General features: G+C 39.4%; 1 long non-coding RNA gene across 1 annotated transcript; it reads left to right on the plus strand.

Moving 5' to 3' along the window:
- The first annotated feature begins 55,082 nt into the window (after positions 1 to 55,082).
- Positions 55,083 to 55,835, plus strand: LOC118480547. Its single transcript, XR_004863219.1, has 2 exons — positions 55,083 to 55,121; positions 55,583 to 55,835. It is a non-coding gene; the product is annotated as an uncharacterized LOC118480547 (long non-coding RNA).
- The last annotated feature ends 88,344 nt before the right edge of the window (positions 55,836 to 144,179 follow it).

A 144,179-nucleotide genomic window follows, 5' to 3' on the forward strand; every position in this document is an offset into this window, starting at 1 on the left:
GTAGAACATACAAAACGTGGCGGAAACGTCGGGGAGTGTTGTAACAGAATCAATTGTTTCAAATCCATGGCAATTGAAGTTTCGTTTTATTAATCAAACATGAAAGTTTACATTGTTTTATAAAGGAACCAAAGAGTACATAACATAATTTAACTAGTTCTTGTCTCGTTTTAAGTCACTAAGGCACAGGTCCGCCTAAATATGTCTTGATAAGTCCTATGCATCATCTCCTGAAAACACATGTGAAAATAGGTACGTCAGCATAAAAATGCCTGTGAGATACATTGGTTTTGTGAAAACGGAATTCATGACTTATGTTTGAGAAAATGTTTAGTCATGAACCTTGTAATTTGCTTTGTCTTGTAAATCATTTGAAAAACGATAAGATCAGATGATATGTATAAATAAGAGAACACTGTATGAGAACACTGTATGGTTAAACGGACAACCATGTAAAATGAGTTTGTATAAGATAAGTCATTTGTAAAACAATGTCTCGTGAAAAGTGTGTTATTTGTATAAAATGTCATATGTCTCAAATTGAAATGATTCAAATAACGCTACGATATGTAATACCATACAAACACTTATTTATAGGAAGTACCAGCGGCGTATCCACCATGCTTGTATCATATTACACACGCCTCGTTACTTAATCACTTACTCAAACCAAACCATCAAGATGTAATGTTTAACAATTGTAGAAATGTTTATGTATAGTCAAATGTCTATCATGTCAACGGATACAACTGGTTCACACGGTTCAATGGTTACGAACGGTTCATATAATCGAAGGGTTAAGACGGTTCACATAGTCAAATGGTTACAACGGTTCAAAATGTAGTATAATGTGTTCATATGCTGGATGAGCATATGCAACAGAAATGCAATGTAAAACCATGTACTAAGTACACACACAATGGGCATACGTAGCATGTAATGTAAAGCAATGTACTAAGTACGCACACAATGGGCATACATAGCATGTAATGTAAGGCAATGTACTAAGTACGCACACAATGGGCATACATAGCATGAAATGTATTGTAAAGTGATGTACTAAGTATGCACACAACGACATACGTAGCATGAGATGTATTGTAAAGAGATGTACTAAGTATGCACACAATGGACATACATAGAATAGACACAATGAAATCATGTACTATATATGTACTATCGAACATAGCAAGTATATGATGTGAAAACCGGAAAGCATGAAAGTAACAAGTAGGCACATGTGTTTCACCCCAAAACAGTTTGGAAAACAGTAAAAGATGGGGTTCAATGTACTCACCTGAGATTGCTTTGATGTTCTTGTATAATAACCAAAATAATGCTAGAGATCACGGAATATCAAACGGCACCTAATAGGTAGCTATATTAATATACCGGACCAAAATCGGAAGGATCGGATAGTATGCGGGTTCGTAAACCAAACGAGTATGGAGACTCATGTAATATGGTTTAACAAGGCCTACATACTAAAATGAAACCTAACCTAAGTGCTTGCGACCCATTACGACCCGTTTAGATAGCTTATGCTACCTTAACGCGTCGTTTGCGTAGAACGCGTTTGGAACGCCTAACATCGTGACCACAAGGTATAACCTCGGAAGGTTACAGCTATGGTCACCTAAGGTGTTTGGTCGGATCCTAATGATCGACCAAATAGGTCGGGTTCGAAAGTATAAGCGATGGTTTAGATCGCTTACCTTACGACCCTATATAAGCACTATACTAAAAGTGACGAGCTAAGCATGTTAAAACATGCTTAACTAAGTTTAGAAAACAGGTTTGGCATCAAAACAAACGGCTTTGATGCTCACGAGTAGTTTGGTTACAAAATACGCAAGAATGCGTATTTTGGCCGAAACTACGACTCGTCACTGAGCCTAGATAACGTGGTAATCAGTAGGTATAGTCGCCATGGACTATAACCATCGTGATCACGCTCACGTTATGAAGTTCCAATGAACTTCGTGTTGACCATTGGCTGGTCAATGCAGAAAGTCAACAAAACATTGACTTTCTGACTCGAAAAGCGAATAAAAGAACGAAAGAATACTTACGAAGGGTCCCCGAAAGCTAAACTTGATCAAGGAGCTCAGGTATGAAGCAATAGCAACAACTTAGAGCTCTTGATCAGTTTTTGTGAGATTTTACCCAAAAGGGGGGGGGGGTATTTATAGGAAAAGTAAAGCCGTTAGGATCGTTTCTTGAATATCGTGCTACGATCCAAGCCGTACACTTGTCACAAAGTTGTGGTGCCTTATCTTGACCCTTAGCTCCTGAGATTGTGAAAGGGCATTGCCCTTTGGTGTGTTTGAAAGGCCAAGTTTGAAAGAAAGACAAACTTTCTGTTACTGAAGGGGCCATGCGGCCCACATCAGGATATGCACAAACTCAGGCGGGCCGCCTGGGCATGCCTGATCTGCACATACTTTCAGAAATGGCAGTTTTGGTCCCTGTTGCATGTTTAAGCCATTTCCGACACTTCTAAGGCCCATAAAGCCAACTTTAAGGCCTTAAAATGATGCCTAAACATTGTGGACATGAAACATGCTCAGAAATATGTCGGATGTTGGTTCGTTTGGCCGTACGAATGCGATGTTCGGTTAATTACGACAGAATGCGCATAAGCGCGAAAAACGATCCAAAATGCGCGACGAATGGATTTTTCTCATGAAAAACACTAAGGCATAATATAAGGATGCTTACATAAATTTTTGGATGTCCGGATGTATTCAGAACGTAAGTTATGCGCGAAAGTGCAAACTTATGCACTTTTTGACACTTTTAGCCCCTGAATGATCCAAAAGTTTGTTTTAGCATACCAAACCCCTCAAAGCCTATTTCTAAGCTATGTAAAGGATATTTATGGTATGTTTAACTTATGGACATGTTCCTAAATGTTCGTTACAGTTCAAATTGGCATACTTTCGCAGTTTGTCAAGTTTAGTCCCTGTAAGTGAATTAACTTGTTTTTGCCATACCAAAGCCTTCAAAACTTATTTCTAACTTATGTAAAGGTTATTTAAGGTATGTTGAGTATATGTTGATGTTCCGGAGTATTTGTCACATTAAACTGAGTACGTTTACGCACCAGTTTGCGTATAATTCTCTAGAAAGCGTTGTAGAGTTTGAATTTGAACAAGAATTGATATGTGCAAAAGATACACATATTTATACAAGCTCCCAAGTATGAAATACAATATTTCATTGGCTTGGTATTTGTTTGATGGTCGCGGTGACACAGGTGTCACAAGTGTTCCTTATTACATTCCAAGTGTGGCATTATTTAAGTTACTAGAAGTTCTGGACCTTGACCAATGTTGTTTTATCTCTCCAAATCCAATTTCGAGCACACACAAGTTTCCTATAATAGTCTTCATAGGAAACATTCTTCCATTCGTTATTCGAAACTCCAACTCTTTTTCAAGTTCACACCTTCTTCGAATCCTTCGAAAACAAGGACATCACTCTAACATTTACATATAGCTCTTGAGGTTCGGTACAATCATACACCAATCTATTGGAATGAAGTTTAAATCTTCTGATCTGAACTCTTTCCTATAGACAATAGACGAGTACGATTAACAAAATTTGCTAGAAATCCAAACGTGGCCCAGGGTATTTACTTAGGGAATGGAGGATTTTATGAAAGCAAAACATTCACATTTGTTTCACAAGTTTCCTCTAAATTAAATTTCGGGACGAAATTTGCTAAAGTAGGGGAGACTGTGACATTTGGGCCCTTACGACCATCATACAATTACGAATCTAATGAAATCTTATGTTTCATTCCTGGCATTTTTATAATTACATATGACAATTACACATTTCAATCCTTGTACGATTTCGAACTCTCAAAAGCTTTTCCGGAAGTTCTACGTAAACTGTTACGCAAACGTAATCGGTTTAAGCAACGTACACTCCGGAATAGTAACATAAGATAAACATAACTTAGAAATAAGTTTTGAAGGGTTCGATATGGCAAAAACAAGTTTATTCGATCACAGGGACTATTTACGACAAACTACGAAAGTCTGGCGATTCTCGTAGCAACGTACACTCTGGAACAAGGTCATAAGCTAAACATACCCTAAATACCGTTAACATAGCTTAGAACTAAGTTTTGGAGGGTTCGGTATGTGAAAATATGCTTATTTGATCATAGGGACTAAAAGCATCGAAACTACGAAAGTATGCAGATTCGCGCATATTCTGCATTCAGACCATATACGCACATCCAAATTTTTTTTAATCATTAAAATATTGTATTTTGGTGATGAGAATGCAAAAAATGTCCTTCGTTGTGTAATTTGGATCGTTTTTCGCGTCCGTTCGAACTTCCGTCGTAATTAAGCGCAAAACACGACCGTACGACTCAGCGAACTGACATCCACAATATTTCTAAGCATATTTCAAGTGCCCTATTGTAACATCTCGTAAAATCGTGTCCAATTCTGTGGAGACATGTGTCCTAAACCCTAAACGTGTAAGAGACTGAATTATATGGACTAAAGTTGACAAACAATGAAAATACGTATGCGAAGGGACTAGAAGTGTCAACATGCTAAACTTATGCCTCTGGTTGACCTCACACGATGTACGTATTCTTAAACAAGTAAATTATCGGAAGTAAGAAGCCGTTTGTGAAAGAAATCGAAAGTTTACAAGACAAAGGGGTTAAACGTGTCAACATGTTAATTCTTACCTCTGAGTGACCTCTTAACGAACCCGGGGCTTCATAATGTTCGATTATACTCTTGAGAATACGTGATAGTGAATTCACAAGTTTCGGTATCGTTATTTGATAATTATGCAAAATTTCAAGAAGAAGGGTTAAAAGCGTCAACGAGAGAAACTAGTGTATTCGGGTGATCTTTAACGAAACCCGGAGGCTAACGGTGTTTGGTTATACTTCCAAGATCACTTACAATCTAACTAGGAGGGTCAAATGTGCCAAATACAAAAGATATATTGAATTACAAGGTTCTGGGACTAAAAGTGTCAAGTTTAAAACTTGATTTGCTGAAACATCAGGGGCTCGCGCTGCGCGACACTCCCTCTCCTCTACTGTCGCGCAACGCAACGGGTACGTCTGGGCAGAATGTTCATGACAGCTGCAAGTTTGTTCCTTGTTGCCCACACATACCACCCTATACACTCTATGATCGAAACATGGAGCTCTTTGATGGTTTTAACAATCAGCTAGGACACTTGTGAAGATCTTAACATCTCCCATACACCTGGCTTCATCCTAGAATCACATGAATTAGTATAAATAGGGGCCTGGAGTGCCTTGAATACTTGCTCATTTCAAAATTCACTCTCTTCTCACTTGCTTGAGTATTCTTGAGCAATTCTTGAGGTTCCTGATAAAAAAGGAAGCTCCCCTGAGTTCAAAGTTCGAGCTAGGACCCTTTGTAAGTGTCCTTAGCCACCATAGTTCGATTTTTATGCGTTTAAAGACCGAAAGTCAAAGTTGCCGCAAAACGGCTTCGACTTTCTGTTTAGACCTAAACGGTCCAGCCATTGTCCGAGGAGAATTAGCTTATTTTCTCTATGTCTTAAGGTTCCTTTGTGACCATATTATGTAATAACAAAACCCTCCGAGGTTATCTTACATGGTTACGTAGTAACCTGAATTATATGCAATTTTCCGATATCATGCTTATTATTGACTAGTATGCTGTTTGGTTTAAAAATGAGGTTTTTAAGATAAATGAACATGCAAATGAATTAGGTACTGATTAGTAAGCATATTTAGAATGTTTTGACATTTACATTCTCGTCATAAACTGATGTTATGCAAATAATCGAAATTTATGCTTTTATAAGGACCAAAGTATCCTTAAGCATAACAAGTTTAAACATAAATTTTGGCACAAAACTCTTTACCTACTATTGTGATATCATTTTTAAGAATTTTTGGAATGTTAGGTCAGATTATATACTGACCTAACATTAAGTTCTTGTACAAAGCCTATAATTGACGATAATACCCTTTTTTTGCAAATAAAATAAGTTTTACATATAACTAACATGCAAAACCTTTTGCTACTGATGAGATATGGAAAAGTAAAATATTTTGACCATTAAAAGCTGGTCAAAACCTCAGAATCACTTAAACCTTGAAATTATCGTCAAATATCGACTTTTACGCTAATTAGGTGCATAGTATGGTTCAAAAACCATATTTAGCACCCAAGACTTATTACCTACTGATTTTATAAATGACTTTTAATATTTTTACAGTAGGTATAAGTCATGAACTCAGAATTCCAATTATGTCCCTAAAAGCATATGTGAAATGACCAAAATGCCCTTTCAAGGCATAGTTTGGCCATAAATGGTAAACCACACATATGTATGATATCCTACTATTATAAGATCATAAAATATATTTTTACAGAATGTTTTTGACCAAAACTTTAGTTTACCTATAAACCTCTTTTGTAAATCCTAAAATGACCAAAAATTCGGTTTTAAAATCTATTTGGGCATATATCTTACTGATTTCGTAACATATTTTAAGCATAATAATATATGGAACTTGTATATGACTCATTCGGTTACCCGTTTATGCTTATACACGTTCGGTTCGGTTTATGTAACTAGTTTGCATAAATTAACCGAAACGGGTCTAACCTTATCATCTAAGCTTCAAAATCTAGAATGTATTTAGTTTACCCATATTATACAAATATTCATACTTGTTGGGTCTAAATTACATTCTATTCTGGTCCTCGCTTAATCTAGCGTTTCGTACCGTAAAGCATCCTTAAAACTAACCAGTCTAAGTCCTTGACTTAAATAAGACCCGTTAGTATCCTAATAGGTTAATAAAACCTTCCTTTCAGATTAAGTAGCCTCAGTAGAAGATACTTGCATAAAGTCTTAGAAACATACGACTGAGTAGCATTTCTTGCATTATTAACTCAGGTAAATACTTTTAACTTATTTTCCCTTAGAAAGGGCTTGGGATACGGTAAATTATTACCGCTTGGTCGGGTATGAGATCATTTAATCGGATTGTGATTTAATAAATCTGCATAACCCGTTTTAATCTGTTTTGTTTGATAACATAAACTTTAGGGGTTAACGACCGTGTCTTGGATATCCACGGCTCATTTAAATTATTAATGGCCACGACCTATGCATGGGGTGTAGGCATACACCCGACAGATGCAAATAGTAATTAAACTTCAAAGCCTTCCGCCTATCTGTGTATATTTGTCTATGATGATATTAACTACGTCACGATACTCCCCACCGGGCCCACCGGAATATGTGGAAATATCGGGGCGTGACACCTATGCTATAACATCCTTGTTTGTATTTATTTGGTTTGTATCAAAACAACGAGTCTATTAACGAAATAAAACAAAACTTCAAATACCATGGTTGGGGTGAAACAATGATTCTATGACATGACTCCCTGACGTTTCCGCCGCGATTTGTTGTATTACGTGGTCGGGTGTTACACAACTTCACCATTAGTTATCTCTTATTTAAGTGTTAAAGTCCCTCAGTCTGGTCCAAGACAAACTTCATCAGGGGATACTGTCTTTAGTAAAGACAAACCCTGCAAGCTATGAAAAGATGGGAAGACACAGCTTCATCTTCAAAACAACCACAGATTGTAAAGAGAAAAACTCCTGAAGGTGGAATAGTCTTAGTTCAAGAAATTGACAGAGATGCTATGATATTCCCTGAATACAACCAGAAGGAATACCACTGGACAGAGAAAGATGAGTTGAAAAGACCAAAAAGTCCATACAACAGGGGCATAAGGGAGGAAAGACTTGAAAGAGGTGCAAGAAGCATCCACTACACTAATCCCAATCCAATAAAAAGTGTTCTGAAAGTAGATAAGAAAAAGATGGGTACAGATGGCATGGGAGGACACTATGTACAAAACAGTACACTCTTCTCAGACAAGATGGAACAGAACAGAAGATAACAGATGGAGACTTGGCTGATCAACTACATCCTCTGGATATTCTGTTTATGAAGAATCATTATGAAAAAGAAAGAGGCAACAATCAGTTTGTCAGAAGAGCACTAAAAGTGTAACATCCGCAAAAAAAATGGACTTTCAAGATCCGACCTATTTTGAAATTCGGATCCTAACCTTCGAAACCTCGGAATCCCTTTCGCGAAATAAATAACCGTTGAAGGATTTATCCTAATTTTGATTAAGTTATTTAATTATTTTGTTTGTTAATATTAATATTTCAACCATTAACTCCATAACTTAAATAAGTTAGTGTTGTTGAGGATTAAACAAGTTAGTAGCCAGTTGAAAGTTGAAGAAGGGACTAATTATGACTTTCTTTGAATATGGATTTTTTTTAATTAAAAAAAAATAATGAATGTGAATAAAAACTTGTAGGCCATACACGACTAGGATTTGGTGCAAGAATTTTATCCACATATATTATTATACACAATTTTTGATTAAACTCTTTTTTTAAATTCATAAACTTGCCGCCAAACTCGTCTGCAACAATGGAAACCATAAACAACACCTCGTAATCATCGAAACATTTTCAAACATTCTTTTTTTTTTCCTTCGCTGATTGCGGGAATTAAATTCCGTTCCGCGTTTCCTTTTTGGCGATAATCTTGAACCTAGTCTCATTCTATACAGTCAATCATCGACCCTTTCCTTAATGTACGAGACTTGTAACCTACTATAAAAACCGAAACCGTCATCGCCATTTCGACACCATCCTTTGATCACAATCTCTTTCTGAACCTCCAAGCATTCACCGGAGAAGACGAAGTTCGCTGGAGATCGGAGTCACATCGACAGTCGTGTCGCCTTTGTTTCGTAGGTGGATCGATGTGTGATAAGTGTGTGTTCGTTTGGTTTGGCTATTTTTTTAATAAAGAAGACGACAAAGTAATCGGAGTTTAAATAAAACTCAAGGTCTCGACATTTCACACGCAACTTCATCATCTTTCTCATCCTCTCTCGTTCTACAACCCGTTGCACATCACCGGAGTTACTGGGACAACGTACGAAGATCACGTCGTCGGAACTCGGCTCATCCAGTTTCGGTATAATTCTTATCCTTGATAGTCCCCCTTGTGGATTGTATTTAAATTTCATCATAACCTCCTTTTAAGCACAAAAGAAGTTACTTCAAAGTTTGGAAAAGAAAATTATGTATATATGCATGTTAACAGTCTGCGTTTTTTTTTTTATACATATTGAAGAAGAAGGTGATTCTGTTAAGTAGTGTTCAAAGGAATTAACTCTAACCAAAAGCTTTATTTTTTTTCTTGTTTTGTCCTTTATTTTCTTTCTTTAATATTTTCTTTTAATGTATTTTCTTTAATTACTCTCTTAATAGAATCCATAATTGATAAAAGTTTATAAATTGTTAACTACATAAATAAAATTATGGGTCTTTTAACAATAAATTTTATTGGACGAGATCTTTTATAACACCAAAAACATTTAGTTAAATTCTAACTAAATAGAAATGTAATTTTAGGGGTTATATTTAACCTACAAATTATAACTAGATCGTTATGTGGTATTTCAATATCTAGGATAATCGCTTTGCTCGTTCTCTTGGATTTTTCTCAATCTTTACTCGTACATTCTTACAAGAAATCGCAACGCAACCAATGTGAGTATACTTGACCCCATTTTTATTTTCTCACTTTTGGGTGCAACATGTATTCTATACAAAAACACGCAATGCTTGAAACTTGTTATATGTACACTCTATCCATTTTTAAACATGAAACAATTTGATGCTTGTTAATCTTGTATGCTATGCAAACATTTCGTGTCTATATGCTCATTAACCTTGTTAAACTTATTAAACTTGTTAGACTTGTTAAACTTGTTAAACTTGTTAAACTTGTGAGACTTGTTAGACTTCTTATACTTATTTACGCACCACCCTTGAGTGAGTCTTGGGGTGTTTGCGTTGGAAACTTGTTAGACTTCTTATACTTATTTACGCACCGCCCTTGAGTGAGTCTTGGGGTGTTTGTGTTGGAAACTTGTGAGACTTGTTAGACTTCTTATACTTATTTACGCACCGCCCTTGAGTGAGTCTTGGGGTGTTTGCGTTGGAAACTTGGGTTTGACATATAGTGACACTGTTTCATCATATTAGTAACTTGTGTTATGTTGTTCATGTTGGATATGAGTATTTAAACTTTTTACTCTACTTTATGCTATGTATCAAACCTGTATACTCGCCAACTTTTGTTGATGTTATTTTAATACATGTTGCAGGTTGTTTAGTACAAGACTCAAGAAACAAGCTAGGATGGCTTTAGATACCCATTTTAGCAATTAAACAATGTTTGAATCTATGTTTACTATTTGAAACAATGTATTATGCTTTAGTTTTAATAAAATGATTTAATTCATATTGTCACATTTAGTGTTATGTTGTTTTGAGCAATTTGTTCGTCTCATCCCGATGTTTCCGCCATCGGTTGGGGTGTGACAGATTGGTATCAGAGCCATAACTATAGGGAATTAGGTAGGATTGCCATACTTTTCCGTAGTCTATAGTAGGAGTACTCTGATACCAGATTGGTATCAGAGCCATAACTATAGGGAATTAGGAATGCCTTGCCTAGTCTATAGTTGAAGAGCTTATTCATTATGTGTAGCTTAAAACAACTTCCTTTCTATCTTCTTTGCTTCCCTCTACTTTCTTGGACTCTTAATATACATGCCTTTCCTAAGGCTAACACAATACACACTTGAAGGCTTTGAAGACACTCATGTAACACAATCGAAACGAATCATCAAAATAGGGGTGATTCCCACATTTGGTGATAACTTTCACTCAGCTATACTTTGAATTTTGCACGAAATCTACCCTCAAGTTAGGAGTGATATCCAAATCTTGAAGGGAATTTCCATTTCATACTCTAGTGGACCCTTATCTTTTGATAAGTACCAACCACGTTAGGGTACGATGTTATCAAGTTAGAGGTGAAACTCGCATCTTGTTTAACTAGTCCCACTCCTCGATTTTCAATCTCGCCAAAGTTTCGATTTTCCCAATCGATTAAGGACGTGTAGTAACTGGAAGGACAAATACCGTTAATCGCTTCTCGATGAGAGTATTTGTCTATTAGGCCAAAGCACGTTTCCTTAATTCAAAAAGGACTTCGATTTACTTTGGAATAGTCTTATGTTACGTTCCGTGACAATCCATGTTTTTACGTTAAATCTCTTTTTATGTTATCTCAATTTTCATGTGTTTTACATTTGTACGATATATCATTTCAATTTAATACATGCATACTAATATGTTATACTGGATTCGTGATTACTGGGTTATTCTTATGTGATGGACTTGTCTTTTAACCCACACCTTAACATGTATAGCACTATGCGTAGTGCTATAGGAGTAGCGCCCGCCCGTATTCTAGTGGTCATGTTAAATTAACAACATTACACCCTCTTCATTGCGACGATGTTGGGTAGTCAACTTTGCGGTACACGATGGGTTGACCTGTTTATTCACATGCCAGTGATACGTTAATCTTGTTAACTAAGTATGTGATGTGGATTGTTCTAAATTTTATTCTAATACTCATTTTCCCAAAAATGGAAGTTTATCATCAAGATAGGAGTGATTTCCTTACCTTGACGATTAGCTTCGCTCAATTTTCAACTTCACCAATGAGCTAGGGGTGATTTCCTTACCTCAGAGGTAGATGCCAACTCTTTTTCGTTATCAATGAAACTTTATATTTGAACATTACTTTCATTTCAAGTTTGGAGACACGTTACACTCTATCTTCGCAATCTAAAACAAATAATAATCTCTCATGAACGAACTAAATTTACGATGCTTTCATTATTTATGTTACACTACGTGAAACTCATGATTATGCTATATGAAACTAATTAAACATTTTATATGCAATGTGAAACTAATTGAACATCTTATATGCTATGTGACACATTCGTGAAAACAACTTCCTTAAACAAAACATTATGATCAAAATCTCATCTATTCTTTCTTTTGAACCTTCAAAAGTAATCCTCTTAGATTTCGAGGACGAAATCTCCTAAAGTAGGGGAGACTGTAACATCCGCAAAAAAAATGGACTTTCAAGATCCGACCCGTTTTGAAATTCGGATCCTAACCTTCGAAACCTCGGAATCCCTTTCGCGAAATAAATAACCGTTGAAGGATTTATCCTAATTTTGATTAAGTTATTTAATTATTTTGTTTGTTAATATTAATATTTCAACCATTAACTCCATAACTTAAATAAGTCAGTGTTGTTGAGGATTAAACAAGTTAGTAGCCAGTTGAAAGTTGAAGAAGGGACTAATTATGACTTTCTTTGAATATGGATTTTTTTTAATTAAAAAAAATAATGAATGTGAATAAAAACTTGTAGGCCATACACGACTAGGATTTGGTGCAAGAATTTTATCCACATATATTTTTAAATTCATAAACTTGCCGCCAAACTCGTCTGCAACAATGGAAACCATAAACAACACCTCGTAATCATCGAAACATTTTCAAACATTCTTTTTTTTTTCCTTCGCTGATTGCGGGAATTAAATTCCGTTCCGCGTTTCCTTTTTGGCGATAATCTTGAACCTAGTCTCATTCTATACAGTCAATCATCGACCCTTTCCTTAATGTACGAGACTTGTAACCTACTATAAAAACCGAAACCGTCATCGCCATTTCGACACCATCCTTCGATCACAATCTCTTTCTGAACCTCCAAGCATTCACCGGAGAAGACGAAGTTCGCTGGAGATCGGAGTCACGTCGACAGTCGTGTCGCCTTTGTTTCGTAGGTGGATCGATGTGTGATAAGTGTGTGTTCGTTTGGTTTGGCTATTTTTTTAATAAAGAAGACGACAAAGTAATCGGAGTTTAAATAAAACTTAAGGTCTCGACATTTCACACGCAACTTCATCATCTTTCTCATCCTCTCTCGTTCTACAACCCGTTGCACATCGCCGGAGTTACTTGGACAACGTACGAAGATCACGTCGTCGGAACTCGGCTCATCCAGTTTCGGTATAATTCTTATCCTTGATAGTCCCCCTTGTGGATTGTATTTAAATTTCATCATAACCTCCTTTTAAGCACAAAAGAAGTTACTTCAAAGTTTTGAAAAGAAAATTATGTATATATGCATGTTAACAGTCTGCGTTTTTTTTTATACATATTGAAGAAGAAGGTGATTCTGTTAAGTAGTGTTCAAAGGAATTAACTCTAACCAAAAGCTTTATTTTTTTTCTTGTTTTGTCCTTTATTTTCTTTCTTTAATATTTTCTTTTAATGTATTTTCTTTAATTACTCTCTTAATAGAATCCATAATTGATAAAAGTTTATAAATTGTTAACTACATAAATAAAATTATGGGTCTTTTAACAATATATTTTATTGGACGAGATCTTTTATAACACCAAAAACATTTAGTTAAATTCTAACTAAATCGAAATGTAATTTTAGGGGTTATATTTAACCTACAAATTATAACTAGATCGTTATGTGGTATTTCAATATCTAGGATAATCGCTTTGCTCGTTCTCTTGGATTTTTCTCAATCTTTACTCGTACATTCTTACAAGAAATCGCAACGCAACCAATGTGAGTATACTTGACCCCATTTTTATTTTCTCACTTTTGGGTGCAACATGTATTCTATACAAAAACACGCAACGCTTGAAACTTGTTATATGCACACTCTATCCATTTTTAAACATGAAACAATTTGATGCTTGTTAATCTTGTATGCTATGCAAACATTTCGTGTCTATATGCTCATTAACCTTGTTAAACTTATTAAACTTGTTAGACTTGTTAAACTTGTTAAACTTGTGAGACTTGTTAGACTTCTTATACTTATTTACGCACCACCCTTGAGTGAGTCTTGGGGTGTTTGCGTTGGAAACTTGTTAGACTTCTTATACTTATTTACGCACCGCCCTTGAGTGAGTCTTGGGGTGTTTGTGTTGGAAACTTGTGAGACTTGTTAGACTTCTTATACTTATTTACGCACCGCCCTTGAGTGAGTCTTGGGGTGTTTGCGTTGGAAACTTGGGTTTGACATATAGTGACACTGTTTCATCATATTAGTAACTTGTGTTATGTTGTTCATGTTGGATATGAGTATTTAAACTTTTTACTCTACTTTATGCTATGTATCAAACTTGTATACTCGCCAACTTTTGTTGATGTTATTTTAATACATGTTGCAGGTTGTTTAGTACAAGACTCAAGAAACAAGCTAGGATGGCTTTAGATACCCATTTTAGCAATTAAACAATGTTTGAATCTATGTTTACTATTTGAAACAATGTATTATGCTTTAGTTTTAATAAAATGATTTAATTCATATTGTCACATTTAGTGTTATGTTGTTTTGAGCAATTTGTTCGTCTCATCCCGATGTTTCCGCCATCGGTTGGGGTGTGACAAAAAGCATATCAAAAGAAGGAATAAAGGTATTTGAAAGAATAACTTTTGCTGATTTTGATTTATGTATCAACTATGACTATGTACATCAGAAGAAGGTCCACCTCCCACCACCTGATACTTCAATTCCCTTAGAGCTGAAAGATCATGCAAGAACTGGAGATATCTTTGAATTGCCCAAGATTAAAGAAAGACACAATATCTGTGTTGTGTTCAGAGATATTGAAGATAATAAGGCTCTTTTTCGAAGTGTTGACATCTGCAAGTACTCCAATCAAACACTGAAATACATCAAGGAGTGCATGAACAAAAAGCATGAGCAACTTCAAAAGACATGGAAGAACAAAGAAAAAGAGAGACTGGAGATTGAGCAGATGATTGATGAATGGGTGCAACCAAGAATATGGTACAAGGGTATGTATGACATTTTCAAGACATACATCCATTACAAGAAATAGCTGAAGAAAGGAGATGTACACAAACGTGCAATATTAGTTTAAAGCCATGTTAAATTTTCATGATTGTTCAGTTCTGTAAACTGTCTTTATAGTACTTTGTAGTTTGCAAATTCCGTTTCCACTATTTGGGATATTTTTCTTAAGTATATTCATCTGTCATAAGTTATTTTATTTTTCTTACAATACTTAGGGGGAAATTGTTAGGAAACTTTAAATGTAAGTATTGAAGAAAAAGATGATCAACCTGATCATAAGCTGAAGATACAGTCAAGAAGTATCACTAAAAAGATGTCTACATGATAAGGAGATAAGAGAAATGAAAGATACATTTTCAACCAAGCATCAGGAAAAGATCAAGACAAAGAAGACAATCCGACAAGACCATTCTGATGAAGTCTGATGATAAATCTGGTATTTATCATCAGAATCTAGTAAGTCTGCTCATCTAAATTTCAGATGATTTAGTTCATTAGAATTCTGGTAAGCTGGTCACCAGAAATTCTGGTGGACCAACTTGTCTTAGAGATAAGCCCTGACACAAACCCAGAAAGTAACAAGTTGGCAATACCCAATTCAATGAATGTGCCAAAAAGTCACTTTGTGTAGAGCAAGTGATGAATAAACAAATGTTTATTCAGATCTAGACTCTCTATAATAGAGATGTCAACACAAGAGGTTAAATGAGTTGAGCTTAGCATTCAATACACACACCACAAACTCCATTACTCTTCGCAGATAATTCTTTAAGTATTCATTTTGTAATATCCAATAACTTTGTTTTACAAAGTCATTAATACACTTGAAAATTCTGTAAGTTGTTTCTTGAAATTTGATTTCTAGTTCCGCATAATATTTTCCCAATTATTGAATCACTTGCCATATTAAGTATTTGGGTATCTCTATCTGGGATCAACAGGATTTTGATGTTTGCTTCTGGTAAAACCTGATCACTAATCATGTTGATTGTGATAAATTTTAGTAACTTTAATATTGTTCAACATGATTAGTGGCTTGATCCTTGTAAGTCACACGCCTCACGGTAAAACTCCGCATGTGGATTTTGAGGGTGTGACAAAGTGTTTACGTGAAAATCTTGTGTGGTGAAACAAAGTACAAATCACAAGTTAGATCCTTATTGGATATTCAAAGTACTATTCTTAATCCTTGATTGGATTTCTAAAACTACTTTCACAAGTTCTTAGTTAGTTTCTATGCTACGTGTTTATGTGCAAATCTTGTGTTGTGAAACAAAGTACAAATCACTAGTTAGATCCTTATTAGATATTCAAAGTAATATTCTAAATCCTTGATTGGATTTGTAAAAGTACTTTCACAAGTTGTTGGTTGGTTTCTATGCTAAGTGTTTATGTGTAATCTTGTGTGGTGAACAAAGTACTATTCACAAGTTAGATCTTTGTGGGATACTCAATTTACTATTTTTAATCCTTGATTGGATTTCTAAAAGTACTTTCACAAGTTCTTTGTTAATTCCTTTGCTAAATGTTTATGAGCAAAGTGGTGTGGTGTTATAACATAGAATCTAAAGGGATTTAGGATAACGAGACAAGTGTAATGTAACATTTGTGCTTGAAATCATTGTGAACAGTTCAGTTATCAATAAAACAATGTTATTTGATCCCAATGTGTGTTTGTTTATGTTTTACATTTTCCATGTTTTGACTTTTGTTCGATTTTAAACTCTACATCGCTTTCTGGAGAATTATACGCAAACTGGTGCGTAAACGTACTCAGTTTAATGCGACAAATACTCTGGAACATCAACATATACTCAACATACCTTAAATAACCTTTACATAACTTAGAAATAAGTTTTGAAGGCTTTGGTATGGCAAAAACAAGGTAATTCGCTTACAGGGACTAAATTTGACAAACTGCGAAAGTATGCCAATTTGAACTGTAACAGACATTCCGGAACATGAACATAAGTTAAACACACCATAAATATCCTTTACATAGCTTAGAAATAGGCTTTGAGGTGTTCGGTGTGCTAAAATAAACTTTTGGATCATTCAGGGACTAAAAGTGTCAAAAAGTGCATAAGTTTGCACTTTCGCGCATAACTTACGTTCTGAATACATCCGGACATCCAAAAATTTATGTAAGCATTATAATATTAAGCCTTAGTGTTTGGCTTGTCAAAATTCCATTCGTCGCGCAATTTGGATCATTCTTCGCGCTTATGCGCATTCCGTCGTAATTAACCGAACATCGCGATCGTACGACCAAACGAACCAACATCCGGCATATTTTTGAGCATTTTTCATGTCCTCAATGTTTAAGCATCATTTTAGGGCCTTAAAGATGGCTTAACAGGCCTTAAACATGTCGGAAATGGCCCCAAACCACAACAGGGACCTAAACTGTCATTTCTGAAACTTGTTTTCTGATCTGGACATCCAGGCGGCCCGCGTAAGCCCAGTATGATCTTTTGCGCAGCCCGCGTCAGCCTCCCAGACCAGATTCAATGTTTTTAATCAACTTGCAACACCCTTTCGATCACCCAAAGGGCAACGCCACTTGTCAAATCCCTATGGTGGGGGTAAAATAAGCCACCACAACATTGCGACAAGTGTACGGGTGAGATCGAGGCACGATATTCAAGAAACGATCCTAACGGTCTTGCATATCCTATAAATACCCCCCCCCCATTTTGGTGTAAAACCCACAAATCTGATCTAAAAGCTCTAAGTTGAGGCCTTTGCTTCATACCTGAGCTCCTGGATCAATATTAGCTTTTGTGGACCCTTCGTAAGTGTTCTTTCGTTCTTTTATCGCTTTTCGAGTCCGAAAGTCAAGCTTTGTTTGACTTTCTGCATTGACCAGTTTATGGTCAACACGAAGTTCGTTCGAACTTCATAACGTGAGCGTGATCACGATGGTTATAGTCCATAGTGACTACACCTACTGAGTACCACGTTATCTAGGCTCAGTGACGAGTCGTAGTTTCGGCCAAAATGCGCATTCTTGCGTATTTTGTAACCAAACTACTCATAGGTATCAAAACCGTTTGTTTTGATACCAAACCTATTTTCTAAACTTAGTTAAGCATGTTCTAACATGCTTAGCTCGTCACTTTTAGTATAGTGCTTATATAGGGTCGTAAGGTAAGCGATCTAAACAATCGCTTATACTTTCGAACCCGACCCACTTGGTCGATCATTAGGATCCGACCAAACGCATTGGGTGACCATAGTTGTATAGGGAATAACCTTCCGAGGTTATACCTTATGGTCACGACGTTAGGCGTTCCAAACGCGTTTTACGCAAACGACGCGATAAGGTAGCATAAGCTACCTAAACGGGTCGTAATGGGTCGTAAGCACTTAGGTTAGGTTTCATTTTAATATGTGGGCTTTGTTAAACCATAATACACGAGTCTCCATACTCGTTTGGTTTACGAACCCTCATCCTATCCAATCCTCCGATTTAGGTCCGGTATATTAACATAGTTACCTATATTAGGTGCCGTTTGATATCCGTGATCTCTAGCATTGTTTGGGTGTTATACAAGGACTTCAAAGCAATCTCAAGTGAGTACATAGAACCCCATCTTTTACATGTTTTCAAGGTGGTTATGTGAGTACATAGAACCCCATCTTTTACATGTTTTCAAGGTGGTTATGTGAGTACATATACCCCTCTTTTACTATTTTCTAAACTGTTTTGGGGTGAAACACATGTGCCTACTTGTTACTTTCATGCTTTTCATGCTTTCATATCATATGCTTGTTATGTTCATTAGTACATTATAGTACATGATTTCATTACACTCTATGCTATTATGTCCATTATGTGCATACTTAGTACATTGTTTTACTTTACATTTCTACTAAGTATGTTGACTGATAGCATGCTAGCACATTGATTTACACGACTTTACTGCTTTGTATGTTAACTTAGCATACTTAGTACATTGTTTTCATATAACATGTTTTACATTTTCTATGACATTTGGTTTGCACAAACGGGACTTATATACGCTCATTAACATTAGCTACGCCGCTCGGTAGTAAGTAGTGGTACCATAGGACTTGACATATCCCATTCCTGACATCCCGGGTTTGTTTGGATGTAAGGAATGACTGAATCCGAAAACATTTCTTTTGATAACCTTGACTTAGGGTTATCCGACTGTCTCAAGGCTTGAATGTATGCGTTAACTTACCACATAAATGTTTGTATCAATGTAACATGCATTTACTTTGCAAAACATAACCTTTTAATTTATTCAAAATACTTTGTTTCGTACATTTCTACATTTGTATTATGTGATAATACTTTACTTACAATACATAACCTTTGTTACACATTACTTGACTACATTTGGACTTCTTAACATTTGACTTGGTTTACACGAGGACTTTTGACAATTGGTTTAAACATGGATTTTATACATTGGTGGTTTGTTTAAATGATTTAAGTAACGAGACGTGTAATATGATACACGCATGGTGGATACGCCGCTGGTACTTCCTATATATAAGTGTTTGTATGGTATTACATATCGTAGCGCTATTTGAATCATTTTAATTTAGACAAATAACATTTTATACAAATAACATGTCTTCCACAAGACATTGCTTTATAAACAATTTCTTTTACCCAACTCATTTTACTTGGTTATTTATTTAACCATGTATTACTCTTTTACGTATACATATCATCTGATCTTATCGCTTTTCATATGATTTACAAAACAAAACAATTTACAAGGTTCATGACTGACTGTTATTAAACATTTTCTTTAAACTCAAATCATGTATCCTATTTTCACAAAACCTATGTATCTCACAGGCATTTTTATGCTGACGTACCTACTTTCATATGTGTTTTCAGGAGCTATCGCTTAGGACGATGATCATGACACTAGGGCGGACCTGTGCCTTAGGGATTTAAAATGAAGATAGAACTAGATTAATTATGTTCTGAACTCTTTATTTCCTGTTTTTGAGACAATGTAACACTCATGTTGATAAATAAAATATAAATCTGTATGACATGGTTGTGAAACAATTAATTCTGTTACAACACCCCCCGACGTTTCCGCCACGCTTGGTTGTCCCACGTGGTCGGGGTGTGACAGAAGAGTTGGTATCAGAGCCAATGGTTATAGGGAATTAGGTTATTAGTAATGCTTTGACCTAGACTATAACTTTCTAGGACCCTAACACAAGTTATCTTGTGTTTAGATTTTAAAACATGCACTTCACCTATCCTTAGGTGATAACCACAACGAGAACATCGATTCCGAATCCGCTTTGAAAATTAATCATCTGTTCTAGGATGATTGATTACTAGGTTTTGAACCCTCTGTTATAAGGTTTTGAACCCCTTTGAATTTTCAAAAATCTCGTCAAAGTTTTTGGGTTTTAATAGTGTGAACACGTGCAAACTGGAAGAGTGAATGCCTGTACCCTGAGTTTTCTGTCTAAGGCTAGAGTGCTCATACAAATCCACATAATCGGACCAGTCACTCTTACCTGGGAACTCTTGGGGTGAGTGTTCACTTATAGGCGAACATGTCTTCGCGATACATTGTTTTTGACCCGTTTACTTTAATTAGACACTGTGTGTCGCTTGTTTGCTTTGTGATGCGTAACCACCACCTTTGCTTTTATTGATTTTGTTTCATCTCATTCTCTTCATCCAATCATCTCACTCGTTTCCTTTCATGTTTTCCTCTTTTAGAATGCATCGTCGATGCAAAAACCAGATAGCAACTACCGAGCTGGCAGAAATTATTGCGCAGCAAATGGCTGCTCAATTCCCAAATCTCTAGGCTCAATGGAACCAAGCCAACAACAACAACAACGCTCCATGCAATTTCAAGAGCTTTAACTCGGCTAAACCACTCAAGTTTAGTGGTTCTGAGGGAGCAACTGGGCTTCTTCAATGGTTCAAGAGCATTGAGAGTACTTTCCATCACGTGCAGTGTCCTGACAATCGCAAGGTCGAGTTTTCTTCAAGTGTGTTTCAGAAGAGGGCTCTTACGTGGTGGAACGGGGTAATGAGAGACCGTGGTGCAGAAGTTGCTCTAGCACAGACAGGGGCTGAACTTAGGGCCCTTATGATGAGGGAGTTCTGTCCTCGTCATGAACAGCGAGCTTTGGAGAAAGAGTTTGATGACTTAAAACAATACCGTGGCGAGCACCGGGCATATACTGATAGGTTTGAGGAGTTGAGTCTGCTTTGCCCAACTATGGTTTCCCCACTCAACAAGGCTATCGAAAGGTACACCGACGGCCTACCTGACTCGGTACAAGACATCATTACTGGTAGTAACCCTACCACACTCCGTCAGGCGATCGAGTTAGCACCGACACTGACTGAGTCGCAGATTCGAAAGGAAAAGCTGCACAAAAAGGGTGACAAGGGTAAGAAGCAGGCGTCTGACAACGAGGATAGCAAGAAAGGTCAAAACAAGAAGGGAAAGGATTCTGGTTCCTCAAGGGGGTCTAGGAAGCGAAAGGCTGCCCAAAACTATGCCGTTACTGCACAGGCTCAAGTTGCCCCCAATCAGCCTGCGCAACCACTAGCCAAGAATCCTTATCTTGGCAATGCACCTTTGTGCAACAGGTGTAACGGCCATCACCCACCTCATCTTCAGTGTCGTCAATGCACCAACTGTGGAAGAAATGGTCATCTTGCTGCCACCTGCCGCATTCCTGCTAACCAGAATCAGGCAGTTCAGAACCAAACCCAACAAATTGCTTAGCCTTTTGCTCAGCAACAAGGTCAAGCTGCACGACCTCATTTTCCTCCTGGTTCGTGCTACAATTGTGGGGATCTGACCCACTACAGAAACCGGTGCCCACGGCTAGCTAACCAAAATCAGAATCCAAATCAGAACCAGGCTCAGGCTCGAGGTCGAGTCTTCAAGATGAACGCACAAGTGGCACAAGCAGATGATAATGTGGTGAACGGTACGTTCTTTATTAATAATCAGCCAGCATCTGTTCGTTTTGACTCGGGTGCCGATAAGAGTTTTGTGTCGTTATCTTTTGAACCATTGCTTCGCGTGTCTAGAACAAAACTAGGTATACCATTGACAGTAGAAGTGGCTAGTGGTGAACCCATTGTTCTTGATTCTGTTCTCCGCAATTGCCAGATGAACCTTAACGACCATCTTTTTCCTATTGACCTCACGCCTATGCAACTTGGAAGCTTCGACGTTATTGTGGGTATGGATTGGTTAGCCAAGCATCGCGCAGTGGTAGTTTGTTTTGAGAAGATCGTCCGTATACCGCTTTCGTCAGGTGAGATCCTACAGGTTCGTGGTGAGAAACCTGCCGGTGGTCTCAAACTCATGTCTTGTTTTAAAGCTCAGAAGTATCTGCGAAAGAACTATGTGGCATTATTGGCACATGTTGTAGCAGATAAGGGCAAAGGTAAGTCTATTCAAGATATTCCTGTTGTACGGGATTATTCTGAAGTTTTTCTTGAAGAGTTACCTGGTCTACCCCCAGCACGCCAAGTCGAGTTCTGTATTGATCTCGTACCTGGTGCAAATCCCATTTCCAGAGCTCCATATCGTCTTGCACCGTCTGAGATGCAAGAGTTGTCTAAGCAGCTTCAGGAACTCTCTGACAAAGGTTTTATCCGTCCTGGCTTTTCACCTTGGGGTGCTCCCGTTCTCTTTGTCAAGAAGAAGGATGGATCTTTTAGGATGTGTATCGATTATCGTGAGCTTAACAAGCTCACCATCAAGAATCGATATCCCCTACCTTGCATCGATGATCTCTTTAATCAATTGCAGGGCGCTTCTTATTTTTCAAAGATTGATCTGCGATCTGGATATCATCAACTTCGTGTGTATGAAGAAGATATTCCCAAGATAGCGTTCCGCACTCGTTATGGGCATTACGAGTTCACAGTCATGCCATTCGGTTTGACTAATGCTCCTGCTGTTTTCATGGACTTGATGAATAGGGTCTGCAAGCCCTATTTGGATAAGTTCATCATCGTGTTCATTGATGACATCTTGATATATTCTAAGACGCGAGCTGATCATGAGCAACATCTTCGTCTTACTTTGGAACTCCTAAAGGAAGAGCAACTTTTCGCCAAATTCTCCAAGTGTGAATTCTGGCTTAAGGAAGTTCAATTCTTAGGATACACTGTCAACGAACAAGGTATTCATGTAGATCCCTCCAAGATCAGTGCGATTAAGGACTGGGATACGCCTACTACTCCTACTGAAGTTCGTTCTTTCCATGGTCTAGCGGGTTATTATCGCCGCTTCATTGAAAATTTCTCAAAGATTTCAGTTCCTCTAACTGCTCTAACTCAGAAGAACAAGCCATTTGATTGGGGATTCAAGCAAGAGGAAGCGTTTCTGACTTTGAAACAAAAACTTTGCGACGCGCCTGTCCTAACTTTGCCTGAGGGCAATGATGATTTCGTCGTTTATTGCGATGCATCTAAATTAGGTCTTGGCTGCGTCCTGATACAAAGAAACAAAGTCATAGCATACGCATCGAGGCAGTTGAAGATACAAGAGAAGAACTACACCACTCATGATCTTGAGTTGGGTGCAGTTGTCTTCGCTCTTAAGATTTGGAGACACTATTTGTACGGTACAAAATGTGTGGTTTTCACGGACCACAAAAGTCTTCAGCATATCTTCAATCAGAAAGAACTCAACATGAGGCAGCGACGTTGGGTGGAGCTTCTAAATGACTATGACTGCGAAATTCGCTACCATCCTGGTAAGGCGAATGTCGTAGCCGATGCTTTGAGTCGCAAGGAACGTACTAAGCTTCATTGTGTTCGTGTTCAATATGATATTCAAGCTCAATCCGATATCCAAGCACGTATTTCTCAGGCTCAACAATCTTGTGTTTCACAAGGTTTGATGGATAAGGAATTTCCCTATCACATAACACCTGCTCTTGAACTGAAGGACAATGGATCGTATTACTTCATGAACCGTTTGTGGGTCCCGAGCCAAGATAACCTCCGCACCTTGCTAATGGATGAAGCCCATAAGTCTCGTTATTCTGTTCATCCTGGCTCATATAAGATGTATAAGTATCTTCGTATTCAGTATTGGTGGCCTGGTATGAAGAAAGACATTGCCTTATATGTATCAAAATGCCTTACTTGTCTTAAGGTTAAGGCTGAACATCAGTGTCCTTCTGGTTTATTGGAGCAACCAGAAATCCCAGTTTGGAAATGGGAAAACATTACTATGGATCTCATTACTAAACTCCCGCGCACAAAGAAAGGTCATGATGCCATCTGGGTAGTCGTTGATCGTCTTACTAAGTCGGCGCATTTCTTGCCAATCCGTGAGGATTTTTCTGCTGACAAACTTGCTAAAATCTATGTGGATGAAATTGTAGCTCGACATGGTGTTCCTTTGAACATCGTTTCTGACAGAGATGCTCGTTTCACTTCTCATTTTTGGAGAACCATGCAATCTGCTATGGGGACCCAACTTAATCTGAGCACAGCTTATCATCCGCAAACGGACGGTCAGTCTGAAAGAACAATCCAGACTCTGGAGGATATGCTTAGAGCTTGTGTGATCGATTTTGGTGGTAGTTGGGATTCACATCTTCCGTTGATTGAATTCTCATACAACAACAGTTATCACTCCAGCATCAACATGGCTCCTTTCGAGGCTCTCTATGGTCGAAAATGTCGTTCACCAGTCTGCTGGAATGAGATTGGCGAGGCTCAGCTTACTGGACCTGCCCTCATTTTAGAGACAACTGATAAGCTTAAGAAAGTTCGTGATAACCTTCAGACAACTAGAAGCCGTCAAAAGAGTTACACGGACCTAAAACGCAAGCCCTTGGATTTTCAAGTCGGTGATCGTGTATTGCTTAAGGTCTCACCTTGGAAGGGTGTGATCAGATTTGGAAAGAAAGGAAAACTTGCACCTAGATACGTTCAACCATTCAAGATCGTCGAAAGAATCGGTAAGGTAGCCTACAGACTTGAGTTACCTCCTGAACTTGGAAATGTTCATCCAACCTTTCACGTGTCCAATCTCAAGAGGTGTTTAGCTGATGAGAACCTCCACATACCGCTTGACGAAATTCGTGTTGATAAAACACTGAAATTTGTTGAGAAACCGGGGGAAATCATGGAACGTGAAGTCAAGTGGCTTAAACGCAAGCGCATTCCTTTGGTCAAGGTTCGCTGGGAATCTAAACGTGGACCCTAGTTTACTTAGGAACGCGAAGATCAAATGAAGGCAAAGTATCCGCATCTTTTCCACGAGTTTCCTCTAAATAAATTTCGGGACGAAATTTCCACAAGTAGGGGAGACTGTAACATTTGTGCTTGAAATCATTGTGAACAGTTCAGTTATCAATAAAACAATGTTATTTGATCCCAATGTGTGTTTGTTTATGTTTTACATTTTCCATGTTTTGACTTTTGTTCGATTTTAAACTCTACATCGCTTTCTAGAGAATTATACGCAAACTGGTGCGTAAACATACTTAGTTTAATGCGACAAATACTCTGGAACATCAACATATACTCAACATACCTTAAATAACCTTTACATAACTTAGAAATAAGTTTTGAAGGCTTTGGTATGGCAAAAACAAGGTAATTCGCTTACAGGGACTAAATTTGACAAACTGTGAAAGTAGGCCAATTTGAACTGTAACAGACATTCCGGAACATGAACATAAGTTAAGCACACCATATATAACCTTTACATAGCTTAGAAATAGGCTTTGAGGTGTTCGGTGTGCTAAAATAAACTTTTGGATCATTCAGGGACTAAAAGTGTCAAAAAGTGCATAAGTTTGCACTTTCGCGCATAACTTACGTTCTGAATACATCAGGACATCCAAAATTTATGTAAGCATTATAATATTATGCCTTAGTGCTTGGCTTGTCAAAATTCCATTCGTCGCGCAATTTGGATCATTCTTCGCGCTTATGCGCATTCCGTCGTAATTAACCGAACATCGCGATCGTACGACCAAACGAACCAACATCCGGCGTATTTTTGAGCATGTTTCATGTCCTCAATGTTTAAGCATCATTTTAGGGCCTTAAAGATGGCTTAACAGGCCTTAAACATGTCGGAAATGGCCCCAAACCACAACAGGGACCTAAACTGTCATTTCTGAAACTTGTTTTCTGATCTGGACATCCAGGCGGCCCGCGTAAGCCCAGTATGATCTTTTACGCGGCCCGCGTCAGCCTCCCAGACCAGATTCAATGTTTTTAATCAACTTGCAACACCCTTTCGATCACCCAAAGGGCAACGCCACTTGTCAAATCCCTATGGTGGGGGCAAAATAAGCCACCATAACATTGCGACAAATGTACGGGTGAGATCGAGACACGATATTCAAGAAACTATCCTAATGGTCTTGCATATCCTATAAATACCCCCCCCCCATTTTGGTGTAAAACCCACAAATCTGATCTAAAAGCTCTAAGTTGAGGCCTTTGCTTCATACCTGAGCTTCTGGATCAAGATTAGCTTTCGGGGACCCTTTGTAAGTGTTCTTTCGTTCTTTTATCGCTTTTCGAGTCCGAAAGTCAAGCTTTGTTTGACTTTCTGCATTGACCAGTTTATGGTCAACACGAAGTTCGTTCGAACTTCATAACGTGAGCGTGATCACGATGGTTATAGTCCATAGTGACTACACCTACTGATTACCACGTTATCTAGGCTCAGTGACGACTCGTAGTTTCGGCCAAAATGCGCATTCTTGCGTATTTTGTAACCAAACTACTCATAGGTATCAAAACCGTTTGTTTTGATACCAAACCTATTTTCTAAACTTAGTTAAACATGTTCTAACATGCTTAGCTCGTCACTTTTAGTATAGTGCTTATATAGGGTCGTAAGGTAAGCGATCTAAACAATCGCTTATACTTTCGAACCCGACCCATTTGGTCGATCATTAGGATCCGACCAAACGCATTGGGTGACCATAGTTGTATAGGGAATAACCTTCCGAGGTTATACCTTATGGTCACGACGTTAGGCGTTCCAAACGCGTTTTACGCAAACGACGCGTTAAGGTAGCATAAGCTACCTAAACGGGTCGTAATGGGTCGTAAGCACTTAGGTTAGGTTTCATTTTAGTATGTGGGCTTTGTTAAACCATAATACACGAGTCTCCATACTCGTTTGGTTTACGAACCCTCATCCTATCCAATCCTCCGATTTAGGTCCGGTATATTAACATAGTTACCTATATTAGGTGCCGTTTGATATCCGTGATCTCTAGCATTGTTTGGTTGTTATACAAGGACTTCAGAGCAATCTCAAGTGAGTACATAGAACCCCATCTTTTACATATTTTCAAGGTGGTTATGTGACTACATAGAACCCCATCTTTTACATGTTTTCAAGGTGGTTATGTGAGTACATATACCCCTCTTTTACTGTTTTCTAAACTGTTTTGGGGTGAAATACATGTGCCTACTTGTTACTTTCATGCTTTTCAAGCTTTCATATCATATGCTTGTTATGTTCATTAGTACATTATAGTACATGATTTCATTACATTCTATGCTATTATGTCCATTGTGTGCATACTTAGTACATTGTTTTACTTTACATTTCTGCTATGTATGTTGACTGATAGCATGCTAGCACATTGATTTACACGACTTTACTGCTTTGTATGTTAACTTAGCATACTTAGTACATTGTTTTCATATAACATGTTTTACATTTGCTATGACATTTGGTTTGCACAAACGGGACTTATATACGCTCATTAACATTAGCTACGCCGCTCGGTAGTAAGTAGTGGTACCATAGGACTTGACAAATCCCATTCCTGACATCCCGGGTTTGTTTGGATGTAAGGAATGACTGAATCCGAAAACATTTCTTTTGATAACCTTGACTTAGGGTTATCCGACTGTCTCAAGGCTTGAATGTATCCGTTAACTTACCACATAAATGTTTGTATCAATGTAACATGCATTTACTTTGCAAAACATAACCTTTTAATTTATTCAAAATACTTTGTTTCGTACATTTCTACATTTGTATTATGTGATAATACTTTACTTACAATACATAACCTTTGTTACACATTACTTGACTACATTTGGACTTTTTAACATTTGACTTGGTTTATACGAGGACTTTTGACAATTGGTTTAAACATGGATTTTATACATTGGTGGTTTGTTTAAATGATTTAAGTAACGAGACGTGTAATATGATACAAGCATGGTGGATACGCCGCTGGTACTTCCTATATATAAGTGTTTGTATGGTATTACATATCGTAGCGTTATTTGAATCATTTTAATTTAGACAAATAACATTTTATACAAATAACATGTCTTCCACAAGACATTGCTTTACAAACAATTTCTTTTACCCAACTCATTTTACTTGGTTATTTATTTAACCATGTATTACTCTTTTACATATACATATCATCTGATCTTATCGCTTTTCATATGATTTACAAAACAAAACAATTTACAAGGTTCATGACTGACTGTTATTAAACGTTTTCTTTAAACTCAAATCATGAATCCTATTTTCACAAAACCTATGTATCTCACAGGCATTTTTATGCTGACGTACCTACTTTCACATGTGTTTTCAGGAGCTATTGCTTAGGACGATGATTATGACACTAGGGCGGACCTGTGCCTTAGGGATTTAAAATGAAGATAGAACTAGATTAATTATGTTCTGAACTCTTTATTTCCTGTTTTTGAGAAAATGTAACACTCTTGTTGATAAATAAAATATAACTCTGTATGACATGGTTGTGAAACAATTAATTCTGTTACAACACCCCCCGACATTTCCGCCACGCTTGGTTGTCCCACGTGGTCGAGGTGTGACATGTAATACGATAAGGGCATTGTGGATATGCCACTCGTACCTTCTATATATAATAGTGCCCTTATTGTATTACCCATCGTAGCGGTATTCAAATCACTTGAAGATTCTATGTTATGATGAAACAAAGTACAAGTGAAACAAAATACTACGTACAAGTTTTGCTAACACAAATTGCTTGGTTTTATACATAATGTCATCCATAATACACTTTTGTCACAAACTTTTACTATCAAACACAATGTAATGCAATTATAAACTTTTGCCATACACTTGGCACCAAAAACCCATTTTTCACTGATCAATTTGTGTAGTTGAACAATGTATTGCAACAATAAAACTTTTGCCAATTATTGGCCAGCAAACCTATGTCACTCACAAACTTTATTATTGACCGTCTATTTTCACATATATTTCATGTATCGACATTTCAAGCATGCTACACATAGGAATGGACTTGGGCCTTACATTGCTTTTAAATTTAAAAACAATTACTTGTACTCCTTTGTGTTTGTAAACCAATGTAATCAATACAATGAAACTTTAGTACCATGTGTTGTGAAAAATTTGTAATGTGACTCCCTGACGTTTTCGCCACAAGTTCTACATGGTCGGGGGGTTACATGACTAAACATGAATCTGAAGGATGAAAATATACACTTTGTCGAAAAAAAAATGTTTTGGTGTATGTTATACCAGATATGACCAATTTATGACTATATGCAAACCCAATCATAATGATAGATCTTAATTTAGATTTAACATAAAATTCTAAATGAATAAATGTGAATTTAAGGTTTAAGGTTAGAACCTTAAAAGTCGCGGTTGTCTTGCATGATCGATGACCAAGGAGCCAGTCTTGAACGACAATAAAGAGGGTGAACTCAGTCTTGAACATGATGAACGGCTATTAAGGATGGTGAACCATCAACTCACGATCTTGTTTTGTTTAACTATTTAAACTAGATTATTTTGCTACACTTTTGTTTTGTTTATTGTTATCACATGTATCGTTGTATTTTTTATATACAAGTTTATATGTCTAATGGCCACTCTTCTTAGTTGCATAGGGCTTCCGAATTCTTAGAGCTTGCCCTTCTATCTATGCTGACATTTTATTAATCTGGATTTTTTAACAAACATTTGAGTATAAAAATATTTTATTTCAACTATGAAACTAAATCACAATTTGGACTTAAAAGAGGAACCTAAACACCCCTATATCATAAGATTATGATAAAATAATGTTATAGGATTCTAAATATGTTAATATTCGTAAACATCTAAGTAATTGGAAACAATCGAATTATTTATATAAAAAAGTAGATTCTCTCGTTTGACATTCTTCAAAATGATAATATTTTCTTTTCACATCTTTATAATATTTAGCGTAAAATGCTCCTAATGCTACATGCCCATAAAATAAATAGTAATAAAATCGTGAGGCTAGCTTAAAAGTAATTTTCTGTATATTATTTTTATCCTACTTTGTCACAAAAAGAAGATTATGTATCCTATTTAATGTTGAGGTCTTTAGAATAAAAATAATAAGTTATGAAGGTAGTGATTAATAAAAACTATTTTGGTTATTTGTCATGTTTTAGTACATAACAATGTTTACTTGAACTAATTCACAAAAAAAATGATTGTACTAGATTGTTATTAACCTAGGGTTACATAAGAGGTGTGTGTATAGAACACTGTGTTATCACATATTTAGTCCCTATGCTATTGCACTTTGTCTAACTCTTCACCTAAACAAAGCACATTAGCTTGAAAATATAAAAATTAATAAAAATTAACCCATAACAGTAAGCTAGATCCAACCAAGTTGTATATATCCTAAACATTTAATTTGTTTATTTTATTAGGCCCAAGACCATATGAGTCAGCAGCCCATGCTAACTCCATAGGTTCCTCCTTAGGTTCAGCTATAACTTCAGCCGAAACCTCCTTAGGTTCCTATGATTTCTAGTGAAATCTATTACTACCGGTTGTGACATTTGTGACTTTTAAACATTGTACAACTCCGAACAATTCAATTATCAATGAAACATTGTGTTTTGATCCTAAGATTTGTTTATTTATGTTTGAAATTTGCACGTTTTAATTCTTGTCCGATTTCAAACTCTTAAACCTTTTTTCGAAAGTTTTACGCAAACTGTTACATAAATGTAATTAGTTTAACGCAACGTATACTCCTGAACAATGAAATAAGCTAAAAATACCCTAAATACCCTTTAAATAACTTAGAAATAACTTTTGAGGAGTTAGGTATGGCAAAAACAGGTTTATTCATGCATAGGGACTAAATGCGTCAAACTGCGAAAGTATGCCAATTCGCGTTTATTCTGCTTTCAGACCATGTACGCACATCCAAATTTTTTTTTTGTAATCTTTAAAATATTTTATTTTAGTGTTGGGACTGCAAATACCATTCGTTACGTAATTTAGATCGTTTTCGCGTCCGTTATAACTTTCGTCGTAATTAACCGAAAAACGCAGCCGGACAGTGGAACGAACCGACATCCATGATATTTCCAAGCATATTTCAAGTCCCCTATGCTTTAACATCCTTGTAAAGCATTAAAATTGTGTTAACGAGGGTTAAATGCATCGAAAACAAGTTTAAGGGGCTGCAGAGACTAAAACTGACAACAACTGCAACTGGTTTGCTGTCTCTGGCGGGGCGCGGCAGGAATGGCTCCCTGGGTTGCGGGGCGCGAGAGGCAACAGCTGGTAGAATCTTCTTAACAGCTTCCAGCCTGTTTCCTGCTAGTTTCTAACATGGTTTTTGTAATCTTATGGGCAAGATATGTGACATTTGTGCTATGTAAACACTGTACGATGTAGAACAATATCAGTTATCAATGAAACAATGTGTTTTGGTCTCAGTATTTGTTTATTTGTGTTTGACGATTTCACGTTTTGATTCTAGTTCGATTTCAAGCTTTTAATCGCTTTCTGGAAAGTTATACGCAAACTGTTACGTAAACGTAATCAGTTTAACCCGACAAACACTCTGGAATAGTGACATAAGCTTAACATACCATAAATAACCTTTACATAACTTAGAAATAAGTTTTGAAGAGTTTGGTGTGTCAAAAACAAGTTTATTCGATTATAGGGATTATTTGCGACAAACTACAAAAGTCTGTCGATTCGTATAGCAACATACACTCCGTAACATGATCATAAGCTAAAGATACCCTAAATACCCTTAACAAAGCTTAGAAATAAGTTTTGAGGGGTTCAGTATGCGAAAATGCGCTTATTTGATCATAGGGACTAAAGGCGTCAAAAACTGCGTAAATTTGCATATGCGCGCATATCTTACGTTTTGACCATATCCGGATATCCAAAAATTTTTGTATTCACTAACAGGAATGCAAAAATACCATTCATCGCGTAATTTGGATCGTTTTTCACGTCCGTTCGAGTTTTGTCGTAATTAACCGAAAAACGCAATCGTACGACCAAACGAATCGACATCCGTGATATTTCCAAGCATATTTCAAGTCCCTATGCTTTAACATCCTTGTAGAGCCTTGAAAATGCATTAAAAACAAGTGCAGGGACCAAAACTGCCAAAAATTAAACAACTTTTGGTGGTTCAGCCAGGAGTGTCGCGACAGGAACAGGGGACAGCTCCGCGTGTCGCCTAAGCAGTCGCTGGGTAGAATTTTTAAAACAACAACAACAGCTGTTTTTAATCATGGTTTATGCAACTTATGGGCTGGTTTATGTGTTCCCCAAGTCCCCCAATCAATGTATAACAAGTGTATGGTCAAGATCATGCTTTGAACAACCCAAAAACACATGGCATTGATCCAAAGGTGTTTGAATTCTTATAAATAACAAGTGATTGCTTCATTTCAACTTGCTCATTTGGTTCTTCTTCTTACATCTGCTCTCTTGAGGCTACCACACTTGGTTGGAGGCCTCAAATCTGAGTTTTCTTAGTCTTCTTTCCAAGCTTAGGACTCTTGTAAGTGTTTCCATGCTTGTTTATTTATTTTAAGCAAGAAAGTCACACAGTGTTTGACATTCAGCTTTGACCATGATTTGGTCAAATCAAAGTTCGTTTGAACTTTGCGACGTGGGTGTAATCATGATGGTTATAGTCCCTTGCGACTATACCTACTGATTAGCACGTTGACTAGTCGAAGTGACGAGTCAAAGTTTCGGTCAAAATGCAAGATTATGTGCATTTTGCAACCAAACTATTTTCGGGTATCAAAACACTTTGTTTTGATATCAAATCAGTTTTCTAAGTTAGTTAAACATGTTTTAACATGTTTAACTCGTCACTTTTAGTTTAGTGCCTGTTTAGGGTCGTAAGTCAAGCGGTCTCGACAACCGCTTAGACTTTCGAACCCGACCCGTTTGGTCGATCATTAGGATCCAGCCAAACATATTTTGAGACCATAGTTGTATAGGGAATAACCTTCTGAGGTTATACCTTATGGTCACTTCGTTTGATTAGTTGTATGATAGGTAGTTTATATGCCTTAGGAAAATGACCAAAATGCTCTTTCTGTGCATAATTTGAATTTAAGCATATGTAACTTAAATTTTGACACTTAAGCTGATTATGCAACATTATTAAACATGTTAAGGCATATAATACTTATCATAGGGCTAGTTAGACCATCCGAACACGCATTTGCGCAAATGACGCGTTAAAGTCGCGTAGACTACCTTTACGGGTCATAACGGGTCAAAAGCACTTAGGATTGGTTTCAATTCAGAATGTAGGCTTTGTTAAACCATATTATATGAGTTCCAACACTCATTTGGTATACAAGACCTCATTCTGCCCAATCTCCCGATTTCGGTCTCGATTGTTAACATAGTGATCCGATACTATGTGCCACTTGATTCCTTGATTGCCCGAGCTTGTTAGTTCACTTAATCGAGGATACCTTTGCAATCTCAAGTGAGTACACGGTTCCCCTATGTTACTGATTTCAATTGTTTTGGGGTGATTCATATGTGCTAAACGATTTCGAGTTTTCAAAACAAATAACTATGGTTTATATTAAACACGACGATTTCAATAATGTGAATGAACTTGTTGGTGCATTAATTCATAACACGAATGACATTCATTAGCTTTGGCCGAGCCGACCAGTAGTATGTTATGGTACTATAGGATCTGACAAATTTCGTTATCGGACTATTCCATGGTTATGGGGTAATGTGGGTAACGACAAAACCCGATGAATGTTAACTAACCCTTTGGTGGTTTGTTAATATGATTGAACGATGGACGAGTCAGACAGGTTTGAATGTGTTCAACGAGACGACCAAAAGTTAGTTTTCACAACTAAAACACGAATGATTTGAACGAGTTAAACGAATTGAACGATTGGTTTTGATAACACGAACGATTGAGAACAAGTACAATTGAACAATTGGTTTTTGGTATGTGAATAGATAATGGGACGGGTGTAATGTGATAAAAGCATGGTAGATACGCCACTGGTACTTCTTATATATAAGTGCTTTTATCATATTGCATTCCGTAGCGTTATTTGGTTCACTTGAACGAATGATTTCAAACAATGACACACAACGCTGTTTACTATGACATAAACCATACGAGTTTTATTACAAGGACGATTTAATACTTGGTTTACAAAAACAAATGTTTTAGTCAGGATTCATGGCAAAGAGGTTTTATAAACTATAACCAACTGATTTTAAGTTGGTTACTCATATTGCAATACAAAACACTTTTCAAAACAAGGTTTTCAATTATCGACTCTGACTCTAGTAGTCGTACGAGGTGTTGCAATACTTATACAAGCCATGAATTTGACACACTCACAAAACCTATGTGCTTGCCGGCATTTTTATGCTGACTTTATTTTCACACATGTTTCAGGTGCCGTTGTTTGAAGATGTTGATGATGATTATGATGCATGCTCACATAGGATTGGACGAGGCCTAACGCGAGTTTACTTGCGTTTAGATTCTAAAACAATACCATCACTTATCTTTTGGTGACAACCACAACAAGAACACAAATTACAAATCTGTTTTGAAAATCAATCATCTATTCTTAGATGATTTGTTTTTAGGCTTATGCCTTCAAAGTTTTCAAAATCTCGTCAAAGTTTGGGTCTTATAATGTAAACACGTGCAATCTAGAAGGGTGGGTGCCTGTACCTCGAGTTTTCTAGTCTAAGGCTAGAGTATTCGTACAAATTCACATAATCGGACCAGTCACTCTTACCTGGGAAATCTTGGGGTGAGTGTCCACTTATAGGCTAAAGCATGTCTTCGCAATACATTGTTATGACCCATTTACTTTGATAAGTCATTGTGTGTCGTTTGTTTGTTCGAGGTAACGAACAAATGATCACCTTCCTTATGTTTCGTCGATGTTTTCAATACCTCTTTTGTTTATCCAAATGTCAATCTCACTCGTTTCTCATGTTTCCTTGTTCTTTTTAAAATATGCCTCCTAGATGTGATCAAACATAGGATGCTGCACTCGCAGCCCTAGTCGCTCAGCAGATTGCTGCTGTGATTCCGAACCTCATAACTCAGATTAATCAAGCGAATAACAATAACAATGTTCAGTGCAGTTTTAAGACATTCAGTTCGGCTAAACCACTGAAATTTTCTAGGTCTCAAGGAGCAACTGCGCTCCTACAATGGTTCTAGAGTCTGGAAAGTACATTTAGACATGTTCAATGTCCGGATGAGCGAAAGGTCACGTTCGCATCTATTGTTTTTGAGAAGCGTGCTCTAACATGGTGGAACAGAGTGATGAGAGATAGGGGTGCCGATGTGGCGATGGCACAGACTTGGGAACAGTTTCGGGCTCTCATGATGAGAGTTTTCTGCCCCCGACACGAAATAAGGGCATTGGAACGGGAGTTTGATGATCTTAAACAGGATGGGGGAGAACACCGTGCGTACACGGATCGTTATGAGGAGCTGAGTTTACTGTATCCTACTATGGTTACCCCGTTGGAGAAAGCGATTGAAAGGTATGTTGATGTTTTGCATGACTCTACGCAAGACATTGTTACTGGTAGCAACCCTACCACTGTACGTCAGGCCATCGAGTTGGCTGCAACCCTGACTGAGTCTCAGGTCTGAAAGGGTAAACTAACCTGCACGGGTGACAAGAAACAATCAGCCACTCAAGAAAAGGAGAAAGACAAGAAGAAGAGTGAGTCATCGAGGAGGTCAAGGAAGCGTAAGGCTTCCCAAAACTTTGCTGTTACCGCACCACCTAACCCGAATACTCAGAATCAACCAGCGCAACCTCCTGTGAAGAAGCCATATGCTGGTACTGCACCTTACTGTAATCGGTGCAACGGTCATCATTCGGCACAACTAGTTTGTCGGCAGTGCACATCTTGTGGTAGACTTGGCCACACGACCAATATTTGTCGAGCTGTTCCAAATCAAGCTGCCTAGAATCCGGCTCAAGTTCAAGGAAATGCTGCTAGACCTCCTTTCCCACCTGGTTCATGTAACAACCCGACTTTTAAAGTGAAAGTACAAGTCAAAGTCAAAGTCAAAGGAAGAAAATATTGCTATTCAGATCTGTCACTTCTTACTTAATTATTGCTTGTACTCTTTGACTCGATAATCAGTACTTTAGTTAACGCTGTTTTATTTTACGATTTGTAATATATGAAGTAACAATGCAATAAACGCAATTAAACGCTATCTACTTAACGCTATCTCATCGCTATCGCATCGTAACGCGAATCGCAGTAGTTGGTGTTGTACTATGTGTGTGTGTTATTATGTGTTTTACTTATGCATATTTATATTTGCTTAAGGTGTTATTCGTAAACGCAATCAAAACTCTATCGCAACGCAAACTAATCGCAAACGCTAAACGCAAATTTAATTACTTGTATGTTGTTATGTCTTAGTTGTGTTATTTGTGTAACTATTGATTAAAACTATCGTATCGCTTACTCGCAACTCGATTAAACGCAACGCGATGCTCAACGCACGAAACGAAAGTCGGAAAACCAACTTGTGGAGGCTCTCCGATTGAATGACCATTCGGTCGAATGGACATCCGATCGGATGGCCATCCGATCAAACAACCATCGACCCACACAACCTTGCACCGCCTTTCACCTCCCCCCTATAAATACTCAGCAGTCACATCAACTGTTCACTTGATGTGACAGTTCCCTCCGACCAGTGCACTCTCAGCCTTTTTTATCTCGATTTCTCGCGATTCTTGCAAGTTTTCTTCCTAAATCTTGTACTTCCTTCATCACTACACACTTTCTCATCATCTTCACCATCAAATCTCACATTTCCACCGTGAAATCCTCTGATTCGGGCTGTTCTAAGGTGACGTCTGTGACAACTGTGCCTACAGTTATCACTAACCAATCCTGAACAATTTCGTAAGCAATAAAACCTTGTGTTTTATTTCTTGGATTGTGTAATTATCTATGACACTTGCACAATAACAATCCTTGTTTAAATTCAAACCCTTAAACACTTTCTGGAAAGTTATACGCAAACTGATATGTAAACGTAATCATTTTAATGTGACAAACACTTTGAAATAGTGACTTATGCTTAACATACCTTAAAAAACCTTTACATAACTTAGAAATAAGTTTTGAAGGGTTTGGTATGTCAAAAACAAGCTTATTCGATTACAGGGACTATTTGCGTCAAACTACAAAAGCCTGCCATTTCGTATGGCAACCTACATTCCAGAACATGATCATAAGCTAAACATACCATAAATAACCTTAACATGGCTTATAAATAAGCTTTGAGGGGTTCGGTATACGAAAATGCGCTTATTTGATCACAGTGACTAAAAGCGTCAAAAATTGCGTAAGTTTGCATTTTCTCGCATATCTTACGTTCTGACCATATCCGGACATCCAAACAATTTTCTAATCATTAAAATATTATATTTTAATGATAGGAATGCAAAAATACCATTCGTCATGCAATTTGGATCGTTTTCGCATCCGTTCGAGTTTCGTCGTAATTTACCGAACAATGCGACCGTACGACCAAACGAACCGACATCCGAGATATTTCCAAACATATTTCAAGTCCCCTATGCTTTAACATCCTTGTAAAGCCTTGAAAATGGGTTAAAGTGGTTTAAACGCGTCGAAAATAACTTAAAGAATGTGTAGGGACCAAAACTGACATTTTTGAAAGTCAGTTGAGGGCTCACGGGGCACCATAGCCTAGCCCCTGTGCTGTGGCGCGATGCGATGCTTCAACTTCGACAGAATTGTTGTTTCAGCATTCAGCAGCTGCACATATGGTTTTCTAAGCTAGTTTTGGCCATTATTTTGCAAATTTGTGGGTATTTTGAGTGGTATTAATTCTATCCACACATTTGTATTGATCCTATGCTTGCTTGGGCAACACCAAGCCACATGGCATGATCCAAGAGCTCTAATTCAAGTATAAATACCCTCAATTTCTACCCATTTCATTGCTCATTCCATCTTTTGGACTCTAAGTGGAGGTTACCATCTTTGGAAGCCACCTACCTGAGTTCTAGTGCATCTCTTTCAGCCATTAAGAGCTTTGTAAGTGTTCTTTCATGGCTAATTCTTTATTTTCAGCAATTACAAGCTGAAAGTCAAACAGTTTGACTACCGTTTGACTTTCGGTTTTGACCACAAATTGGTCAAGTCAAAGTTTAATTGAACTTTGCAACGTGAGCATAATCACGATGGTTCTACTGATTACCACGTTGACTAGTCGAAGTGACGAGTCAAAGTTTCGGTCAAAATACACAATTATGTGCATTTTGCGACGAAACTATTTTTGGGTAGCAAAACACTTTGTTTTGATATCAAATCAGTTTTCTAACTTAGTTAAACATATTTGAACATGTTTAACTCATCACTTTTAGTCTAGTGCTTATATAGGGTCGTAAGTCAAGTGGTCTTGGCAACCGCTTAGACTTTCGAACCCCACCCGTTTGGTCGTTCTTTAGGATTCGACCAATTATATTTTGTGACCATAGTTGTATAGAGAATAACCTTCCTAGGTTATACCTTATGGTCACTTAGTTTAATTAGTTGTATGATAGGTAGTTTATATGCCTTAGGAAAATGACCAAAATACCCTTTTCATACATAATTTGAAGTTAAGCATATGTAACTTAAATTTTGACACTTAAACTGATTATGCAACATATTTAAACATGTTAGGGCATATTATACTTGTCATAGGACTAGTTGGCATCTCAAATGCGTATTCGCACGAATGATGTATTAAAGTAGCGTAGACTGCCTTAATGGATCATAACAGGTCATAAGCACTTAGGGTAGGTTCCGAATCAGAATGTAGGCTTTATTAAACCATATCACATGAGTTCCATTACTCATTTGGTTTACCTCATTCTACCTGATCTTCCGATCTAGGTACCGATTATTTAACATAGTGATTCCATACTAGGTGCCACTTGCTTCCTTGATTCCCGAGCGTTGTTATGACACTTAATCAAGGATACTTGCAATCTCAAGTGAGTATATAGTCCCCTCTTTTAGTGCTTTCAAATATTTTGGGGTGAAACACTTGTGCCTACTTATTACTTTTGTGCTTTTCATGCTTTTCATGACATGTACTTGCTATGTTCACCTAGTACACATATAGTACATGATTTCCATTATGCTTTGCTATGTATGTTGACTGAGCGTGCTAGCACATTGATTTCATAAACACTTTTGTTGCATATGTTTACTCAGCATATGGACACATTGATTTACATTACATTTCTGCTGCATATCTTTACTCAGCATATGGGCACTTTGATTTACATTACATTTCTACTACGTATGTTTACTTAGCATACTTAGTACATGGCTTTCACATGACTTTTGATTATACACGACATTATACCTATGGTTTGAGTAAAGACTTTTATTCACCATACAAGACATTGGTTGTTATCTGACATTTGATTATGCAAGGCATAATTTATACCTAACATTGAGACATTATACATTGTTTGTGTATAACATTTGACATTGGATTGACAAGACATTTTTGGTGGTTTATTTGGTAAGTGATTTAAGTAACGAGGCGTGTGTAATATGATAAAAGCATGGTGGATACGCCGCTGGTACTTCCTATATATAAGTGCTTTTGTGATATTACATATTGTAGCGTTATCTAAACCACTTTGACAGAAACAAAGACATGATACATTTTATACGAAGACACGACATATTGTTTACAAGACACTGTTTTACAAATAACATATTTTACGCAAACTCGAACCATACATTATTCTTTTATATCATTTGATTTTCATATCGATTTTCACATGATTTTATAAAAGAAAATATTTTATTAAGGTTCATGACTACCTTTTGTTATATACTTCTTTTAACTTACAATTCATGAATCCTGCTTTAACAAAACCTATGTATCTCACAGGCATTTTTATGCTGACGTACCTATTTTTACATGTGTTTCAGGAACTAATGTATGATGATGATCGTGCTACACTTAGGTGGACTTGGGCCTTAGTGACTTAAAATGAAGCAAGACAATTTAATTTACGTTATGTTTTCGATTAAATTCCAAGACATTGTAACCAATTATTCTAACAAAACCAAACTTTAAATACCAAGTGTTGTGAAACAATGATTCTGTTACTCCACTCCCCGACATTTCTGCCGCGGTTTGTTGTATTACGCGGTCGGGGTGTGACAACGTCATCATGGAGTTCTTATGAACATTGAAGTGTGACCTCATCTAATCAAGAACGGTTCGGATCTAATGGATTTCCATATGATTTTACACTGATTTAATTATAATTTAAACATTTAACAACTAGATTCAAACTTTTCTTCAACATCTTTCACTTTTTACTCAAAACCGATAGAATCCGGACTCGTTCCAACTCTCTACTCATTCTCTAGTGGAGTACCGGTCTGAGAATGGATTTCTACAGGAGAGACGACCAATTCACGGGTTGAATATGAAACTCCGTCAAGAACAGCTGGTTCGGATCGAACAGGGTGATTCCCGTCCGATCGGACGAGTTGGACTTGATGAGATTTCCGTTGTTTAACACGTTGTCACACCATCTCTGTCAAAGAGCAAACTTTTCAACTTAGATGTTTTTAAAAAGTTTCAAACAAACAGTTGGTCGATCGAATTACCGTCCGATCGGACCACCATCCGATCGAATGACTGTTCGGTCAGGTGACAACCCTTTTACAAGTTCAACACTTAATCAATTTTTGCAAAACTTCAAGGAATGTCAATTTCTAATCGAATAGTCATCCGATCGGATGACCATCCAATCGAATGACTATCTAGACAGGAGACTTAATTCTTTGTAACTTTCCACTTAAACGAATGGCTATCCGATCGAATGGTCATCCGTCCGGATGACCATCCGATCGAATGACTTTATTTATACTATAACCTGTAACAACTGGCACATAACTGGTAATTCCGTACAATCTAATCACTATTTATATTTCTAAATCTCATGCATTTAGCGTAATTTAATTACGTAACTGTGTCCTATACTGGATAACAGTGTTAGGACAAGAAAACAAAGCTAAAACATATGTTGGTTTTAGTCGTAAGGCGAAACCAAACAAACAATGTCCTAAAGGTGTTGGTAGAAAGTGCTGCGTGCACTATTCACGGTTACACTATTCATGCCAGCAAACCGTGAAATCAGACCGAAACACTGAAAAACAACACTCGGATAACATAGCTGAGTCCATTATATAAGAAAACATTATTATGAAAACACGTCTTGCATAGAAACGAGACGTTCCGGTATAACGCCCTAACCTCAAAAATGTCAGTTTCGGCTTAAAATATAGCATTTTTAACGCGTCCGAACCTATAACAAAGCATTTCCGGGACTTAGGAATAATGTCAATTGATGAAAAACATACAAAAACAATAAGATGATATCAACGGAATATTCATAATCACAAGTTTCCGGCGTTACGTCGCTATACACATAACTTGTTCGTTAGCGACCCGAAAAGCTAGTAAGCGGTATTTTCGCCACAAAGTAACCAAACGAAGAAACTAGTGAACTAGTTAAGCCTATTTTGGGACTTGGAATCACCTAATGCTTCGCTTGATGGTGGAATAACAACTTGCGACGAAGTCTTGTCGGTATGACACAAAACTGTCATTAACTAGCCAACGCCTAAACGGAAAGAATTTAAGGTATCAAAATACAACTTACACTAGTCTAGCGAACTAGTTAACCTAATTTTGACGTCGCAAGTACCCTAAATAAACGCCTTGGCATTGGTGGTAAATTAAAACCATAGCCCCCGGTACTATAATTCACCTTTCGTATATCACCCGATAACGAACCGACGAGCAAACTAGTGTTATTTTTACAATCCAAAATCAATACCCACTAAACTAATAAACTAGTTAGACTTTATTTAAAATCCTAAAATACCATTAACACCCTAATTAATATACTTAAATTAATTACCTAAATATCTAATCTTTTAGCATTTTTATCACATGATTATATATTTTATAAAAAAAAAAATAATATATGTATGTATGTGCAACCACCATACATTCGACCATACCTCCTAGAACTTCTCTAGATTTGGTGATGTAAAAGTACGGCAAGTGAAGATATTATTTGACTTAGAAAGATTTTGAGGAAATTATTTCTAGGAACCTACAACACCCTATTATCATTTCAACATTCAAATTCAACACCAAACTCCCCATTTACTTCCTCCCACTTACGGCTCCATATCACCTCACAAAACCATCCATTTTCAAACCTCAAACACCTAAATTCAAGGATTACAATAACATTTCATGATAATATAAAGAAGTTGCAAGCATGGATGAACACTAGGAGGTGCTTGGAAGCTTTATTTTCTTCTAATGATCACTAAAACTATTGCAAAGTTGTAAGATCCTCTTTAAATATTTTTTTAAGCATGTTAAATTATGTAGCTTATTAGAGTACAAGTTAATCATCTTGAACACTAAAGAAACGAAGCCTAAAACTCTAAATCACCACATAAAAAGTCTAAAATAATCATATATTATGTGTTGATTATGTTGATTTGTGCTAGTTGATGATCATGCTTATGATGATTATGATAAAGTAAGATGATTAAAATTATACTCTTGTGTAATCTAGACTAGAAATTATGAAATAGACATCTTGTTGTTAGATCTAAAAAAAAATCATTATCCTTATGATCCACGGATTTGAAGTGAACTTGAAGATGACTAGTGGTAAACGAGACTTTTTTTAAAGCTAAACACCATGATTTACACTAAGATAATATTAAAAGTAATTTAAATTAGTGTGTTTAGACAAAATGACTAGATTACAAGGTATGATACAATGGTAGTTTAAAAAGATCTAGTTAAAGTATATAAAAGTGCCATTATTTTTAAGAATAATGGTACACAAGTCCATGGAAAATAATGATAATTATGTAGGAATACATGCAAAGTGATATGTAGAAAGTTGGTTGAGATTAATGATGATTAGTGGGTTAAACATACTTTAAATACGTTTTTATAACGTGGAAAATGCCATGGTGTTAGGGGAAACTATGGCGATTTTTCTAAAAATCTAATAGCGATTAAAGAGGGGATTAAAGGGTGATTAACAAGGTTAAACGCGATTAGTGGTCTTAAACGTCATTATGGAAACTTTGATAGGAATATTTAAAGGTTAAATATTCAAGAAGTTCTTATGAACTTAAACTTATTTTTACAAAAATAAATGGGTAAAAATATAACAATGTGTAAATATAATTTTTGGTAAGAAAAATTATATATTTTCGGAAACTTGCTAAGTGCTTGCAATTTGTGCTATGTATGTGTATGTAATAGATATCTATAGGGTGATCAACATAAATACACAAACATGTTCCTACATGGTCCAAGAAATGCTAGTAAAATCAGACAATTATATAAAATGGCCGAAATGGAAATACATAACACTTGATGACGAAAATTTGGGCGCATCGACACCGTAAACAAGTTACTACAAAGTCGAGTCTAAAATAACATATTTTGGACGTTTAAACGAGCACATATGTAAGTGACCTATAACAAGAATCCGGAAAGTCGAAAACTATTAAATTTACCATGTATTTTTCATAGAAAAAAATGAACTTATTTAAAGTTTGCTACTTGGTAACATTTTGGTAAAAATTGCAAGATTATGTTAATGGACTCATAAAGTTAGAATTGGGCCTATCAAAGTTAGTAATGGGCTAGGCCCAAATTCCTTAATACATGGGCTAGGGCCCAATGGCTATATAACATGGGCTCGGCCCAATAACAATAAAACATGGGTTAGGCCCAATAACATAGATAACATGGGCTCAGCCCAATAACAATAAAACATGGGTTAGGCCCAATAACATAGATAACATGGGCTCGGCCCAATGACATGGGCTCGGCCCAATAACATTAAAACATGGTTGGATACGATAACATAGATGACATGGGCTCGACCCAATGACATGGGCTCGGCCCAATGACATGAGCAAAGGCTTAATGACATGCGTGCAATGCACGATGACGTGTGAAGAACGAAGCCGTTCGCATATAATTCAATACGTATAGAATACATGAATACACATAACAATCGAGCGAGTAAACTATCAACGCTCTAAAATACAAAGTTGTTCCAAAGATGACAAACGAGAACATAATAAAGAATTCAAGATGAACAACTTGTACGAGGTCCGAAAGACCTAGTGTCTAACGAGATTAGTACACATGTAGGTTACTGACACGTACGGACGCTCACTTCGATATCATATAACACGGAACGCAAATTTGTGAGTTCATGTCCCTCATTTCACTGATTTCAATGTTTTGTTTTCAAAAACATCGAGGGGATATAGATGCTAAACTATTGGTATGTTAGTTACGGAGTAGAAGATAACATGATCAATGTGCATAAGTAGGACGATAACATTAGTAACCATTAATCACATAGTGACCAAGGTGCAAAAGGTGTAGATCTATTGGGCTTGAGGCACGCCCCACTCCTGGTTGGTATACCCTGGAGTGCTTTTGTGATCCCAAATGATGACAAAGTGTTCTCGGTTTGGTTATTTACTTATGGTACATTATGTTAGGGGGCTCGCTACCCACTAATAGATCCTTAACAGACTCCATGAATGAATCAGAACATACCATGATTACAAGATAACATTTATGAGATTTCACATGATAACAAATACTACATGAACTCGCTCAACTTTTTGTTGACTTTTTAAAACTACATGTATTTCAGGAAACATGTCTTGAGCCGGTGATTCACTATGGGATTCGGGAAAACAAAGGACAACGATGGCCACTTTTGGATGGTTTGTCTTTTATATCCCGACTTCGTATGGGTATATAGGGGACAAAACCTCACTATGTTTTATGTCAAAAGCTATCTCTTGTTATGTGTAAATAACTTAGAACTATGCTATGTCAAACGTTGTTGAAAACTTGTAATCTTTTGTTGAAAACTATATATCTATGGCATCGTTGTTGGTTCATGTTGTTAATACATTTGGATGCAATGATTACCTTTCTTACGTCACACACAATACGCTTCCGCTACTAGCAGGGTGTGACAGATTGGTATCAGAGCTCCGATTGTAGTGAACCGGGGACAAACTTTTATAAAGTTTGGTCTACAATCACCAAGGGCTCTCACATGAAAACAAAGTTGATAACATTACAAAGATGATTTCAAAAAGTATGACAAAATGACAGAAGGTTTTCATTGTGTCACTATAACATGAGGATCTATCACGCGGGCTCAATCATAAGTAACTGATATGGTTCAATACATGTTTAGTCTATAAGGAATAGACTTGAAAACACTAAGGCTTACATGAGAACAAAAACATCATGAGATTTAGTGATTATATATATATATATATAATGTCTTTGTATATGTATTGTACGGAATATTTGCCAAGGACGAAAATACCTTCGACTACGAATTCTATTATTACAATTGACTCACACGATGAGAATGACGACCTCGCGGCTATTACGAAGCTTATGGCGGTCGTGGTCCCTGAGAGAGACCCTAAACTATTGATCCCATGGAAGATGGTTGTTTACCCTCGGGTGGTATATGCCTGGCTTCGGTAGTGACGATGAGCCGGAGGTGGCGGCCTTGGACAACAACTCTATTAGTGGGACGAGGTCCCTGAGACTCATACTAATCGTGATTGATGACACTCTCGTCCAGACAAGGAAGATGAAGTACTCATCTTAAAGGTGCCCCTCCAGTTGTTATTGTTACGGATTCTTTTTATTTCTATTTTGGCTAACATTGTGCCCTTTCACGAATAATGACAATGGGCGTTAGCATGTGGACCATCACGAAGGTCCCTCCTATGTTCAGGGTATATAGACAATAATGTCCTCTCTTTGATCAATCGTCTTCTTGAACGAGAGAATGCTAGGGTGACCATGCAAGACAATTTATTATTACGGGGGCCCACGTAATAACAACTTGTAGTGTATGGAAATCCTAGTGGGCTCTGCGGGTCAAGCTAATGATCATTAATCCATTTGAAAGTTCTTAAGTTGTTCAAATTTCGATCTAGTAGAACACTAACCGGAATGGTTACTATAACACTCTACGATACAGGAAGACTACACGTATTGTTTGCACTTAACATTCGATCTATAACACGAGTCGTCTGAGACTAGTCATCGAAAGCAAACAAAACTCGTTAGCCACTCATGGAGGATTTTTCCTCAACATTCTCGAAATTCTTGTACATGGGCTGGTTCTTTGGTGTATATGACACCTTACCTTATCTTATTATCGGAGATGATTACATTAAACTTCGTCGTTTGATATTTGTCTTATTCCAAGGGATACTATGGCATGAGCCAAGCTACAACCCCTTCATTTTATTATTCGACATCTATGGAAATTATAACAATCTTGTCAAAGCTCATGGAGCTCAAGGAGTATCAACGTATTCGTCACACGGGCTAGTGCGGCGAAGGATTTTTCCTACTTTGGGCAATCGAGATCCATGAAGTATGGGATACACGTTGTAAAAATTGGAGACGACCGTTCGGTTTCTCCTTCTCAACGAGTTACTTCTTTTCCCATTTAGGCACATGGCTAATACACTCAAGAGGTACTATGCATTTTGGAATGCATTTATTCATGTAAACATACCAGAGCAACGCTGTCTTGAGGTTTCCATGACCAATCACATTCTTAATTCTTAGGCACATGATAGGCTATATCTGTCCAAATAAAAGCCTAGACCCAATGATACTATGTATCGGAAACAACGTGGCATCGACAAGAAAATCTACACCTAGAAGAGGGTCAGTTAATTAGCGCCCTACTATTAAAGTTGAACTAGAGGTCATATGGAACAACATGAGGTTGTCGAGTCGACACTAGTGATGGTACTGATGGTACCGGTAGTTCAAGTGGTTCAAATCCCGATGGGACGAGAATGAGTGGCAATGCTACACTTGGAGATGCAATCACACCAGATTTTAATCCTAAGGCTTTTCCGGATTATAAGCCGCGAGACCTCATTGATACGGAAGGTGCGGTGAGTTCTATCCGTTAGATAAAGACAAGGAAGTCAGTTAACCTTGCTACTAAATGTACTCCTAAGTAAACACTTTGGGTAAACTAATAGCCTTCTGTTGAATGAGGCGTTAACTTGGTGGAATCTCCATGTGCAAACTATAGGGAGTAATACAACAAGAGGTTATTGTGGGAAGAACTCAAGAATCTTAAGCGAGAAGAGTATTGCTCGTTAGTGGTAAATTCCAAGGTTGGGAACCGAACTCTAGAACTCGATTATGATTAGAGCGAACGTAGCTGGTTACCCCAACGCCTCTACGATCTCTCAAGGATTGTTGCATACTGGATAACACCCGAATTCAAACGCACTGAGTGCTTAATTTGGGGTTTAGCCCTGAGATCCGAAGCATGATCTCATCATGCCACCCTACCTAGATATTTTTTGAAACCCTCGCAGTTAGTCTCATCAAGGATGCGGGGAACATGGGGAAATTATCAAAGAAAGGTGTAGAAGGGAAAGAAACGCATGTGGAATCTACTAGCAACAGGAATCGAAAGTTCTCACACCTTAGGAAAGGTTTAGGAATGAGTAAAAAATGAGAGAAAACGCCCACAATGAGAGAAACGAAGGCATTTGCTGCCATAATCGATGTTCGCACCAAGAAATATGCTAGTAACTTGCCGAAATCCTGAATGAGATAAGTAAAACTTTCATCATGAGGGAACTTGCAAAAGTGCCAAGAGTAGCAGTGTGGTGAGACTGCGCACAAAACAGACACTAATGAGTTAGTTATACTCAAGAAAGAACAATGAGGTCTTAACTGTGGCAAAAAGATCACTACAATCATGGATTTCTAAGGACGAATCAAGCAAGAGAATAAGCGTGTGTACGGTTAGAACTATGAATACTCCACGAAATCCTAATGTTGACATGGGTATGTTCTACTCTACAACCAACATGCATCAATTATTTGAATACCAACGCCGGCTTAACTTAGTGTCTCTAGATATTAATCCTATACATGAATTAGAGTCATGTAGGTTAGACATGTCTTACTCTCTCAAGTTAGCTAATGGGAAATTAGCAGACTCATGTGAAGTCATTAAGAGTCACCGATACGTTCCTACCAACCGACCCGTTGCATCCGTGTTGTTTAACATCGGTGTCGGTATTAGCTTCATCCCCATAAAATTCAAAGTATGCTTGGCCGAGTCAAGTAAACAAGACGTCCTCCCATTCAATAGGATTGACCAATGGTAAATTAGTCAAGTCAGGAAAGACATCAAAGGATGCACACTCGAACTTGGAGCACGAAAATTCCGTAACGACTTTTCACTCATTCAATTAGGTTTTTACGACTTAACTTCTGGCATAGACTGGTTGGCCGACAACCGAGCAGAAGTAGTTGTGCTGCGAAAACTATTATTCTTTTCCCACTGACCGACGAGAGAACATCTTTTGGTGCACAGAGAGAAACACGACACACGGCTGCTGACCAACAACTGTATGAAGGCTCAGAAGAGTCTGAGAACAGGATGCATCGCCTTTCTTGTCCATGTGGTCGACAAGAAGGATGAGTAGTGCAAGGGGGAGGATATCCCTGTGGTAAGGGAATACCCTGAAGTCTTTCCAGAAGACTTGTCGGGACTACCTCCGCAGCGACAAGTCGAATTCAGTATCGATCTTGTGCCAGGAACTGCATCGGTGGCGAAAGCTTCATATAGACTCGCACCCTCTGAGATGCATGAGTTATCTACTTAGCTTCAGGAACAACTTCTTGACAAGAGATTCATTAGACCGAGTTTCTCGCCTTGGGGAGATCCGGTATTATTTGCCAAGAAGAAGGATGGAACCATACGGATATGCATCGATTACAGAGGACTAAACAAGTTAACAATCAAAAATCGATATCCTTTACCGAAGATCGACGACTTGTTCAATCAGTTACAAGGTTCCAATTTTTATTCCAAGATTGATCTAAGATCTAGATATCATCAGCTGAGATTCAAGAAGAAAGCATTCCTAAGACGACGTTTAGGACTCGCTAGGGCATTACGAGTTCCTTGTTATGCCATTCGGCTTAACAAACGCTCCCGCCGTGTTCATGGATTTGATGAACCGAGTATGTGAGCCATATCTCGACAAGTTCGTGATTGTATTCATTGATGGCATTTTGATATACTCACGGACTGAGGCAGAACACGAACAACACTTGAGAACTATTCTGGAGTTGCTTAAGAAAGAACAATGGTATGCCAAGTTCTCTAAATGCGAATTTTGGATTCGCGAAGTCCAATTTCTCGGTCACGTTGTGAATGAGAATGGAATACATGTGGGCACAGCTAAGATAGAAGCCATAAAGAACTGAAACGCTCCCAAGACCCCAACGGAAGTAAGACAATTTCTAGGCTTAGCGGGATACTATCGTAGATTCATTGAGAATTTCTCTAAAATTGCTCAACCGCTAACCTCGCTCACTCAAAAGGATAGAAAGTTCGATTGGGGTGAAAAACAAGAAACGACATTCCAATTACTTAAAGATAAACTATGCCAAGCGCCAGTCTTATCACTCCCTGACGGTACCGATGACTTCGTGGTGTACTGTGATGCAACGCGTCAAGTCTTGGGCTGCTTGTTAATGCAACGTGAAAAAGTCATCGCGTACGCGTTGCAACAGTTAAGAGTTCATGGAGAGAACTATACCACTCATGACCTGGAATTAGGCGCGGTGGTATTTGCTTTAAAGATTTGGCGTCACTATCTCTATGGTACTATGTGTACCATATTCACAGACCATAAAAGTCTTCAACATATATTCAATCAAAAAGAATTAAACATGCGCCAGCGGCGATGGGTAGAATTGTTGAATGACTATGACTGTGAAATCAAGTACCATCCGGGCAAAGCAAATGTTGTGGCGGATGCTTTGAGCCGGAAAAAGCGAGTCAAAACCTTACGAGTACAAGCTTTAGAGTTAACCATTCAGATGAACTTCACTACTCGTGTGCACGATGCACAACGAGAAGCCCTAAAGCCAGGAAATATACGAGCAGAATCCTTGCGAGGAGCAAGGAAACAAATGGAAACAAACAAAGATGACACTTTATATTTCAGGGGAAAGATTTGGATTCCCTATATTAGTGGCCTACGAGACTTTGTGCTGGATGAAGCACACAAGTCCAGATATCCAATACACCCAGGATCTGATAAGATGTATCAGAATTTGAAAGAATACTATTGGTGGCCTAAACTCAAGAAAGATATTGCGACCTATGTTGGGAATTGCCTAACTTGTGCGAAGGTTAAGGCCGAATATCAAAAGCCATCTGGATTATTACAACAATCCAAGATTCCTATTTGGAAATGGGAGCAGATATCAATGGACGTCATTACAGGACTCCCACGGACCTCTCGAGGTCATGACATGATATGGGTTATCGTTGATCGATTAACCAAGCTATTCGTGAAAAAGACAGTACCGCGAAGTTAGCCGAAATCTATCTCAACGAGATTGTGGCACGTTATAGAGTGCGTATTTTGATAATCTCGGATCGTGATTTTCGCTTTGTGTCAAGAATATGGCAATCATTTCAAGAATCGCTTGGATCTCGTTTGGATCTAAGCACAGCATTTCATCCGCAAACCGATGGACAAAGCGAACGAACCATCCAAACCTTGGGAGACATGCTTCACGCCTGTGTGATGGATTTGGGCGGAAATTGGGATAATCATTTACCACTGGTAGAGTTCTCATATAATAACAGTTATCACACAAGCATCAAAGCCGCCCCATTTGAAGCACTATACGGACGGAAGTGCCGATCACCGCTGTGTTGGGCGGAAGTCAGAGACAAACAACTCATTGGCCCTGAACTAGTCCAATAGACTACTGACAAGATAGCAAAGATACGAGACCGTATCAAAGCGGTTCGTGACAGACAAAAGAGCTACGCAGACAGAAGACGTAAAACTATTATCCTTCAAGGTCGGAGACAAAGTCTTACTAAAAGTCTCACCTTGGAAAACGCGTAGCTAGATTCGGGAAACGCGAAAAGCTAAACCCGAGATACATTGGGCCATTTGAGATTCTAGAAAAGTTCAGTACTGTCGCGTACAAGTTGAAACTGCCAGAAGAACTCATCTCAAGAAAAGTCCGACTGTTGATACAGTTATCATTCCAGTGGATGAGATTCATGTAGACAACACGCTCTAGTTTACCGAAGAACCCGTTGAGGTTATGGACCGGAAGGTCCACAAGACAAGGAGAAGTAATATCGAACTAGTCAAGGTCCGCTGGAATTCACGTCACGGATCCGAGTACACATGGGAACGTGAAGATCAGATTAAGGCAAAATATCCCCACTTGTTTAAGAAGACTCCTGCAAAGGATGGCTCAACTTGAATTTCGGGACGAAATTCTTTTTAACAGGGGGAGAATGTAACAACTAGCAAATAACTGGTAATTTCGTACAATCTAATCACTATTTATATTTCTAAATCTCATGCATTTAGCGTAATTTAATTACGTAACTGTGTCCTATACTGGATAACAATGTTAGGACAAGAAAACAAAGCTAAAACATATGTTGGTTTTAGTCGTAAGGCGAAACCAAACAAACAATGTCCTAAAGGTGTTGGTAGAAAGTGCTGCGTGCACTATTCACGGTTACATTATTCATGCCAGCAAACCGTGAAATCAGACCGAAACACTGAAAAACAACACTCGGATAACATAACTGAGTCCATTATATAAGAAAACATTATTATGAAAACACATCTTGCATAGAAACGAGACGTTCCGGTATAACGCCCTAACCTCAAAAATGTCAGTTTCGGCTTAAAATATAGCATTTTTAAAGCGTCCGAACCTATAACAAAGCATTTCCGGGACTTAGGAATAATGTCAATTGATGAAAAACATACAAAAACAATAAGATGATATCAACGGAATATTCATAATCACAAGTTTCCGGCGTTACGTCGCTATACACATAACTTGTTCGTTAGCGACCCGAAAAGCTAGTAAGCGGTATTTTCGCCACAAAGTAACCAAACGAAGAAACTAGTGAACTAGTTAAGCCTATTTTGGGACTTGGAATCACCTAATGCTTCGCTTGATGGTGGAATAACAACTTGCGACGAAGTCTTGTCGGTATGACACAAAACTGTCGTTAACTAGCCAACGCCTAAACGGAAAGAATTTAAGGTATCAAAATACAACTTACACTAGTCTAGCGAACTAGTTAACCTAATTTTGACATCGCAAGTACCCTAAATAAACGCCTTGGCATTGGTGGTAAATTAAAACCATAGCCCCCGGTACTATAATTCACCTTTCGTATATCACCCGATAACGAACCGACGAGCAAACTAGTGTTATTTTTACAATCCAAAATCAATACACACTAAACTAATAAACTAGTTAGACTTTATTTAAAATCCTAAAATACCATTAACACCCTAATTAATATACTTAAATTAATTACCTAAATATATAATCTTTTAGCATTTTTATCACATGATTATATATTTTATAAAAAAAAATAATATATGTATGTGCAACCACCATACATTCGACCATACCTCCTAGAACTTCTCTAGATTTGGTGATGTAAAACTATGGTAAGTGAAGATATTATTTGACTTAGAAAGATTTTGAGGAAATTATTTCTAGGAACCTACAACACCCTATTATCATTTCAACATTCAAATTCAACACCAAACTCCCCATTTACTCCCTCCCACTTACGGCTCCATATCACCTCACAAAACCATCCATTTTCAAACCTCAAACACCTAAATTCAAGGATTACAATAACATTTCATGATGATATAAAGAAGTTGCAAGCATGGATGAACACTAGGAGGTGCTTGGAAGCTTTATTTTCTTCTAATGATCACTAAAACTCTTGCAAAGTTGTAAGATCCTCTTTAAATATTTTTTTAAGCATGTTAAATTATGTAGCTTATTAGAGTACAAGTTAATCATCTTGAACACTAAAGAAACGAAGCCTAAAACTCTAAATCACCACATAAAAAGTCTAAAATAATCATATATTATGTGTTGACTATGTTGATTTGTGCTAGTTGATGATCATGCTTATGATGATTATGATAAAGTAAGATGATTAAAATTATACTCTTGTGTAATCTAGACTAGAAATTATGAAATAGACATCTTGTTGTTAGATCTAAAAAAAAATCATTATCCTTATGATCCACGAATTTGAAGTGAACTTGAAGATGACTAGTGGTAAACGAGACTTTTTTTAAAGCTAAACACCGTGATTTACACTAAGATAATATTAAAAGTAATTTAAATTAGTGTGTTTAGACAAAATGACTAGATTACAAGGTATGATACAATGGTAGTTTAAAAAGATCTAGTTAAAGTATATAAAAGTGCCATTATTTTTAAGAGTAATGGTACACAAGTCCATGGAAAATAATGATAATTATGTAGGAATACATGCAAAGTGATATGTAGAAATTTGGTTGAGATTAATGATGATTAGTGGGTTAAACATACTTTAAATACGTTTTTATAACGTGGAAAATGCCATGGTGTTAGGGGAAACTATGGCGATTTTTCTAAAAATCTAATAGCGATTAAAGAGGGGATTAAAGGGTGATTAACAAGGTTAAACGCGATTAGTGGTCTTAAACGTCATTATGGAAACTTTGATAGGAATATTTAAAGGTTAAATATTCAAGAAGTTCTTATGAACTTAAACTTATTTTTACAAAAATAAATGGGTAAAAATATAACAATGTGTAAATATAATTTTTGGTAAGAAAAATTATATATTTTCGGAAACTTGCTAAGTGCTTGCAATGTGTGCGATGTATGTGTATGTAATAGATATCTATAGGGTGATCAAAATAAATACACAAACATGTTCCTACATGGTCCAAGAAATGCTAGTAAAATCAGACAATTATATAAAATGGCCGAAATGGAAATACATAACACTTGATGACGAAAATTTGGGCGCATCGACACCGTAAACAAGTTACTACAAAGTCAAGTCTAAAATAACATATTTTGGACGTTTAAACGAGCACATATGTAAGTGACCTATAACAAGAATCCGGGAAGTCGAAAACTATTAAATTTACCATGTATTTTTCATAGAAAAAAATGAACTTATTTAAAGTTTGCTACTTGGTAACATTTTGGTAAAAATTGCAAGATTATGTTAATGGACTCATAAAGTTAGAATTGGGCCTATCAAAGTTAGTAATGGGCTAGGCCCAAATTCCTTAATACATGGGCTAGGGCCCAATGGCTATATAACATGGGCTCGGCCTAATAACAATAAAACATGGGTTAGGCCCAATAACATAGATAACATGGGCTCAGCCCAATAACAATAAAACATGGGTTAGGCCTAATAACATAGATAACATGGGCTCGGCCCAATGACATGGGCTCGGCCCAATAACATTAAAACATGGTTGGATACGATAACATAGATGACATGGGCTCGGCCCAATGACATGGGCTCGGCCCAATGACATGAGCAAAGGCTCAATGACATGCGTGCACTGCACGATGACGTGTGAAGAACGAAGCCGTTCGCATATAATTCAATACGTATAGAATACATGAATACGCATAACAATCGAGCGAGTAAACTATCAACGCTCTAAAATACAAAGTTGTTCCAAAGATGACAAACGAGAACATAATAAAGAATTCAAGATGAACAACTTATACGAGGTCCGAAAGACCTAGTGTCTAACGAGATTAGTACACATGTAGGTTACTGACACGTACGGACGCTCACTTCGATATCATATTACACGGAACGCAAATTTGTGAGTTCATGTCCCTCCTTTCACTGATTTCAATGTTTTGTTTTCAAAAACATCGAGGGGATATACATGCTAAACTATTGGTATGTTAGTTACGGAGTAGAAGATAACATGATCAATGTGCATAAGTAGGACGATAACATTAGTAACCATTAATCACATAGTGACCAAGGTGCAAAAGGTGTAGATCTATTGGGCTTGAGGCACGCCCCACTCCTGGTTGGTATACCCTGGAGTGCTTTTGTGATCCCAAATGATGACAAAGTGTTCTCGGTTTGGTTATTTACTTATGGTACATTATGTCAGGGGGCTCGCTACCCACTGATAGATCCTTAACAGACTCCATGAATGAATCAGAACATACCATGATTACAAGATAACATTTATGAGATTTCACATGATAACAAATACTACATGAACTCGCTCAACTTTTTGTTGACTTTTTAAAACTACATGTATTTCAGGAAACAGGTCTTGAGCCGGTGATTCACTATGGGATTCGGGAAAACAAAGGACAACGATGGCCACTTTTGGAGGGTTTGTCTTTTATATCCCGACTTCGTATGGGTATATAGGGGACAAAACCTCACTATGTTTTATGTCAAAAGCTATCTCTTGTTATGTGTAAATAACTTAGAACTATGCTATGTCAAACGTTGTTGAAAACTTGTAATCTTTTGTTGAAAACTATATATCTATGGCATCGTTGTTGGTTCATGTTGTTAATACATTTGGATGCAACGATTACCTTTCTTACGTCACACATAATACGCTTCCGCTACTAGCAGGGTGTGACATAACTGAAACTTCAAAAGTTCAACAAATTACAAACATGCCTTCCTCAGTCGAATGACCATCCGACCGAACGATCATCCGTTTGGATGACCATCCGTCCAGATGGCCATCCAATGAACCACCATTCATTCGCTCATCTCACTGACACGCTGTTTCACGCACTATTTAACGCTTATATTGTTGTACAATGATCAGGCTAACTCTAAGCGCTCCCTCCAATCCAATACAGTTCGTGTTTAGTAGCTACCATCAACTGTGAGTATACTCATCCCTTTTTGCTTAACGCACTTTTGGGTGTTACATACGTCGCTTATTGTAACATATGAAACTTTATAACCCTAATGTAATAAATATCAATTATTTATGTAGGTTCTAGTGAACTCAATACATTCTATGTTTGACTCAACGATTATTGTTTAAACAGTGCATCTTATTTAATAGAGATTACCTAATAATATTTATATCGTTTTTATAAAATAACTGATTAAGTAAATACTGGAAATTTATTTTAACAAATGTTCTTATACTTAGGATTAGGACTATTTAAAACTCAAAGGAAACTAAAAGGTCGTTTAATATGTTGCACATAAATTAAGGGGGGTCTAGTGAAAATTCAAATGAAATCAATTGCATCTTGATTGTTTCGTAAGTTTTGGAATTCAAAAATTTCAACCGGGATTTTCGCTACAAAAATTGCAAACCGTATCAATTTCGTAATCGTCATTAATTATTAGAATAATATATTTCTCACAAGCTTCCAATCATACGATTTCATATAAATGCGATTACAAACACCTTCGTCTTCCTCCATTATTGATTAAGAACCGGAGATTTTGACGCATATCGCGAACTCACCACCACACTCTTGTTCCACTTCTTGCATCTGTAAAAGTTGTCGCCCCGTAGTGGCACTCCGTCGCACCGTAGTTCTAGCTTCACACATCCGCGCTGCCGTGAGATCTGCAACTTTATCACTACCGTCGTCTGCCTTTTGTGTCCGTCGTTTTGCGAGTAGGTACCAATATCCCCTTTTCTTTTTCTCTTTCGAACCTTGTTTTGTATCTCATTAACCCATTATAGAAACTTTGGGAGCCACTGTCGACCCGTTATTCTAGTCACCACCACTCATCGTTGTTGTTGCCGGTCACGACCACCATTGACGTTGCCGCATCTGTTTGTTCAACCGACTATAGCAGGTAATAATTCCGAAACCAGTTTATAACAATTGCTCGAAAAGCATGCGTTTGTTACCGGCGACTAATTAAAACTCCTAAACGCCTTTGGTATAGATTCATAAACTAGTTTGTATATGTTATTTTGGTTAAAAATGGGGACATAGGATGTGAATCTGTATAAGAAATAAATGGTAGCTACAATGTGTGTAAATCCAAGTTAGTGTGTGTACTTAATGTGGGCTTATGATGTGTGGTGTGTACATGGGTTAGGTGTCCGATGTGGAGTTCTGAGGCTACGGACTCGAAGAATTTGTTTTGGAGACCAGTGACTTCAGTAATAAAGGAATTTCAAGTTTTAGATTTTATTTGACTAATCATGTTTCGGAGGTGTATACATATATAAGTCAATATATAAGTCATGCATGTCTGTGTATAGGATTAATTAGTGTATTCATTTATGTTAATGCATAGTGGGTATTTTCATGCATCTATGTGTGTGCGTTGGTTTTTATATGTGCATGTACTAATGCATGCATGTATCTTTTGGCATGTGTATGTATTGTGTCAGGAGAGTCCATGATATATATATATATATATACTATAATATTTTTCTAGCCATCAAGTGTAATATATATGTGAGCATGTAGATATAATCGAATGTGTGTCAAAACATCAAAAACCCAATTTTATTATTTAGTTAGAACTAGAATATTATGAACCTAAAATTTACACTTTCATCTTTTATTTTTTTTATAAGATGTTGACGTATATGTGGTCTGGTAAAGAAAACCTACACTTTAGTTATATATATAAACCTACACTTTACGTATATGTTGACGTAATAATTGTGGTTTGAAAACACATGTGTGCTTACTCTCTTCTGTCATCGCATTTTCGCGCACATCTCTCACTGATGTTTCTTTTGGTATGAAGATCATGAGTGGACGCGTTAACCTAACTCAAGCCCAGCTAACGGCTCTAATCAATGAACAAGTTACTGCAGCACTCGCAGTTGCTTAGGCAGGAGGTATAACCTGCCATTGCAACATACTCTAGGATCTTTGGATCCTACTCTCGTAAACCAACACTTGTGTTTAACTTTGTCTCTTCTTACACACACGACAGGTCAATATGCTCAGCCTCCTGCATGTACCTTCAAAACGTTTATGGATTGTCGACCTACTACTTTCAGTGGCACAGATGGAGCGGTAGGCCTCCTCCATTGGTTCGAGAAGCTCAAATCTGTTTTCGAGATGTGTGAATGCCCTGAGGCACGTAGGGTGAAGTATGCTACTGGTACTCTTGAAGGAATAGCGCTCACGTGGTGGAACGCTCAGGTTCAAATGCTGGGAATTGTTGCTGCTAACACCACCCCATTGAATGATTTCAAGGAACTGATTAAGGAAGAGTATTGTAGTCGTGATGACATCCACAAGTTGGAAGTTGAGTTCTTCAACTTAAAGATGACAGGGTCGGAAATCGAAGCGTATACGAAAAGATCAAACGAGCTGGCAATCTTGTGTCTTACTATGGTAGATCCTCCTATCAAGCGCATCGAGCTATATCTCAAGGGTCTTGTGCCAGAAATTCAGAGTCATGTGACCGCGGCTAATCTAGGCACCATCCAGCAAGTCACTCGACTTGCTCATCATCTCACTGATCAGACGGTGGAACAGAACAAACTGCCCAAGCGTGTTGGTACTACTGCTACAGTCACTACTCCTTCTGATGCCCCCAGTGACAACAAGCGCAAATGGGATGGAGTCTCCAGCAAGGGTTCAACATCGGCTCAGTCTCAGTCTCAGCAACGAAAGACTGACGACCACCAGAGTCCTGGTCAGCAATCGTCTGGTAGTCAAGGGCAGGGTGGATACAGGGGAAACCACCCCAAGTGCAATCGATGCAACAGGCATCACAGTGGGCAGTGCAACAAGGGTCGTTGTCTAAGGTGTAACAAGTTTGGTCATGAAGTGAAGGATTGTAGGGGCGCACGACCTGTGAATTAGAATCGTCAACAGCAATAGCAAACACCACAGAATCAGCCGCAGTAGCAGCAGGGTAACAGGGGATGCTTTCAGTGTGGTGCTGAAGGCCACTTCAAGAGAAATTGTCCTCAGTTGAATCAGAACCAGAACAACAACAATAATCAGGGGAACGGAAACACCAATGGGAATAACAACTGGGGAAACAATGGAAACAATGGCGCCCGGGGTCGTGCGTTCGTGATTGGTCAGGGTGATGCTAGGAATGATCCCAACGTCGTGATGGGTAAGTTTCTACTGGATGACTTTTATGTTAATGTTTTATTTGATTCGGGTGCCGATACCAGTTATGTGTCTCTAAAAGTGAGTCAAATGTTAAAGCGTGTCCCAACACTTTTGAACTCCAAGCACATGGTAGAGCTAGCAAATGGTAAAAGTTTAGAGGCCACATACGTAGTTAAGGGTTGTAATCTCATCTTAGCTGGTCAAACCTTCTCTATCGACCTCATTCCTATTGTCTTGGGAAGTTTCGACATTGTTATTGGTATGGATTGGCTATCTCAACATCGAGCAGAGATCCTCTGTCAGGAGAAGATCGTCTGCATTCCTCGTTCAAATGGAGAACCTTTAGTGATTCATGGCAACAAGAGTGGTGCCGTGGTGGGCATCATTTCTTTTCTTAAGGCCCAGAAGTGTTTGCGAAAGGGCCACACTGCTATTTTAGCCCTCGTTACAGACGCATCTGCGAAAGAGAAAAAAGATTGAAGATATTCCGATTGTGCGTAACTTTCCTGAGGTATTTCCTGAGGAATTACCTGGTCTTCCGCCTCATCGTCAGGTTGAATTTCAAATCGAGCTAGCCCCTGCGGCAGCGCCAATAGCTCGAGCACCTTATTGTCACACCCTGGCTTTGAGGAAGCGTGGTTAATTTGGTGTGACTTCTTAATACCATAGCTTAACCATAACAAGCTATATGAATTTAAAAACCATGCAAGATCATCCATTAAATTTAGTTTGAAAAGTAAAATACCATAACATTGTCTCAACGGAAACACATCCTAACAACATAAACAATGTTCAACAGACACGAACATCAACATGACATAAACACAGTTTAAGAACTGTGACTCGTCCAGGAAAAAGTCACATCCCTTAAACTTGGATGACCTCGTAACTAGTGCAAGGGGAAAACGTGCCATACCGTGCCAGATCCTTTAATTCCCTGAAATACATGTAAGTTGAAAAATCAACAATAATGTTGAGCGAGTTCATGCGTAAGTGAGTAAATAAACCTTTGTATGTGTAAAAATCCTGGTATGTAGCAAATAAGGAAAAAGAGATCACCAATGGTTTGCAAGGCCATTGACATATGTGAAGTGCAAGTAGGAAGACTCAAACCTAGCAGAATTTGCGATGGGTACACAGTCACCACCTGGTCCATTAGGCGGGCTCAGGGGTTGGGCTCGCTACACCCAGATAGATCTACCGCTACTGTCCCTCGGTCCTACCTTGAGGATTAATGGCCTCAAGTTTCCGCCTACCCAATTCACATGATCTAAATAATAACCCTCCTTACGCTAACCATACCATGTATAAAGTATTCGTAATCAAAGTAACATGTATTTCACCCCCGCAGTTTAGAAAACTGAAAACAGTTAAGAGAAAAGGGGGAGATGAACTCACAGTGGTGCGTCTCTACCAAGTATACCTCCAAATCAAGCAGCTGTGCGACGACCTACACGTACTAATTCTATTAGACGGACGGCCGTGCCTTAACTTTATGGTTTAAGTTTTTGGGAAATAGTTAGACAACTATTTCGTGTTTACATTATGTAAATACTTGGTAGTTATTCTCCTTCCCAAGGATGGGGGATTTAATACATGTGTGTTCGTATATCTTTGAAATATATCATTAAGTCTCACTTAATATATATTTATTTCTTATTCCAAAATATAATTATTTTTCTCAAAAATATCATATTTTAACACATATGATTTTCCCCAAATAATACTTGACAAAAATACGCGTTTATAAGTATTTCCTTAAAATGCGTAAGTTACGTTTTAACGATCGAGTGGCAATAATAATTACCGGTGTAACTTATATATTTATCGTGAAAGCGTTCGTATTAATTTGGATTCGTTAACATTCGATAATATTATTTTTACCCTAAAAATAATATTTATGTATCTTCACAAATAATTGACAAGTAACGTTGTGAAAAATATATTTACTAAATATATATTTATCACGTTTAATTTTGTGAAAATCCCACCTCCGATATTTTGTAAATAAAGTCGTGGCGAAACTTACATTTTGAAAACATGTCGAAAAGTATTTCTAACACTTATAGTGAAAATAATTCTAAGTGTTGTGTTGTTAGAAAAATTTCGTCAGAGTTTCCTCTGTAACTGGAGGTGGCCACGCTTTCAAGCGTATCATTTTCTTTTACAAATCAATCCAACAATTTTCTTATTCAATCAAAATAATATTCAAGACAACAAACTAGTAACTAAATATGTAAATCGCATAAATCACATGAACTTGTAGTTTTCTAAAATTATGAAGTAAATCCCATTACTTTTTGCGGATCTTTATATAAATCAATCCGATTTCGTAAAAACCTTGCTTTTAAAGAAATCCTGTCTTTACATCTTCTTGTAAATTTTACAAAAATAGTTATTTTGTCGAAACTTTGTGCTACACAAGTGTTTACACTCTTGTGTGTTCTAAAAATCATTCTTGTTAGTGTAAGATCCGTCTTTAGAAAACATGATTTCTTTGATACTTGGTTCTTTGAAAATACCGCTTGTAGATCCGTAGATCTACTAGTTTTAAACACTATTTCTTAAGTAAAAACGCTTTTACACAAGTTCATGATTCGTGTGTGGTAGAGTTTCATCCTTTAACCCTTGTTACTTCCAAAACAACCTTATGTCATGATCCATGATCATGACCAAACCGGGTTAAACGATGATCCGAGCTACACAACATAGATCAGGCCAAAATAACCACACAAATAAAATACTACAAGATTTACACAACATTCAAGATTTTAACCAACATTACTAGCATTTTTAGTAGACTTTTATGCATCAACTTGTACGTTCATGACTTTTAACCGTTACAATTCATTTTAACCATCTTAAAGTAGTTCGAGAAGGTGATTTAAGCAACTTACTACTAGCTCGAGGCTAGGGAAGAATCTAGACGCAAAATGAGAGGATAAAAGCAACGAGAAGAGGTCCTTCGAGTTCCGAACGCACCAAGCCTCCTTATACGTGATCCTTAACGCTTGTATGGTCTTGGAATGGCTTGAACAAGACTCAAAAAATTGATGGATGTTTAGGGGTGTTTGGCCGTGAGCTTCTTAGAGAGAGAGAGAGTTTTGTGTGGTGAGTTTGTGAGAGTGAATGATGTGTTGGTTAAAGCTTGTTACTTATAGGCAATCTCTTGTTCATTAACCATAGGATCATGTGTCTAGATGATATGGGGCAAGGGTTAATATAATAATCAAAATTAGGACAAAAGATGTCCTCTTGGGGACGGTTTGGTTGGGGGGGGGGTCTTGGTTCAAATTCAACCATTTAATTAGCTTATAGTTAGGTTAGTAAAGTTAGTTAAGTGATTAACCCCGTTAGTTGTGTGTTGAGCATTATAGTGGGTGTTAGGATATTCAAGGACCCTAACTGGCTCAGAAAAAGATAAATAATGTTAATGGCAATATTTTCATGTTCCGGGTAAAGTCCGGTTGTTCGGTTGGATAGTAATCCGTTAAAGCGCTTAACAAAGCTTTAAAGTGTCGTTATTATTATTTTTAGTGACACAACTTATTCCCGACACTTTGGAAAGTGTCTAGTAATATTTTTCTCATGTTTTGGCACTTTATTAGTTAGCTAAAAGCTGAATTGTTAATTAAAGTGCTGAATTTTGTACTTAGAGTACGTTTTAGGCACATCCTGTCATTGTAACTTATTCCTAGAGACGCAGTTCTACAATCCTTGTATCCCTACACTCACTACTAGTGTAGTAAAATATCTCGGGCTCATACAGGCTTTAGAGGCAGTATCTGCCTGGTGCTGGCTATGACAGCACGTTCAATAGGTTATCCGTTCATAGTGCTACTGTGCTTTTGTGCATCATGTTTGTCACTAAGGTTCAGCTTGTAAATAATGTAGTGGCAGTAAATAGAGTATGATGCAAGTATGTACATGTATCAGCATTCAAGTAGCAGTCTATCCATAATTTCAAGTAAGCACAGTAATTAAGTAGAAATCAAATATTAATTAAGTCGTACGGAAACCTGGTTTAGTGAGGGTTGTCACATTCTCCCCCCGTTAAAGAAATTTCGTCCTCAAAATTCGTACTACCTTAACTCCTTTTGGTCACGTCACACAAGTATAACATCGAGGTAGATAGTCATCAAACCGCATCAAAGCTTACTCACACTTGGTGGTTCCAGGAATATTTAACAATTCGCACCCTTGTGTTAAGAAGGTGGGTGTTCTTAGCAGTTGATGTTAGAAGTACAAAACGTACTTTACGTATAGCCTAATGCATTCCAGCTAGCAGGGGGGTCCACAAGATAGGAGTTTCAACTAATAAGATCCTCCATGTCCGGTTGCAGTATCCCGGCGAGTTTTCACGAAACATAGCACCCTCTATATAAATTCGGAAATTTTCAACTCCAATGAAATGGTAAAAGTGATCTGTCAACTCCCAAGTAGCCGAGTGGCAAGGTTCAGTGCGTTGAATATTTTGATTGGCGAGAATACACCGAATGGATACAAACGAATCTGGTGTATTCTTGCTTTGATTTGTAGTTGCATCAGGAATATGTAATGACAAGTCAACAAAAGTTTATGTATTTTGCGTGGAACGGTTGTCCATGATTAGCACAAGCTACAAGTTTGTAATGACACCACCAGGTGTCGCAATGACATAATTTCATAATAGTGGTGATTGAACAAGTTCACCGTGTTTGAGATTAGATGAAGGTGTACCGAAACAATATGAAGACTTAACTTATGCCATGTTACAGAGTTTCCAATTAAATACGGAATATCAAAGAACCACTGTTTCCAATCGAAGATGAAATGTAATAAGCATTGCAAGGCATTTGATTGACAACGAAAATCGTTAGGAGGTACATTGTGCTTATGGAATGAATATATGTACCATTGTCTTAACACACAATTGTGTTGAGACCGCTTTGTTTGTGAAGATCGCAAACGGATTGTTAACAACTAAATAGGGAATTGAATTCGTATACGAAGTGAGTAACCAAATTAGCGCAAGCTTCAATTTTGCGAAAATATCACCGCAAGGTATCGAAATAGATCAAACGTTTTAGTGGAGTCATAGACCGACCAAATCTACTACGTCTCGAAACAAAAGAATATGTGCCAAAGTATTAGAATATGATGCTCTCAATGCATCATATAGCGTCTCAAATTAAACATGTGAACTGGATAAGTTCAAGCAATTGAACTTGGTTTCAACGTAACTCGATAATAAACGTATGTATCAACAAGGGAATCTTAGCATGGTAGTAAACATGTAACTTGGAAGAAAACGGTTTCAAGAACATGTATTGACTTGATAACAAAAGAGTCAACAATGACAAGAACGTAGATCATTCGAATCACAAACCAGTGTTTAGATTTAGCAACGTAATATCGGAGCTTTAATGAAACATTTATTCGAAATGGAACTGCATGCGTAGCAAAAGGTGGATGTGTGGCAAATAAGTTTCCAAGAATATGGAGCAATGTGTGTTTGCTATATTGAAGAAACAACCAAGTATTCGAAACAAACATGTGTTCGCTCTCAGCGAAAGAAATCAACGTGATGCAACTACTTTGAGGGGAGCAGGAATGCAACATTTACTCATTAGAAGTAAGAGTAAAGACTTCAACGAAAGCAAATTTAAGTACTTTCGATTTTGAAATGACAAGTTTGCCAAGTTGGTGACGTTTGATTGAGTTGACAGATATGGTTCCTAGATGTAAGGCCTCTAGTTCCTCCGGATTCCGCACCTCGTGTGGATCCGACTTATACATTGTGTAGGAGGCAGCATTTTGTTTATGTCTAAGCACAATCATTGTCCCACAATTTTCATCCTGGTATATTCCCTGAATTTCTCTGCTGACAATGTTCGGTCGTCAATCAGTCGTGTAATGGTAGTTGGATCATCATAGTCAGTTGTGTAAGAAGTTCATTAGTCCTCAGCAAAAGCCACCGACTCTTGTATGTTAGCCCGTTCGGCTCCTGGTCATTTGGAAGTTATTCGTCCTTTCTTTTGGCAAGCAGAACTGAGGTTATCCAAAACAAAAGTTTTGGTCTGTTATCTTACTTCTCTATCAACCACTGAGGTTGCACTGTCAATCCTTGCATCTCCGAAGGTGTAAGTCGCTTGAGGTGCTTTGGCTACAGGCGCGGGGCCTGGAATCAGATTGATGCAAAAATTCGACTTGTCATGGGGGAGATTACTCTGGCAAGTCTTCGAGGAAGACTTCAGGGTATACTCCGATCACGGGGGTATTGTTGAGTTTTAGTTCTTCGGCTCCCTTGTCCCCGACATGAGCCAGGAAGCAACACATCCTTCCCACAACAACTTTCGTGCCATAAGAAATTTGTGATCGGTGGTGGCGTATCCTGCTTCGTGAGTCACAATCATTCCTTCATCCGTCATCGAGGTGTGGATATCAACCTCCGCTCGATCGTTTGCCAACTAATACATCCAATTACCACGTTGAAGCTTCCCAGCTCAACTGGCAATAGATCTAGCGTAAACTTACGCCCTCCGGGTTCTATTGTGCCGATTATAGTTACTGCGTTGGCTACCACCAGCTTCCCCTAAGCTAGTTCTGAAGGGGCACTGGAATAACTACTCACTCGCTACGTAAACCAATTATACTCTCGAACTCTAGAGGTGTGAATCGTACAATTTGTTACAGTATCAAGTAGTACAGACGCATAATGATGGGTACTATGGATGCTTGAATCCCTGGCGTGTCTCCCTAGCTCCGGTGGGGAGCTTTCATCCGTGTGCCTGATTGTTTTTAGGGCAATATTTCCTGAAATGCTTTTTGCTTCCACAGCTAAAACAACCTCGAGTTCGTTTTTGTTTATCGCTTATTCTACTTTGACAATTGTCATTGTCGTTGTCTTCTTCGTGATTCTCACTACCGTCTTGGCCTCCATTACTATGTTCAGTATTTTGCCAACAAATTTCCTTGACATGTCCCACCTTGCCACAGTTACCACAATTTCCATATTTGCATAACCCGACATGATGACGCAAACAATTGTCGCACTTAGGTAGGATACCCTTGTAATCTTTTCCCTTTTTGGCCTTCTTCTTGTTACTTACCCGAGTAACCATCTTGAAATTGGCGAGCTTCCTCTTGTTATCCCCAGATGCCTTTATAGCAGTCTCCTTTTTCTCCTTCGCGGTGGAAAACTCTCCTCGTCTAACTGCTTCTTCCGTGAGCGCTATGCTTATGTTGATAGCCTCGGTGATCGTTGACGGTTTTGATGCTGTTACCAGGCTTAGAATCTGAGGCGCCAATCCCCTTATGAACTGTTCAATTCTCTTAAACTCTGGTGTCTAAAGGAGTAAGGCAACTTGTGATAATTCGTTAAATCTCTGCACATACTCCGCTATCTTTGGTCCCTCCATTTTCAAGTTCCACAGTTCTGTCTCCAATCTCTAGACTTCTGCCCTCGAGCAATATCTTTCACGCATCAGACACTTCAGTTCGTCCCACGTCATAGCATACGCAGCGGTCTCGCCCATCGTTCGAATTTGATGGTTCCACCATGACAGAGCCTCGTCCAACAATAGTCCAGTTATATACTTGACTTGATGTTCGTGGTCACATTTGCTTAATCGTAAAACTGAATCTGTCTTTTCAACCCAGCGTACGAAGGCTAAGGCACCCCCTGTGCCGTCGAACTCTCGGGGTTTATGGTCCAAGAACTGCTTGTAGGTGCAGCCGCCGGAGGGGTTATTTCCTGAGGTACCTCCGCTGCAACCGGAGCGATGGGCCTCGTATCATGCGATGGCCTGAAAGAGGTGCTCTCGCATTTCCGCCTCTGTTGTAGGTAGAGGGTGGTTGATATTGTTGTTCCCTTGAGTCGACATCTTCCTAGAAGAAGGTCGGTTAGGTCAGGTCTTGTGAAGGACGCGAGCACATTAGTCTCTATTCAACGTATAAGACCTCCTAGGTGTATTACATATACGTATATACGCAGTCGTTATACATTCAGTCACATATTATCTCATGTATTGCACATCTTGTAAATAGAAGGTAGCAAGTAAGCATGTAGCATTATAGTTATCGCACGAATACGTAGATCAATAGCGTGCTTAGTGGGGACATAGCGGCGGAGTTTTCCGTTAGTCAGTGGTCGTAAGTATTGTCGTGTGTTTAAAGCTGATTGGGCTTTCATTATCCTCCGGCCACAATCGCGGTGTTTCACAAAACGCGTCGCATCAGAAGGGACACAGGGTCACCCTACCCTTGTCCAACAAGTATTTTGTTGCATCAACATTACATAGTCAGAAGTGGTACTCAAAGGCCTCCGAAATCCCGACTTATCATTAGTGTATTTACTCAAGCGTAATGCAATTTGCATAATCCAGAAACCAACTATACCGGTTACTGAGGTGGAGGAGGAAAGAAAAATAAACTGTCGTCATGCGGAATCCCTCCTCGAGCTAGGTTATACGTTTAAGTAACTAGCTGATCTGTTGCTTGATAGTAAGGAAACGAGCATCGGCATCCTGGGAACGATGTACTAGTAACGGTCAAGTGCGCAAAAGGGGATCTTGAGGTATCTGGCGGATCAGTGCGTGCTGGCGAAAGGCAGAGTGGAGGACGTGGCGTTTCACAGAAACTTTTTGGACAATATGCTGTCTTGTGATGTAGACGCTTAACTCCTGTTTTTGGTTATGTTATGTTTTGTATCTGAAGTTGCCGATCGTGGTGTCCGCTCACGTTCCAACACTCTGCGGTTCATATCCTTAAACTGTAGCTGACGTTACAGGAGCAACTTATCCTGTGTGTGTTCTTCATAATGCGAGAAATGGTAAGGGTTCATAGTTAGCATAGTACGTTTATATGGACCACCGAATCGGCTTATCAAGCGTTGTAGAGGTGCGGCCTGGAGCATCTCTACGAGACGCGGGTATATCCTGACAGGAAGTGTTAGGCATGGTGGCGCAACGGGCGTCGATCCTCACAAGGGAAAACGTCCCTCTTCACAAATGGGGGGGGGGGCTGTCTGATGCAGGTAGTTATAAGGGGTGCAATGTCTGGAAGTCTAAAAAGAAACAGGATCGTGATCACGTAAAGGTGTAGGTTCAGCGGGCGCAACATCAACTGACTCCAATGGTGTAGTAACTGGCTTGGGTGCAGGCTCCGGGCCATGTGACGGTGTGGCGAGCATCAGTGGTGAGTGTGGGAACAAAAAGTGCATCCATAGGAACTGAAACAGGGGCTGTAACAGGAGTCACAGGAAACTCGAAAGGTAACCATTGTCATCGACTATCCACCCACTTCGGGTGTGCACGTATCGAGGATCAACTTGGGTTGCAAGAGGCGCATGATTGAACTGTGCAGGCACAGAGTCAGGAAAAGGGGCAATAACAGGATTAGCAGGAATATCAGCAATGTGAGGGGCATTAATATGAGCATCAACAGCATGCTCATCCTCCAACAGTGGAGCAAGAATAGGATGATCATCGATAGTTACATCATTAATCAACGATCAGCAGCGGGTACGTCAGCATGAATAAGGTCATGCTCAAATACGGGGTCTGGAGCAACTACTGGCTCGGGGTCATCGAACGCCGTTTTAAATCAAATGCATGGTCAATGGGATCAACTGGGCCGACTAGGCCAACCGGGTACTCCATAGGCTGATCCAGTGGTATAAACTCGATCTCCTGATCTGGGTCGAATCCTGGGGGAAAGACAGGATCGGAATTCTCCTCAACATCGTGATTGAAAGCAAAGCTAGGAGCAAGGGCAACAGAGGATGCTCTATCAGGATCTGATTCGTGAGAAAAATGCTGCGCACTCTTAGTGTGGGATGATACGGAGGCCACAGACTCGAAAGAGTCCGGGACGGGTGAGTGAGCAGGTGACTCCCCAGTGGGAGCATCTGCGAGCGACCAAAGATCACCAGCAGCTAGAAGGGCCTCGCCCTGAACATCATCCTTTAGGGGCTCGTCATCAAACAGATCGACGTCGTCATCAGTGTCGGTGTCGAGAAGTATATCGTAAGTAGGATAAACGGCCAAAGGTATGGGAGCAGGGATCTCCACAAGCGGTAGGTCCCCGGCAAAAGGGTCATCAGCGAGCTCGGCGGCAGCACCGGGTAGCGAGAAGAGCTGGAAATCATCCTTATCCGTGCTGGTGGTATCCGAAGTGTGCACCTCACTTTCTGTCATAATCTCATCGTTCGACACGATTTCTAAAGGATCCAAGGTGTCCGTTACTTCAGTATCTGAAGAGGAGGCCATGCCGTCTTGTAACACAAACACACACACATGCACAAATAATCAATCACATAGTCAAATAACACATTACCCGTTAAGCATTCAAATAATTCTCCTAGTCCCACTAGCCTCCCAGTCTCCTAGACTGATACTCCTAGTCCCACTAGCCAAATTCTCCCAGCCTCTAAGACTGCTCTATCATCTACCTCGACCTCTTAGATCGAGCCTCGGCCTCCAAGACCGAGCCTCAGCCTCCATGACTGAGCCTGCTCTTCCTAGTCTCACTAACCATCTACCTCGATCTCTTAGATCGAGCCTCGGCCTCCAAGACTGAGTCTACTCTTCCTAGTCTTACTAGTCATCTACCTCGATCTCTTAGATCGAGCCTCGGCCTCCAAGACCGAGCCTCGGCCTCCAAGACTGAGCCTAAAATAAAATAAATAAAATGTGCTCAACATTTGTTTCTAAAATCGTTTTGGATCTGGACTTAAGTGGTATGCAGTAAAAATGTCTTCGTGAGAGCCCTAGTGATCATAGTCTAGACTCGAGAAGGAATCCTAGTTCGCTATGATCAGAGCTCTGATACCAAGCTGTCACACCCTGGCTTTGCGGAAGCGTGGTTAATTTGGTGTGACTTCTTAATACCATAGCTTAACCATAACAAGCTATATGAATTTAAAAACCATGCAAGATCATCCATTAATTTAAGTTTGAAAAGTAAAATACCATAACATTGTCTCAACGGAAACACATCCTAACAACATAAACAATGTTCAACAGACACGAACATCAACATGACATAAACACAGTTTAAGAACTGTGACTCGTCCAGGAAAAAGTCACATCCCTTAAACTTGGATGACCTCGTAACTAGTGCAGGGGGAAAACATGCCATACCGTGCCAGATCCTTTAATTCCCTGAAATACATGTAAGTTGAAAAATCAACAATAATGTTGAGCGAGTTCATGCGTAAGTGAGTAAATAAACCTTTGTATGTATAAAAATCCTGGTATGTAGCAAATAAGGAAAAATAGATCACCAATGGTTTGCAAGGCCATTGACATATGTGAAGTGCAAGTAGGAAGACTCAAACCTAGCAGAATTTGCGATGGCTACACAGTCACCACCTGGTCCATTAGGCGGGCTCAGGGGTTGGGCTCGCTACACCCAGATAGATCTACCGCTACTGTCCCTCGGTCCTACCTTGAGGATTAATGGCCTCAAGTTTCCGCCTACCCAATTCACATGATCTAAATAATAACCCTCCTTACGCTAGCCATACCATGTATAAAGTATTCGTAATCAAAGTAACATGTATTTCACCCCCGCAGTTTAGAAAACTGAAAACAGTTAAGAGAAAAGGGGGACATGAACTCACAGTGGTGCGTCTCTACCAAGTATACCTCCAAATCAAGCAGCTGTGCGACGACCTACACGTACTAATTCTATTAGACGGACGGCCGTGCCTTAGCTTTATGGTTTAAGTTTTTGGGAAATAGTTAGACAACTATTTCGTGTTTACATTATGTAAATACTTGATAGTTATTCTCCTTCCCAAGGATGGGGGATTTAATACATGTGTGTTCGTATATCTTTGAAATATATCATTAAGTCTCACTTAATATATATTTATTTCTTATTCCAAAATATAATTATTTTTCTCAAAAATATCATATTTTAACACATATGATTTTCCCCAAATAATACTTGACAAAAATACGCGTTTATAAGTATTTCCTTAAAATGCGTAAGTTACGTTTCAACGATCGAGTGGCAATAATAATTACCGGTGTAACTTATATATTTATCGTGAAAGCGTTCATATTAATTTGGATTCGTTAACATTCGATAATATTATTTTTACCCTAAAAATAATATTTATGTATCTTCACAAATAATTGACAAGTAACGTTGTGAAAAATATATTTACTAAATATATATTTATCACGTTTAATTTTGTGAAAATCCCACCTCCGATATTTTGTAAATAAAGTCGTGGCGAAACTTGCATTTTGAAAACATGTCGAAAAGTATTTCTAACACTTATAGTGAAAATAATTCTAAGTGTTGTGTTTTTAGAAAAATTTCGCCAGAGTTTCCTCTGTAACTGGAGGTGGCCACGCTTTCAAGCGTATCATTTTCTTTTACAAATCAATCCAACAATTTTCTTATTCAATCAAAATAGTATTCAAGACAACAAACTAGTAACTAAATATGTAAATCGCATAAATCACATGAACTTGTAGTTTTCTAACATTATGAAGTAAATCCCATTACTTTTTGCGGATCTTTATATAAATCAATCCGATTTCGTAAAAACCTTGCTTTTAAAGAAATCCCGTCTTTACATCTTCTTGTAAATTTTACAAAAATAGTTATTTTGTCGAAACTTTGTGCTACACAAGTGTTTACACTCTTGTGTGTTCTAAAAATCATTCTTGTTAGTGTAAGATCCGTCTTTAGAAAACATGATTTCTTTGATACTTGGTTCTTTGAAAATACCGCTTGTAGATCCATAGATCTACTAGTTTTAAACACTATTTCTTAAGTAAAAACGCTTTTACACAAGTTCATGATTCATGTGTGGTAGAGTTTCATCCTTTAACCCTTGTTACTTCCAAAACAACCTTATGTCATGATCCATGATCATGACCAAACCGGGTTAAACGATGATCCGAGCTACCACAACATAGATCGGGCCTAAATAACCACACAAATAAAATACTACAAGATTTACACAACATTCAAGCTTTTAACCAACATTACTAGCATTTTTAGTAGACTTTTATGCATCAACTTGTACGTTCATGACTTTTAACCGTTACAATTCATTTTAACCATCTTAAAGTAGTTCGAGAAGGTGATTTAAGCAACTTACTACTAGCTTGAGGCTAGGGAAGAATCTAGACGCAAAATGAGAGGATAAAATCAACGAGAGGAGGTCCTTCGAGTTCCGAACGCACCAAGCCTCCTTATACGTGATCCTTAACGCTTGTATGGTCTTGGAATGGCTTGAACAAGACTCGAAAAATTGATGGATGTTTAGGGGTGTTTGGCCGTGAGCTTCTTAGAGAGAGAGAGAGAGAGTTTTGTGTGGTGAGTTTGTGAGAGTGAATGATGTGTTGGTTTAAGCTTGTTACTTATAGGCAATCTCTTGTTCATTAACCATAGGATCATGTGTCTAGATGATATGGGACAAGGGTTAATATAATAATCAAAATTAGGACAAAAGATGTCCTCTTGGGGACGGTTTGGTTGAGGGGGGGGGGTCTTGGTTCAAATTCAACCATTTAATTAGCTTATAGTTAGGTTAGTAAAGTTAGTTAAGTGATTAACCCCGTTAGTTGTGTGTTGAGCATTATAGTGGGTGTTAGGGTATTCAAGGACCCTAACTGGCTCAGAAAAAGATAAATAATGTTAATGGCAATATTTTCATGTTCCGGGTAAAGTCCGGTTGTTCGGTTGGATAGTAATCCGTTAAAGCGCTTAACAAAGCTTTAAAGTGTCGTTATTATTATTTTAATGACACAACTTATTCCCGACACTTTGGAAAGTGTCTAGTAATATTTTTCTTATGTTTTGACACTTTATTAGTTAGCTAAAAGCTGAATTGTTAATTAAAGTGCTGAATTTTGTACTTAGAGTACGTTTTAGGCACATCCTGTCATTGTAACTTATTCCTAGAGACGCAGTTCTACAACCCTTGTATCCCTACACTCACTACTAGTGTAGTAAAATATCTCAGGCTCATACAGGCTTTAGAGGCAGTATTTGCCTGGTGCTGGCTATGACAGCACGTTCAATAGGTTATCCGTTCATAGTGCTACTGTGCTTTTGTGCATCATGTTTGTCACTAAGTTTCAGCTTGTAAATAATGTAGTGGCAGTAAATAGAGTATAATGCAAGTATGTACATGTATCAGCATTCAAGTAGCAGTCTATCCATAATTTCAAGTAAGCACGGTAATTAAGCAGAAATCAAATATTAATTAAGTCGTACGGAAACCTGGTTTAGTGAGGGTTGTCACACTTATCGTTTAGCTCCATCAGAACTAGAAGAACTGTCCACGCAACTACAAGAACTCTTGGATAAGGGTTTTATTCGTCCTAGCTCTTCGCCTTGGGGAGCTCCAGTATTATTTGTGAAGAAGAAAGACGGTACCTTCAGAATGTGTATCGACTACCGCGAACTCAACAAGGTGACCGTGAAGAACCGTTATCCACTTCCACGCTTTGATGACTTGTTCGATCAGCTGCAAGGGTCGAGCTACTATTCGAAGATTGACCTGAGGTCAGGTTACCACCAACTGAGAGTCCGTGATGAGGATATATCTAAGACAGCATTTAGAACTCGTTATGGGCATTACGAGTTGCTAGTTATGCCTTTCGGATTGACGAATGCACCTGCAGTCTTCATGGATTTTATGAACAGAGTGTGTAAGCCCTAAGAGTCAGGAGGAACACGTGCACCATCTACGGCTTATTTTGGAACTTCTCCGAACAGAACAGTTGTACGCTAAGTTTTCAAAATGCGACTTTTGGCTTCGTGAAGTCCACTTTCTAGGACACGTGGTAAACAAGGATGGGATTCATGTTGATCCATCCAAGGTAGACTCGATTAAGAACTGGCCTGCACCCCGTACACCAACAGAAATTCGCCAATTCTTGGATTTGGCAGGCTACTACAGAAGGTTCATCAAGGATTTCTCCAAGATTGCGCAACCTCTCACTTCACTAACTCTGAAGGGCGTCACCTACCGTTGGGGTGATGCACAAGAATCAGCATTTCAGCACTTAAAAGATAGACTTTGTAGCGCACCGATTATTTCATTGCCAGATGGCACGGACGATTTTGTGGTTTATTGTGATGCGTCAATTCAGGGTCTTGGCTGTGTGTTGATGCAACGGGATAAAGTCATTGCGTACGCCTCACGCTAACTTAAAGTTCACGAAAGGAACTACCCTACACACGATCTGGAGCTAGGAGCTGTTGTTTTCGCGCTTAAGATATGGAGACATTACCTGTACGGTACCAAGTGCACCATTTACACCGATCACAGGAGTCTCGTGCATATCTTCAAATAGAAGGAATTAAACATGCGACAACGTCGTTGGGTCGAGCTCTTGAATGACTACGAATGCGCAATCAAGTACCATCCGGGCAAAGCTAATGTTGTGGCCGACGCCCTCAGTCGAAAGGATACTACACCTAGGCGTGTGCGAGCGTTACAACTCACCATTCAGTCTAGTCTTCCTTCCTAGATACGAGATGCTCTGGTAGAAGCATTGAAACCAGAAAACGTCAGGGCTGAGGCCCTACGCGAATCAGGGAAACGGTTAGAACAAAAGGAAGACGACGCCTACTATGTAACAAGACGCATCTGGGTCCCACTTTATGGAAAATTACGTGAGCTTGTGATGGATGAAGCACATAAGTCTCATTATTCGGTACATCCTGGTTCGGATAAAATGTACCACGACTTAAAGACCACGTACTAGTGGCCTAGCATGAAAGCTCACATAGCAACCTACGTTAGCAAATGTTTGACTTGTGCGAGAGTCAAGATTGAATACCAGAAACCATCTGGCCTACTTCAACAACCAAAGATACCACAATGGAAATGGGAGCAAATTTCCATGGATTTCGTTACTGGCCTGCCTAGATCTCAATATGGAAACGACACCATTTGGGTGATAGTGGATCGATTGACTAAGTCCGCACACTTTTTGGCTATCAAAGAAACAGGCAAGTTCTCTACTTTAGTAGACGTTTATTTAAAGGAAGTGGTTTAGAGGCACGGGGTGCCAACCTCTATTATTTCTGATCGTGATGCGCGTTTTACTTATGAACTGTGGCAAGCAATGCACAAGTCCTTTGGCTCACGTTTGACATGAGCACCGCTTATCATCCACAGACGGATGGGCAGTTTGAGCGCACTATTCAAACCCTTGAAGACATGCTTAGGGCATGTGTGATTGATTTTGGCAACAGTTGGGAAAAACATCTCCCATTGGTGGAGTTTTCGTATAATAACAGTTACCACACCAGTATCCAAGCCGCTCCGTTTGAGGCATTGTACGAGCGTAAATGCCGATCACCTCTTTGTTGGGCAGAGGTGGGTGATAGTCAGATCACGGGTCTAGAACTTGTAGTAGACACAACGGAAAGGATTGCACAGATACGACAACGAATGGCGGCTGCTCGTGACCGTCAGAAAAGCTACGCTGATAAGCGCAGGAAACCACTCAAGTTCCAGGTTGGGGATCGAGTGCTACTCAAAGTCTCACCTTGGAAAGGTGTAGTTCGTTTTGCCAAACGAGGCAAACTCAATCCGCGTTATGTCGGACCGTTTGAAATCATCGAGAAAATAGGCAAGGTGGCCTACAAACTGAACCTACCCGCAGAACTCAGTGGAGTTCACAACGTATTTCACGTGTCAAATCTGAAGAAGTGTCTGTCAGATGAGACCCTCATAGTTCCTTTGAAGGAGCTCACTATCGACGATCAGTTGCGATTCGTCGAGGAACCAGTTGAAATCACTGACCGAGATGTGAAAGTTCTCAAGCACACTAGAATACCTCTTGTTCGAGTTCGTTGGAACTCCCGTCGTGGCCCAGAGTTCACCTGGGAACGAGAAGACCAAATGAAACTTAAGTATCCCCAGTTGTTCGGAAACAATGCAGCTACTACTGAGGCTGAAGCTACTACGGAATTTCGGGATGAAATTCCAAATCAACGGGGGGATGATGTGACACCTCAGGAAAACCAGTAAACCACGCAACCTAACTAGCTTCCTCAGTAACCGCATGCTAAATTTTGGGACGAAATTTCTTTCAAGTTGGGGATAATGTGACAACTCGAGTTTCCAAGATTCCATATTCGCATCAATTGCACGTTAATTGTTAAGTTGTTTGTTTACATGACTTGTTTGCCTTGTAATTGTTCACGTGTTTGATATATGTTGAGACGTTTTGTGATTGTTGTATCTATATGTTTGTTGATTTAACATGAAACCTGTTTGAAAAACTTAAATTGTTTAAACCTGAATGAGACGAAACAGGGCGTTCGCCATAAACCACTTCGACGAAACAGGGATCGATGAAACAGGGTTGTTTTGTCACAAATGTCACACCCCCAAAACCCACATGCGAAGTATCACCGCTTGGAGGCGTGACTGACCAGGATCAAGCCACCAATCATATTGTACATGTAATTAATAAGTAAAAGTAAATGTCATTCAACCACCAATATGAAAGGTGTTCAAAATATAAGTATGTTATCATTGTTTAGCGGAAGCGTATAAATAAAACCCAACATAATAAAGTATGAAATGTCATAAAGTGTTTTAACGAAACATTCACGATCCGTGCCCACAACGACCTGCTCCTCCTTGTGCAAGCTCCATATGTACCTAAGGTCCTGCGAGGCATGCAGCAGAGAGTCAACAACTAGTTGAGCGAGTTCACAGTTGATAGTTCAGTAATAGTAATGGTATAGTAAGCATTGCGTTCGTTCATTAAGTCATGTATCGTAATAGTTTGGATCGCAGCCCTCTAGGCATGTATGCGAAGATTAGGGAAAGTTCTCAAGTATTCTAGACTATGTATATTCGTATCGCGGCCACCCTGGCATGTGTGCGAAGTTTCAGTATGTATAGTTCGCGGCCTTCCTAGGCATGTGTGCGAATGATAGTCATAATATCGCGGCCAACCCCTGGCGTGTGTGCGAAGATCAGTTAAATTAGTATACTAGTCTATCGTATCTCATCATTACCCTTCCTCACCCTGAGGACCATATCATTTAATTCTATCATCTGAGCCCGTACGAATAAATCATCCAACCCCATTCCCACCTTGGGAATCCCATGCCTCGGCTTGTGTGAACTCACCTTGGTTTGCTCGGTATGCTAAGTATGTGCTCACAGTTTATCAATCAAGTCCTAGAGTACGCATGTGTACATGATCAGTTTATACCCAAATTGTTCACTTATAGGTATAATCACAGAAGTACTAAACATGTATTCGATGTCAACAGCAGTTAATCTATCTAGTTAACTTCTAACAGAGTTAAGTCAGGTTACTGTGCAAAGTATTCAAGTCGGCGAAACACAGGTTGACGAAACATACTCTGTTTCGTCAATCACCCTTTGGCGAAACAAGTTTCTATTTTGTTGATAACCCTTGGCGAAACACAATTCTATTTCGTCGAGAGTTCTGTTTCGCCAAACAAGTCAGTTACAACAAATATCAGTTACGTCAAATATCAGTTACGTCAAATATCAATTTCGTCAATCATGCCGATCTATTACAGTATCAACACAGAAACCCTAATGATCATGAACAGCCGTTACCACATCAATCAGTAATCATACAGAAATCGCTCAACATACAATCATCATCTAACAGAATCATTATACAGAATACACAATAATTATTGAGTCGGAAACACGGTTCCCATACTTAACCTACCACCGACAAGAACCTCAACCCGTTCACATACAATTACAGTATTGGATTCAGCATCATTCGTTTATTTATTAAGTCGGTCAATGTAGTTTAGCAATAACATACATCATGCTTAACCTTAATCAATTCGTCAAGATCATAACCATTCACTGTTAATCATTACAAGAGCATACCAAGAAATCATGTTGGTTATCTAATCATATCCTTACCAGAAATTAAACAGACACAACATGTAACAATAATCAAAGCATCAATGAAACCGATTAAACAAGCACGCAACTAACCGCGGTAGAGGGTACGAGGGTTTGATCGTTCATGAGGGCGTGGGGGTACACAAGGCTGCCGTCACACTAAGAGAGCTCTAGGGTTTCTCTGATTTTGCTAAAGTGTGACAAATGGGGTGGTTCCGTAAGACTTATACATGCAAAACTATACTGGGCCCGAACTGGGCCTTGGCGAAACTGATGGGCCAGCGAAACACTTGTTTCGTCGAGGAGATGTTGACGAAACAGATTTCCTGTTTCGTCGAGATTGGGTTGACGGATCAAGCTTCTGTTTCGTCGAGATTCGGGAAAGTTATACAAGGCTTAGCTAGCTCGAGTGTGTACTAACAGGTTCACATTATATCATTAACACATAGCATGCAATATCCACAATACGTTTCATTATAACATGACGTGCACTATTACAAGTCAAACAAGTCAAACAACTACACAATCAAAGTCAACGCGTAATAAATGTGTAAGTGAAAGTCGAAAACTCGAGTTGTCACATTATCCCCAACTAAAAGAATTTCGTCCCGAAATTTGGTACGTACCCACTGAGGAAGCTCGTTACTTTGCATGGTTTTCCTGGGGTGTCACATCCTCCCCCCGTTGATCTGCAATTTCGTCCCGAAATTCCGTGGTGGCTTCAGCCTCAGCGGTGGTTGTACTGTTCGCGAACAACTGGGGATACTTTTCTTTCATTCGGTCTTCGCGTTCCCAGGTGTACTCTGGGCCACGTCGGGAGTTCCAACGAACTCGAACAAGAGGGATTCTCTTGTGTTTGAGGACCTTCACATCCCGGTCCGTGATTTCAACAGGTTCCTCGACGAAGTGCAACTGTTCGTCGATAGTGAGCTCTTTAACGGGAATTATGAGGGTTTCATATGACAGACATTTCTTCAGATTCGATACGTGAAAAACATTATGAACTGCCCCGAGTTCTGTTGGTAGGTTTAGCTTGTAGGCCACTTTGCCTATTTTCTCAATGATTTCGAACGGTCCGACATACCGCGGATTTAATTTGCCCCATTTTCCAAAACGAACCACACCCTTCCAGGGTGAGATTTTAAGTAAAACCCGGTCCCCGACCTGAAATTCCAATGGCTTCCTACGCTTATCCGCGTAGCTTTTCTGACGGTCGCGAGCTGCCGCCATACGTTGCCGTATTTGCGCAATCTTTTCCGTGGCGTCCACTACAATCTCTGGACCCGTGATCTGACTATCCCCCACCTCTGCCCAACAGAGAGGTGACCGGCATTTACGCCCGTACAATGCCTCGAATGGAGCGGCTTGTATGCTGGTGTGATAACTGTTATTGTATGAGAACTCCACCAAAGGAAGATGCTTTTCCCAGCTGTTGCCGAAATCGATGACGCATGCCCGAAGCATGTCTTCGAGAGTCTGGATCGTTCGCTCAGACTGCCCATCCGTCTGAGGATGATATGCTGTGCTCATGTCTAATCGTGAGCCAAAAGATTTGTGCATCGCTTGCCATAGTTCTGACGTGAATCGTGCATCCCGATCCGAAATGATAGAGGTGGGCACCCCGTGCCTCGAAACAACTTCATTAAGATAAACGTCTACGAGAGTGGAGAACTTATCCATTTCCTTTATAGCCAGGAAGTGTGCAGACTTGGTGAGTCGATCCACGATCACCCATATGGTATCATTCCCATGCTGGGATCTGGGTAGGCCTGTAACAAAATCCATGGAAATTTCTTCCCATTTCCATTGCGGGTATCTTGGGTTGCTGAAGTAGGCCCGCTGGTTTCTGATACTCCACCTTGACCTTTGCACTGTTAAACACTTGCCGACGTAAGTAGCGATGTTGGCTTTCATGCTAGGCCACCAGTACGTTGTTTTGAGATCGTGGTACATTTTATCCGACCCTGGATGTACCGAGTAGCGAGACTTGTGTGCTTCATCCATCACAAGTTCCCGTAATCCGCCATATAGTGGGACCCAAATACGCCCTGTTACATAGTAGGCGCCGTCTTCCTTTTGTTCCATTCGTTGCCTTGAGCCGCGTAAGGCTTCAGCCTTGACGTTTTCGGGTTTCAATGCTTCTATCTGAGCAGTTCGTATCTGTGCAGGAAGACTGGACTGAACGGTGAGTTGCAAAGCTCGTACACGCCTAGGTGTAGTATCTTTCCGACTGAGGGCATCAGCCACAACATTGGCCTTGCCTGGATGGTACTTGATGGCGCATTCGTAATCGTTCAGAAGTTCGACCCATCTTCGTTGACGCATGTTCAAATCCTTTTGCTTAAGGATATGCTCAAGACTCATGTGATCGGTGTAAATTGTTCACTTGGTACCGTACAGGTAGTGTCGCCATATCTTAAGCGCGAAAATAACAGCTCCCAGCTCTAGATCGTGCGTCGTGTAGTTCCGTTCATGAACCTTGAGTTGTCGCGAAGCGTAAGCAATAACTTTATCCCGTTGCATCAATACACACCCAAGACCCTATATCGACGCGTCACAATAAACCACAAAGTCATCCGTGCCCTCTGGCAATGAAAGAATAGGTGCGCTGCAAAGCCTATCCTTTAAGTACTGGAAAGCGGTTTCCTGGGAATCTCCCCAACGGTAGGTGACACCCTTCTGTGTCAGTAGTGTAAGCGGCTGTGCGATCTTCGAAAAGTCTGTGATAAATCGCCTGTAGTAACCTGCCAAACCCAAGAATTGGCGTATTTCCGTTGGAGTGCGAGGCGCAGGCCAATTCCTGATTGAATCCACCTTGGATGGATCAACATAAATCCCATCCTTGTTTACCACATGGCCTAGGAAGTGGACTTCACGAAGCCAGAAGTCACATTTTGAAAACTTGGCATACAACTGTTCCTTTCGTAGCAGTTCCAAGATCAATCATAAATGCTGCTCGTGTTCCTCCTGACTCTTGGAGTAAATCAGAATGTCGTCGATAAAGACAATAACGAACTTCTCTAGATACGGCTTGCACACCCTGTTCATCAAATCCATAAATATAGCAGGCGCGTTCATTAATCCGAATGGCATAACAAGAAACTCGTAGTGACCGTAGCGAGTTCTGAATGCGGCTTTGGAGACGTCCTCATCCCGGACTCTCTGCTGATGATACCCTGACCTCAAGTCTATCTTGGAGTAGTAACTCGACCCTTGCAGCTGGTCGAACAAGTAGTCTATACGTGGAAGAGGATAACGGTTCTTCACTGTCACCTTGTTGAGTTCCCGGTAGTCTATGCACATCCTGAAAGTACCGTCCTTCTTTTTCACGAATAACACTGGAGCTCTCCAAGGCGAAGAGCTTGGATGAATGAAGCCCCTTTCCAAGAGCTCTTGTAGTTGCTTTGACAGTTCCTCCAGTTCAGTTGGAGCCAAACGATACGGTGCGCGGGCTATTGGTGCTGCTCCAGGAGCTAACTCAATCTGGAATTCGACCTGGCGATGAGGCGGTAGCCCAGGTAAATCTTCAGGAAACACTTGAGGAAAGTCGCGTACTACTGGAATATCCTCCAACTTCTTTTCTTTCGCTGATGCATCAGTAACAAGTGCCAAGATGGCAGTGTGCCCCTTTCGTAAACATTTCTGAGCCTTCAAGAAAGAAATGATGCCAACCACAGCACCACTCTTGTCGCCTTGAACTTCGAGAGGTTCCTTGCCAGAACGGGGAATGCGAACTATCTTTTCCTTGCATAAAATTTTTGCGTGATGTTGGGATAACCAATCCATACCGACGACGATGTCGAAACTACCCAAAACTATGGGTATAAGATCAATCGAGAAGGTCTGACCAGCTAAAACGATGCTACAACCCTTGACTACATGTGCGACTTCTACACTTTTACCATTTGCTAACTCTACGACATGTTTGGTGTTTAGGGGTGTTGGTGTACGTTTTAACATTTTACTCACTTTTAACGATATATAACTTGTATCGGCACCCGAATCAAATAAGACAGTAACATAAATATCGTCGAGAAGAAACATACTCATAACCACGTTGGGATCATTCATTGCGTCGCCCCGACCCAGCACAAAAGCATGACCCCGAGCTTTATTGCCATTGTTGTTGTTGTTTCCCCCGTTGTTGTTGTTCCCGTTGCCCTGGTTATTGTTGTTGTTGCGATTCTGGTTCTGGTTCAATTGAGGGCAATCACGTTTGAAATGACCTTCTTCCCCACACTGGAAACACCCCCGGTTTCCACGCTGTGGCTGCTGTTGTTGGTTCTGTGGAGCTGGTAATTGTAATTGCTGGTTCTGATTCGCAGGTCGCGCACTCTTGCAGTCTTTAGCTTCATGCCCTAACTTGAGGCATCTCTGACAACGTTCCTTGCGACACCGTCCACTGTGGTGTCTGTTGCACTTATTACATAGTGGGTGAATTCCCCGATATCCACCATGCCCCTGATTGCCTGAAGAGTGCTGACTGGGACTCTGATAACTGTCAGTCTTTCGCTGCTGAACCTGTGACTGAACTGAAGCTGATCCCTTGCTGGAATCCCCATCCCATTTTCTTTTGTTGTCACTGGGAGTAGCAGAAGTAGTAACAGCAGTAGTGGCAACACTGATGCGTTTTGGCAGCTTGTTCTGTTCTACTGCCTGATCCGTAATACGATGAGCAAGGCGCTGAATAGCTTGGATGTTGTCAAGATTAGCCGATGTCACATGGCTCTGGATTTCTGGCGCTAATCCCTTGAGATACAACTCAATGCGCTTGATTGGAGGGTCCACCATCGTTGGACACAGCACGGCTAGCTCGTTTGACCTTTTGGTATAAGCTTCAATTTCTGACCCAGTCATTTTCAAATGGTAAAACTCGTCTTCCAACTTGTGGATGTCTTCCCGTGTGCAGTATTCACGTTTAATCAGTTCCTTGAAATCATTCCAAGGGGTGGCGTTAGCAGCTGCCAACCCTAGGATCTGTACTTGCGCGTTCCACCAAGTTAACGCGATTCCTTCCAAAGTACCAGTGGCGTACTTGACCCTGCGAGCCTCAGGGCATTCACACATCTCGAATACCGACTCGAGTTTCTCAAACCAATGGAGTAGTCCCACTGCTCCTTCCGTGCCACTGAATGTGCTTGGACGACAGTCCATGAAGTTCTTGAAAGTGCAGACAGGTTGTGGAGCGTTTTGACCTATTGTGCATAGAATAGGACAATGTTAAATACAAGGGTTGATTTAGGAATGTAGGACTCAAAGATCCTAGTGTGTATCCCATCCGCAGGGTATACTACCTGCTTGTGCAGCTGCAAGTGCCGCAGCTACTCGTTCATTGATAAGAGCCGTCAACTGGGCTTGAGTCATGTTCACACGTCCAGACATGATCTTCATAGTAAAAGTAGAGTAAGTGAGAAAGGTTCGCGAGTAGTGCGATGACAGAAGAGTGTAAGCACATAGGTATTCTCATGTAATGACGTATAGTAGGCAATGTAATCTAAGCATACTACGAGCAAAGTTCTATATAGTTCTAGCAAGCAGGTAATAAACGTAAACCTTATTACCTAGGATGTTGAGTCTTGCACGTGGAGCGAAGCGTCGTTGTGGATCGTTGAGAGCACTGTTCTGGTTATAGTCTGGTTTTAATAAAAATGTTTTTCCCATATTAAAACCAAGTTCTTTATAACCAATGGCTCTGATACCAATCTGTCACACCCCCAAAATCCACATGCGGAGTATCACCGCTTGGAGACATGACTGACCAGGATCAAGCCACCAATCATATTGAACATGTAATTAATAAGTAAAAGTAAATGTCATTCAACCACCAATATGAAAGGTGTTCAAAATATAAGTATGTTATCATTGTTTAGCGGAAGCGTATAAATAAAACCCAACATAATAAAGTATGAAATGTCATAAAGTGTTTTAACGAAACATTCACGATCCGTGCCCACAACGACCTGCTCCTCCTTGTGCAAGCTCCATATGTACCTAAGGTCCTGCGAGGCATGCATCAGAGAGTCAACAACTAGTTGAGCGAGTTCACAGTTGATAGTTCAGTAATAGTAATGGTATAGTAAGCATTGCGTTCGTTCATTAAGTCATGTATCGTAATAGTTCGGATCGCAGCCCTCTAGGCATGTATGCGAAGATTAGGGAAAGTTCTCAAGTATTCTAGACTATGTATATTTGTATCGCGGTCACCCTGGCATGTGTGCGAAGTTTCAGTATGTATAGTTCACGGCCTTCCTAGGCATGTGTGCGAATGATAGTCATAATATCGCGGCCAACCCCTGGCGTGTGTGCGAAGATCAGTTAAATAAGTATACTAGTCTAGTCGTATCTCATCATTACCCTTCCTTACCCTGAGGACCATATCATTTAATTCTATCATCTGAGCCCGTACGAATAAATCATCCAACCCCATTCCCACCCTGGGAATCCCATGCCTCAGCTTGTGTGAACTCACCTTGGTTTGCTCGGTATGCTAAGTATGTGCTCACAGTTTATCAATCAAGTCCTAGAGTACGCATGTGTACATGATCAGTTTATACCCAAATTGTTCACGTATAGGTATAATCACAGAAGTACTAAACATGTATTCAATGTCATACAAGTCATGCATATCACTTAACAGCAGTTAATCTATCCAGTTAACTTCTAACAGAGTTAAGTCAGGTTACTGTGCAAAGTATTCAAGTCGGCGAAACACAGGTTGACGAAACATACTCTGTTTCGTCAATCACCCTTTGGCGAAACAAGTTTCTATTTCGTTGATAACCCTTGGCGAAACACAATTCTATTTCGTCGAGAGTTCTGTTTCGCCAAACAAGTCAGTTACAACAAATATCAGTTACGTCAAATATCAATTACGTCAAATATCAATTTCGTCAATCATGCCGATTTGTTACAGTATCAACACAGAAACCCTAATGATCATGAACAGCCGTTACCACATCAATAAGTAATCATACAGAAATCGCTCAACATACAATCATCATCTAACAGAATCATTATACATAATACACAATAATCATTGAGTCGGAAACACGGTTCCCATACTTAACCTACCACCGACAAGAACCTCAACCCGTTCACATACAATTACAGTATTGGATTCAGCATCATTCGTTTATTTATTAAGTCAGTCAATGTAGTTTAGCAATAACATACATCATGCTTAACCTTAATCAATTCGTCAAGATCATAACCATTCACTGTTAATCATAACAAGAGCATACCAAGAAATCATGTTGGTTATCTAATCATATCCTTACCAGAAATTAAACAGACATAACATGTAACAATAATCAAAGCGTCAATGAAACCGATTAAACAAGCACGCAACTAACCGCGGTAGAGGGTACGAGGGTTTGATCGTTCACGAGGGCTTGGGGGTACACAAGGCTGCCGTCACACTAAGAGAGCTCTAGGGTTTCTCTGATTTTGCTAAAGTGTGACAAATGGGGTGGTTCCGTAAGACTTATACGTGCAAAACTATACTGGGCCCGAACTGGGCCTTGGCGAAACTGATAGGCCAGCGAAACACTTGTTTCGTCGAGGAGATGTTGACGAAACAGATTTCCTGTTTCGTCGAGATTGGGTTGACGGATCAAGCTTCTGTTTCGTCGAGATTCGGGAAAGTTATACAAGGCTTAGCTAGCTCGAGTGTGTACTAACAGGTTCACATTATATCATTAACACATAGCATGCAATATCCACAATACGTTTCATTATAACATGACGTGCACTATTACAAGTCAAACAAGTCAAACAACTACACAATCAAAGTCAACGCGTAATAAATGTGTAAGTGAAAGTCGAAAACTCGAGTTGTCACATTATCCCCAACTTAAAAGAAATTTCGTCCCGAAATTTGGTATGTACCCACTGAGGAAGCTCGTTACTTTGCATGGTTTTCCTGGGGTGTCACAAGAAACACCTCGACGAAACGGGTGTTTCGCCGGCCCATTTTCTCTGAAGCCCAGTTAGGGCCCAACACGTTACAACTACATATTTAACGAGGTAGGGTTATGTAAAAGTCTTAGTAATCAGTTTTCAACCCTAGAACTCTCTTTGTGCGATGGCAACCTTGAGTCCTTGAAGCCCTCTAGATCAATCAAGTTATTGTTCCGTCTATTGCAGTTAGTGTTTAAACCTTACTTGATTGTTTGATTGAAATCATCACTGATTGTATCTTAGAGATCATTATAAGTTTCGTGTAGGTAATGCTTGGATCTTAATCGGATGATGATTTTTGTTAATAACAGATTCTTATGATTATCAGTTATATGCCCGAGTGATGTTCGTGTAAATTACGGTTTGATATCCTGTTGCTAAACTATTGGACTTGATCTAATGTTTTGACTGTATTCATCCATGATTTACTGCTCAAAACTTATGTTTTCTGTTTGATGTTTGCATATGTGTGTTATCCGTTGTTCATGTATGATTAGAGAATCGGAGTTTTGAATATGTGATAATGTTAATCCAGTAACCTAGGGTTCATGACTAGGGTTGATTTGTTTGATCCATTTTGGGAATGTGGGGGTTGTTTGCAAGATTTACGGGAGCAGATAAATGGCGTAACTGTTATGCTTACGACGAAACTAGTACCTCGATGAAACTAGTGTTGATGAAACGTTGTAGACGGTGAATCACGCTGGTCGACGAAACAAAGGGGTTTCGTCGATTAGGGAACACGACGAAACAGGGATGTTTCATCGAAGGGAAGTCACGACGAAACAGGGGTGTTCCGCGCTGCCGTGAGATCTGCAACTTTATCACTGCCGTCGTCTGCCTTTTGTGTCCGTCGTTTCGCGAGTAGGTACCAAGATCCCCTTTTCTTTTCTCTTTCGAACCTTGTTTTGTATCTCATTATCCCATTACAGAAACTTTGGCAGCCACTGTCGACCCGTTATTCTAGTCACCACCACTTATCGTTGTTGTTGTCGGTCACGACCACCATTGACGTTGCCGCATCTGTTTGTTCAACCGACTATACCAGGTAATAATTCTGAACCCAGTTTATAACAATTGTTCGAAAAGCATGCGTTTGTTCCTGGCGACTAATTAAAACTCCTGAACGCCTTTGGTATAGATTCATAAACTAGTTTGTATATGTTATTTTGGTTAAACATGGGGACCTAGGATGTGAATCTGTATAAGAAATAAATGGTAGCTACAATAAGTGTAAATCCAAGTTAGTGTGTGTAGTTAATGTGGGCTTATGATGTGTGGTGTGTACACGGGTTAAGTGTCCGATGTGGAGTTCTGAGGCTACGGACCCGAAGAATTTGTTTTGGAGACCAGTGACTTCAGTAATAAAGGAATTTCAAGTTTTAGATTTTATTTGACTAATCAGTAATAAAGGTGTATACATATATAAGTCAATATATAAGTCATGCATGTCTGTGTATAGGATTAATTGGTGTATTAGTTTATGTTAATGCATAGTGGGTATTTTCACGCATCTATGTGTGTGCGTTGGTTTTTATATGTGCATGTATCTTTTTGCATGTGTATGTATTGTGTCAGAAGAATCCATGATATATATATATATATATATATATATATATATATATATATATATATATATATATATATATATATATATATATATATATATATATATATATATATATATATATATATATATATATATATATATATTACTAGTCATCAAGTGTAATATATATGTGAGCATGTAGATATAATCGAATGTGTGTCAAAACATCAAAAACCCAATTTTATTATTTAGTTAGAACTAGAATATTATGAACCTAAAATTTACACTTTCATCTTTTATTTTTTTTTTTTTATAAGATGTTGACGTATATGTGGTCTGGTAAAGAAAACCTACACTTTAGTTATATATATATATATATATATGTATATATATATATATATATTTGAAATCTAGACATTTAGCTTGCCCCTTTCTTTGAATGTGTACAATTAGAGCAAGAAAATGGCTAGCAGCTAATTGTTCCTTGAATAGAGCTTAACGATACGTCATGGCGACTTAGGCGATTTGAGATTTCTAGTAACCCTAAACGATTTCTAGCAATTATCTTCGTCTGAATTGATATTGATTTGTATCTAAGGATTCGGTTCTTTAGATTTCAATCAATTGATATCAGATTAAGCATTGTTCTAGGGTTCGGTTTTCTTAATTCGATTTTGCTGATTGTTCTTGGCGTGACGGCAGAATCAATAATCAGATTTCGGCCAGAATCATTAATCAGGCAGATTAGGTTCGTTCTTTTTGTTAAGGTCTGATTGCGGCCAGGGTTTCTTGTCGGCGCTAAGGGTTTTGTGGCTGCAAACTCTTACGAATAGGGTTTCTCATTCGGTGCGTTGCTAATCAGCTTGACGGCGATTATTAGGGTTTCGTTGCTTTGCTAGTTGTCGGCAGGGGTTCTCTTCCTACCTGCAATTAGTGTTGTTTCCAGAAGTTGATTGGCATCGGCTGTTTTGTTCTTCAGAATCTGCTCGTATTCAGTTTAGGGTGTCCATGGTTGAAGGTAAAACAGATGATATGTCTACTAAAGTTGATCATGCTAACAGTTCTGCTGGAAACCATCAGGCTACTCATGGAAAGCCGTCTTTGTCATTTGATGAAATTGCTGCACGTTTCATTGAAGTAGATGGGAACACGTTCCGGCCTAAGCGTGGTGGAACAAGTCCAACACATAGTGACCCCAAGGCTACAAACATCATCGATGAGCTCACCAAGGTAACAGTTCCGGTTCGGTTTGAAAATCGGGATGGTGGAAAGGCTGAAAATATTTGGGAGTACCCTAGCAGGTTTACGCCAAATTCAGACCTTGTTGGAGCTTTTTCTGCGGCTGATAAACAAAAACAAACAGGTTCTGGATCTCCGGTACAGCTTTCATTCGCGAATATTGTGAAGGATACTAAAGAGAAAGCGAAGGTGAACTTTAGGGTGCTGGAATCGAATGAGGCTGTTGATGGAGCTGATGTTGTCATTCCTCTATCTTCAGTTAAACAAGTCTCTGACAGGTATGCGAATACCTTGTATGGTTATTTTCTGGGTAAACGGTTGGCTTTTCCTGTTGTTGATTTCTATGCAAAGAATAATTGGGCAAAGTATGGATTGTCAAGAATTATGATGAATGCTCATGGGTTCTTCTTTTTTAAGTTCACAACGAAAGAAGGGATGGATCAAATGTTAGAGGATGGGCCATGGATGATTAGAAACGTTCCAATCATTTTGAAAGAATGGTCAGCCTCTATCAAGTTGGTAAAAGAGGATTTAAAAGCGATTCCAGTTTGGGTCAAGATGCATGATGTGCCGTTAGCGGCATTTACTGAGGATGGGCTCAGTTTACTTGCTTCTAAGATTGGGGTTCCTATAATGTTAGATTCGTATACGGCTACAATGTGTGCGGAATCTTGGGGAAGAAGCAGCTATGCTAGAGCTCTTATTGAAGTCCAGGCAGGAGTTGAGTTAAAGAAGAGTGTTACGGTAGCAATTCCTTCCTTGGATGGTCTTAGTCACTCGAAGGTGGAGGTTAAAATTGAGTATGATTGGGAGCCGTTAAGATGTTCTTCTTGTTGTGTCTTCGGTCATGAGGATCACTCGTGTCCTCAAAACCCGCAGGTAAATTCGAATGGAGACACTGAGAAGAAGGATAAGGATGATTTTCAGGTGGTAGGAGCCAAAAAGAAGAAACCAAATAATCAAGGGCTTCATTTGAAAAACCAGAAGCCAAAGGTAGTTTACAGGCCAGTTGTCAACCCCAAACCGAAATCGTCATCAAAGAGTCCGGTTCAGAATCCGGTTTCAACGTCTAACCCGTTTGACATTCTAAAGGACGATAATGGTAATCAGGGAGGTACTACTGTGGGTCGAGTGGAGAAGAATCGGTCAAGTGACAGGGAGGAATCGGATGAGGAAGTGGTGGAGGAAATCTACAATGAAACGAGTAAATTTATGACATCGGGTATTCATCTTTCCTCTTCCTCTTCGAAAGCAGGGGCAAGCACCTCTTCTTCCAAGTTTTTTAATGGATAGGCTGTCTGCTTTTCGTCTGAAGGGGTTGCTGTTTTGCGGCTTCTTTATATTTGATGATGGTGGTTGAGAATTGTGTTTATGTGTTTTGCATTATGTTTGTCTACTAGATGTCGTGTCATGATGTATAGTAGACTAGGTAATGGGGTGTCATAGGTTTTTGGTTTTTATTTGTTCTACATATATGGGGCATGTCCTGTATATGAATTAGTGTGGAACACATCCTCACTACTTGTACTTATTTGCGGTTGCATTTTTAATAGATTCACCGGGGTAACCCTTTACCCAAAAAAAAAATCTAGACATTTATTAACTTGTAGGTATTTTAATCTAGACATTTTGTTGGTTATTTTAATAAGGTCTAAGACCGTTATTTTTTTTCGCCAGGAATCACTTTAACGAAAGAATCAATTAATGTGACATGAAACTAATTTGAAAAATAATGGGATATAGGTTCACGAACTCGTTGAAGACAATTGGTTTTGCTTTTGTTGGTCAACCAAGGTACGGATTCCTTGGTCTTCTCATTAGAGTATTTTTTTTATCATATCCGTTGTGACAACTGTGTTCTGTAATCAATGTATAATATAAAACAATGTTGCTTATCAATAAAACAATGTGCTTTGGTGTTATTATGTGTGTAAATGTGTTTAATGACTTTACAATTTGATTCGATTCCAATTTCAAGTTTTAAATCGCTTTCTGGAAGGTTATACGCAAACTGGTGCGTAAACGCAATCAGTTTAAAGCGACGTACACTCCGGAACTGTGACGTAAGCTTAACATACCTTAAATATCCTATACATAATTTAGAAATAAGTTTCAAAGGATTCGGTATGGCAAAAACATGTTTATTTGAACTAAAGAACCAATTACGACAAAACTGCGAAACGAAGGTTGGTGACCGCCCGGATAATTTTTAAATCCCAAAAATATTCTGTTATGATTAAAATTTTATTTTAATCAGGTCCATCTTGAAAAAAATAAATTAAAACGCTTAAAAACGTTATTTTTCAAGTTTAAGCGCGTACCGCGTGTTTCTGCGCGACAAAGTGCTTCTACTGCAAAACTCAGACAACGCAGCCAAATCTCGGCAACTGAAATTTATTTCAGTAATATTTTGGCGGGTTTATTTTTATAGAATAATAAAAAAAATTTAGAACGCCATAAACCAGGATTTAAACGCTAGATAAAATACCCGGTACCCAGTTAAACACCTGTTTTATCTAATTTACCATCAAAATTACACATGGACCCCCTCCCCCACCCATATTTACGGTCACATATATGTGTGGGCCCACCAAATATTTTCTAGGATTTTGCAAAATTCTATTTGATCTTGTTTGGCCAAGTGTTGGTGCATGTAATCTATGAATATCTTCCATATCTTCTATATAATCTTTCCAAGATCATTTCTCACTCAACAAGACCACTCAAAATCCTTCTCTCTCCTCTCTCCCAACCGTCCACACCCTCTCTCTCCATCTTCAAAACCTTCAAACTTGTTCTTGAGAATTCAACACCATTTCAAGCTAAATTCAAGTTAGTGTGAAGATCCAAAGGTGTTTCCAAGGTGCATTCAAGTGATTTCAAGCTTCCTATCATCAAAATCTCATCCCACAGCCTACTTGAATCTTGAAGGTATAACATTTATGTTTAAATCATACTTTTGATTCTTGGTTGTTCTTGATGATTTGAAGTTTCTCTTGAATCTTGGAATTTTCACAAACTTGAAATCTAAAATGAAATGGGTCTTGATACAAGTAAAATGAAATGTTCAAGTACATCAGCAAATAACATGAATAAATCACGTATTTGATGCATCTAAACTCATATGAAATGTTGATGATATGATAGTATGCTTTAGACACTTGTACATGAAAATACATGTTGATTTAAAGCTCAAGAAGTGATAAAAAATGGTTGTATGACAAAAATGATTTTGAACAGATTATAAACACTAAAAATAACATTATTTGGTATATTAGAATGGCATGAAACTTTGACATAGGTTTGATAGCTTTGCATGTTGTACATATAGCTTAAAAAGTGGTAAAATAAGTGAAATTTGCATGAATTATGTGCTCTATTTAAGACCTGCACTATCATGAGAATAACCACTATTTTATTCAGTAAATAACATGGGTTATGTTAAAATTTCAAGTCGTTTCGATTTGGGATGGTTCGGGTAATGTTTGATGCAAAACTATGCGTTAAAACGGTTAAAAATCGCCTTTTCGGAGGATTTTTATAAAACTGTTTTAGATCAGTAACCAAACTGATATTTTTGATATACAAATAAGTATTTTAACTTATATTAAGTTACTTGGTGTTTGGTTAGTCATACGTGACTTCCGACGCCCAAAAATGTTACCGAATCGCTAAAATAAGTGTTTTTCGACATAACTAGAATGGGTTGTTCATGGGTAAATTTATGTGTTACAATGTGCTATGTATTTTACAATATGTGTATGATGATGTGTTAGTGTTAACAAGATTATGTGTATTACGCTTGAGTATACATATACAAATACACCAATATAATCAAAAATAATAACTTTTCGAGAAATCTAAAAGTTATGTGAAAATTCTAAGTATCGGAGAAACTTATATATTTTGTGGGTTTTTGATTATTAAATCATTCTTATTTAATTTACGACGAATAAACAATTTGAGGAATTGTGTTAACATATAAAAACGCACGCAAAGGTGAGTACATAGATCCCCTCTTTTTACTGTTTTCGATTGTTTTGGGGTGATTCATATGTATCAAAACGATTTCGATATTTTAACGATGGTTTCAAAAACGATAAGATGGTTTATACTAAACTAATAACGATTTCGATAATGTGAACGAACTTGTTGGTTGTAGTTACATAACGAATGACATTCATTAGCATTGATCAAGCCGACCAGTAATAGGTTATGGTACCATAGGATCTGACAAATCCCGTTATCAGATCACACCCATGGTTATGTGTGGGTGAGGTGGGTAACGACTGAATCTGACGATTGTTAACTTACCCTTTGGTGGTTTGTTAATACGACTTGAACGAGTTGAAAGATGAACGAGTCACGAAGGTTTGAATGTTATTAGCGAGACGACCAAAAGTAGTTTTCACAATTAAAACGAGAACAATTTGTACGAGAACGATTTTGAACGATTGAACGATTATGAATGATTTAAACAAGTGAACGATGATTTATAACGAGAACGAGTTAAACGATGTCACACAACGAGGTTTACTAAACGATATAAACCATACGAGTTTTATTACGAGGACGATTTACGATTTGGTTTACGAAAACAAAGGTTTTGGGTTAAGATTCATGGCATCGAGGTTTATAAATTATAACCAAATCTGTTTTGACTTGGTTATTCATTTTACAATACAAAACATTTTACAGAACAAGGTTTCTAATATCAATTAACGAAGTTGTACGAGATATTTCAACATGTAAACGAGCCATGAATCTGACACTCACACAAAAACTATGTACTCGCCAGCATTTCTTTGCTGACTTTGTTTTTACATATGTTTCAGGTGATATTGCTTAATGTTGATTGCAAATAGGATGCATGCTCACTTAGGACCGGACGAGGCCTTAGTGATTTAAAACGATGATCGACTATGTTTGACTTGCTTGTTTAACTTTAAGACAACGTTTAATATTTAATAAAACGAAACTCTTTATCCATGGTTTGAAACAATAATTATGTTGTCACACCCTGGCTTTGCGGAAGCGTGGTTAATTTGGTGTGACTTCTTAATACCATAGCTTAATCATAACAAGCTATATGAATTAAAAATATGCAAGATCATCCATTAAAATAAAAATATCGAAACATTGTCTTAACGGGTTAACACCCTATCAACCATAATCTTGTCCCACAAACATTACAACTCTAAACATAACATAACATAACATGATTCAAGGACTGTGACTTGTCCAGGAAAGAGTCACATTCCCCGAACCCTGGATGACCCTGGTGACTTATGCAGCGGAAAACATGCCATACCGTGCCAGATCTTTAATTCCCTGAAATACATGTAAGTTGAAAAATCAACAATAATGTTGAGCGAGTTCATGCGAAAGTGAGTAAATAAACCTTTGTATTTATCAAAAATCCTGGTATGTAGCAAATAAGGAAAAAGAGATCACCAATGGTTTGCAAGTCCATTGATATGTGTGAAGTGCAAGTAGGAAGACTCAAACCTAGCGGATTTCGCGTCGGGCACAAAGTCACCCCGAGGCCCGTTATGTTGGACCTGGAGTTGAGCTCGCTACACCCAGATAGATCTACCGCTTACGTCCCTCGGTCCTACCATGAGGATTAATGGCCTCCAGTTCCCGCCTACCCACTCACATGATCTAAGTAATAACCCTCCTTACGCTAACCATACCATGTATCAAGTATTTCATAATCATAGTAACATGTATTTCACCCCCGCAGTTTATAAAACTGAAAAGAGTTAAGAGAAAAGGGGGACATGAACTCACAGTCAGTGCGTCGCTATACCAAGCACTCCAAATGTCCGAAAGCTGTGCAACGACCTACATGTGCTACTTCTATTAGACGGATGGCCGTGCCTTAGCTTTATAGTTTAAGTTTTGGGAAACAGTTAGACAACCGTTCCTGGTATATACTTGGTAATTTAATTTCCTTCCCAAGGATGGGGGATTTAATACATGTGTATTCGTATCATCTCATTAAGTCCCACTTAATATATTTTTACTTCTCATTCCAAAATATAAATATTTTTCTCAAAAATATTATTTTTCTCTTCACTCAATACTTTCCAAAATAATACGTTGACAAAATACGCGTTTATGAATATTCCGTATAAAGCGTAAGTTACGTTTTAGCGACTAAGTGGTAATGGTAATTACCGTTGTAACTTATATGTTTGTCGTGTAAGCGTTTGTATTATTTTGGGTTCGTCAACGTTTGTAAATATTATTTTTACTCTAAAAATAATATTTATATATTTTCACAAAATAATCATAAACAGTGTGGTGAAAAATATATTTACCGAATATATATTTATCACCTTTAGTTTTGTGAAAATCCCACCTCCGAATATTTGTAAATAAAGTCATGGCGAATTATTTTTGAAAATATGTCAAAAGTAGTCTAACACTTGTAAATAATTCTAAGTGTTAGATTTTAGAAAAATTTCGCCAGAGTTTCCCCTGTAACTGGAGGTGGCCACGCTTTCAAGCGTATCATTTTCTTTTACAAAATCACTTCAACACTTCTTTAAATCAACCAATCAATTTCCAACACATCAAACTAGTTATCAAACTTGCCGACTAGTATGTAAATCGCATTATTACATGAACTTGTAGTTTTTCTGAAAACTATTGTGTAGATCTCGTTATATTTAGTGGATCTATGTATAGATTAGTTTAATCTTGTAAAAACCTCGTTTTTAGAACAAATCATCCTTTACAACTACCCGTCATCTTTCTCAAAGATTGATATTTTGTCGAATACTTCTTATTTCACAAGTGTTTATACACTTGTGGTTTGTAAAATCACATTTGTTAGTTTGTCATCCAACTTATATAAAACATGATTTTCTCGACACTTGGTTCTACGAATATACCACTTGTACATACGTAGATCCGCTAGTTTTAAATACTATTTCACAAGTCAAAATGTTTTTACACAAGTTCATGTTTCTCGTGTGGTGGAGTTTCACCTTTTAACCCTCGTACCGACAGAAACAAGCTTATGTCAAGATCCATGATCTTACCAAAGTCGGGTTAAACGATGATAAGAGGCACCACATCGTAGATCGGGCCTCAAAAATCAACATATTCGAATACTACAACATTTACACATGTTATGAGCTTTTAACCAACAATATTCGAGTTTTAGTAGACTTTATAGATTCAAAACGCATGATTCCGACTTTTAACCGTTAAAAATCATATTAACCACTTTAGATACGATCGAGAGTGAGTTTTAAACATTATACCTCTAGCTCGGGGCTAGGGAAGAATCTAGTCGAAAATGGCGTGGATAAAAGCAAAGAAACGAGGTCCTTCAACTTCCGCTTGCTTCAAGACTCCTAGTATGTAACCCGTAAGCCTTGTGTATGATTGGAATGGATGAACAAGAAACGGAAATGATGGTGGTGACCCTATGTGGGTTCGGCCGAGAATGGGGGGAGGGCAAGAGAGTGGAGTGAGTTGGTGAAATGTGGTGTAATCTCTAATGTGCAATCTCTTGTATTTATAGACAATTTTAGGATTATCGTCCAACGGATCTCGTCTCCCCTAGATATTAAACATAACCATTTAAATAATCAACATGTGTACTTCCTTGTCCCCTTGGTTTGGCCGATCTCTTTAGGGGGGGAGGGGTATCTAGTTCGATTTTGACCATATAGTTAGGGATTAGTTACATTAAACCAAGTTAGATAGGGGTTAACTCGGTTAGTTAAGTGTCGTGCTTTAACGCGGGTGTTAGGGTAATCAGGGACCCTAACTGGCTCAGAAAAAGACTAACAATATTACTGGCCATATTTTTATGTTCCGGGTATAGTCCGGTTGTTCGGTTGGATTGTAATCCGTTAAAGTGCTTAAGTAATCTTTTAAGCGTCGTAAATAATATTTTTAGTGACACATCTTATTCTGCAAAGTGTCAGGAATATTTCCTCATGTTTTGGCACTTTATTAGTTAGCTAGAAGCTATAAAAGTGCTGTGTTTCGTGCTTAGAGTACGTTTTAGGCACATCCGATCATTATATCTTATTCCTAGAGACGCAGTTCTACAACCCTTGTATCCCTACACACACTATGGGTGTAGTAAAATATTTCTGGCTCGTATAGGCCTTTAGAGGCAGTGTTTGCCTGATGCTGGCTATATCAGCATGTTCAATAGGTTATCCGTTCAAATGCTACTGTGCTTTTGTGCATCATGTTTGTCACTAGAGTTCAGTAAGTAAATAATGTAGTGACGGAAAATCAAAGTATGATGCAGATATGTACAAGTATCAATAGTCAAGTAGCAGTTCATCAGTAATCTTAGTCAAGCACAGTAATTAAGCAACAATTAATAGTTAATTAAGTCGTACGGATACCTGGTTTAGTGAGGGTTGTCACATTCTCCCCCCGTTAGAAAAATTTCGTCCTGAAATTTTAAGCTCTGCTTGTAGAAGCAGGGTTCTCAGGAAATAAGTGGGGGTATTTCTCTTTTATTCGGTCCTCACGCTCCCAGGTGAATTCAGGACCATGTCTAGCATTCCAACGAACTTTGACGAGCTTGACACTGCTCCGGCGGGTCTTGTTCACTTTCCAATCCGTGACCTCGACAGTGTTGGGTTTTTCACATGTTTATCAAAGTAATTTTATCCAAATAAAATTAAAACGCAGCGGAATAAGGATTTAAAACATGTTACTTTGCAAGATTTAAAACCATTTTAAATGCAAAACCCAAAACCGGATCCATATATGAAATGCATGCTATCAAAATACAACCATAGGGTGTTTGAGAATTCAACCTTTCTTTGGAGCAAGGAGATGGAAGATGATGATGATGATGATGAATCTTGAATGGTAGCTTCCAAACAAGAAAGCCTCAAGCTAGTATACCCCCAAGCCTCCAACAAAACACCTTGAGATTGCTAGGATTTAATCACTTGAAACGAAACCGAAAGAGCTCCTTGGAACCCTTCTATGGCCGAAAATTTTGAGAGAAAATGTGCAAGTCTTCTACTTGAAAATGATGTTGTGATGTCTTTAAAAGAATGAGTTAGTTACTTTTAAAAATCACCAAAATAATTTATCATTATTACTCAAAGAATTGCATGAAATTTGATTGGCCTTGGAACCTTGGGAATAGCCATAGGGGGCGGCCCAAGCCACCTCCCATTTCACCCAATCAAAATTTTTTAACTTGTCTCCATGTCTTCTATTTAAGTTTTATAACTTTTATAAAAACTTAATATAACATTTTATAAACAACATGCAACATTTTAATTGTTATTTAACCTATTAAATAACAAAATAAAATATTCTCTCAAAATAAATTATCCATATAATTTATTAGTTTGTCAAGTGCAATTATTTAGAAAACCGATTTCTAAATATTGTAAGTGTTAATATTTATTTGTTTGATCATATCATAAATAAATATTGTAGGTGTTTGTCTAGCTTGTTATTGGGTATGACCCGACTTGGATCATAACGTACTAGCCACATCAATTTAATATGTGTCTTGGGCATACAGAGTCCAACAATCTCCCACTTGCACAAGATACATAGAAGATTGATGCAAGTAGTAAATAACGCCTAACAACGGTTCACTACCCCTAATACGTATGACGAAGTGCCATTCAATAACATCATCCCCTTCAAGTCCCTTACTTGAATATGATTTAGGTGAATCTATCATTTATCCTTTCGTTACAGATGTCATGTCAAATCCAGAGACACAGTGTGATCATTCTCTGTTGATTTAACTTTAACAGGCCTTAGACATCTTACTCTCAACGAATAAGAGGAACAAATCCCTTCTTGACTACATACGTCTCTCACAATCACCTCGTACCACACCTGAGCTTAGCCTTGTGTACTGTCTTATTACAGACAGCGAAGAACTAAGTCAAGGTACAATATTTAGTGAATATCAAGACCCAATATGTATCTCAGGTCAGAGGATACTATGATATTCGCCTTTGCTCAAATTTACTTATGATCAATCACAAATGATTCCATGCAGTAACATTTGAGAGCGGGTCAGTCCAATATTTGTATCCCACAAATATCTATGAACTTTGGTAGCAACACTTTGCTCTATATTCATACCTAATGAATATCCACCAATCCAAGTTCATAATAGTCTTACATTCATATTGTTCCCACAAATATGATCGACTACGGACATTTAGAATAATTAATTTATTCACGGATTTAAAACATGCTAAAATGGAACATAACTCAAAATATCATAAAAGAGTTAAAATAACAATTGTTCCAATATCCAAATACACAATAGATCAAATCCAATCACTAGAATATCGAAGTCCTAAGGCACAAGTATGACCCTCATGTTTTGGCCGTTCAAGGAGCTTCGTGAGTGGATCCGCAATGTTTTGATCGGTGTGAACTATGCGAATACATATCTTTCCTTTTTCAACTTCATCCCTTATGTAGTTGAATCTCCGCTCAATGTGCCTAGTCTTTTGATGTGCACGAGGTTCCTTGATTTGAGCAATCGCACCCTCGTTGTCACAAAAGATCTCTAGGGGGTCTTGAATGGTAGGGACTACCCCTAGGTCAACAATGAACTTCTTTAACCACGCAGCTTCTTGTGCTGCCAATGAGGCGGCGATGTATTCTGATTCTGTAGTGGACAATGCTACAACATCCTGCTTCGAGCTCTTCCAAGAGACTGCAGCTCCATTCAAAATGAAGACATACCCAGATTGTGATCGTGAACCATCTCGATCAGTTTGGAAACTCGCATCCGTGTAACCTTTTACAACGAGTTCCTCTTCACCAGATCCATAAATTAGAAACATATCCTTAGTCCTCCTAAGGTATTTCAATATGCTCTTAACAGCCATCCAATGACTGTTACCTGGATTTTGCTGGTATCTGCTTGTCATGCTTAAAGCGCATGACACGTCCGGTCTAGTACATATCATTGCATACATTATGGATCCTATAGCAGACGCATATGGGATTCCTTTCATTCTTTCTTGCTCATCCTTTGAGCTTGGACATTGAGTTACATTCAATATCGTCCCCTTTTGAATAGGTACCAAACCTTTCTTAGAGTTCTCCATCTTGAACCTTTTCAAGACCTTGTCAATGTATGCACTTTGGTTTAAACCTATCAAGCGCCTTGATCTATCCCTATAGATCTTTATTCCCAAAATATAGGCAGCTTCTCCAAGATCTTTAATGGAAAAACATCTTCCAAGCCAGGCTTTTACACCTTCCATGGTTGGAATGTCATTTCCAAATAGTAGAATGTCATCGACATACAATACTAAGAAAGTGACGGTGCTCCCACTAGCTTTCTTATACACACAAGCTTCATCGCCGTTCTTGATGAACCCAAAATTCCTAATCTCTTCATCAAAACGGTGATTCCAACTTCTCGATGCTTGTTTCAATCCATAGATTGATTTCTTTAACTTGCATACTTTGTTAGGATGTTTTGGATCGACAAAACCTTCAGGCTGAACCATATAGACATCTTCATCAAGATATCCATTGAGGAAAGCCGTTTTGACATCCATTTGCCAAATCTCATAGTCATAATATGCAGCTATGGCAAATAATATCCTAATCGACTTTAGCATCGCCACTGGCGAGAAGGTCTCATCATAATCAACCCCTTGAGTTTGAGTGAAACCATTTGCTACAAGTCTCTCTTTATAAGTATCCAAGTTACCATGCATATCTGTTTTCTTCTTGAAAACCCACTTACTTCCAATTACTTTGGAGTTAAGAGGTGGCACAACCAATTCCCAAACTTGGTTGTCATACATGGATTGCATCTCTACGTTCATGGCTTCAAGCCATTTGTCGCAATCAGATTTTGACATTGCATCATGGTATGTGGTTGGTTCATCTGAATCTACCACATAGCATCCATCCATGAAAAATCCATATCTTTCAGGTGGATTACTAATTCTACCAGATCTGCGAACGTTTTGTGTATGTTGATCAACCATTTGATCATGTTCAACAACCTCTTGTTGAGTGCTAGTATCAACCAAACGTGTATTGGGTTGTGGTTCTTGATCCTCATCAAGTTCCACTGTTCTATTAGTTCCTTCCATAAGGAACTTATCCTCCAAGAACTTACCCTTTCGAGCAACAAATACCTTCTGCTCTGTTGGATCGTAGAAATAATATCCTATATCATCTTTAGGATATCCTACGAAGATACACTTAATGGATCGTACTTCTAACTTGTTTGGGGTGTATTGCTTCACATAAGCATCACAACCCCATACCTTCAAATATGATAATGATGGAACTGTTCCATGCCATATTTCAAAAGGTGTCTTATCCACTTTCTTGGTTGGGGCCATATTTAATATACGAGCCGCGGAGAGCAAAGCGTAACCCCAAAATGATAAAGGCAATGTGCTTCTAGCCATCATAGATCGAACCATATCCAATAAAGTTCGATTCCTCCTCTCAGACACACCATTATGTTGTGGTGTTCCAGGTGGAGTAAGTTGTGAGATGATCCCACAACTCCTAAGATGATCTTGAAAAGCATCACTAAGGTATTCACCTCCTCTATCGGAACGAAGAACTTTGATTGTCTTGGTGAGTTGATTCTCTACTTCGTTTTGGAAGATTTTGAACGTTTCAAAAACTTCATCTTTGTGACTTAGCAAGTACACATAACCATAACGACTAAAATCGTCGGTAAAAGTTACGAAGTATCTTTCACCATTCCTAGTCATTGGCTTAAAAGGACCACATACATCTGAATGTATGATGCCTAATAAATCTTTTGCCCTTTGGTTTGTGCCACTAAAGGGTTTCTTGGTCATTTTTCCTTGTAAACAAGATTCGCATGTATCAAATGAACCAATTTCATTTGTTTCCAAAAGACCATTCTTTTGAAGTGTTTGCATGCGATTTCTGTTTATATGACCAAGACGACAATGCCAAAGATAGGTCTCACTCAAATCCATTTTGAGTTTCTTGGTGTTTGCTTGGTACATCGAATTATCAAATGATGTATTATCATGAACCAATTCATAAATACCATTTGAAGGCGTAGCTTTAAAGTAGAACATGTCATTCATCAAAGCATAAATTTCATTGTTCACAAACTTAAAATCAAATCCATATTGTCTTAAAAGGGAAACAGAAATAATGTTCCTAGTCAAACTAGGAGCATACAAAACATTTTTCAAACATATTTCCAAACCACTTGGAAGTTTTAAAATATAGTCTCCTTGGGCTTCAACTTGAACTTTCGCTCCATTGCCCATGAAGAGACTAGTATCTCCCTTCTTGTAATGCTTATTTCTTTTGAACCCCTGCAACGAATTGCAAATATGAGTTCCACATCCGGTATCTAATACCCATGTGTTAGAAGAAATAACATTTAGATCAATATGTATCATAAAGATTGTACCTGAGGTTTGCTCTGCATCCCTCTTGTTTTTCAACTCTTTGAGATAGGTTGGACAATTTCTTTTCCAATGTCCTATCTCTCCACACTCAAAGCATGGATCGCTTGTGGCAACTTTTGCCTTCTTCTCTTTTGGTTTTGGTGGTTCTGCTTTTGCCTTTCTTTTTCCCTTCCCTTTGACGTGTCCCTTTCCCTTGGCAACATTTGCTTTGGTGTCGGGGTGATGCCCTTTCTTGCCTCCCTCATTGATCGTTAGAACGTGTTCGGCCGTTTTGAGCATTGCATGAAGCTCACCAATGCTCTTGTCCCATCCGTTCATGTTATAGTTCATAACAAAGCTTTCAAATTTCTTTGTTAAAGAGTTGAGGATCAAATCCGTAGCCAACTCTTTAGAGACGGGACAATTGAGCCTCTCGAGGCGATCAATGTGGCTTTTCATCTTAAGGACGTAAGATGAGACCGATTGGGTTTCCTCCATCCGACATGCATGAAGCGCTCGAACCGTTTCGAAGCGTTCTACCCTTGCTTGTTGTAGGAACATTTCCTTCAATTGGGTAATCATGTCATATGCTCCATGATGTTCAAAATCCTTTTGAATCTCGGGAATCATAGTTCCCAACATGAGGCAAGAGGCTTGCATGGAGTCCTCGGTATACTTAACCCAATCATTGTAGGCTTCTACATCTTCCTCGTCAGGTTGGTCGGGAATAGGATCGTCCAACACATAGGATATCTTTTCTTGCTTGAGAACAATTCTCAAGTTTCGAAACCAATCCATGAAGTTGTTATGGTTGAGACGATCCTTTTCAAGGATGGTTCTTAGTGATAGGTTACGGACGGTTTGGGTAATCGGGTTTGCATTGTTAGCGGCCATCTACAAAATTTAACAAAGTTCAATTTTAGTATTTTCGATATTATTAAAATTTTAATCATTAATACCCTTTTAATGTCTCATAGACAATTAATAATTAAAATCTAGAATCCAACGTTACATTTAAATATTGGTTAGGTGACCTTTATCCCATTATTTAAATTAACAAGGTAGTCAACGTTTGACGATTGCAACCCTTTGCAACTTCTAGCTATATGGGATCGGTTAAACATCTTTATGTTTAGTTGGCATGTTTAATCCCATCAACACCTTTGTTCCCCATGCTTCGGTGACCCTAAGTTCATGGTTTCCAAATCAAGTCGTCCAACTTATACACACGTGTGAGTTTACACACATAAGTGGTTAGGTGACCTTTATCCCACAAACATGGTGAACCCACCTCAAATATACAAGTTTCCTCAAATGTGGTTAGGTGACCTTTATCCCACAAAGAGTTCCCAAGTAATTCGAGTGTTGTATAAAAGGATGGTGTTTGACTTGTTTTATAAAAGGGATTTTTATTTTTCAAAATTCTAGTTTAGAAAAATTTTATGTACCATATATTTGCATGCATTCAAATCAATGGTACTTTAGTGAAAACCAATTTTTCAAGGTTCTTTTAATAAAACCCATTTTATTATAAAATCATTAATTTTTAATAACCTTTTATTAACCTCTTTTAATGAATTTTAAAGAACCAATTTTAAGCTTATTGTTGATTTTTAGTTTGTTAAGCATGCATATCCAAATATCGTCCAAACAACATAAATAAACAACCACACAAGCACAACACACATATCAATAGGTGCATAACCATAGCCAACTATTTTGACCACACTTGTTAGCCGAAACAAGTGTTGTCAAAAGGTCCTTCCTAAGGGTGAATATAGACACAAATAATGTGTCGTTGAACTCCCACTTGATCCCGCATCCAAATGCTTCAAGTCTTCATCTTGTGTTGTGATTTCTTCACATTCTTTGAGCTTCCAAATGTCTTTAATATTCAGCTCCAAACTCCTTTGGACTTCAAAATGTGTTTTGGTTATCGGGCTAAAATCCCGTTAAGAACTATGAAGTCCTTTATGCCCGAAAATGGCAAAACCCAAAACCGCATTTTTATGTGCATCTTCTTTTACATAAAAGTATCCTAATACATTTTTCTAGTAAAATAAAATGCATCTAATGTATTTACTTACATACCAAATGAAAACAAATAAATTACATATTTTTACAAATGGAAGACAAAATAATAATTATTACAACCCATTGAATAATAAAATCACAAACACAAATATATTCACACAAGGTCATGGCTAGGTTATGAACACCAAAATATATATCCGAATATATATAAATTTCAAGAGCAAAATGGTTTCCTTTTACAACCTATATTTTTCGGCCAAGAATGAAAAACCGAAAAATGTGGGTTTTGTCCAAACAAAACAAATCATCCATATGACATAATTTTTTCAAGATTCCTTTATGCATGTAGGAAATAAATCTTGGAAAAACAAAAGGAAAACCATGGATAAAATTTCGGCTATTGGGTTTCTCCAAACCCGAAAACCCGAAAATCTTTAAATCCGATGAAGCAAGCACTCATATAAGCGGCTCTGATACCATTGTTGGGTTTTTCACATGTTTATCAAAGTAATTTTATCCAAATAAAATTAAAACGCAGCGGAATAAGGATTTAAAACATGTTACTTTGCAAGATTTAAAACCATTTTAAATGCAAAACCCAAAACCGGATCCATATATGAAATGCATGCTATCAAAATACAACCATAGGGTGTTTGAGAATTCAACCTTTCTTTGGAGCAAGGAGATGGAAGATGATGATGATGATGATGAATCTTGAATGGTAGCTTCCAAACAAGAAAGCCTCAAGCTAGTATACCCCCAAGCCTCCAACAAAACACCTTGAGATTGCTAGGATTTAATCACTTGAAACGAAACCGAAAGAGCTCCTTGGAACCCTTCTATGGCCGAAAATTTTGAGAGAAAATGTGCAAGTCTTCTACTTGAAAATGATGTTGTGATGTCTTTAAAAGAATGAGTTAGTTACTTTTAAAAATCACCAAAATAATTTATCATTATTACTCAAAGAATTGCATGAAATTTGATTGGCCTTGGAACCTTGGGAATAGCCATAGGGGGCGGCCCAAGCCACCTCCCATTTCACCCAATCAAAATTTTTTAACTTGTCTCCATGTCTTCTATTTAAGTTTTATAACTTTTATAAAAACTTAATATAACATTTTATAAACAACATGCAACATTTTAATTGTTATTTAACCTATTAAATAACAAAATAAAATATTCTCTCAAAATAAATTATCCATATAATTTATTAGTTTGTCAAGTGCAATTATTTAGAAAACCGATTTCTAAATATTGTAAGTGTTAATATTTATTTGTTTGATCATATCATAAATAAATATTGTAGGTGTTTGTCTAGCTTGTTATTGGGTATGACCCGACTTGGATCATAACGTACTAGCTACATCAATTTAATATGTGTCTTGGGCATACAGAGTCCAACAGACAGGTTCTTCAACGAAGTGGAGCGTGTCATCAACATGAATTTCGTCGGTAGGAATGGCAATGTTATCTTGAGTTGGACTTCTTTTCAGATTGGATACATGAAATGTATCGTGAACACCATTTAGTTCGGCAGGTAGGTCCAACTTGTATGTTACTAACCCGATTCTCTCCCAGATCTTGAACGGTCCAATGTACCTCGGGTTCAACTTTCCACGTTTCCCAAAGCGTGCCACACCCTTCCAGGGTGATACCTTCAACAAAACCATCTCACCAACCTCAAACTCTAGAGGTTTCCTGCTTCGATCTGCGTAGGCTTTCTGCCTGTCACGAGCCGCGCTGATACGGTCTCGGATCTGTGCGATCTTATCTGTAGTTTCCTAAACTACATCGGGACCTACCAATTGTCTATCACCTGCGTCAGACCAACAGAGCGGCGACCTGCACTTGCGCCCATATAACACTTCGAATGGCGCGACACCAATACTGGTGTGGTAGTTGTTGTTGTATGAAAATTCAACCAGGGGTAAATGCTTATCCCAGCTACCGCCTAAATCCATAACACATGCTCTCAGCATGTCCTCCAACGTCTGAATCGTCCGCTCACTTTGTCCGTCGGTCTGCGGGTGAAAAGCAGTGCTCATATTCAGCTTTGAGCCAAAAGCTTCCTGGAAGGATTGCCATATCCTCGATACGAACCTCCCGTCTCTATCAGAAATAATCGAGAGAGGTACTCCATGGCGTGTAACAATCTCTCTCATGTAGATTTCAGCCAATTTGCTTGTATTATCCTTCTCGCGGATAGGTAAGAAGTGTGCTGACTTCGTTAAGCGATCGACTATCACCCAGATAGTGTCATGGCCTTTTGGCGTTCTTGGCAACTTTGTAATAAAATCCATGGAGATTTGTTCCCACTTCCACTGGGGAATTTTTGGTTGCTGCAGAAGTCCTGAAGGCTTCTGGTATTCCGCCTTAACTTTGGCGCAAGTTAAACATTTGCTCATGTAAATAGCAACATCGCCTTTCATCCTAGGCCACCAGTAATAATCCTTAAGATCCTGGTACATCTTATCCGCTCCAGGGTGGATAGAGTACCGCGACTTGTGAGCTTCATCAAAGATAACCTCTCTTAAGCCACCAAACAGAGGAACCCAAATCCTTTTCTCAAAACACAACGTTCCTTCCCTGTTTGGCACCAATATCTTCTCCATCCCACGGAGATATTCTTCCTCAAGGTTTCCCTCCTTGAGAGCTTCCTTCTGTGCTGCACGAATGCGCGAGGAAAGGTCGGTTTGAATAATCATCTCCAAAGCTCTAACCCTTATGGGCTTGATTCTCTCTTTACGACTTAGGGCATCAGCGACCACATTCTCCTTCCCTGGATGATACTTGATCTCGCAGTCGTAATCGTTCAACAACTCGACCCATCGCCTTTGCCTCATATTCAACTCCTTCTGGTTGAATATATGCTGGAGGCTCTTGTGATCTGTGAAGATCGTACACTTTGTACCGTAAAGGTAGTGTCTCCAGATCTTTAAGGCAAAAACCACTGCACCTAGCTCCAAATCGTGTGTGGTATAGTTCTTTTCGTGCACTTTCAGTTGGCGTGACGCGTAGGCAATAACCTTTTGGCGTTGCGTCAACACGCAACCCAATCCTTGACGCGATGCGTCGCAGTATACCACAAAATCATCAGTGCCTTCTGGTAGAGCTAAGATTGGCGCGTTACAAAGCTTATCTTTCAATATCTGAAACGCTTCATCCTGTTTGATTCCCCAATCAAACTTCTTATCCTTCTGCGTGAGGAGTGTCAACGGTTGAGCGATCTTTGAAAAGTTCTCGATGAACCTTCGATAATAGCCAGCCAAACCCAAGAATTGCCGAATCTCAGTTGGCGTCTTTGGCGTTTCCCAATCTTTGATCGCCTCGATCTTGGTGGGATCCACGTGGCTTCCATCTCCGTTCACCACGTGCCCAAGGAATTGCACTTCCCTTAGCCAAAACTCGCACTTAGAGAACTTGGCGTACAACTGTTCTTTCTTCAGCAACTCTAGAATAGCTCTAAGATGTTGCTCGTGCTCAGCCTCTGTCTTTGAATAAATCAAAATATCATCGATGAATACGATCACGAACTTATCCAAGTACGGCTTACAAACTCGATTCATCAGATCCATGAACACTGCAGGTGCGTTTGTCAGACCAAACGGCATAACGAGAAACTAGTAGTGTCCATATCGAGTTCTGAAGGCTGTCTTTGGGATACTCTCCTTCTGTATCCGTAGCTGATGGTATCCAGACCGAAGATCGATCTTTGAATAGAAGCTTGACCCTTGAAGTTGGTCAAATAGATCATCGATTCTTGGCAGGGGATACCCATTCTTGATCGTCAGCCTGTTCAACTCTCTGTAGTCAATACCCATACGGAAACTACCGTCCTTCTTCTTGATAAACAAAACTGGAGCTCCCCAAGGCGAGAAGCTCGGTCGGATAAATCCCTTGTCTAACAACTCTTGAAGTTGTGTCGACAGTTCCTGCATCTCAGACGGAGCAAGTCTGTAAGGTGCCTTAGCCACAGGCGCGGCGCCTGGAACTAAGTCAATGTGGAACTCCACTTGTCTTTGAGGCGGCAATCCAGGCAGGTCTCCTGGGAAGACTTCTGGATATTCCCTCACGACAGGGATGTCTTTGATCTTCGGTTCTTCAGCTTTCTTATCCACAATGTGTGCCAGAAAGGCAGCACATCCCTTCTGCAAACATTTTCGCGCCTTCAAGCAGCTGATAATTCTTAACGGCGTATCACGCTTCTCTCCGTGAACCACAATTGTTTCGCCATCTTCGGTCGGGATACGAACGACCCTTTTCATGACAAACTATCTCTGCCTTGTTGCTCGGTAACCAATCCATCCCTACTACCACGTCGAAGCTTCCCAACTGGACTGGTAGTAGATCGAGAGCAAACTCATGCTCTCCCAACTCGATTATGCAACCTCGAATCACCTCGTTAGCTTCTACTAACTTCCCATTCGCTAATTCAATCGCGTACGGGACATCTAATTTACTAGCGGCTAAACCAAGCATATTCTTAAATTCTAATGATACGAAGCTATAATCGGCGCCAGTATCAAATAAAACGGATGCATAGCGTTGGTTTACAAGGAACGTACCAGTGACAACATTGGGATCCTGGCGCGCTTCCCTTGCTTCTATGTTGCAAGCTCCTTCATGGTCTTGGTTAACCTCTCTTGGGCAATCCTTCCCAAGGTGCCCCATATTTCCACTTCCGTCCTGATAGTTACTGTGGTCGTTGTTTACTTCGTGTTTTCCACTACCGTCTTGACCTTGATTTCCACGTTTCTTCCGGCGGTAACACTCCTACTTGTAGTGTCCCACCCTGCCACAGTTATCACACTTTCCATTTTTGCATGCCCCGATATGATGGCGCGGGCATTCTTCGCACTTAGGTAGTTTACCCTTGTACCCCCTTTCCTTTTTGGCCTTGTTCTTGTTATTTGTCCGATTACCTCCTTGAAATTCATTGAGCTTTCTTTTGTTCTTCTCGGACGTCTCCCCTGGAGTTTTCTTCTTCTTGTCGGGGTTTGCAAGTTTTTCTAGTCTAATTGCTTCTGTAACGCGTGCCAAACCCATCTTGCTTGCAGCAATAGTTGTTGGTGGCGTAGATGCTGCCATCAAGCTCAAGACTTGTGGTGCCAGTTCCCAAATGAACTGTCCCAATTTCCTCATTTCTGGTTCCGCTAAGTGGGGAACAACTCGTGCCAAGTCATGAAGTCTTTGCATGTATCCCAACATTTTTGGACCTTCCATCATCAGGCTCTGGAATTCCCCTTCCAACTTCTGGGTTTCCGCTTGGGAGCAATACTTCTTATGCATCATTCCCTTCAGTTCATCCCATGATAATGCATATGCTGCGGTTTCGCCCTTTATTTGAACCTGAAGGTTCCACCATAGTCGAGCTCCATCTTGAAACAACTCAGAAACGTATAGGACTTGTTGTTCTGGCGTACAACCACTCATTCGAAAGATGGAATCCATACTTTCAATCCATTTCACAAAAGCTATGGCACCTCCAGTGCCGTCGAACTTCGGAGGCTTGTAGTTGAGGAAGTGCCAGTAGGGACAACCGTTATTTTCTGAGGTACCTTTGCTAGGTTCAGAACGTAGGGCCTCGTATTGTGCTATAACTGCAGCAATTATCTCTTGAAGTTCCGCCTCTGAGGTGGGCATGCGCATTTCGCGTCTCGGTGGCATCTTCTAAAAGATGTTTCACGTAGGTTAGGTCGTAGCAGGTAAAATGTACGTATATATTCAACAATATCAGCACATAACATCTCATGCTATCAATAAATCAGCCACATAACATCTCATGTCATAAAGCATATACAATAGATCACTGCGATTGCATTTCCACAAATCGAGACCACGATGTAAAGCTTACACGTACATAATTGTGTCATACAACAATAATGACTTAGTAGGGGACGACCCTAGGCAAGTCGTGCGATTGCTGGACATGTTAAGGAATCTCTGGTCTGTCCATTTTCAAATTTCCAGAACTCCACCTTAAGCTCCTGAATTCCAGTCCTAGAACAACATTCCTCCTCAATCATTTCCTTGAGCTCGTCCCAGCTCAGTGCATAAGTAACATCCGTGCTAAGGGCCTGATCCTGATGGTCCCACCATGAGAGTGTGCCGTCTAGAAATGACCCCAAGGTAAAGGTATCACTCTGTTTGGGGCGAACAGTTAGTCTTTCTTAGAATGGAGTCAATCTCTTTGGACCAACGAATAAATGCAATGGCGCTTTCTGTTTCGTCGAAGTTCAAAGGCTTGCAGTTTCGGAACTGCTTATAGGTGCGGTCAGCTTGGGATTATTTTCAGTAGTGCCATTGCTGTGCTAAAAGCGGAGAGCTTCATGTCGTGCAATTGCCTGTGAGTTGCGTTTTTGCAACTCGGCTTCTATCCTTGGCAACATACTGGTGTTTGTGTCACGCCTGGGTGGCATTCTCTTCTGCCGAAATGGCATGAAGTGGGTTAGACAACTTCCCAATTGTCTATGAGATGCATAGCACCATAAGCCATCATGTACTTACCCAATTTTACACGTAAATATACTTAATGTATGGGTGGGGAAATAAATATTCTGAGCCTTCACATAGGCTTGCCAATTTGGCTTGTTGCTTGAAATAGAATGAACTCGAGGCTTCATCGCCTTGGTTATTCGTGTTCGAGTTATTTCCTGGCACATTGGTTTTCATTAGCTTGGCCCGCAGAGTCCACCAGGATTTCTGTGCACTACAAGTCGTTATTACGTGGGCCCCCGTAATAATAAATTGTCTTGCACAGTTACCCCAGGTTTTCTCTCGTCCAAGCAGATGATCAATCAAGGAGCAACAGCAGGTGCATCGGCATGAACAGGGTCATGCTCCAATGCGGTGTTAGGAGCAATGCCTGGCTCAGGGGCCATGGCTGGCTCCGGATCAACAAACTCCATCTCAAAATTAGCTGGATCAACCATCATGGAGGGTTACAGGATCCTCCAAGGGCTGGTTTAAGTGTATAAACTCAAGGTCAGGGCCTGGATCGAAACCGGGTGGAAGAACCAGATCACCCTCAATACTGTGATCAAACTCAAAGCTGTGTGCGGGAACCGGTGCAGCTGATGATGCTGTATCAGGGTCGGCGTCGTGTGAGTGGTGCTGCACTCCCTGTATATGTGAGGATGCGGATGTCAGGAACTCAAATGAGTCTGAGACAAGGGAATGGACATGAGTTTCCCCCTGCAGGAGCGTCCGCAAGCAGTAGGTTAATACCAGCAGCAATAGGGCCTTGCCCTCAAATGGGTCCTCTTCTAGTAGATCGTTATCATCGTCAGAGGCCACGTCGGGGGGGGGGGGGCATATCAACAACAGGATAAGCGGCAAGGGGCACAGGAGCAGGGATCACCGTGAGTGGCAAATTCCCAACAAGATGGCCACCAGTAGGCTCTGCTACGACATCAGGCAGCGCAAAGGGGCTGAAAGTCGTCATTGTCTGTGCCGGTAGTATCGGAAACGTACACCTCGCACTCCGATGAAACTATGTCGTCTGATACTATGGCCATGGGATTCGTAGTGTCCATCCTTCTAGTACATGGTGAAAGCATGACGTTTGTAACACAAACACATATACGTATAATAATCAATCATATATTCATGTAAACATGTAAGTCAACAATAAACAATCAAATAATTCTCCTAGTCCCACTAGCCTCCTAGCCTCCCAGCCTCCCAGACTGTCCTTCCTAGTCCCACTAGCCAATTCTTCCCAGCCTCCCAGACTGACTCCCTAGTCCCACTAGCAAATTCTCCCAGCCTCCCAGACTGACTCCCTAGTCCCACTAGCAAATTCTCCCAGCCTCCCAGACTGACTCCCTAGTCCCACTAGTCAATTTTCCCAGCCTCCCAGACTGACTCCCTAGTCCCACTAGACAACTACCTCGATCCATTAGATCGAGCCTCGGCCTCCCAGACCGAGCCTCAGTCTCTCAGACCGAGCCTCAGCCTCCCAGACTGAGCCTAAAAATAATAAATAAAATATGCTCAACATTTGTTTATAAAAACGTTTTGGATCTGGACTTAAGTGGTATGCAGTAAAAATGTTTTCGTGAGAGCCCTAGTGATCATAGTCTAGACTCGAGAAGGAATCCTAGTTCGCTATGATCAGAGCTCTGATACCAAGCTGTCACACCCTGGCTTTGCGGAAGCGTGGTTAATTTGGTGTGACTTCTTAATACCATAGCTTAATCATAACAAGCTATATGAATTAAAAATATGCAAGATCATCCATTAAAATAAAAATATGGAAACATTGTCTTAACGGGTTAACACCCTATCAACCATAATCTTGTCCCACAAACATTACAACTCTAAACATAACATAACATAACATGATTCAAGGACTGTGACTTGTCCAGGAAAGAGTCACATTCCCCGAACCCTGGATGACCCTGGTGACTTATGCAGCGGAAAACATGCCATACCGTGCCAGATCTTTAATTCCCTGAAATACATGTAAGTTGAAAAATCAACAATAATGTTGAGCGAGTTCATGCGAAAGTGAGTAAATAAACCTTTGTATTTATCAAAAATCCTGGTATGTAGCAAATAAGGAAAAAGAGATCACCAATGGTTTGCAAGTCCATTGATATGTGTGAAGTGCAAGTAGGAAGACTCAAACCTAGCGGATTTCACGTCGGGCACAAAGTCACCCCGAGGCCCGTTATGCTGGACCTGGAGTTAGGCTCACTACACCCAGAAAGATCTACCGCTTACGTCCCTCGGTCCTACCATGAGGATTAATGGCCTCCAGTTCCCGCCTACCCACTCACATGATCTAAGTAATAACCCTCCTTACGCTAACCATACCATGTATCAAGTATTTCATAATCATAGTAACATGTATTTCACCCCCGCAGTTTATAAAACTGAAAAGAGTTAAGAGAAAAGGGGGACATGAACTCACAGTCAGTGCGTCGCTATACCAAGCACTCCAAATGTCCGAAAGCTGTGCAACAACCTACATGTGCTACTTCTATTAGACGGATGGCCGTGCCTTAGCTTTATAGTTTAAGTTTTGGGAAACAGTTAGACAACCGTTCCTGGTATATACTTGGTAATTTAATTTCCTTCCCAAGGATGGGGGATTTAATACATGTGTATTCGTATCATCTCATTAAGTCCCACTTAATATATTTTTACTTCTCATTCCAAAATATAAATATTTTTCTCAAAAATATTATATTTTCTCTTCACTCAATACTTTCCAAAATAATACGTTGACAAAATACGCGTTTATGAATATTTCCGTATAAAGCGTAAGTTACGTTTTAGCGACTAAGTGGTAAAGGTAATTACCGTTGTAACTTATATGTTTGTCGTGTAAGCGTTTGTATTATTTTGGGTTCGTCAACGTTTGTAAATATTATTTTTACTCTAAAAATAATATTTATATATTTTCACAAAATAATCATAAACAGTGTGGTGAAAAATATATTTACCGAATATCTATTTATCACGTTTAGTTTTGTGAAAATCCCACCTCCGAATATTTGTAAATAAAGTCATGGCGAATTATTTTTGAAAATATGTCAAAAGTAGTCTAACACTTGTAAATAATTCTAAGTGTTAGATTTTAGAAAAATTTCGCCAGAGTTTCCCCTGTAACTGGAGGTGGCCACGCTTTCAAGCGTATCATTTTCTTTTACAAAATCACTTCAACACTTCTTTAAATCAACCAATCAATTTCCAACACATCAAACTAGTTATCAAACTTGCCGACTAGTATGTAAATCGCATTATTACATGAACTTGTAGTTTTTTCTGAAAACTATTGTGTAGATCTCGTTATATTTAGTGGATCTATGTATAGATTAGTTTAATCTTGTAAAAACCCCGTTTTTAGAACAAATCATCCTTTACAACTTCCCGTCATCTTTCTCAAAGATTGATATTTTGTCGAATACTTCTTATTTCACAAGTGTTTATACACTTGTGGTTTGTAAAATCACATTTGTTAGTTTGTCATCCAACTTATATAAAACATGATTTTCTCGACACTTGGTTCTACGAATATACCACTTGTACATACGTAGATCCGCTAGTTTTAAATACTATTTCACAAGTCAAAATGTTTTTACACAAGTTCATGTTTCTGGTGTGGTGGAGTTTCACCTTTTAACCCTCGTACCGACAGAAACAAGCTTATGTCAAGATCCATGATCTTAACAAAGTCGGGTTAAACGATGATAAGAGCCACCACATCGTAGATCGGGCCTCAAAAATCAACATATTCGAATACTACAACATTTACACATGTTATGAGCTTTTAACCAACAATATTCGAGTTTTAGTAGACTTTATAGATTCAAAACGCATGATTCCGACTTTTAACCGTTAAAAATCATATTAACCACTTTAGATACGATCGAGAGTGAGTTTTAAACATTATACCTCTAGCTCGGGGCTAGGGAAGAATCTAGTCGAAAATGGCGTGGATAAAAGCAAAGAAACGAGGTCCTTCAACTTCCGCTTGCTTCAAGACTCCTAGTATGTAACCCGTAAGCCTTGTGTATGATTGGAATGGATGAACAAGAAACGGAAATGATGGTGGTGACCCTATGTGGGTTCGGCCGAGAATGGGGGGAGGGCAAGAGAGTGGAGTGAGTTGGTGAAATGTGGTGTAATCTCTAATGTGCAATCTCTTGTATTTATAGACAATTTTAGGATTATCGTCCAACGGATCTCGTGTCCCCTAGATATTAAACATAACCATTTAAATAATCAACATGTGTACTTCCTTGTCCCCTTGGTTTGGCCGATCTCTTTAGGGGGGGAGGGGTATCTAGTTCGATTTTGACCATATAGTTAGGGATTAGTTACATTAAACCAAGTTAGATAGGGGTTAACTCGGTTAGTTAAGTGTCGTGCTTTAACGCGGGTGTTAGGGTAATCAGGGACCCTAACTGGCTCAGAAAAAGACTAACAATATTACTGGCCATATTTTTATGTTCCGGGTATAGTCCGGTTGTTCGGTTGGATTCTAATCCGTTAAAGTGCTTAAGTAATCTTTTAAGCGTCGTAAATAATATTTTTAGTGACACATCTTATTCTGCAAAGTGTCAGGAATATTTCCTCATGTTTTGGCACTTTATTAGTTAGCTAGAAGCTATAAAAGTGCTGTGTTTCGTGCTTAGAGTACGTTTTAGGCACATCCGATCATTATATCTTATTCCTAGAGACGCAGTTCTACAACCCTTGTATCCCTACACACACTATGGGTGTAGTAAAATATTTCTGGCTCGTATAGGCCTTTAGAGGCAGTGTTTGCCTGATGCTGGCTATATCAGCATGTTCAATAGGTTATCCGTTCAAATGCTACTGTGCTTTTGTGCATCATGTTTGTCACTAGAGTTCAGTAAGTAAATAATGTAGTGACGGAAAATCAAAGTATGATGCAGATATGTACAAGTATCAATAGTCAAGTAGCAGTTTATCAGTAATCTTAGTCAAGCACAGTAATTAAGCAACAATTAATAGTTAATTAAGTCGTACGGATACCTGGTTTAGTGAGGGTTGTCACATATGTTACAACACTCCCCGACGTTTCCGCCACGATTTGTTGTTTTACGTGGTCGGGGTGTGACATCCGTTACTTTGCAGTACGGATTTTGTTTGTTTCCGTTAGTTGCTTCATTTCGCATTTATTATTTGAGAAGTTCATAGTAGCATGCAATAGACTTTAGCAGTTGTAATCATTGTTGCATGTTCTCGTTAGCTTTAATTGTTGTACTCTGTCACCCGAGCATGTTTGGTTTGGTTTGGTTTGGTTTGTGGAGATGGAACAATGGGTGTACACCGTACTCACAGTCTCATAGGTGCATGGACTAGCTAGCTGTGTACCTGTTTGGTTGTTTAGGCTCGTGGGTGTTTCCGTCTCACGTGACTTGGTTTGTTATTATTTGTAGTCACGTATTCTGATATCTGTTTCTTATCTCGTATGTTTATAATATTGCCTGGTATGCTTTGTATGTCTGATTATGTTCTGCCTCAGATTATGTTCAGTTTTTGTTCAAGCGTCAGTTTTGGTTTTGTGTTCAAAAAATTTCTTATTTCTTTCTTTATGTCCTTTGTTTACTTGTACTATTTGATTTTTCCGTTATTGGGCAACCTTTGGCACAGCCGTAGTTTTCTTTGTTGTGTTTTCTTATTTGTTGACAGGTAATCTGGGAAACGTTGGGAACTAGTGATGATGAGAGTAAAATGCGGTTCAAGAATAAAGACTTTTATGTATTTCAACATTTTGAATTAATTAATACTTAGGATTCTTGGTTTGTTTTAAGACTTTGTTTATCTTTCGAATTCAGATGTTCTTCGTTAAATGGATTGTGTTTGGTTTTTGATATCTATGATAGTGACACGTCAGCCCTATCTGGGTTGGGGTTTACACTTATATCAAATCACATCGACACACAATGCAAACACTTTTATACGCTAACCGCTTTGCATGTTATACGTGTTTTGATGAATGCTTGTATGTTATGTTTACACAGTGATTGTTGCCTGACACATTAACAACGTTAGTACTATAGTTTGGACTCAGCACCTGTCGTGGACATGGTTGTTAAGGGTATTTCTTCACGTGTCACAGTAGTGATATGTGTTGCGCATTCTACAACTCGCAGTCATGTCTGTGCATATTTCATTGTCGATAGCTTACTTGCTTCGCAATTCTACGTGTTACATGTTGGTTATGCGTAAATCGCTTCGCTACTATTATACTATTAAACTTGTATGCTCACCTTTACACTATGTGTATTGACCTATTTTAACGTATGTGACAGGTTTTTAGGATGCTTTTATATGCTAGATGTCATGCAATCAAGATTAGGTGGTTTAGAAACCCGTGAATAATTTATGAGTTGTCGGAACAATGATTTGTCTTTGAGAACAATATCTGTAAAACTATTTTTACTTTATCTGTTAGTAGTATGGGATATTAACGTTAAGGATTTGGTAATATATTAGTTGTTATGGATTCTCTTGGACTGTTTCGCTCAGTGCCTCATCCCGATGTTTCCGCCATAGGTTGGGGTATGACAGATTGGTATCAGAGCCATAACTATAGGGAATTAGGCAAGGCTCGACCTAGTCTAGGTTGATGTGACAATTGTGCTCTGTAATCTCTATAAGATGTAAAACAATGTTGATTATTAATAAAACAATGTCCTTTGGTGTTATTATATGTGTTTTGGTGTTATTTTTTGTGTATTTGTGTTTGGTGATTTGTATAATTCGACTCGATTCCAATTTCAAGCTCTAAATCGCTTTCTGGAAGGTTATACGCGCTCTAATGCGTAAATATAACCAGTTTAATGCAACAAACACTCCGGAATAGTGAAATAAGCTTAACATACCTTAAATAACCTCCACATAACTTAGAAATAAGTTTTGGATGGTTCGGTGTGTTAAAATCAACCTTGTTCGATCGCAGGGACTAATTGTGTCAAACTGCGAAACTATACCGATTTGAATAGTAACGAACACTCCGAAACTTGATCATAAGTTAAACATACCCTAAATAACCTTTACATAGCATAGAAATAGGCTTTGAGGGGTTCGGTATGCTAAAATAAACTGTATTGATCAATAGGGACTAAAAGCGTCAAAAAGTGCACAAGTTTGCATTTTCGCGCATATCTTACGTTCTGAATATACCCGGACATCCAAAAATTTATGTAAGCATTAAAATATTTTATTTTAGTGTTTGGCATAATAAAATTCCATTCGTCGCTTAATTTGGATCGTTTTTGCGTTCGTTACGACTTCCGTCGTAATTAAGCGAATAACGCAACCGTACGACCAAATGAACCGACATCCGTGATATTTTTGAGCATGTTTTAAGTTCCCTATACTTTAACTTCATTTTAGAGCCTTGAAATGGGGTTAACGGGGCTTAAACGTGCCAAAAATGAGCCGAAACGCAAGTTTCTAAGCTGCAGGGACCAAAACTGACAATCTGTCAAACATCCTCAGGCGGGGCACGTGAGACTAAGCAAAATCTCACGCGGGGCGCGTGTCCTTGCCAGACAGAAAGTTCAGAATTAGCAATCTAGGCTGAATTCAGGGGTTTTAATGTAATATTTGCAATACCTGGAGCTGGTTTTTGACTCCCATTGTATTCTAATACCATTAACCCACATGTATGGCCAAGATTAATCCCTCAAAACACTTGGAATCATCCTATTGATCTCCATTTCCTATAAATAGCAAGCTTCCTCATTTGGGTTTTTCACACTTGATCTAAATTCAGCTCTAAGTTGGGGTGTTTACACTTCATACCTGAGCTATTTTAGATCAAACACCCTTCTTGGACCCTTGGTAAGTCCTCTTCTTGCTTGTTCTTGTATTTCTAGCATGAAGGTCAAACAAGTTTGACCTTCAGCTTTGACCAAGTCAATGGTCAACACAAAGTTCCGTTGAACTTTGTAACGTGAGCGTAATCACGATGGTTATAGTCCCTAGTGACTATACCTACTGATTTCCACGTTATCTAGGCTTAGTGACGAGTCGTAGTTTCGGCCAAAATGTGTGTTTATGCGTATTTTGTAACCAAACTACTCTAGGGTATCAAAACCGTTTGTATTGATATCAAAACCTGTTTTCTAACTTAGCTAAACATGTTCTAGCATGTTTAGCTCGTCACTTTTAGATTAGTGCTTATGTAGAGTCGTAAGTCAAGCGGACTAAACACCCGCTTAGACTTTCGAACACGACCCGTTTGGTCGATCGTTAGGATCCGACCAAACATGTTTAGTGACCATAGTAGCATAGGTTATAACCTTCCGAGGTTATACCTTATGGTCATTTAGGTTTAATTAGTCACATGATAGGTAGTTATATGCCTTTAGTAAATTACCAAAATACCCTTTTCATACATAATTGGTAATTAAGCATATGTAACCTAAACTTTTGACACATAACTAATTATGTAACACAATTAAACATGTATGGGCATATAATACTTGTCATAGGACTAGTTAGACGTCTCGAACGCGCTGTTGCGTGCACGACACGTTAAAGTAGCATAAGCTACCTTAATGGGTCGCGATGGGTCGAAAGCACTTAGGTTAGGTTCCGACTTAGGATGTAGGCTTTGTTAAACCATATCACATGAGTTCCAACACTCATTTGGTTTACAAGACCTCATTCTGTCCGATCTTCCGATTTAGGCATCTATTGTTTAACTAGTGGTTCGATTACTAGGAGCTACTTGATTTCTCTGGGTTGCTCGAGTTGGTTGAAGTTCTATTTGATCGAGGATACTTTGCACTACATGTGAGTACATAGTTCCCCTATTTTACTGTTTTTAAATGTTTCAGGGTGATTCATATGTACGAAATGTTTTCAAAATTTAAACGATGATTTCAAAAACGATTAAAACGATTTTTACTAAACTAAGAACGATTTCGATAAAGTGAACGAACTTGTTGGTTGTAGTTACATAACGAATGACATTCATTAGCATTGATCAAGCCGACCAGTATTAGGTTATGGTACCATAGGATCTGACAAATCCCGTTACTTTACTACACCCATGGTTATGTGTGGGGGTTGTGGGTAGCGACTGAATCTGATGTTTGTTAACTTACTCTTTGGTGGTATGTTAATACGAGAACGAGTTGAACGATGGACGAGTCACAAAGGTTTGAATGTTGTTAACGAGACGCCCATATATAAGTTTTTCACAATTAAAACGATGACGATTTAAACAATTTGGAAACGAGTAAACGATTGGAAATGATTGGAAACGATTTAGGAACGATTGGAAACGATTTGGGAACGATTTGGAAACGATGTTAAACGATTTCGATAAATGATTGGTTTTTGGTTAAGTGTTTAGATAACGAGACGGGGGTAATGTGGTGAAAACATGGTAGATACGCCGTTGGTACTTCTTATATATAAGTGTTTTCATCATATTACATATCGTGGCGTTATTTAGTTCACTTGGGTAACGATTTTGAAACGATGTCACACAACGATGTTTTTCTAAGAGATATAAACTATACGAGTTTTTAACGAGTTTTAACAAGATGTTTTACAAGTTGGCTTTCTAAAGCAAATTTTTTGGGTTAAGAATCATGGCTACGAGGTTTTATAAACTGTAACCCGCTTGATTTGAGTTGGTTGATTAAGTTGCAATATTATACTCTTTTCAAAACAAAGTTTTTAATAAAGTATTGCAACACTTAAACTAGCCACGAATTTGACACTCCTATAAAACCTATGTACTCGCCAGCATTTCTTTGCTGACTAAGTTTTTACATATGTTTCAGGTGTTGACGCTTGAATGACTACTAGGATGCATGCGTCACATAGGATCTGGACGAGGCCTTAGTGACATAATAATAGTGATAGATGATGTAAAACTTGTTTATTCTATGTTAAGACAATGCAATGTTTAATATTATCAATAAAACGAAACACTTTTTGTATCCATGGTTGTGAAACGATATCTTCTGTTACAACACTCCCCGACGTTTCCGCCACGGTTTGTTGTCCTACGTGGTCGGGGTGTGACAGAAGAAAGTTGGTATCAGAGCCAATGGTTATAGGGAATTAGGTTATTAGTAATGCTTTGACCTAGACTATAACTTTAGGATCCTAACACAAGTTTACTTGTGTTTAGATTTTAAAACAAAACCGTCACCTATCCTTAGGTGATAACCACAACGAGAACACAAATCCGAATCTACTTCGAAAATTAATCATCCGTTCTAGGATGATTGATTACTAGGTTTTGAACCCTCTGTTTTATGGTTTTGAACCCTTCCAGTTTGATTCATATTTGGCTTAGTGCCTTTTGAATTTTCAAAATCTCGTCAAAGTTTGGGTTAAAATAATGTGAACACGTGCAAACTGGAAGAGTGAATGCCTGTACCCTGTGTTTTCTGTCTAAGGCTAGAGTGTTCGTACAAATCCACATAATCGGACCAGTCACTCTTACCTGGGAACTCTTGGGGTGAGTGTTCACTTATAGGCGAGCATGTCTTCGTTGATACACTATATTGACCCATTTACTTTGATTAGTCTCTGCGTGTCGTTTGTTTGTTCGAGGTAACGAAAAAAATGATCGCCTTCCTTGTGTTTTGTCGATGTTTACAATGCCTCTTTTGTTTTTTTTTTTTTCGATTGTCAATCCTGCCCGTGGACGAGCATTCAATCTGAATGCAAACAAGGCTCGAGTTGACAACCTCATTGTCAATGGTACCTTTGTTGTCAATGGTATGTTTCTTGTTAACAATCGACCCGCATCTATTCTTTTTGATTCTGGTGCCGATAGAAGTTTTGTTTCGTTATCTTTTGAGCCTTTGCTTGCGATACCTAGAACTAAATTGAGGAAACCCTTATCTGTCGAAGTTGCTTCTAGTAAACCTCTTGTTCTCGATTCTGTTATTCGTGGTTGTCAATTGCACCTTGATAACCATCTTTTTTCCCATTGACCGCATGCCGATGCAACTTGGGAGTTTCAATATTATCGTGGGGATGGATTGGTTAACCAAACATCATGCTGAGGTGGTTTGTTTTGATACGATCGTTCGCATTCCTTTGTCTTTTGGCGATGTTTTGGAAGTTCATGGCGATAAACCTTCAGGTGGATTGAAGCTTATGTCATGTATGGAAGCCCAAAGATATTTAAGAAAGGGATATGTTGCTTTTCTAGCACATGTCACCGAGGAGAGAAGCAAAAGTAAGAGTATCCAGGATATTCCGATTGTTCGGGATTATCCAGAGTTGTTTCCCGATGAACTGCCTGGTTTGCCTCCAGTTCGTCAAGTTGAGTTTCATATCGACCTTGTACCTAATGCCAACCCGATTGCAAAAGCACCTTATCGTCTTGCAACGTCAGAGATGCAAGATTTATCGAAACAGCTTCAAGAGTTATCTGATAAAGGATTCATCCGTCCGAGCTTTTCACCTTGGGGAGCCCCTGTCCTCTTTGTGAAAAAGAAAGATGGGTCTTTTCGAATGTGTATCGATTATCATGAGCTTAATAAACTTACCATCAAGAATCGATATCCCCTACCTCGAATTGATGATCTCTTTGACCAGCTACAAGGTGCTTCATGTTTTTCTAAGATCGATCTGCGTTCTGGGTATCATCAACTTCGTGTTCTCGAAGAAGATATTCCCAAAACTGCTTTCCGCACAAGATATGGGCATTACGAGTTCACAGTCATGCCTTTTGGCTTGACAAATGCTCCAGCTATCTTTATGGACTTAATGAATAGGGTCTGTAAACCTTATTTAGACAAGTTCATTATTGTGTTCATCGACGATGTTCTCATTTATTCGAAGACTCGAGCCGATCACGAGCAACACCTTCGCTTAACGTTGGAACTCCTTAAGAAGGAACAACTTTTCGCTAAATTATCCAAGTGTGAATTCTGGCTTCAAGAAGTTCAGTTTCTGGGTCATATAGTCAACGAGCAGGGTATTCATGTGGATCCATCCAAGATTGCTGCTATTAAGGAGTGGAATACACCGACAACGCCAACAGAGATTCAATCTTTTCTTGGTCTTGCTGGATATTATCGTCGATTCATTTCAAACTTCTCAAAAATTGCGGTTCCACTCACTGCTTTGACTCAGAAGAATAAGCCTTTTGAGTGGGGATCCAAACAAGAAGAAGCGTTCCAAACACTGAAGCGGAAGTTATGTAATGCTCCTGTTCTATCTCTACCCGAGGGAAATGATGATTTCGTTGTCTATTGCGATGCATCCAACTTAGGCCTTGGTTGCGTCCTCATGCAACGAGGTAAAGTTATTGCATATGCATCTAGACAGCTGAAAATCCACGAGAAGAACTACACGACTCATGATCTTGAGTTAGGAGCTGTGGTGTTCACGCTTAAAATCTGGAGACACTACCTCTCTGGAACGAAGTGTGTGGTTTTCACGGACCACAAAAGTCTCCAGCATATTCTTAATCAGAAAGAGCTGAACATGAGGCAACGACGTTGGGTTGAACTCTTGAACGATTACGATTGCGAGATTCGCTACCATCCTGGTAAGGCGAATGTCGTGGCCGATGCGCTTAGTCGAAAAGAGCGAGTCAAGCTTCACTCTGTCCAAGTTCTATCTGATATTCAATCTCGTGTTCTTCAAGCTCAGCAATTTTGTGTTTCACAGAATTTGATGGTTATGGAATTACCACATCAGCTTGAGCTTAAACTCGAAGCAAAAAAGCGATGGTTTGCTTTATTTCAAGGATCGTTTGTGGGTCCCGAAACAAGACGATCTTCGCGCCCTAGTGATGGATGAATCTCACAAGTCTCGATATTCTATCCATCCTGGTGCTGATAAAATGTACAAGGATCTTCGTACTAAGTTCTGGTGGCCTGGTATGAAGAAAGATGTTGCCTTGTACGTATCGAAATGCCTAACTTGTCTTAAGGTCAAGGCTGAACATCAACGACCTTCTGGTTTGCTTGTACAACCAGAGATACCGGTGTGGAAGTGGGAGAGCATTGCGATGGATCTCATCACTAAGCTACCGCGTACTTCTAAAGGTCACGATGCTATTTGGGTTGTTATCGATCGATTAACGAAGTCAGCTCATTTTCTCCCGATTCGCGAGGACCTATCTGCTGATAAACTTGCAAAGATTTATGTTGATGAGATTGTTTCACGACATGGTGTTCCTTTGGATATCATTTCTGATCGTGATGCTCGATTTTCATCTCATTTCTGGAAGACCATGCAATCTGCTATGGGAACCCAACTAAATCTAAGCACTGCTTATCATCCCCAAACAGATGGTCAATCTGAGAGGACGATTCAAACTTTGGAGGATATGCTTAGAGCATGCGTGATAGACTTTGGTGGTAATTGGGATTCTCATCTGCCGATGATCGAGTTCTCGTACAACAATAGTTATCATGCTAGCATCAAAATGGCACCATTCGAAGCTCTCTACGGTCGAAAATGTCGTTCACCTGTCTGTTGGAACGAGACCGGTGAAGCTCAGCTTACTGGACCTGAGCTCGTTCTGGAAACAACAGACAAAATCAAGAAAATTCGTGATAATCTTGTGACAGCTAGAAGCCGTCAAAAGAGTTATGCGGATTTAGGACGCAGGCCCTTAGAATTTCAAGTCGGAGACCGTGTCCTACTCAAGGTTTCACCTTGGAAAGGAGTCGTGAGATTTGGAAAGAAAGGAAAACTTGCACCTCGATATGTGGGACCATTCAAGATCGTGGAAAGAATTGGGAAAGTTGCCTATCGACTAGAGCTACCTCCAGAGCTTGGAAATATTCATCCGACTTTTCACGTGTCCAATTTGCGAAAGTGTTTAGCTGACGCTGATCTTCACATATGTGACAACTCGAATTTCCAAGATTTCTATTTCGCATTTATTGCACGTTCATGGATTGTTTAGCTTTTTATTTGCACAATTGATTGCTATAAAATTGTATACGTTTCGATACAATGAAGTGTATTGTGTGATTGTGCATGACTATGTGTTAATTGTGATAAACTTGTCAAGTGTATAAACTTGGTGGTGAAACTGCGAAATTAATTGAGATAGTGCACTCTTGTAAAATAGAATAATGAAGGGTGTAAAGAGTTATTAGTGAAACCTAAATCATACTTAACCCTAATCCCATTTCACTAATCATTTTCACAAACCAAAACACGTACTATACTCTCTAATCTCCTAGCAATCATCACCATCATCATTGGCAAGCTATTCATCACTTTCGATTCCACATTTCCCTAGGATCATCACAAGGTAAATGATTATTGTTTATTGATTTCTTGATTCTATCAAATGATTATTGTTTATTGATTTCTTGATTATGTGATTCATGTTAAAACCCTAGTTCTCCATATATGATAGTTCTGTGGATGTTGATTGAATCATGATTATTGTGAAATAATATTGATCAATGGTGTAATCGTATGCTTAATATCAAGATGCTTTGCATGCTTTAACTGTTGAATGATAATTGGATGAATGATGTTCGTAATTAGGGTTTCACGATCAAAGGAGAAATGAAAACGTAACTGATGTAATCTCATGGAACAAGAGTATTCGTATGTTAATTTGTTGTCCGACCTTTATATTGTTGTTTTGGTCCGAGTTTTATGAGGATGTAAGTCCGATCTTTATAAATGATAAACATGTCCGAGTTCTTGCTTGTATTGGTGATGCCCGAGTTTCATTCATGAAGTATGGCCCGAGTTTCAATCATTAACTATGGTCCGAGTTTAAATTAATCAAGTATGTCCGAGTTTAAACACATGCATATGGTCCGATGTTTGTCAAATGGGTCCGAAGTTTATGATTTCTTGGAGTATGTCCGACTTTCATGTAGTCAAAAGGTCCGAGGTTAAGCATGATATTATGAGATCCGAGTTTTAGCTTCCCCCAACACCTAGTCCGAGTTTCTTCTCATATGTATGTCCGAGTTTAATGGGGGGGGGCAGCCTAGTCCGAGTTTCATGGAACCCTTGCATGCTCCGAGTTTTGATTCCCAACCCCTGGTCCGAGTTTGTTAACCTTGCCACATAGTCCGACCTTTAAACCCTCAATACATTGGTCCGAGTTTCATATAAGGGGGTGGGTTATTGTCTGAGTTTGTGACTTGTTTCTCAGTTGCCATCCGACTTTTAAACAGGGGAAACCCCCCCCCCCCACACTTGTCTGATGTTGTGTAATTGTCTGATGCTGTGTAATTGTCTGATGATGTGTAACTGCCTGCTGTTGTGTAATGATCAATTTGAAACAACGAGCTGCATGATATATTATGTTAATTCTGTTAAGCTGTGTATGACACTTTGATTCCCTGACTTCGTTAAACATGTGAAGTTATTTACACTGTTAAATGTATAAAGTGTGTTAACAGTGGCCACTAGAATAATATACACGTAAGATTAAACCGTGAAATCAGGGACGCTACGCATGAATTACGTGAATAGGATTGACTGCTTACATGATGTATGATTCTATGTGAAGGATTGTATGATATTGAATGCAACGGTATGATCCTGCATGTGTGAACATTTTATGTAATATCATCGTGTACACAATAAACACACAAAGCACCGTTGCTTGAATATCGAGGATTGTAAACCCTAATGGAATGAATCATGTGCAATATGTCCTAGGTCGTGTGTAACGGACTTAGAGATAAATAAACCCTAGAAGCAATAACATACCGAGCAAACCAAGGTGAGTTCACACAGCCAAGGCATGGGGTTCCCAGGGTGGGAATGGGATTGGATGATTATTTCGTGCGTACATAGTTAATGGAACCTAATGATATGGTCCTCAGGGTGAGGATGGTAAATGATGAGATACGGCTAGACTAGTATACCTACTTGAACTGATCTTCGCACACACGCCAAGGGTTGGCTGCGATATTATGACTGATCTTCGCACACATGCCTTAGGAAGGCTGCGAACTATACATACTAAACTTCGCACACATGCCAGGGTGGCCAGCGATACAAATATACATAGTCTAGAATACTTGAGAACCTTACTTAATCTTCGCATACATGCCTAGAGGGCTGCGATACGAACTATTACGATACATGGCTTAATGAACGAATACAATGCTTACTACACCTTTACTATTACTGAACTTACTTACTGTGAACTCGCTCAACTAGTTGTTGACTCTCTGCTGCATGCCTCGCAGGACCTTAGGTACTAATGGAGCTTGCACAAGGAGGAGCAGGTCGTTGTGGGCAATGGAATGATAAACACTTTATACGTTTCAAACATTTATTACTTATGATTGGGTTTTTACTTTAATGCTTCCGCTACACTTAATTATGTTGGTTTTTGATAGACACCTTTCGTATTGATGGATAACTCTTACTACTTACATGTTCAATATGATTGGTGGCTTGATCCTGGTCAGTCACGCTCCCAAGCGGTGATACTCCGAAGGTGGATTTTGGGGGTTTGACAGATTGGTATCAGAGCCATTGGTTATAGAGAACTTGGTTTTAATATGGGGAAAACGTTTTTATTAAAACCAGACTATAACCAGAACAGTGCTCTCAACGACCCACAACGACGCTTCGCTCCACGTGCAAGACTCGACATCCTAGGTAATAAGGTTTATGTTTATTACCTGCTTGCTAGAACTGCATAGAACTTTGCTCGTAGTATGCTTACATTACTTTGCTCACTACTTGTTATTGCTTGAGAACACCTATGTGCTTACACTCTTCTGTCATCGCACTATTCGCGAACCTTTCTCACTTATGTTGCCTTTGATGTGAAGATCAATGGCCGGACGAATTAACATGACTCAAGCCCAGCTAGAGGCTCTCGTTCAAGCTCAAGTTGCTGCGGCACTTGCAGCTGCTCAAGCAGGTAGTATACCCTGCAGTATAGACACACTAGGATCTTTAGATCCTACATTAACTCTCGTATTTAACTTTGTCCTATTCGTACACAATAGGTCAACACGCGCAGCAGTCTGTCTGCACATTCAAGAACTTCATGGACTGTCGTCCAAGCTCATTCAGTGGCACCGAGGGGGCAGTGGGACTCCTCCATTGGTTTGAGAAGCTAGAATCTGTGTTCGAAATGTGTGAATGCCCTGAGGCTCGCAGGGTTAAGTACGCCACTGGCACTTTGGAAGGAATCGCGTTGACTTGGTGGAACGCGCAAGTACAGATCCTAGGGTTGGCAGCTGCTAACGCCACCCCTTGGAATGATTTCAAGGAATTGATCAAAAGGGAATACTGCACTCGTGAAGACATTCACAAGTTGGAAGATGAACTGTATCACTTGAAAATGACTGGGTCAGAAATCGAGGCTTATACCAAGAGGTCGAACGAGTTGGCTGTGCTGTGTCCAACCATGGTGGACCCTCCATACCAGCGTATTGAGTTGTATCTCAAGGGATTAGCGCCAGAGATTCAGAGCCACGTAACATCGGCCAATCTTGACAACATCCAAGACATCCAGCGTCTTGCTCGTCGACTCACAGATCAGGCAGTAAAACAGAACAAGCTGCCCAAACGCATCAGTGCAACTACTACTCCAGCTGCTACTTCTGCTACACCCAATGACAACAAACGGAAATGGGATGGGGATTCCAGCAGGGGATCAGTTTCCGTTCAATCTCAAGCACAGCAGCGCAGGACGAACGACTACCAGAATTCGAGTCAGCAATCATTTGGCAGTCAGGGGCAGGGTGGATACCGGGGAGTTCACCCACTATGCGACAAGTGTAACAGGCACCACAGTGGAAGGTGTCGCAAAGAACGTTGTCAGAGATGTCTCAAGCTAGGGCACGAAGCCAAAGATTGCAGGAGTTCACGACCTGCGAACCAGAATCAGCAACTTCCGCCACCGGTTCCTCAGAACCCACAGCAGCAGCAGCCACAGCGTGGAAACCGGGGGTGTTTCCAGTGTGGGGCAGAAGGTCATTACAAACGCGATTGTCCTCAGTTGAACCAGAATCAGGACCACAACAATAACCAGGGCAACGGGAACAACAATTTCACCGGGGGAAACAACAACAACAATGGCAACGAGGCAAGAGGTCGAGCTTTCGTGTTAGGACGAGGAGACGCAATGAACGATATTTGAACTTATAACTTATTTTGGGTTTTCATTATTATGTTTCCGCTACTCAAACAAAGTTTGGTTTGAACATCAATCGTATTGGGTTTTATGAATTATTTTAACTACTATACTTTATGTTTGATATGATGGATGGTTTGATATTATTGAGCGCACCTGCCGTATTTATGGACCTTATGAACAGGGTGTGCAAACCCTATCTTGACAAGTTCGTCATTGTCTTCATCGATGACATTCTGATCTACTCCAAGAGTCAGGAGGAACACGAGCAGCATCTACGCCTTATTTTGGAACTCCTACGGAAGGGACAGCTGTATGCTAAGTATTCGAAATGCGACTTCTGGCTTCGTGAAGTCCACTTTCTAGGCCACGTAGTGAACAAGGATGGGATCCATGTCGATCCATCCAAGGTAGACTCGATCAGAAACTGGCCTGCGCCACGTACGCCAACGGAAATACGCCAATTCTTGGGTTTGGCGGGTTACTACAGACGGTTTATCAAGGATTTCTCAAGGATTGCACAGCCGCTTACACTACTGACACAGAAGGGTGTCACCTACCGTTGGGGAGATTCCCAGGAAACTGCTTTTCAGCACCTAAAGGATAGACTTTGCAGTACACCTATCCTCTCATTGCCAGAGGGCACGGACGACTTTGTGGTCTACTATGATGCATCCATCCAGGGTCTTGGATGTGTGTTAATGCAGCGCGACAGGGTCATTGCTTACACCTCACGCCAACTTAAGATTCACGAACGGAACTACACGACGCACGACTTAGAGCTGGGAGCTGTTGTTTTCGCGCTTAAGATATGGTGACACTACCTGTACGGTACCAGGTGCACGATTTACACCGATCATAGGAGTCTCGAGCATATCCTTAAGCAGAAGGATTTGAACATGCGTCAACGGAGATGGGTTGAACTACTGAACGACTACGAATGCGCCATCAAGTATCATCCAGGCAAGGCCAATGTTGTGGCCGACGCCCTCAGTCGAAAGGACACCCTACCTAAGCGCGTGCGAGCGCTACAGCTTACTATTCACTCCAGTCTTCCTGCACAGATACGAGCTGCTCAGATAGAAGCATTGAAACCCGAAAACGTCATGGCTGAAGCCTTACGCGGTTCAAGGTAACGAATGGAACAAAAGGAAGACGGCGCCTACTATGTAACGGGGCGTATTTGGGTCCCACTTTATGGCGGTTTACGAGAGCTTGTGATGGACGAAGCGCACAAGTCTCGCTACTCGGTACACCCAGGGTCGGACAAAATGTACCACGACATCAGAACTACTTATTGGTGGCCTAGCATGAAGGCCCACATCGCCACCTATGTTGGCAAATGCTTGACCTGTGCCAAAGTCAAGGTTGAATATCAGAAACCCGCAGGTCTACTCCAACAACCCAGGATACCTCAGTGGAAATGGGAAGAAATTTCCATGGATTTCGTTACAGGCCTACCTAGATCCCAGCGTAGGAATGATACTCTATATGGGTGATCGTGGATCGACTCACCAAGTCTGCACACTTCCTGGCTATAAAGGAAACGGATAAGTTCTCCACTCTCGCAGACATCTATCTTAAAGAAGTTGTTTCGAAGCACGGGGTGCCCACCTCTATCATTTCGGATCGAGATGCACGATTCACGTCAGAGCTATGGCAAGCAATGCACAAATCTGTTGGCTCACGATTAGACATGAGCGCAGCATATCATCCTCAGACCGATGGGTAGTCTGAGCGAACAATCCAAACTCTTGAAGACATGCTTCGTGCATGTGTTATCGATTTCGGCAACGGCTGGGAAAAGCATCTCCCTTTGGTGGAGTTCTCATACAATAACAGTTATCATACCAGCATACAAGCCGCTCCATTCGAGGCATTGTACGGGCGTAAATGCCGGTCACCTCTCGGTTGGGCAGAGGTGGGGGATAGTCAGATTACGGGTCCAGAGATTGTAGTGGACGCCACAGAAAAGATTGCACAGATACGACAACGCATGGCGGCAGCACGCGACCGTCAGAAAGCCTACGCGGATAAGCGTAAAAAGCCATTGGAATTTCAGGTCGGGGACCGGGTATTACTTAAAGTCTCACCCTGGAAGGGTGTGGTTCGATTGGGTAAACGAGGCAAACTCAATCCACGGTATGTTGGACCGTTCGAAATCACTGAAAGAATAGGCCCAGTAGCCTACAGACTGAACCTAGCAGCTGAACTCGGTGCAATTCACAATGTATTTCACGTGTCGAATCTGAAGAAGAGCCTGTCAGATGAGACCCTCATAGTTCCTTTAAGGAACTCACTATCGACGAGCGGTTGCAGTTCGTCGAGGAACCAGTTGAAATCACGGACCGGGATGTTAAGGTCCTCAAAAGCAAGAGAATCCCTCTTGTTCGAGTTCGTTGGAACTCCCGACGTGGCCCAGAGTACACCTGGGAACGCGAAGACCAAATGAAAGAAAAGTACCCCCAGTTATTCGGAACCAATGCAACCACTACTAAGACTGAAGCTACTACTGCGGAATTTCGGGACGAAATTCCAAATCAACGGGGGGATGATGTGACACCCCAGGAAACCCAGTTAACGATATAACTTACCCAGCTTCCTCAGTGAGTGCGTACCAAATTTCGGGACGAAATTTCTTTTAAGTTGGGGATAATGTGACAACTCGAATTTCCAAGATTTCTATTTCGCATTTATTGCACGTTCATGGATTGTTTAGCTTTTTATTTGCACAATTGATTGCTATAAAATTGTATACGTTTTGATACAATGAAGTGTATTGTGTGATTGTGCATGACTATGTGTTAATTGTGATAAACTTGTCAAGTGTATAAACTTGGTGGTGAAACTGCGAAATTAATTGAGATAGTGCACTCTTGTAAAATAGAATAATGAAGGGTGTAAAGAGTTATTAGTGAAACCTAAATCATACTTAACCCTAATCCCATTTCACTAATCATTTTCACAAACCAAAACACGTACTATACTCTCTAATCTCCTAGCAATCATCACCATCATCATTGGCAAGCTATTCATCACTTTCGATTCCACATTTCCCTAGGATCATCACAAGGTAAATGATTATTGTTTATTGATTTCTTGATTCTATCAAATGATTATTGTTTATTGATTTCTTGATTATGTGATTCATGTTAAAACCCTAGTTCTCCATATATGATAGTTCTGTGGATGTTGATTGAATCATGATTATTGTGAAATAATATTGATCAATGGTGTAATCGTATGCTTAATATCAAGATGCTTTGCATGCTTTAATTGTTGAATGATAATTGGATGAATGATGTTCGTAATTAGGGTTTCACGATCAAAGGAGAAATGAAAACGTAACTGATGTAATCTCATGGAACAAGAGTATTCGTATGTTAATTTGTTGTCCGACCTTTAAACACATGCATATGGTCCGATGTTTGTCAAATGGGTCCGAAGTTTATGATTTCTTGGAGTATGTCCGACTTTCATGTAGTCAAAAGGTCCGAGGTTAAGCATGATATTATGAGATCCGAGTTTTAGCTTCCCCCAACACCTAGTCCGAGTTTCTTCTCATATGTATGTCCGAGTTTAATGGGGGGGGGCAGCCTAGTCCGAGTTTCATGGAACCCTTGCATGCTCCGAGTTTTGATTCCCAACCCCTGGTCCGAGTTTGTTAACCTTGCCACATAGTCCGACCTTTAAACCCTCAATACATTGGTCCGAGTTTCATATAAGGGGGTGGGTTATTGTCTGAGTTTGTGACTTGTTTCTCAGTTGCCATCCGACTTTTAAACAGGGGAAACCCCCCCCCCCACACTTGTCTGATGTTGTGTAATTGTCTGATGCTGTGTAATTGTCTGATGATGTGTAACTGCCTGCTGTTGTGTAATGATCAATTTGAAACAACGAGCTGCATGATATATTATGTTAATTCTGTTAAGCTGTGTATGACACTTTGATTCCCTGACTTCGTTAAACATGTGAAGTTATTTACACTGTTAAATGTATAAAGCGTGTTAACAGTGGCCACTAGAATAATATACACGTAAGATTAAACCGTGAAATCAGGGACGCTACGCATGAATTACGTGAATAGGATTGACTGCTTACATGATGTATGATTCTATGTGAAGGATTGTATGATATTGAATGCAACGGTATGATCCTGCATGTGTGAACATTTTATGTAATATCATCGTGTACACAATAAACACACAAAGCACCGTTGCTTGAATATCGAGGATTGTAAACCCTAATGGAATGAATCATGTGCAATATGTCCTAGGTCGTGTGTAACGGACTTAGAGATAAATAAACCCTAGAAGCAATAACATACCGAGCAAACCAAGGTGAGTTCACACAGCCAAGGCATGGGGTTCCCAGGGTGGGAATGGGATTGGATGATTATTTCGTGCGTACATAGTTAATGGAACCTAATGATATGGTCCTCAGGGTGAGGATGGTAAATGATGAGATACGGCTAGACTAGTATACCTACTTGAACTGATCTTCGCACACACGCCAAGGGTTGGCTGCGATATTATGACTGATCTTCGCACACATGCCTTAGGAAGGCTGCGAACTATACATACTAAACTTCGCACACATGCCAGGGTGGCCAGCGATACAAATATACATAGTCTAGAATACTTGAGAACCTTACTTAATCTTCGCATACATGCCTAGAGGGCTGCGATACGAACTATTACGATACATGGCTTAATGAACGAATACAATGCTTACTACACCTTTACTATTATTGAACTTACTTACTGTGAACTCGCTCAACTAGTTGTTGACTCTCTGCTGCATGCCTCGCAGGACCTTAGGTACTAATGGAGCTTGCACAAGGAGGAGCAGGTCGTTGTGGGCAATGGATTGATAAACACTTTATACGTTTCAAACATTTATTACTTATGATTGGGTTTTTACTTTAATGCTTCCGCTACACTTAATTATGTTGGTTTTTGATAGACACCTTTCGTATTGATGGATAACTCTTACTACTTACATGTTCAGTATGATTGGTGGCTTGATCCTGGTCAGTCACGCTCCCAAGCGGTGACACTCCGCAGGTGGATTTTGGGGGTGTGACAACATACCTCTCGACGAGATCCGAATCGATGATACGATGCACTTTGTCGAGAAACCCGTGGAGATAGTGAACCGTACATTCAAGCAGTTAAAGGACAAACGGATTCATTTGGTTAAAGTTCGTTGGGAGTCCAAACGTGGCCCATAATTTACTTGGGAACGTAAGGACCAGATGATGACCAAATATCCACATTTGTTTTCACAAGCTTCCTCTAGTTAAAATTTCTGGACGAAATTTCCTGAAGTAGGGGAGACTGTGACAACTGTGCTCTGTAATCTCTGTACGATGTAAAACAATCTTGATTATTAATAAAACAATGTGCTTTGGTGTTATTATATGTGTTTTGGTGTTATTTTGTGTGTATTTGTGTTTGGTGATTTGTGTAATTCGACTCGATTCCAATTTCAAGCTCTAAATCGCTTTCTGGAAGGTTATACGCGCTCTAATGCGTAAATATAACTAGTTTAATGCAACAAACACTCCGGAATAGTGAAATAAGCTTAACATACCTTAAATAACCTCCACATAACTTAGAAATAAGTTTTGGATGGTTCGGTGTGTTAAAATCAACCTTGTTCGATCGCAGGGACTAATTGTGTCAAACTGCGAAACTATACCGATTTGAATAGTAACGAACACTCCGGAACTTGATCATAAGTTAAACATACCCTAAATAACCATTACATAGCATAGAAATAGGCTTTGAGGGGTTCGGTATGCTAAAATAAACTTTATTGATCAATAGGGACTAAAAGCGTCAAAAAGTGCACAAGTTTGCATTTTCGCGCATATCTTACGTTCTGAATATACCCGGACATCCAAAAATTTATGTAAGCATTAAAATATTTTATTTTAGTGTTTGGCAGAATAAAATTCCATTCCTCGCTTAATTTGGATCGTTTTTGCGTTCGTTACGACTTCCGTCGTAATTAAGCGAATAATGCAACCGTACGACCAAACGAACCGACGTCCGTGATATTTTTGAGCATGTTTTAAGTTCCCTATACTTTAACTTCATTTTGGAGCCTTGAAATGGGGTTAACGGGGCTTAAACGTGCCAAAAAATGAGCCGAAACGCAAGTTTCTAAGCTGCAGGGACTAAAACTGACAATCTGTCAAACATCCTCAGGCGCGGCGCGTGAGACTAAGCAAAATCTCACGCGGGGCGCGTGGCCTTGCCAGACAGAAAGTTCAGAATTAGCAATCTGGGCTGAATTCAGGGGTTTTAATGTAATATTTGCAATACCTGGAGCTGGTTTTTGACTCCCATTGTATTCTAATACCATTAACCCACATGTATGGCCAAGATTAATCCCTCAAAACACTTGGAATCATCCTATTGATCTCCATTTCCTATAAATAGCAAGCTTCCTCATTTGGGTTTTTCACACTTGATCTAAATTCAGCTCTAAGTTGGGGTGTTTACACTTCATACCTGAGCTATTTTAGATCAAACACCCTTCTTGGACCCTTGGTAAGTCCTCTTCTTGCTTGTTCTTGTATTTCTAGCATGAAGGTCAAACAAGTTTGAACTTCAGCTTTGACCAAGTCAATGGTCAACACAAAGTTCCGTTGAACTTTGTAACATGAGCCTAATCACGATGGTTATAGTCCCTAGTGACTATACCTACTGATTTCCACGTTATCTAGGCTCAGTGACGAGTCGTAGTTTCGGCCAAAATGCGTGTTTATGCGTATTTTGTAACCAAACTACTCTAGGGTATCAAAACCGTTTGTTTTGATATCAAAACCTGTTTTCTAACTTAGCTAAACATGTTCTAGCATGTTTAGCTCGTCACTTTTAGATTAGTGCTTATGTAGAGTCGTAAGTCAAGCGGACTAAACACCCGCTTAGACTTTCGAACACGACCCGTTTGGTCGATCGTTAGGATCCGACCAAACATGTTTAGTGACCATAGTAGCATAGGGAATAACCTTCCGAGGTTATACCTTATGGTCACTTAGGTTTAATTAGTCGTATGATAGGTAGTTATATGCCTTTAGTAAATTACCAAAATACCCTTTTCATACATAATTGGTAATTAAGCATATGTAACCTAAACTTTTGAAACATAACTAATTATGTAACATAATTAAACATGTATGGGCATATAATACTTGTCATAGGACTAGTTAGACGTCTCGAACGCGCTGTTGCGTGCACGACACGTTAAAGTAGCATAAGCTACCTTAATGGGTCGCGATGGGTCGAAAGCACTTAGTTTAGGTTCCGACTTAGGATGTAGGCTTTGTTAAACCATATCACTTGAGTTCCAACACTCATTTGGTTTACAAGACCTCATTCTATCCGATCTCTGGGTTGCTCGAGTTTGTTGAAGTTCTATTTGATCGAGGATACTTTGCACTACATGTGAGTACATAGTTCCCCTATTTTACTGTTTTTAAATGTTTTGGGGTGATTCATATGTACGAAATGTTTTCAAAATTTAAACGATGATTTCAAAAACGATTAAAACGATTTTTACTAAACTAAGAACGATTTCGATAAAGTGAACGAACTTGGTGGTTGTAGTTACATAACGAATGACATTCATTAGCATTGATCAAGCCGACCAGTATTAGGTTATGGTACCATAGGATCTGACAAATCCCGTTACTTTACTACACCCATGGTTATGTGTGGGGGTTGTGGGTAGCGACTGAATCTTATGTTTGTTAACTTACTCTTTGGTGGTATGTTAATACGAGAACGAGTTGAACGATGGACGAGTCACAAAGGTTTGAATGTTGTTAACGAGACGACTATATATAAGTTTTTCACAATTAAAACGATGGCGATTTAAACAATTTGGAAACGAGCAAACGATTGGAAACGATTTGGGAACGATTGGAAACGATTTGGGAACGATTTGGAAACGATGTTAAACGATTTCGATAAACGATTGGTTTTTGGTTAAGTGTTTAGATAACGAGACGGGGGTAATGTGGTGAAAACATGGTAGATACGCCGTTGGTACTTCTTATATATAAGTGTGACAACTCGAACTTTAGACTTATTTTGTGTAACATATGTGAACGTTTTATGATGATATGCGAACTTTATTTATTGAACGTTATGTTGTTAGGTGCTTTGTGTATTATGTGTATATATGCTAACCGAGCCCAAACCGCACAACACCCACACTCGCACAAGCCCTTCGGGCCGTTTTGCTTGTATTCGGACTTCAAGGGCTGCCCAAGTAAGGGCCGGCCCATTGCTCTTTCTTTACACGTACAAACACACACATGAGGGGATTGCACCTCATTTTGTTACAATTCTCATAACACACAAACCCTAGACTTCCTCTCTCTCTCGTTTTGCTTGAAACCCGACGGCAGCCCCTCCCCACTCGAAGCTCTTCACATCGGCTCATTCAACCCATTCGAACATCACGGTTAGTGTTTTGTATTGTTTTGCTTATTGAACGATTACATGATTTCATGCTTAGACTAGAATGATTAGGGTTGTTGATTTGATGAATAATATGAACTATGTATTAATGTTCTTGCGAGTTGGATTTCATGAAAATAATTTAAAACCGAATAGATGTTGATCGGCTAGCATGTTATGTATGAAATCGGCTGTGAAGTATGAATCACTGTGTTGTCATAATCGAATGTTGGTTGATGATCGAGATCCATGTTATTATGTTCTTGTATTGTTAAAGTGTTGCTCATGATTTTAATGAATTAGGGTTCATATGGATTTAGGAATAATTGCATTGTTAATCGAGAATTAGCATGTTTGTAACCGATTAGTTGTTGATTGACAATCACATGTTTGGAAACTGTTAAATGCTTGTAACCGAATAGCATAAAATCCGGGTGTTTAAACTGATCGCACAAGAGCACACACAAGTTCAAACGCATAAGGAGCCTCAATCGTACAAGTACTAAATGCACAAGACCTTCTGATCGTACATGAGGTCCGAACGCACAAACAGACCTGTCCAGTCGCACAACGCCGACTGGATCGCACATGTTTAACGATTGGGCCTCTAAGCCCAATACGAGTCGCACAAGGCCGGTTTATGTTGTCTGGGCCGGAAGGTTATTGGGCTGGACTTGATCGCACAAGGTTAACCAAGTCGCACAAGGTTAACCGGGCCGCACAATATGTTGTTTAATTGTTTTGGGCCGAATATGTTAATGGATTGTTATGTATATGGGCCGGGGTATTGGATCGCACGACATGTTGTGGATCGCACAACATGTTGGGCCAGTTATTATTGGACTTCTTGATATTACTTGACTGCTAAGATGCTGCCATGATCAATACGTGATTATTAACGTGTTAACTTGTATGAAACGTACGTGCATTACTTGAGTCAAAACCTGACTAGTGTGATAACCCTGTTAGGACGTGATTGATCACTGTTAGTTCAAGAACCCTCTTTTGTGTATCTGCCGAGCAAACCAAGGTGAGTTCACACTCTTACCAAGGCATGGGATTCCCGGGGTGTTGGGAATGGGATTGATAAGGATAAGGTTGAATAGACTCATACGGACATTGTTACTAGACTACCATACCATCGTCCTCGGTTGTGCAGGACACATACGTAAACCCTACGTATAACTAAGCTACTCGCTATCCTCGGTTGTAAAGGATACTCACGTAAAACCTGCGTGAACGGATACTCACTATTGCCTCGGTTGTGTCAGGCACTTACGTAAAACCTACGTAAACCCCCACGTACCCTATCCTCGGTCGTGAAGGATACTTACGTAAATCCTACGTAAATTTGTACGTATTACTGTTCTCGGTTGTGAAGAACACATATGGTTACGCATAGTCTAGTGGATTAATAACATGGGAAGCCCCCACCAATAGAAACCTATATTGGCCCAGTAGAGCCACTTGATACTCATGAACTTACTGTTACGCATTTACTTTCTGTGAACTCGCTCAACTAGTTGTTGACTCTCTGCTGCATGCCTTGCAGGACCTTAGGTACTAACGGAGCTTGCACAAGGAGGAGCAGGTCGTTGTGGGCAGATGGATCGTGATTACTTATTAAACACTTATGACATTTCAAACATTAATACTTATGTTGGGTTTTACATAAATGCTTCCGCTACATTTACTTATGTTGGTTTTGATAAACACCTTTCGTATTGATGGATAACTTTTACTATTTAATTACATGTTCAATATGATTGGTGGCTTGATCCTGGTCATGTCACGCTCCCAAGCGGTGGTACTCCGCAGGTGGATTTTGGGGGTGTGACAGATTGGTATCAGAGCCATTGGTTATAGAGAACTAGGTTTTAATATGGGGAAACGTTTTATTAAAACCAGACTATAACCAGAACAGTGCTCTCAACGATCCACAACGACGCTTCGCTCCACATGCAAGACTCGACATCCTAGGTAATAAGGTTTATGTTTATTGCCTGTTTGCTAGAACTGCTTAGAACTTTGCTCGCATTACGCTTAGATACACATGACTTTATTACATGAGAATACCTACGTGCTTATACTTTTCTGTCATCGCCCTACTCGCGAACCACTCTCACTTACGTTACTTTTACTATGAAGATCATGTCTGGACGAATCAACATGACTCAAGCCCAGCTAGAGGCTCTTGTTCAAGCTCAAGTTGTTGCGGCACTTGCAGCTGCTCAAGCAGGTAGTATACCCTGCAGTATAGACTCATACTAGGATCCTTAGATCATGCATTAACTCTCGTATTTAATCTCGTCCTATTCGTACACAATAGGTCAACACGCGCAACAACCTGTCTGCACTTTCAAGAACTTCATGGACTGTCGTCCAAGTACTTTCAGCGGCACAGAGGGGGCAGTTGGACTCCTCCACTGGTTTGAGAAGCTCGAGTCAGTTTTCGAAATGTGTGGATGCCCTGAGGCTCGCAGGGTGAAATACGCCACTGGCACGCTGGAAGGAATAGCACTAACTTGGTGGAACGCCCAAGTTCAGATCTTAGGGTTGGCAGCTGCTAACGCCACACCCTGGAATGATTTCAAGGAACTGATCAAGAGGGAGTATTGTACTCGGGAAGACATCCATAAGCTGGAGGATGAGTTTTACCATCTGAAGATGACTGGATCAGAGATTGAAGCTTACACCAAAAGGTCAAACGAACTGGCCGTGCTGTGTCCAACTATGGTGGACCCTCCAATTAAGCGCATTGAGTTGTATCTCAAAGGGTTGGCGCCAGAGATCCAGAGCCACGTTACTTCGGCTAATCTTGATAACATCCAGGATATTCAACGCCTCGCTCACCGCATCACAGACCAGGCAGTGGATCAGAACAAACTGCCTAAACGTATCAGCGCTACTGCTACCGTTACTACTTCAGCTACTCCTACTACTCCCAGTGACAGCAAGAGAAAATGGGATGGAGATTCCAGTAAGGGATCAGCTTCAGTTCAGTCTCAGGCCCAGCAGCGAAAGACTGACAGTTATCAGAGTCCCAGTCAACACTCTTCAGGTAGTCACAGGCAGGGAGGATATCGAGGGAACCTCCCAAAGTGCAACAACTGCGGCAGACACCACGGTGGCCAGTGTAACAAGGGTCGCTGTCAAAGATGCCTCAAGATGGGTCATGAGGCTAAGGATTGTAGAAGCCCTCGTCCTGCGAACCAGAACCAGCAGCAGCCACAGGCACAGCAGAATCAGCAACAGGGCAACAAAGGATGTTTTCATTGCGGCGCAGAAGGGCACTTCAAAAGGCACTGTCCTCAGCTGAACAGGAACAACAACAACAACAATAACAACAATCAGGGCAATGGCAACAACAACAACGGGGGAAACAACAACGGCAACGAGGCAAGGGGTCGTGCATTTGTGTTAGGGCAGGGTGATGCCAGGAATGATCCCAACGTCGTTATGGGTAAGTTTCTTCTCGACTACATTTACGTTACTACATTGTTTGATTCGGGTGCGGATACAAGTTACATGTCTTTGAAAATGAGTAAATTGTTAAAACGTACATCAACACCTCTAAACACCAAACACGTCGTAGAACTAGCTAATGGTAAGAGTTTAGAAGCCACGCAGATAGTCAGGGGTTGTAGTATTGTCTTAGCCGGTCAAACTTTCTCCATCGACCTTATTCCCATAGCCTTGGGAAGTTTCGACATCGTCATAGGGATGGATTGGTTATCCCAACATCAGGCAGAGATCTTATGCAGCGAAAAGATTATTCGTATTCCACGTTTTGGTCAAGAACCTCTCGAAGTTCAAGGTGACAAGAGTGGTGCAGTGGTTGGCATCATCTCTTTCTTGAAGGCTCAGAAGTGTCTGCGGAAGGGACACACCGCAATCTTGGCACTCGTTTCAGATGCATCCGTGAAGGAAAAGAAACTGGAGGATATTCCAGTTATACGCGACTACACTCAGGTGTTTCCTGAAGATTTTCCTGGTTTACCTCCTCACCGTCAGGTCGAATTTCAAATCGAGCTCGCTCCAGGAGCAGCACCCATAGCTCGCGCACCATATCGTCTAGCTCCATCAGAATTGGAAGAATTGTCAAAGCAACTACAAGAGCTCTTGGAAAAGGGCTTCATTCGTCCAAGCTCTTCGCCTTGGGGAGCTCCAGTATTGTTCGTGAGAAAGAAAGACGGTACGTTCAGGATGTGCATCGACTACCGTGAACTCAACAAGGTGATGGTGAAGAACCGTTATCCTCTTCCGCGCATCGACGACTTATTCGACCAGTTGCAAGGGTCGTGTTACTATTCCAAGATAGACTTAAGGTCAGGTTACCATCAGCTGAGAGTCCGGGATGAGGACGTCTCCAAAACCGCATTCAGAACTCGCTACGGTCACTACGAGTTTCTTGTCATGCCGTTCGGGTTAACGAACGCACCTGCTGTATTTATGGACCTTATGAACAGGGTGTGCAAACCCTATCTTGACAAGTTCGTCATTGTTTTCATCGACGACATCCTAATCTACTCCAAGAGTCAGGAGGAGCATGAGCAGCATCTACGCCTTATTCTGGAACTCCTACGGAAGGAACAGCTATACGCTAAGTTTTCGAAATGCGACTTCTGGCTTCGTGAAGTCCACTTCCTAGGCCACGTAGTGAACAAGGATGGGATCCATGTCGATCCATCCAAGGTAGATTCGATCAGAAACTGGCCTGCTGTGACAACTGTGCTCTGTAATCTCTGTTCGATGAAAAACAATGTTGATTATTAATAAAACAATGTGCTTTGGTGTTATTATATGTGTTTTGTGTGTATTTGTGTTTAGTAATTTTACAATTCGATTCGATTCCAATTTCAAGCTCTAAATCCCTTTCTGGAAGGTTATACGCGCACTAATGCGTAAATATAACCAGTTTAATGCAACAAACACTCCGGAATAGTGAAATAGGCTTAACATACCTTAAATAACCTCCACATAACTTAGAAATAAGTTTTGGATGGTTTGGTGTGCCGAAAACAAGTTTGTTCGATCACAGGGACTATTTGTGTCAAATTGTGAAACTATACCGATTTGTATAGTAACGAACACTCCGGAACTTGATCATAAGTTAAACATACCCTAAATAACCTTTACATAGCTTAGAAATAGGCTTTGAGGGGTTCGGTATGCTAAAATAAACTTTATTGATCAATAGGGACTTAAAGCGTCAAAAAGTGCACAAGTTTGCATATTCGCGCATATCTTACGTTCTGAATACATCCGGACATCCAAAAATTTATGTAAGCATTAAAATATTATGTTTTCATGTTTGGCATAATAAAAATCCATTCGTCGCGCAATTTGGACCGTTTTTGCATTCGTTACGACTCCCGTCGTAATTAACCGAACAACGCAACCGTACGACCAAACGAACCGACATCCGAGATATTTTTGAGCATGTTTTGAGTTCCCTATACTTTAACTTCATTTTAGAGCCTTGAAATGAGGTTAACGGGGCTTAAACGTGTCAAAAATGAGCCGAAATGCAAGTTTTGCAAGTTCAGGGGCTAAACTGTCATTTTATGAAAGTGCTGGTCTGCAGGTCCCTTACGGACCGTATGGGCATGTGCTTACGGTCCGTAAAGCCTCCCCAGATCAGCAAACTTTGTTTTTTAAAACCCAGTTGTTCCCCATTGTTTTGCACATGGTTTGAGCAATCTATGGGCTGGTTTTTGATGCCCATAGTATTCCAAATCAGTGGGTACAAGTGTAGGGCCGAGATTAAACGCTTGGGGAACAAGAAACGATCCTAACGGTTGTGGATTTCCTATAAATACCCAACCCAACTTCATTTCTCCCCACTTGAATTCTGAGTTTGTTCTCTAAGTTGGGGTGTTTTAGCACTTCATACCTGAGAATACTCGGAAGTTCAATCTTGCGGGGACCTTCTGTAAGTATTCTTTCGCGTTTATCGTTCGTTTTAGCGTTAAAGTCAAACTGTATTTGACTTTCTGCTTTGACCAGTTTATGGTCAACACGAAGTTCATTTGATCTTCATAACGTGAGCGTAATCACGATGGTTATAGTCCCTAGTGACTATACCTACTGATTACCACGTTATCTAGGCTTAGTGACGAGTCATAGCTTCGGCCAGAATGCGTTTTCTCGCGTATTTTGTAACCAAGCTACTTGTAGGTATCAAAACCGTTTGTTTTGATACCAAACCTGTTTTCTAACTTAACTAAACATGTTTCGACATGTTTAGCTCGTCACTTGTTAGTTTTGTGCTTATGTAGAGTCGTAAGTCGAGCGGACTAAACACCCGCTTAGACTTTCGAACACGACCCGTTTGGTCGATCATTAGGATTCGACCAAACATGTGTTGTGACCATAGTAGCGTAGGGAATAACCTTCCGGGGTTATACCTTATGGTCACTTAGGTTTGATTAGTCGCATGATAAGTAGTTTATGTGCCTTGGTAAGTTACCAAAATACCCTTTTTATACATAATTGGTAATTAAGCATATGTAACTTAAATTTTTGACACGTAACTGATTATGTAACATAATTAAACATGTATGGGCACATAATACTCGTCATAGGACTAGTTAGACATCTCGAACGCGCTTTTGCGCACACGACACGTTAAAGTAGCGTAAGCTACCTTAATGGGTCGCGATGGGTCGAAAGCACTTAGGTTAGGTTCCGATTTAGGATGTAGGCTTTGTTA

The sequence above is a fragment of the Helianthus annuus genome, chromosome 7 (genome assembly GCF_002127325.2).
Source record: "Helianthus annuus cultivar XRQ/B chromosome 7, HanXRQr2.0-SUNRISE, whole genome shotgun sequence".
NCBI classification, from domain to species: domain Eukaryota; kingdom Viridiplantae; phylum Streptophyta; class Magnoliopsida; order Asterales; family Asteraceae; genus Helianthus; species Helianthus annuus.